Source organism: Anomaloglossus baeobatrachus, chromosome 5 (genome assembly GCF_048569485.1).
Source record: "Anomaloglossus baeobatrachus isolate aAnoBae1 chromosome 5, aAnoBae1.hap1, whole genome shotgun sequence".
In the NCBI taxonomy this organism is placed as follows: Eukaryota; Metazoa; Chordata; class Amphibia; order Anura; family Aromobatidae; genus Anomaloglossus; species Anomaloglossus baeobatrachus.
This window is the reverse complement of record NC_134357.1, coordinates 188526643-188670821: the sequence shown is the minus strand read 5'-3', so window position 1 is coordinate 188670821 and position 144179 is coordinate 188526643. Positions and strand designations below refer to the sequence as shown.

At 48.5% G+C, this 144179-nt stretch overlaps 2 protein-coding genes across 4 annotated transcripts in view; one reads left to right on the top strand and one right to left on the bottom strand.

The window, feature by feature from the left end:
* TMEM254 (transmembrane protein 254) overlaps positions 1-19183 on the bottom strand; it is a 27522-nt gene extending 8339 nt beyond the window's left edge. Inside the window, exons 1-3 of the mRNA XM_075349044.1 lie at positions 19015-19183; positions 16611-16714; positions 8656-8715 (exon numbers count right to left, since the gene is read on the bottom strand). Coding sequence (XP_075205159.1) covers positions 8656-8715; positions 16611-16714; positions 19015-19101 — 251 coding nt within the window. The 5' untranslated portion in view covers positions 19102-19183. The remainder of the gene's footprint in view (positions 1-8655; positions 8716-16610; positions 16715-19014) is intronic.
* Positions 19184-48110: 28927 nt separating this feature from the next.
* On the top strand, positions 48111-129748 carry BMS1 (BMS1 ribosome biogenesis factor). 3 transcript variants are annotated; one of them, XM_075349042.1, is made up of 24 exons: positions 48111-48309; positions 49278-49431; positions 52770-53014; positions 61487-61677; positions 62539-62618; positions 65037-65225; positions 72969-73111; positions 81755-81876; positions 82010-82206; positions 89195-89334; positions 103369-103940; positions 105128-105229; positions 105997-106154; positions 107541-107622; positions 107711-107787; positions 109278-109460; positions 110335-110523; positions 110674-110854; positions 111121-111179; positions 118876-118998; positions 126721-126868; positions 127482-127657; positions 127771-127932; positions 128922-129748. In XM_075349042.1, exons 3-24 carry the CDS (start codon positions 52836-52838, stop codon positions 129144-129146), a joined length of 3678 nt encoding a protein of 1225 aa, XP_075205157.1. In that variant the 5' UTR covers positions 48111-48309; positions 49278-49431; positions 52770-52835; the 3' UTR covers positions 129147-129748. The 3 variants fall into 3 exon arrangements, with proteins under 3 accessions (XP_075205157.1, XP_075205156.1, XP_075205155.1); XM_075349041.1 differs by lacking the exons at positions 48111-48309; positions 49278-49431 and adding an exon at positions 51932-52045; XM_075349040.1 differs by lacking the exons at positions 48111-48309; positions 49278-49431 and adding an exon at positions 51932-52045 and having other exon boundaries at positions 52765-53014.
* Positions 129749-144179: the final 14431 nt, after the last annotated feature.

The window sequence follows — 144179 nt, the reverse complement described above, 5'->3', positions numbered from 1 at the left end:
CGGCAGTTCCTAATACATAAACTCACTCAGCAAAGCTGCAGTGAGTAATAGCACAAGCGCGCCGCGCTGCTGCCCCCGGCGCACTAACACACCCAGCAATGCTGGTGTGTGTGTGCGCGATTTGTACGGGGACACAGAGTACCTTAATGTAGCAGGGCCCTGTCCCTGACGATACTCAGCTCCATGTCCAGCAGATTCCCAGGGGCTGTGGACGGAGCACGGTCTTCTGTGCCTGGAGACCGATAGGATCCCACTTCACCCAGAGCCCTAAGGGGATGGGGAAGGAAAGCAGCATGTGGGCTCCAGCCTCCGTACCCGCAATGGGTACCTCAACCTTAACAAACACCGCCGACAAAAGTGGGGTGAGAAGGGAGCATGCTGGGGGCCCTAGTATGGGCCCTCTTTTCTTCCATCCGACAAAGTCAGCAGCTGCTGCTGACTAAACAGTGGAGCTATGCGTGGATGTCAGCCTCCTTCGCACAAAGCATGAAAACTGAGGAGCCCGTGATCCCACGGGGGGTGTATAGGCAGAAGGGGAGGGGCCTTACACTTTTAAGTGTAATACTTTGTGTGGCCTCCGGAGGCAGTAGCTATACACCCAATTGTCTGGGTCTCCCAATAGAGCGACAAAGAAAAACACCTTTTTTAGGCCCTGTGCGCACGCTGCGTTTTTTTTTGCAGATTTGCTGCATGAATTGCTGTAGAAAGTGTTCATAACCTTTCTGCAGTCTTTCCCCAGCATAACCTATGGTAGAAAAAAAAAGAAAAAAAAAAAAAAAAGGGCGCGCACACACTGCGCTTTTTTCCCCTACAGATTTTGCTGCAGAATTACTGCAGCAAAAAGAAGTAGCATGTCCCTTCTTTTCTGCAGGTGCCTGTGTTTTTTGCCATAGATAATGGTAAAAAACCGCAGGGACCAACCCGTGGCAAAAATGCGGGTGCGGTTTTACCATGTTTTTTTTGCCGCGGGTGCGGTATTCTCCCAGAGGGTGAGGATTTTTCTTAAGAAAAGTCCATTTTATAGTGCGTACAGGGCCTTGGGGGTCTGTGTGCACTGGGAAATTTGCTTTTCTTAAGAAAAATCCGCACCCTCTGGCAGAATAACGCACCCGCAGCAAAAAACGCACCCGGAATCCGCATTGGTCCCTGCGTTTTTTTTACCATTATCTATGGCAAAAATGCAGGTACCTGTGGAAAAGAAGTGACATGCTACTTCTTTTTTACTGCAGAAATTCTGCAGCAAAACCTATAAGGAAAAAAACAAAACCACAGTGTGTGCACAGCATTTTGGTTTTCCCATAGATTTTGCTGGGGAAGAACTGCAAAAAGGTTATGAACAAAAACCACACCTTTTCTGCAGCAAAAACCGCGGAAAAAAATGCAATGTGCGTACAGGGCCTAACAGAGTTAAATTGCTGCGACTTATAAGCCTGTTGAATGATTGAATGCTGCCATCGATAACATTCCGAATTTAGTAGCTTTTAGCTGCTTATTAAGCAGTCTTCCTATTAGTTATACTGATTGCATATTTAGAATATCTGAATAATATCACTATAATTCTATAACGTTACAATATTACTTAAGCGTTCCTTAGTACACCAAAATTCAGGAAAATCACAATATCTTGTAGTCAGCAAAATAGATGTAGAGCAGTGTAATCAATGAATTGTACTCACCACTCAGTACTTTAGTTGGATTTGTAAGGACAAATCAGGGTAAGGCCCCCTTCACACGTCAGTGAAAAACACACACTTCTGCACTGACGTGATAAAGGTGCGCATGTCCCTCTGTGTGCCGTGATTTTAGCACACGTGTGATCTCCATGATAATACCGGCACTTATACTCACCTGTCCATACTCCTGCTGTCTGTGGTGCTGATCTCCCGCGATGCTGTCTCCGGCCGCCGCTGTCTCACTGCTGCTGCTTCCAAGTTTGCTGTGCAGTGCATATGTATGAGCATAATTAGCCGGCCTGGAAGCAGGAGACAGCAGCGGCTGACGACAGCATACCTGGAGATGGGGGGAGTTTAAAAAGCTTTTTATTTTAAAAAGGTACGTGTTTTTTCTGTTATGTGTTTCACGGATCACACTACTGTGTGGTCCGTGGGACATCAGTGATGCCGGAGAAAAATGGACATGTCTCCATGCGGAACACACAGACACGCATGTACGCCGCATGGAAACATATCAGTGAGAAATCACTGATGTGTGATTATAATGGGTCTGCGTATGTTTGTGATTCTGGTATGTATAAACACTGCAACATATGTACCAGGTTCACTGACGCGTGAATGGGGCCTAAGGCTGCATTCACATATCTGTACTTCATGAAGCCCAGACTGACAGAGGGTCTCCTGACCTAACAGTCGCACAGGCATACACAAGGCTGCAGTTAGTCCTGGCAGTCAGCCCCTTTCAGAGGTACTGAAACACAGAGGCGTGAATGCAGCCGAAGTCACAGAGGAGTCCAGGGGCAAATGCAAAGCACAGTGGAGCCAACAACGTCCCAGAACTAAAAGGAGAGGTATATTATATATAATGTTGTAACCTTGTTTCTCAGAGCATTTACAACAGCTCTCATCAATATAATAACACTGCTTAGCTGCTGCAGAACCTCTTTTTAGGAGGAAAGAAAGGATTTCTGATGAAGCATTCTATTAACCTCCTCAGTGCTTCATGTCAAGCTCAATTTATCAAGGTTCTGCAAACAAGGGTTTGTAACAACAAATTGCCAAACTTTTCTGAGAGTTGTGGAAAAAGCTTTGAGGTTTTCCAAAACTGATACACAGCTTTGAGTGCAGATCCCCCTATAGATATGTGCACACAGGCATAAACACAGCAGATGTTCTGGGCCGAAAAACTGCTGTACGAGCATTGGTGATAAGATTTCACAATGCCTTTCACACTGCAATATAAATTGAGAGTGTAAAAAAGCGACTGTTTAACGACATGCTGCCGATTTCACCATGTACAATGTAAAATAATTCCACAGCACTTCTACAAGTAAGACTGTAGTGTATTTTCCCAGTGGAAATTCTGCACAAAAGTCCCATGTTGTAGATTTGTCAGATTTTTGGTGCATTTGTTCAGTGCGGATTTGTCCCAAAACCTAAAGGGTTTCCCGATGCCAGAAAAAAGAATGAAGATCCTGAGATGTCATGCACACGATGGGCATTTTCTTCTCCAGGTTTGGTGCAGATTAAACCTAGAGCATGTCAATTCTTTCAGCATTTTTGCTGCAGATTTCACCCATTCTAATGAATGAGAAAAATCTGCATCAAAAATGCACTGCGAAAAATGCATCAAAAACGCTGTGCCGCAGTGTCTTTCCTGCCAAGAGATGCAGAAATCGTGCCATGTGGAGCCGATGGTTGCCATAGAGCACAGGGTCATGTGAAGACTCCTGCAGCTATCATGACTCACGTCCTCATACTGCTGGCAGAGAGCTGGCTGTAAGGCTATGAGCACTTAGCGTTGAGTTAGTTGCAGTTGTAAATGCATCCTCTGGCAGAAATTGTCTGTCAAATTTGGTTTTGACCACAAAAATGCTATAAATATGCATGAATTTTGACCGCGTTTTTACCGCGATTTACATGCTTTTTCATTGCTGAAAGGCAGATGCATTTTGAATACAAATACACTAAATAAAGTTTAAATATTCAAACACTATGAAAAAAATGGGAAAAATTACAAATATCATGATTAAAATCATACACAAAATAGCTAATTTTATTAAAATGATAACATAATATTTATGTATAAAATAACGTTAAATTATGGATTTCCATTAATTTAATTGTCGGATTATGTGTGTGTGTGTGTGTGTGTGTGTGTGTGTGTGTGTGTGTGTATAAAGGGACATATCATGCCCTTATTATACAGCCAAAAACGCATGCGTTTATATTGCCAAAAAACATGTGTTCTGCATCAAAAAAGCAGGTAAAACGCTGGGATTTTGATTTAGGATGAGTTTTGCAACTTCTCATTGACTCTAATGTTAGCAAAACGCTGCCAAAAAGCCAAAAACAATTGACATGCTGCTTCTTTAAACGCTGAGTTTTTGCCAAATTTTCTGCAACTAAAACGCTGCGTTTTTAACAGCATTGTGCGCACAAGAAATCACAATTCCAATAGACTTTGCTTGAAAATCTAAACACATGCATTTTGGCATTAAAACGCTGCAGTTCAAAACGCTGAAAAAAACGCATGAAAAAATGCAAAGTGCGCACACAACCTAATAGGAGAGCATTTCAACAGATCAGAGCTCTGCAGCTGTGATCTACAGAAATCCAGAAGCGATCAGACTGCTGATCCTTATAGCCCCCCTAGGAGGACTAGTAAAAGTAAAAAAAAAAAAAAAAAAACAAAAAAAAACAAACAAAGAAAAAACCTAAAAGTTCAAATGACTCCCCATTTGCCCCATTGAAAATTAAAGGGTTCAAAAAATAAAAACTATACACATTTGTTATCGCCACTTTCAGAAACGCCAGATCTATCAAAACATAAAAATCATTTAATCTGATCAGTAAACGGCGTAGCGGCAAAAAAATTCCAAATGCCAAAATTACGCTTTTTGGTTGCTGCATATTTTGCGCAAAATGCAATAACAGGCGATCAAGATGTAATATCTACGCAAAAATGGTACCGTTAAAAACGTCACCTCGAGATGCAAAAAAAAAAAGCCGTCACTAAGCTATAGATCCCGAAAAATGAGAACGCTGCAGGTTTCACCGCTTTTTTGGAGAAGCTTGTGAATTTTTTTTAACCCCTTAGATAAAAGTAAACCTATACATGTTTGGTGTCTACAAACTCGCACCGACCTCCGGCATCACAGTGACACATCAGTTTTACAATATAGTGAACACTGAATAAAATATCCCAAAAACTATCGTGATTGTGCAATTGCACTTGTTTTGCACCATATGGTAAAACGCATGGTTTCATTTAAAAGTACAACTTGTCCCGCAAAAAATAAGCCCTAATATGGAAATATTGACGGAAAAATTAAAAAGTTACGGCTCTCGGAAGAAAGGGAGCAAAAGAAAAAAAACAAAAAGGAAAAACAGAAAATCACACGGGGTTGAAGGGGGTTAATTTTTTCAGTTGGTCTTATATAATATTCTAATTTTCTGAGATTATGACTTTTGGCTTTTCATATAATCGTTAATATTAACAGAAATAAACACTTGAAATAGACCCCTCTGTGTGCAATGACACTACATAATATGTGCATTTCCCTTTTTGTATTGAATTACTGAAATAAAATTAATGATATTCTAATTTATTGAGATGCACCTGTATGAATGCCCCATCAGTATTTTAGGTAGGAGGGTTAACCGTGAATAACAAGGTTAGCAACTGTAGGAATGCGTTTCAGGTAATACGTCACCAGGTTTTTGACACCACAGGCTATGTGCGCACTAGGCGTTTTTTTCACGCTGCGTTTTTATGTGCGTTTTTGTCTAAAAAACGCACCCGTGGCTAAAAAAACGCGGCAAAAACGCATGCGTTTTTGCCACGATTTGGTGCGTTTTTTGCTGCGTTTTTGCTCACTGCGTTTTTAATCAGTGCACAATGCCATTAAAGATTGTTGATGAAAAAAAAAAAAAAAAAAAGGTCTGATGTCATTTCCTTCTTCAAAATGTTCATTGTATGCAGGAGAGCAGACAGCTGCAGAACTAGTGTATGCAGGAGAGCAGACAGCAGCTGCAGAACTACAAGTCTCAGCATCCTCCATTCACTAGTGTATGGAGGAGAGCAGACAGCAGCTGCAGAACTACAAGTCTCAGCATCCTCCATTCACTAGTGTATGCAGGAGAGCAGACAGCAGCTGCAGAACTACAAGTCTCAGCATCCTCCATTCACTAGTGTATGGAGGAGAGCAGACAGCAGCTGCAGAACTACAAGTCTCAGCATCCTCCATTCACTAGTGTATGCAGGAGAGCAGACAGCAGCTGCAGAACTACAAGTCTCAGCATCCTCCATTCACTAGTGTATGCAGGAGAGCAGACAGCAGCTGCAGAACTACAAGTCTCAGCATCCTCCATCCAGGACTGTATGCAGTTTTTTGCCCAAAAAGAAAAAAAAAATGACGTGGGCTTCGCCATATTTTTGTATGCTAGCCGGGTACAGCAGGCAGGTACGGGCTGCCCCCAACCCCCAGCTGCCTATTTGTACCCGGCTGGGAACCAAAAATATAGAGAAGCCCTTTTTTTTAATTATTTCATGAAATAATTAAAAAAAAAAATGACGTGGGCTTCGCCTAATTTTTGAGTCCAGCCGGGTACAACTAGGCAGCTGGGGATTGGAATCCACAGTGCAGGGTACCCATGCTTTCTGGGCACCCCCACTGTGAATTGCAGTCCCGCAGCCACCCCAGAAAATGGCGCTTTCATAGAAGCGCCATCTTCTGGCGCTGTATCCAACTCTTCCAGCTGCCCTGAAGCCGGGTGGCTAGCTAGGTAATAATGGGGTTAGGGCTAGCTGTATAGCTGGCCCTAAGCCCGAAATTCATGGTGTCACGCCAATATTAGACATGGCCACCATGAATTTCTAGTAATGATAAAAAAAAAACACAACACAGAGAAAAATATTTTTATTAGAAATAAAACACAACACAATTAGTGACTCCATCTTTATTGAAATAAACCCCCCTCCGCAGTAATCCTGGGTCAGGGTCCCGCGCCGTCCAATCCGGATCCAATATCATCTGATCGGTTTGCTGGAAGGCAGAGCGATCAGATGATGTGTCAGGATCAAGTGCCTGAATCCCATCACACATCAGCTGATTGTATAAAAGCCGATTATACAATCAGCTGATGCATCAGTAGAAAAAAAAAAAAAAAATAATACTCACTTATGTGCTGTGGTGATTACCGGCAGCTCCTGGAGCGATCGATTGGACAGGAGTCTGATCCTATACGATCGCTGCCGGAGCTGCCGGTAATCAGCTGATGAAGTCCCCTGACGGCAGGATCAGCTGATAGCCGGCCGGGCGCCCGCGTCACCGCGATCAGCTGATGCGTCAGGTGACTGCATCAGGTGATCAGCGCCAGGTCCTGCAAGCAAGGTCCTGCCCCGGGGAGACTGCACACAGCCAGAGCGGCGGGACCGGGAGGAGATGGGAGCGGGCATGGCACCGGGACCCTGCGGACAGGTGAGTATATGACATTTTTTTTTTTTCTACTGTTCACTTTGGTTTTCGCCGCTGCCTCCACCTCCCGCCCAGACATGGCGCCGCACGGAGCTGACATGCACAGGACGGGAGGTGGAGGCAGCGGTGACGGTACCGGGAGGATTCATGCTTCTGTGTTTACCAACAGAAGGAATCCTCTTCCTGTACACGTCACTGTAGTACCCACCCCTTGCGTTTATAGCTGCGTTTTTAGTCATAGAAACGCGGCTATATGCGTTATTCATTGCGTTTTTAACATCTCATTGAATTCAATGAGTGAAAAACGCAGTGGAAAACGCAGAAATAATTGACATGCTGCGTTTTTGTGGTCACCACAAAAACGCAGCTACAAAAAAACGCTGTGTGAGGACAGCACTTCTGAAAACCCATTGACATTGCTGGGGAAGCAATGTCACTGCGTTTTCAGCACAAAAACGCGGTAAAAAACGCCGCTAAAAACGCGGCAAAAACGCCTAGTGCGCACATAGCCTAATTGAGAGCAGAATAACGTAGGGGCAGAGATCCTGATTCCAGCAGTGTGTCACTTACTGGGCTGCTTCATGTAGTCTTGATAAAATCACTGTTCAAGCTGTGTTTTTTCTTGCATACTTTAATCAATACTACAAAGAAAAATGCATTCTAGCAAAGTCTATGAGAATCCTGAATTGCTGTGCACATATAGTTTCCTTGCAGATTTTGGTGCAGAAAAAAGAAGCAGCATGTCAACTCTTTCTGCGTTTTTTCCTGCATCTGATAGAATCCACTGCAGTGCTTAATCACTACAATCTGTCAGCACTGCACTCGCAGCACTGACACTTCGTCTCACACACCATGTATCGGCAAGATCTGTGGGGAACTCATATCTCAGTAAACCCAGGGTCGTCAAGGTAAGCGATTCCGGTCCGTCCCTCCTGAATGCTGCGATCACAATTGATGGTAGCATTTAGGGGGTTAAACTGCTGTAAGTGGTGCGGGTACCGCTCCTGGCAGTGAGAGCTGGGTCTTGGCTGTATCATCAGCTGAAGACCCGGTGGTGATCACAGGGGTACAGCGCAAGAACCCCCACGATCGCCATGGCGTAAAAACTCATGAAAAAAAAAAACTAAAGAAAAAAGCGAACACACGCTTTTCTGCTGTTTTCCCTGCCAAAACATGCAGTTGTGTGCAGAAACTCTGCACACAATTCAGCTACATGGGCACATACCCTAGATTATCATTAGAGGACTACTTGGCCTGCTGACAGGTAGTCCAGCATATTCATGAGCTCTGTATAACTGTTAGATCTGCAGCAGAGAAAGAGCCCAGTAAAAGACACATCACTGGAATCAGGGTCTCTGTCTCTACATTATGCTGCTCTCAGATGGGGGAACAAAAACCGGGTGACAGATTCACTTTAACACTTTAAGATATACTGTAAAGCTCTGAAGCATAACTGACAATTACTAGTGACCATACATACATTTTTACAGTTCTATACTGACCTGCAGAGTCGTAAACTATATAGAGCCTCAGCAATGTGAATACCCCACGATACCCAGTATCTGAAACAAGACAGAAAATTGTAAGTATGGCAGAATAATATTAATTCTAACAGCAAACAAATACAGGTACTACTATGCAAGGTGCTAATTGCCCCCGTTATCATAGCAGTGATGTCCAGGTTCTGAGACCTCCAACAACTGCTCAACCCCTCCACCGTTCTGTAAAATCATCAGGATGTAATTATATCCTACTGTGGTTAATGACCGTAATGGGGACCTACTAGTTTATCCTGATGAAGGAAAGGGTTAACCACCATGAATCCGTCTATCTAATAATGTGCTGGAGTATCAGCCCTCCAGGAATGTGTACTGTGCACTGAGCGTTTATCACTCAGCGATCTTTGATTTGTGTCCATATCGCAGTTTGTTACATACGGCCAAAGAGCAAATCTACTTCCATTGCTCCAGAGCCCACAGCTAAGGCTGCTTTCACACATCCGTTTTTTCCTGTGTGGCACAATCCGGCACTTTGCAGAAAAACTGCAACCGTTTTTTTTTGCCGCCGGTTGCGTTTTTTTTTGCATAGACTTACATTAGTGCAGTATTGTGCCGCATGGGCTTGCGTTCCGTCCGGTTTTTGCGGCATGCGGCAGATTTAGCCGATGCGGCGGCCGGATGGAACGTTGTCTGTCACGTTTTTTTGGCCGGCAAAAAAAACCGCATCGCGCCGTATCCGTCCGATGCGGCGCGATTTGCAATGCATGCTTATGGACGCCGCATGCGGCGACCTGCGGCAAAAACCACATCCGGCTGCCGCATGTGGTTTTTTCCACCGCATGCTCAGTAGCCTGCCGCAAGCGGCAAAAAAACGGACGGGCCGCATGTCAAAAACTTAGGCAAAGGATGCGGTTTTGTATATATATATATATATATATATATATATATATATATATATATATATATATATATATATATATATATATATATATATATATATATATATATATATATATATATATATATATATGATCCTTCAGTCTTGTGCGGTCCTCTCATGGACACCCCTCACTTATTATGGGGTTATTCAGGCTCCGCTCTACTAGCTGTCATTTTAAAAAGGAAAAAAAAACAAAAAACTATGTATAAACCACAATTCTTTTCCTATGAAAGAGTGCCATTATCTGCAGCACAGGATTCCAAGTAGGACATGACCCTGATGTCAGCAGAGCCCTGTACATATTCCTGCACACACTCTTCAGGACTGAATCCGGCACACAAAGCATGGCAGGTCAGTCCTGCAGAGGAAAGGACATAATGAGCCTCACAAGTCCTGAACACTTTAGCTGACTAATTTGTAAGTCATTACAATCTGCCCTACTGTAATGATGATAGAACCTGAAATGGCCCCATGGGCAGCAGAGGGTTAACTTATCAAACCCATCCAACAGAAAAACTGGCTGCAAATTAGCAACCAATCAACACTGGAAATGACAATGAAGGAGTCTGCTAAACTGTCCTGTGCCTTAGGCCCCAGTCACACGTCTGTGATTCTGGTACATATGATATCAGTTTTCGCACGTACCGGAAACACGGACCTATGCAGATCTATTAACCTCAATGGGTCTGCACACACGTCCGTGGTTTTCATGGACGTGTGTCCGTATGGAGCACACGCGTGTCTGTTCCGCATGGAGACAAGTCCGTTTTTCTCCGGGAGCACTGATGTCACACGGATCACACACTGATGTGATCTGTGTGACATGTACCGGAGAAAACATGTGTCTTTGAAAAAATTATTTTCTATACTCCCCTGTCTTCGGTGCTACTGTCACTTCTCTCCCAGGCCCGCTCATTATGCTCATGAATATTCACTGTACCGCTGACCCGGATGCAGCAGCGCCAGAGACAGCAGTGCCGGGGCCAGGGGAGTAAAAAGTTTATGATCTCCATGTGCTATCACAGCATACAGATGGCCAAACACACGTTCAACACGGACTGTGAAAAACATGTCAATGGGGCCTTATGGCGCAGAAAATGCCTTGTCTCCCTAGAACTTTATCCTTTTTCTTCTCTTATTCCTTTTCTGTTTGGAGCCACTTAAGGGTGAACTACACTATCAACATGCAGGACCATCAAGGGAAACATCTATAAGTAGTTTATGTTTTCCTGTGCCTCTGGGTTTTCTCCAGGTTCTCTGGATACCTGCCACACTCCAAAGACATTCTGATAGGGAATTTAGATTGTGAGCCCCAATGGGGACAGGGATGAAAATGTCTGAAAAGAGCTGTGGAATATGATGGAGCTATACAAGGGAGTGCAATAAATAGTAAATAAACCACAAACATTTTTTTAATTTATAGTATGAATCTGTATACACAAATTGTGTGCCTTTTCCTTTACGTTGTGCAGATATTGAGGTCCATGATGTTGGCAGCTAATTTTAGAATTCTAGGTTTAATATTAACCTGCCGACTTCGTAAAACAAGAATAGACCCACCACCCGCTGTGAAACCTGCATTACTGGGGGCTTCAGGACAAAGGCTGCTTTAAGGTGTTAGGTAACCCATGGCAGGAACAGAATAGTTAGTGCCAACAGAAGCATCAGATGTGAGGATGTGAATCACACGTCACTAGGACGGTGTTCGGTCTGTGTGGGGCCTATCTCTGGGGGCACCATCCCTCTGAGCACCATCCCTGTAAGCACCATCCATGGGGGGTACCATCCCTGTGGCCATACAGAACGATGGTGGGAACCAAAGAACAAGAAGAAGTTTTATTTTACACAAAGCAAAAGAAAATTTAGATGAAAGAAGTTAAAAGCCCTTCCATTATACAATATGTTCTGTTCCTTTACTAAGTACTTCTGTTCTGGTCTCAAAATACTCCATCAAGAATTCGCCTTACAGTTTATTTTTATAATGGTTATAATTACAAATTTGCCTCTTATTTGTTATTGCAGATTTATAGTAATTACTTTAATCAAAACGTATTGATCAAAAAACAATAAGTACCTTATGTTTTTAATGTTTACAGCAATATTGGAGCTTATGTACTCATTAATCACAGTGTGCTGACGCACTGTGTATGCGAAAACCCTAGTGCGTGACCTCATTATCTCCCGTCTGGATTATTGCAACCTCCTGCTCTGTGGCCTCCCTTCACAGTCTTGCACCCCTACAATCTATTCTAAACTATGCTGCCCAACTAATCCACCTGTCCCCCCGCTACTCCCCGACCTCTCCTCTCTGCCAATCCCTTCACTGGCTCACCACTGCCCAACGACTACAGTTCAAAATCCTAACCATGACCTACAAAGCCATCCACAACCTGTCTCCTCCCTACATCTGTGACCTAGTCTCCTGGTATTTACCTGTATGTAACCTCCGATCCTCACAAGATATCCTGCTCTACTCCCCTCTCATCTCCCCTTCCCACAATCACATACAAGATGTCTCCCGTCCATCCTCTATACCAGACCTGGGCAAGGGGCGGCCCGCGGGCCACATCCGGCCCGCCTACTCTCTGTGACCGGCCCGCCTGGCTCCGGGCGTCCTTGCTGGCCGGTCACTGATGAGGGCAATCTGACCTGTTGTCCGGAGCTCCAGGCTCCGGGCGGCCCGTGGTCAGATTGCCCTTATCACACGCTGCGTGCCGGCAGGGAACAGAGGACAGATACTGCAGCACCGCACAGTGCAGCAGCGGAATGCAGGAATCTGTCCTCTGTTTCCTGCCGGCACATTCTCTGTGACACACACGCGCGCGCCCTGATGTCGTCAGTACGGCGCGCGTGTGTGTCATTTGAAAAGTTCCCGCCCCGGCAGGAGAAGAAGATGCAGCAGCCGGAGCCCGTACGGAGAGAGGAAGCAGCTCAGCGAGGAGCCGTACAAGAGAAGAAGGATGTCAGCGGGAGCCCGTACGGAGGTGCCTGAGGAGGGAAAGGTGAGTGGTGACTAAGTAACCAGAGGGGACAATGGGGGGAGTGGAGTGGAGGGGGGGGGGGGGTAACTGGTGAGTAATATTTGAGTGTAGTGATGTAGTATATGGCAATGTAGTTTTACAGGTGTAGTATATAGGGGTCTAGTGATGTATATGTGGATGTAGTGATGTATATTACAAGTGTATATAGGGGTGTAGTGATGTATATTACAAGTGTATATAGGGGTGTAGTGATGTATATTACAGGTGTCTATAGGGGTGTAGTGATGTATATTACAGGTATATATGGGGGTGAAGTGATGTATATTACAGGTGTATATGGGGGTGCAGTGATGTATATTACAGGTGTATATGGGGGTGTAGTGATGTAGTATATGGGGATTGTTTGTGTATATATGTATATAGCGTGTGCGTGTGTGTATGTATGTGTGCGTGCGTGCAGAGAGAAAAGCCCGTAACTGCGAGTGGTACTGGAGTTACATCGGGTACCTTGTGCTCTCTCCCCGCCCCCTGCAGCGCCATACCGCCATTACAGGGCCTGATTGCGTTTCTCCGGTACCTGTTTGCATACATGTGACAGGTACCGGAGAAAACACGAGTCTGTGAAATAAAAAGATTTTCCATATTTACCTGCTTTCTTCAGCTCTGCTGCCTCCCGCTCCTGACCACTGCTCATTCATTGATTATTCACCGCACTCAGGACCTGGAAGCCGGAGCATCGCGATGACAGCACCGGGCACAGTTGTGTTGTTCCCTACAACAGAAATCTCATTCCCATACCTGAGGTGCACTCATCAGACACTCCAGAATCATGAAGAGACATGGACCTATTCATGCATCGGGAGTGGACTCCAGCATATCTCCACCAATAACAGCGTGAGTAACGCCAGTCTGGATGATTCCGGCACATAGTTCTTACAAGCACTTTCAATACAGCTTGTAAGCACTGCACTGAAGCCTGCGGGAACTGCTCGAGCGCACTCTTAGCTTCTGATTCCAGCAAAGTTCAGGGCCATTGCACTCCTCTGATGCTGCAGAAAAAAACCCAGCCTCATAAAAAAAAGCATCGGAGAATACAAAGTTAGGGCCGGCGGTGCAATAATGCCACTGATCTAAACTGTCAATCAAGGAGGAGTGAACTGAACCTCTAGTAAGCAAGTAGCCAGAAGGCTGGAGGGCGGATTGCTCAAAAAAACAATGAGAAAAAAGGATTTGTGTTCCCTTACTTGAAGGGGTAGTACACAGTTAAGGCCCAGTCACACACGATGACTTACCAGCGATCCCGACAACGATGTGTCCTGATAGGGATCGCTGGGAGGTCGCAGGTGAGATGTCACACAGTCAGGCCTTACCAACGATGCAGGAACGATACAGGTCGCAGTAGCGACCTGTATAACGATCTCAGCAGTCACTGTGACCCTGTCACACAGTGTCAAACACAGCGATGTAGAAAATGAATATGTCTGGCTCACTGTGTGTATCGTAGGTGCTCAGAAAAATAAGAGTCAATTCAATAGAAATAGCTCTGGCACACTAGAGTGATTGATAACATGAGAAAAAATTCTTTGAATGTTGAATATTCTTTATTTGTGCAAAAGGATAAGTGATAATTCATCACTTATTATCACTTATCCTTTTGCACAAATAAAGAATATTCAACATTCAAAGAATTTTTTTCTCATGTTATCAATCACTCTAGTGTGCCAGAGCTATTTCTATTGAGGAAACACAGCGATGTGTCCTGCCCAGCAGGACATCGCCTTTGAAGAAAATGGTCCAGACCACTCTGCAATGACTGGCGACCTCACAGCAGGGGCCTGATCGCTGGTAGGTGTCACACATAGCGAGATCGCTGGAGAGATCGCTACTGCGTCACAGAAACCGTGACTCATCAGCGATCTCGTTAGTGATCTCGTTGTGTGTGACGGGCCTTTAGAAAGACATAACTTCTTTCTTCCAGAAAAAGTGATACAACTTAACGCTAAATTCACACCACCGCATGCATTACTGGTCAAAGTGTTGGAAAAATAATGACATCACAAGGAGCAATGTTATTCAATTGGGTGGGTGAGATAAGCACCTTCTTATTTTCACAGACCAAATCTGCGCATAAAAGAAATAAATCACAGACGGCACTAGTTTCCTCCATATGTCAGATGAGATTAGCCTATTCAAGTCTATGCGTGCACAAAAAGATTTGGATCCAATAAAGAACATCTGTGTAGCATCCGATTTTTCCGGATACGTTGCCATTAGTAACATGGGAAAATGTATTTCATCTTATACATTTTAAAAGGTTGATGTAAAGAAGCCATATGGATGTCACACAGAGTTAATAAACTTGACCCACGGAGGGCAACATGGAGGTAACTTATCCCAGTTTTCTGGATGAAAGTCGGACTATGTTTTATACGCTCATGTGACCTTACAAAGATTGCGTCTGGTCCTGCAGGTCAGCTCCATTGCACGCCTATTTTCCAATCATATACAACCTATTAACCCCTTATAGTCTTTATGAGAAACCTTGTTTTCCCCACTTTTTTACTCATATGATCCGTGAATTAGAAACCCTTATTGTTTGGCAATCGTCATATGATGGCGTGTTTTTTTGGGATGAGTTGTGTTTGTCAATGACATCACTTTAAAGTGCATATAACAACAAACGTTTATTAATTCCTTATGGGAAGGAACATACAAAAAAACCCAAAAAAACCCAACAGAAATTCTGCCACTTTTTTGTGGTGTAAAGGAACTTGTCACCAGGACTTTCCCATATAAACTGCTAGCCCTTATAATCTGCCAGTCAGCCCTTATATAGAATACTGTATAGAAGTGCCCAAATCGATCTGTAGAACATAAAAAAGGCCTCTTATTATACTCACCTGCAGGGCGGTCAGGTCCGATGGGGGGGGGGGGGGGTGTCTCTGATTTTGATCTGGCACCTCCTCTCTGCTTGCGATCGCCGTCCTGTTTGACTATTTCGTACGGATGATGCATCCTGTGTCATTCAAAGTGTCGTCCGTTGCTCTCCTCTCCTGCGCACTTTTATGTGGCCCACTAATGGCAGAGCATGCGTGGCCATTCTTTGACCTTTACTCGCACCTGCACATTACAGTACTTTGCTGTGCCCTTGGCAAGGCAGATAGGAATGCACCCGCACAGGAGCGCAGCACAGGACACTGTGTGGATGACATAGGATTTATCCTCCACACAAAAGAAAGAAGAAAGGAAGTGATGGATCAAGACCAGTGACACCCATCAGACCGGACCGCATCTAGGTGAATATAATAAAAGGTTTTTTTTAATGTTATACAGATTGGCTTGGGAACATATTTACAATATTCTAGAATTCTGTATATAGAGGCTCACTGGTGGTGGCCGTGCTTTATATGAGAAAAACCTGGTGACAGGTTCCCTTTAAATGTGATCTTATGATCGCATTGATTATAAATACATTGTACTACTTATGTAGTGCTGTGCATTACCATCCCGTCAGTGCTTGATTGAACGGTAGCTTATTGGGCTTCACCTCCAGACGGTTTGCTAGGCTGAGGACTTGACAGACATGGAGACCATTGTTAGGCCTCCAGTTGACATAGCATTGAGGAACTGCCCGAGTGCCCTATGACATCTACCTTAAATAAAAACACTGTTCGGCTGTCCTGGCTTTTCGTACATCAGAAGTGCAAAACTGATTTATTCACGGTCAATTGGGTGATTGCTCTGGCAGTGCCATGGCCAATGGGGAGAGGCGCACAAGCACCAACACCTCCATTCTAAGAGGACATTTCAGAGCCCCGTTCTTTGTGGAGAGATGAAAACTTTGTAAGATGAGACCATCCTCTACAGAACCTGTCACCAGATTAACACTGCCCCATCTTAGAGCATCATAAGGTAGTGGCTGAGACTGAGATTCTTAGGCCGGGTCGCTAACTGGAATTGGGCTCCTTGGTTGATGAATGAATGTTGTGTATGGGAGTTCTCCCAACTGGAGAGCCATGAATTACAAGAATACATACCCGTAATACAAGACAATGTAGTAATTCTTCACCATGTACTGTGCGACTGATCCTAGAGGCCCCAGCTGCTCATAAGGGACTTGTGCAGGCCAAAAAACTGTCCACTGTAAATGGAAAAGCATATGAGAATCACAAATGTCACCACTGTGGTAAATAAGGTGCGTGTTCTACCCCTTCACGGCATGTCATAGTCTGCACAAGCTCCAATTGTGGAGGTTCATCCCCATGCATGGCCCAGTCCTCCACTGTCGCTCCCCCCCACCTCCCTCTCCTCTAGGGAAAATGTGGGATAGGTGGGTTGTCCTAGTAGCTGGGGCTGTCTTTAGGCTACATGTTCATGCTGCAGTTTATTTATACATTTTTTGGTGCAGTTTTGTTGTCAGAAAGTTCTCACTTTTGGCTTTCCAGCAAAGTCTATGAGACTTCAGATTTGCTGTGCTCATGTTGCAGTTTTTTTTGTCTGTATTTTGTCACAATTCTAACACATAAATTGCAGCATGTTCATTCATTCTTGTGTTTTTGGCACTTTTGTCAGCCATTGAAATCAATGACTGATCAAAAATGCAAGTTAACGACTTGGTGCGTTTTTGGTGCATTTCTTGCACTAAGGAAAAATAAGAAGTAAAATAATTAAATAAAAACAACCCTTGCAATTAGTTAATAAAGGAACAAAATACATTTTTGGTACCACAGCAGCCCATAGAAGCCAGATCTACCAAAATATAAAATTAAGTAATAAACACCGTAAAGAACAAAACTCATCAAATTGCCAGAATTGTTTTTTTTCTGGGTCGCCATGGAAATAAGCGATCAAAACTTTATATCCACCCCGGAATGGTGTAAATAAAAAACTACAAGAAGTCCTGCAAAAATCACAGTCACCAGAGCGCATACGGCTCATACGGCATATCAGTGTAAAAATAAAAAAAAGTGAAAATTGGCTGCGTCCTTAAGGGGTTAAATGACAGAACTATTACAATATTTTTATTTATCAATAAGTTTGTAAAAAAAAAAAAAGAAAAAAAATCCAGATTTGCTGTTTTTTGGTCTCATCTCCCAAATAGAAAAAAAAAGCCATAAGTCGTATGTATGGCCAAGTGTCAGTGATAAAAGAATAAAGAATGTGGAGACTGTGCATGCACTGTGCACCCCACCTCACTCAGCTGCTAGTTTCACACTTGCATTGAACGGCATCCATTGCATTGAGTTGTGTGACGGATGCAACGGATCATACAAAACAACGGAATCTGCTTTCCCCCCCCCCTCTTTTTAACAGTTTTACCAGCGGCAGACTATTGTTTATCAGCTGATCACCCGGCGGCCGGGCGCTAAGCTGATCGCTCTCAAAAGCCGGCTTCTGTAATTTAAAAAAAAAAAAAAAAAATGAGCATGAGCAGCGTCGCTCAACGGAAGCAACACAGGTACTTCTGTCACAATCCATCATCCATACAAGTCTATGGGAAACAGCGGAATCAGCTAAAGGATTCCGCTATTTTCCAAAAGGGCGGATTGCGACTGAAGGTAACTAACGCAAGTGTGAAAGTACCCTAACAGAAGCAGATAATGTGCAGCCCCACCACAAGTGCAACCCCCACAAAAAATGCAGCACCCCACGAGAAGTGCAGCCTCCCCACAAAACGTGCACCCCCTCACAAGAAGCAAAGCCCACATAACAGGTGCAGAATCGCCACAAGAAGCGCAGCCCCCTGAGAAGCACAGCCCCCCTCACAAGAAGCACAGCCCCCCTCACAAAAACCACAGGCTCCCCACAAGCAAAGCCCCATGCGAGAAGAGCAGCCCCCCACAAATAGCGTAGCCTCCCCGAGAAGAGCAGTCCCCCTATGATAAGCTCAGCCCCCCTCAATAAGAGCAGCTCTCTGGAGAAGCGCATCCCCCCTCAATAAAAGCAGCTCTCTGGAGAAGCGCAGCCCCCCTCAATAAGAGCAGCTCTCTGGAGGAGCGCAGCCCCCCCTCAATAAGAGCAGCTCTCTGGAGAAGCGCAGCCCCCCCCCTCAATAAGAGCAGCTCTCTGGAGAAGCGCAGCCCCCCCCTCAATAAGAGCAGCTCTCTGGAGAAGCGCAGCCCCCCCTCGATAAGAGCAGCTCTCTGGAGAAGCGCAGCCCCCCCTCGATAAGAGCAGCTCTCTGGAGGAGCGCAGCCCCCCCTCGATAAAAGCAGCTCTCTGGAGAAGCGCAGCCCCCCCCTCGATAAGAGCAGCTCTCTGGAGGAGCGCAGCCCCCCCTCGATAATAATAATAATAATAATAATTTTATTCATTTATATAGCGCTATTATATAAGAGCAGCTCTCTGGAGAAGCGCAGCCCCCCTCGATAAGAGCAGCTCTCTGGAGGAGCGCAGCCTGCTGACACATAATGTATGAGCGCTGAGGGACCGGCCGCTTACTGTGAAGAAGCCCATGGACAGGGTGATGGCGGCCATCCACAGGACGCCGACTCTCTGGAAGTACGAGGCGCTGCCAGGAGATGCCATGATGCCACAGACGAGCCGGCACACACTGCACAGCAGCAAGTAGTAGTCACGTGACGCGGACGACCCGCTTGTCACCTTTTGCATTCTTTGATACCAACAGCCAATAGATGTGAAGGTCTGGATATTCAGCCAATCAGATTCCAGCACAGCTCTCCGCTCTTCCCCGCGTAGTGATCTGTGCGCGGCTGCGTCATGTGCTGGTATCAGGGGGTGACTATTTGATTACTGGGCAGGTGGCATTTTCCAGTGGCGGTCCTCAGTCTCATAGGTAGTGTTACGCCGCAGGAGGACTATTCGTTCTCATTATTAGCTGTCGTGGGGCTGCGGGTGTTATACACTGAGCTGACATGTGGGAGGGTCTGGCTCCGGCTGCTCAGCACTGCAGTACACAGAAAGGCACCACAAATCTAACACGTTGTCTTCTAGCAGGTGTCCTGTCAAGTTATCCTGAGAGTTTACCACATCTTTGTTTTACTGGCCTTCGGCTTGTTCCCGAGCCATGATGAATCTGTAGGAAGATCAATCTTGTGCAAACCTAGATAGGTCCATCAGGGTCTTCTCCGCTGCTATCTTTGTAGTAGCAAGCCCCCGGGTACTGGTCTTCATCTTCTTGTTCCTTCTATTCTTCAGGACGTCCTCCAGTGATTGCTCTCTTCATATGATGTGTCCAAAATAGGCACGTCGTATCTTAGTGACCCGCGCTTCTGGTGACATGTCTGGCATGATTTGTTTCTTCTTCTTGCCATCCATGGTATTGATAACGTCCTTCTCCAGCACCGCATTTTCAAGACGTTGATTCTTCTTCTGTCTTGTTCCTTTATCGTCCAAGTTTCGCATCCATATTGTAAAGACCAGACCATGTAAGGCTATGTGCGCACGTGTGCGTATTACATGCAGTTACGCTGCGTTCTGCACCGCAGCATAACTGCATGCGTCCTGCGTCCCCTGCACAGTCTATGGAGATTGTGCAGGAGCTGTGCGCACGTGGCATGTTAGAACGCAGCGATTTGGCTGCTTGCTGAATCGCTGCGTTCTAAGAAGTGACATGTCACTTCTTTCGTGCGGTTTGCATGCTGTCTATAGGGAGAGGCAGCATGCAGAGCACACGAATCTGCCGGCACCATGCACTTCAGAACGGAGCTTTTCAGCTGCGCTCTGAAGCGCACATTTTTGGTGCGGTGCAGAGCGCACACGTGTGCACATAGCCTAAGAGCCGTGTCTTCCATACCAGTGAAATGGCAGCTGAAGCTCTCCCTGCTGATTATTCACACATCTGAAGGCAGGGAGAGATAAGCCGGCGGTCTTTGGGTAAGGGGATCTCATGACGCCACAGCCGCATGTAAGCCCTGGGAACACAAGTGCCGACACTGCTTGAATGGCGTGAGCACAGGCGGGGAGTAATACGGTATATACAGTATATTCATAGTAATATGAATATACAGGAGGTGGGTTTACTGGAGGGGATTATATGGGAGGTGAAATATGTACAGGATGGGAGCATATGGGAAGAGAGTATACGGAACAGGAGCATATGAGAGGTGAGTAAACAGGAGGGGAGTATATGGGAGAGGAATTATACAGGAGGGGATCATACGATTGGGTAGTATGCAGGAGGTGAGTATATGGAAGGGGAGTATACAGGAGAGGAGAATATGAGAGGTGAGTAGACTGGAGGTGAATATACAAGAAAGGGAGTGTATGGGAGGGAAGCATATGGGAGTCGAGCATACGGGAGGTGAGTATACGAGAAGGGAGCATACGGGAGGTGAGTATACGAGAAGGGAGCATATGGGAGGGGAGTATACGTGAGCAGGACACACAGGAGGTTGTACAAGTATTGGACATTCTTCTTAATAAAGTTTATTCACCAAAACACGTTTGCAATTTTTGCTGTGTTTTTGCACTTTCTTATTGCTTTCGTTGGTGAAAAAAATGCTGCAAAAATAAACATGCTGGAGTTTCCAAAAATGCAGCAATTTTCCAATTCAGAATACAAATAAATTGCGTGCCTGAGCTGCCTGAAATCTCATTGCTTTTGCTGGTCCTGTAGAGGCAGCTGTTAATTTGCATAAACAGCAAACTAGGCCTCAAACTTGCAATGTGTGAACATACTGTAGCTTAAAGTGAACCTGTCATCAGAAATTTAGCTATAAAGCTAAAAGTTCCCCCCTCTGCAGCTCCTGGGCTGCATTCTAGGAAGCTTCCTATAGTTCTTGTGGCCACTTTTATACCAAAATAAACACTTTGTAAACTTGTACCTTTTCTTATGCAAATTTCGTAAATCTTCCATGGGGGTGGGCTGCCTGGGGTCCGTTGCTGTCATCCTGCCGATTTACGCCGCCCCCAAATGCTGAATTTCAAAGCTCAGGACGCCGCCCCTGGGTGCCCGTGGTCCCGCGCATGCGCTGTTCCACTGTAGCGGTGCCGTGCACTGTGTGCACGTGTGACCGCTGGTGACGCTTTGAGCGGGCACGAGGTTATGGGCGGCGCTGTGAGTGTCATCAGCAAGTGCCGCCCATAACCTCGTGACCGCACTTTCCCCTATTACTCCAGCGTTATGCACAAGCTGGCCAGATGACCGGACGTCACCTGCTGCTGAGCAGGATGGGAAAGAGGTGACGTCCGGTCACCTGGCCAGCGAGCGCGTCACCAGCGGTCACACGTGCACGGCACCGCTACAGTGGAACAGCGCATGCGCGGGACCACGGGCACCCAGGGGCGGCGTCCTGAGCTTTGAAATTCAGCATTTGGGGGCGGCGTAAATCGGCAGGATGACAGCAACGGACCCCAGGCAGCCCGCCCCCATGGAAGATTTACGAAATTTGCATAAGAAAAGGTACAAGTTTACAAAGTGTTTATTTTGGTATAAAAGTGGCCACAAGAACTATAGGAAGCTTCCTAGAATGCAGCCCAGGAGCTGCAGAGGGGGGAACTTTTAGCTTGAGGGTATGTGCGCACGTTGCTTTTTACCTGCTTTTTACCTGCTTTTTTGCTGCTTTTTCTTCTGCGCTGTTTAATGCCAAAATGGATGTGTTCTTCTATTCAAGCAAAGTCTATGGGAATTTGGGTTTCTTGTTCACACTATGTTGTTCAAAATGCTGCCTTTTTGAGGCAGAACTTTGGTCAAAAACTCAGCTTTTCAAAGAAGCAACATGTCAATTGTTTTTGCCATTTGGGTTTTGCACTGCAAAGCTGAGTTTTTGACCAAAGTTCTGCCTCAAAAAGGCAGCATTTTGAACAACATAGTGTGAACAAGAAACCCAAATTCCCATAGACTTTGCTTGAATAGAAGAACACATCCATTTTGGCATTAAACAGCGCAGAAGAAAAAGCAGCAAAAAAGCAGGTAAAAAGCAGGTAAAAAGCAACGTGCGCACATACCCTTATAGCTAAATTTCTGATGGCAGGTTCCCTTTAATGAGGCCGATGGAATCACTTTGGACTCTTTGACCTCTATTCAAGCAGTCCCCTCATTTTAGGAATGCACACAATTTTGGGCGACCACATTTTTGACTGATGAAAACACATTAAAAAAGTTTGACACTGCAGCAACAGAGGGCAGACCGAGGCTTAAGTATCTCCATCTGCCTCATTTTACTGAATGGATTTGTTGGAGGTTTTGTCTGAATCACGTTTTTGGGGTTGTGAATTAAGACCCGTTAATGATTCGATAAAGGGAATCTGTCAGCAGGAGTTTGCTATTTAATCTGAAAGGATATTGCAGGCTTTGAGACCCTGAATCCAGTGATGTGTCACTTATTAGGCTGTGTTCTTGTTTCAATACAATCAGTGTTTTATCAGGAGATTATCACTGGCTGACTAGGTCTCACTGCAGACCAGTCAGGCTAATCTGTGTACCCCGCCCCATCATTGATTGGCAGTTTGGTGACAATGTACCGTGTACATAAGAAGCTACCAGTCAGTGGTGTTGGCAGGGTTATACACAGAGTAGCTTTCTCACCACTACTACATCTACAGCAGAGAAAACAGGGATTCTATCAAAACTGCATCAAGCAGTACAGTTAGTGACACATGGCTAGAATCAGCCTCTCTGCCCCTACATCATGCTGCTCTCAGCATTCAAAGTAAAAACCCGCTGACAGATTCTCTTCTTAGGGGTCAGTAAGGCTACTTTCACACATCCGGTTTTTGTTCTGCGGCACAATACGGCGCTCTGCAGAAAAACCGCAACCGTTTTTTTTTGCCGCCGGTTGCGGGTTTTTTTGCATAGACTTACATTAGTGCCGTATTGTGCCGCATGGGCCTGCGTTCGGTCCGGTTTTTGCCGCATGCGGCAGATTTAGCCGATGCCGCGGCCGGATGGAACGTTGCCTGCAACGTTTTTTGCTCCGGCAAAAAAAACGCATCGCGCCGCATCCGGCCGCTGCGGCGCATTTTTCAATGCATGCCTATGGACGCCGGATGCGGCGCGATGCGGAAAAAACGCATCCGGTCGCCGCATGCGGTTTCTTCCACTGCGCATGCTCAGTAGCGTGCCACAACCGGAAAAAACCGGACCGACCGCATGTAAAAACTTATGCAAAGGATGCGGTGTTTTCACCGCATTCGTTGCATAGGTTTCACAGCCGGATTGAGCCGCAGAGCTCAAACTGGATGTGTGAAAGTAGCCTAAGAGGCTTCACTCTTACGGAATTCGACACCTCTTATTCCAGTGAACTCTGCATCAAGATTGGTGTACAAAATGCCAGCCTTGATGAAATGGCCACATAATGTCTTCTTTGTCACTCCACTTTACCAACCCTGTCAGCAAATTGTGCCAAGCACCAAAGGCATTGTGTCAGTCATGGCCAAAACTTTTGAGACTATGAGAGTGAACATTGTGTCAGTTTGCTGCTTCATTGTAGAGTCTTTGGTCAGCTGTTTCTGTGGTTTCTGAAGTAAAAGTATATGCATTTAATTTCAATTTTTACACTTTTATTGTCAAATACATGAAGTTTTGTAAAGACTCAATATTTTAAGTGCTGACCCTTATTTTCTGAGTTCTACCCTTCGCCCTGGCAGTGGGGTATCTGATTCTTGGCCAGACCCGGACTGATCGCCCATTTTTGTCTCATCAGTGCTTGGAGTTTATCAGAATGTATGAGTTTTTCTTTCTCCATCCAGTTTTTAAAAATTGCTCTTTAAAGGGAACCTGTCACCAGTTTTTTCAGTATTAAACCATAAGTCTCCCCTTCTGCATTCTATGAAGGGTCACCTTATTCCCTGACTCCCCTTGCAGACCCCAGAAATAACTTTATAAAATCTGACCACCACAGATGCACATGTCCTGCTCTGGTCGGATGGGCGTGCTCTTTTTCGGCTCCTGTCCCCCCTCCTGCTGCAGTTTGCCGTCCTCCTTTAATGATTGACCCGTTACCATCCACGTATTGGGCCGAATCTTGCGCCTGCGCATCCTTTTCCGGCTTACAGGCAGAGTTGAAAACCTAGGTGTGCGAGCCCGTGAGCTCAATCTTGCGTCTGTGCAGTGAGCGCACGGGCTTGCACACCTATGTTTTCAGCTCTGCCTGCAATGGGGCAGAGCGGAGTACACCTGCGTGACCCGGGAAGGACTGTGCAGGCGCGAGATTCAGCCCCGCTACGTGGATGATGACTGAGGTGTCTGACGCGTCAATCATCAAAGGAGGACGGCAAACAGCGGCAGGAGGGGGGACAGGAGCCGAAAAAGAGCACACCCATCCGACCAGAACAGGACATTTGCATACATGGTGGTCAGATTTTATAAAGTTATTTCTGGGGTCTGCAAGGGGAGTCAGGGAACTAGGTGACCCTTCATAGAATGCGGCCCAGAAGGGGAGACTTTTGGCTAAATACTGAAAAAACTGGTGACAGGTTCCCATTAAGCTCTCAATTTTCTCTAATGAGCCGCCTTCATACTGGGACATCTGCAAGAATAATTGTCCAGAGAAGAAAAGGTGAGCGTTACTGTAAAGCGGGCTTTACACACAGCGATATCGCTAGCGATGTCGCTAGTGGGCGTACCCACCCCCTTTGGTTGTGCGTCACAGGCAAATCGCTGCCCGTGGCGCACAACATCGCTAACACCCATCACACATACTTACCTGCCTAGCGAGGTCGCTGTGGCCAGCTAACCGCCTCCTTTCTAAGGGGGCGTTTCGTTCGGCGTCACTAAGCGGCCACCCAACAGAAGCAGAGGGGCGGAGATGAGCGGGACGTAACATCCCACCCACCTCCTTCCTTCCGCATTGCGGGCAGCTGTAGGTACGGTGATGTTCCTCGTTCCTGCGGTGTCACACGTAGCGATGTGTGCTCCCTCAGGAATGACGAACAACCTGCATCCTGCAACAGCAACGATAATCGGGATTAGAACGACCGGTCAACGATCAAGTGAGTAATTTTGATCGTTAACGGTTGTTCATGCGTTTCACATGCAATGACGTCGCTAACGAGGCCGGATGTGCGTCACGAGTTCCGTGACCCCAACGACATCTCGTTAGCGATGTCATTGCGTGTAAAGCCCGCTTAAGGCCCTGTGCGCATGCTGTGGATTTACCGCGGATTTTGCCGCGGATTTGCTGCAGAAAATGTGTCTAACATTGCTGCAGTCATTCCCCAGCAAAAACTATTGGTTTTAAAAAATGCTGTGCGCATGATGCGTTTTTTTATACCCGCGGATTTAGCCGTAGATTTTTCGCTGCGGAATTAATGAGCATGTCACTTCTTTTCCGCATGTACCTGCGTTTTTTTGCCATAGATAATGGTAAAAATCCGCGGGGACCAACCTGCGGAAAATCGCGGCTGCGGGATTCTGTCAGAGGGTCCGTTTTTTTCTTAAGAAAAAGGCACTTTCTTTTTTTTAAAACATATTTTATGAAGTCAGCAAGCACATATCATCAACAAGAGAACATGTTGTTACATTCCATAAAATGTCTCCGGATCGTATAATGCTTCTGTTACATCATTTTCTTTTTCATTGTCACAACAATTTCATCTTCATAGAATTATCTTAACAATAATTTACTCTTAACTTAACAACCTAACATATTTGTTCCCTTCAGTTGGTCCTTTGGACCCTACCTTCAGTGTCCCTAGTGTCCCTGCAGTGTCTTCCACACAATACCAAGACGTGTGTTCAAATGCTTTAATTAACTGGGTGATTTCCGTTTGTGTGAAGCTTTGCTCAATAAATGTTCTCCACTTTTTGAAGAATCTTTTAGTGGACTTCTCCTTATGTTTCTCCGAATCCAGTTTGTCGTACATCATTATTGTTTTTAGGGTATCAACTATTTCTGTATTTCTCGGAGTCTGTCTTATCAGCCAATTCCTAAGTAGGCATTTCTTGACTACAAGCAATACTACATGTATTACACCTGGAATGTGAGCACTTGCTCTGTCAGTTTCCGTAGGGGCTTCTATACAGTGAAACAAACAGGCCTGAGGGGTGACGGGTATAACTACTTTCCAAATCCTCAATATGTACGCCACCGCTTCCTCCTATACCCCCCTCACTCGTGGGCATTCCCATATGCAGTGAAACAGTTTTGCTTTATGGAGTCCACATTTAGGGCAATGGTCCAAGAAATGCACTGGTGAGCTGCTATGTGGTATATTAAAGGCGTAAATTGCGTTGTGTATTAGCTTAAATTGCATCTCCCTCCATTGTTCGCTTATCATTACTTTCTTAACAGATTCCAACCCCCTTAGAATTTTATCATAGATGTCCGGATCGCCCAGAGCAGTCTCCCAGGTTTTAAACATTTGCTCTTTCCAGGGGCCCTGTACTTGATCTCTCAATCGTTGGTACATGATCGAAAGGGATTCATGTCCTGCTCCCTGACCAATCAATACATCAAAACTCCCCTTCTTCTCAGCCTTCCCGACCTCTTTTACTACTGATGTGTAATGTCTTGTTATTTGTAAATATTGTAGGTAGTGGTGATTTTCCATGTTAAATTTTTCCAACACCTCCGCCCAGCTCATAACTCTCCCCTCCTCTGTTTTCAGTAAATCACCCAACCTCCGTATCCCCCTCTGCTTCCATCCTTGAAATAATTTGTTTTGAGACCCTTGAATAAAATTTGGATCCTCCCACAGCGGGGTAAATTTTGAAAGACAATAAGGGAGTCTATACAGTTTTCTCAGTGCTCTCCAGGCCTCCACCGTGTCCTTTATTAAACAGCTCTGTTTCACGTACGTTGGTATTTTATCTAGCTTCATGTGTAATACCACTACCAAGTTAAAAGGGCTTGTTAGCTCCCTCTCCAGCTGAACGTTAGAAAAGAAGGTTGTCCCATTGATCCAGTCTTTTATATGTCTGGCAAGTGCCGCTAAGTTGTACAATCTAATCATGGGCATTTGTACCCCTCCATCTTTTTTCTGTAGACACAGCTTTGAGTAAGCTACTCTTGGTCCCTTTCCCTGCCATAAAAATTTTACAAACGCTTTTTGCAACTTGTTGATATTGGTGTGTTCAGCAGTAAGGGAATAGTTTGTAGAGGATAGAGCAAGCGGGAGAAGCTGATCATCTTTGTGCTCTACCAAACAGGGACAGGGAAAGATTTTTCCACCTGTCTATCTCTTTAGTTATTTTTTCAATTAGGTGTGGATAGTTAAGTCTATATAATGACTTTGAGTCTCTGCCTATTTTAATTCCTAAATAAGTGATGTAGTGCGGGGCTATGGCTACTTCTATTCCCTCACCTTGCCTATTTCCCAGGGGTGTCAAATATAGAATCTGACTTTTACTGATATTTATCCTGTAGCCTGAAAAGGAGCCAAAGTACGCCAGTTTGTCTATTACCTTCTTCAGATAGTTGTCTGGGTCTGACATAAATAAAAGCATATCATCTGCAAAGCAGGTTAGTTTTATCTCACTATTCCCCACCTTGATTCCTGAAAAAGGCACTTTCTAGTGCGCACATAGCCTAAGGGAAGATAACATCAGCCAAATAACATTGGTTTAACCCCTTCAGCCCCCGGGCACTTTCCGTTTTTGTTTTTTGCTCCTTTTCTTCCGAGAGCCGTAACTTTTTTATTATTCTGTCAATCTTGCCATATGAGGGCTTGTTTTTTGCGGGACGAGTTGTACTTTTAAATGAAACCATAGGTTTTACCATATATTGTACTGGAAAACAGCAAAAAAATTCCAAGTGTGGAAAAACTGCAAAAAAAGTGTCATCGCACAATAGTTTTTGGGATGTTTTATTCACCGTGTTCACTATATGATCAAACTGATGTATCTATGTGATGCCTCAGGTCGGTGCGAGTTTGTAGACACCAAACATGTATAGGTTTACTTGTATCTAAGGGGTTAAAAAAAATTCACAAGTTTGTCCAATAAAAGTGGCGCACGTTTTGCGCCATTTTCCGAAACACGTAGCGTTCTTATTTTTAAGGATCTATGGCTCAGTGATGGCTTATTTTTTGCGTCTCGAGCTGACGTTTATAATGGTACCATTTTTGCGCAGATGCTACGTTTTGATCGCCTGTTATTGCATTTTGCGTAAAACTTGCGGTGACCAAAAAACGTAATTTTGGCGTTTGGTAAACGGCGTATTGTCAAAAAAAATTCCAATCAGATTAATTGATTTTATATTTTGATAGATCGGGCATTTCTGAACGCAGCGATACCAAATATGTGGATATTTATTTATTTTTTAACCCTTTAATTTTCAATGGGGGGAAAGGGGGGTGATTTGAACTTTTAGGTTTTTTTTTTTTTTTTTATTTTTTAAAACTTTTTTTTTTACTTTTTTTTTATTTTACTAGTCCCCCTAGGGGGCTATAGCAATCAGCAATCCGATCGCTGATCGCTATCTGTTGATCACAGCAATACAGCTGTAATCAGCAGATTCAGTCACTTTGGTTTTCCCTCTGCTCTCCGCCGAGGGAAAACGAAAGTGAATCATCGTAGCAGCAGGCGTCATCACATGACCCTGTGCTACGATGGCAACCACCAATAGTCACATGATAACACGTGACTTCCGGTGGGGGCGGCGGTAAGTAACAAACATGGCCGCGCGCATTTAAATCTTGCTGCCAGACTTTGGCAGCAAGATTTAAGGGGTTAATGGCCGCGGGTGGAAGCGATTCCACCCGCGGCTAGCAGGCACACATGTCAGCTGTTGAAAACAGGGGGCGGGGCTTAACGGGACACGATCCTGGACGGATAGATCCGTCCAAGGTCATGAAGGGGTTAAAGAGAATCTACCACTAAATAGTTATTTAATTTAAAAGCAGATGTCATGACACTAATGATTTCACCTGTTACCAAGACGGACAAAAGCGTCCCTTACTGTCAGCCAAGTGGAAACAACCATTAGTTCTTACAATACAAGAAGTAATAAAAAATATTCTGTAAGGATATTCTAACAAAATTTTGCTGACACGAGAGAATTCTAAAAAGTACGGTACTTCTTAGGCCAGTCACACTTGCGAGTGCCTCGCGTGTAACTCGCACGAGTCTCTCATTGATTCATCTGGCACGGACTCGCACTCTCCTGACAGGAGCGGGTCGGTTGCATGTATGTCTATGCAGCTGAGATGCTCCTGTCCTGAGAGTGTGAGTCCATGCCGGGTGATTCAATGAGAGACTCGTGCGAGTTACACGCGAGGCACTCGCAAGTGTGACTCTGGCCTTAAGATGGTGCTCTTGGCTCAAACATTTGACACCACACCTTACCATACTTATTGAGACTCAAAATTAATGTTTTTTTGTTTTTAATAATCTTTATATTTCTTTTATGTATATTTTCTTCACAATATATGCTCAAATATTTGCTTTGTTTTGTATTATCTTTTATAAGACTGTGTGTGTGTATATGCTGTATTTTTATAACAATTTTTGATGTGTCTTTGAGTGCAGATTTGTCACAAAACCTGAAGGAACTCCTGATGCCAGGAAAGTCAATGGAAATCCTGCAGTGTCATGCACACGTTGCTTATTTGTGACTTGCAGATTTGGTGCAGAAAATAATCAGCATGTCAATTCATTCAGTGTTTTTGCAGCACTTTTTCACCCTTTAACTTCAATGAAGTCAGTCAAAAATGCTATAAAAACGAAGGTATAAAAATGATTGTGGATTTGCTGAGTTTTTGTTGCTTTTTTGCATGAGTTTTATTTTAGACAGCAGTGAATGCTATAGAGATAGATAATACTGGGGAATGAAAAAAATTGGTGCATGAGAACTGGAACCTGTTTTTTAGGTCAGTTTTTGTCATTGATTCTAAATCTGCCCTTATTTTTATTTCCATCTAGTTATTGAGATGTGATAACCTTATGTATATGCATACGACCGATCGGAACACTAGGACTGCTGTGTACTAAACATAGTTATTTTTGCCTTCCTGGTTATTAAAACAAATTCATACATGTAGTTGTTTTATTTATGAAGAAGTTACATCACAAAATAAGAATTAAACATGGATTAAAAGTTATTGAGACATTGTTCATTTACTAAGATACTTAGCAAAAGTGGCCCTTTAAAGATTTCTTGCAGTGAGTTGTGCCAGGGCAATCCCTTTGAAAAGAGAAGCAGTAATCTTCCAGCATGTGGGTATCCCACTGTTGTCCATATCTTCCCTCTACAGTTCTTAAACTTTGGTGGAACCGTTTACCTTGCCCTTCATTTTACCAAGGTTTTCTGGGAAATGATCCAAGTGGCTATAGAGATAAAGCACATCGATACTCATTGTACAGCCAAGGTGATGGAAAGAAAATAGCATTCTTTCTACTAGTTCAGTGTACAGTGTAATAGCAGTGTGTACAAAAACATGAGCTAAGCCCCAAATCTTTAGAATAGTTTTTATTTCCATGCATTGGGAATGTTGGTCATTGTTTCTAAATTAAAACATGCAGAGAAATTGATATAATTTTTAACTACTTTATATAAAATATAAAAAAAAACAACATTGGGCTCTTCCAAAAAAAAAAATAGCATTGTTTGCATTTGCCTTTACAGACTCAAAATCTGACCCCTCTTTATTTAGGATTTAGCATTCCTGTGAATCACTAACCTAATATTTAGTTGTGTAACCCCAGTTTTAGAACTGCTTCATATCGATGTTGCATAGTCATCCAACTTCTAGCAGCTGTCAACCGTTAATCTGGCCCATGATGCTTTGACTACATCTCACAATCTCCTTGCATTTGTTGGCTTTGCCTCAAACGGCTTTTTTCATGTCAACCCACAAGTACCGGACAAAGGTCTGGGGATTGGGATGGCCACTCCATAACCTCAATTTTGTTGGGCTGGAACCAAGATTTTGCTTGTTTACTGGTGTGTTTAGGGTCGTTGTCTTATGGAAATGTGGCGCCCCTGAGGGTTGTCGCAACAGAGGTACTGCACCTCAGTCAAAGGTGTGATACCCCATTCCCTGGTAAGGAGGAGCACACAGACTACAGCACACACTTAGAACAGAGTGCAGAATGAAGTAGGAAGCGAAGGGGAGAAGTCCTGGGGACTGGAGCCGGAGGCGCTCGTCCTAGGACAAGGAGGAAGAAAGGAAGAAGGGGTCCTAGAGCGATGGGAAGTGAGAAATCCACCCATGGGCTCGCATCCAGAGCCGACGTACCGGTGGGGAGGGACTTGGCCGCAAAAGGGACCGGTCCCTAGACTAGTGAAGAACAATCAGGCTCAGCTAGCAAAACCGGAGGTTGATGTAACTTTATGTGCCGAAGCCACAACCACACGCAAATCCTCTGAAAAGGTGACCACAAAGGGCCAGGGAATTATGCAGAAGAGCCTCCCAAAACAGGGTCCGCGGACACCGACTCAGGGCACTGTATGTGAGACGCAGGGCAGGAAAGTGAAGCCAGCGTAGGAAGACGACCAGGAAAGGGACATAGAAAGGTACACCGGTCTTGTGCCTCCAAATTATCTGGGGATTGGCTGGATCCAGTCACCGCAGGACTCCGAACTCCAAGGGCAGCATTTGACCGCCCGGATGTGATAATCTGGAACTGACAAATGTGAGTAAAGAACTTGTGACTGGATCCTGCTGTGTCCTGGACACATTGCCTGCCCCAATATTTCACTGGCTAACAACTGTCTATGGTTGCCTTGGGGTCCCAGCTCTATCTGTGGGGAGCTGTACCATCTCAGCTGCATCACCATCTGCCCCAGCGGTCCCATCTCAGCAGCATCGGCCATGCCTGGACAAAGACCACAGGTGGCGTCACGATTCTTCATTCCCCAATTAAATATTAAACAACACCCCCAGGGTCACAGAGTTGGGCCCTGCCGCCGTGACCTCCCTAAGACCAGAACCGCGGCCCAGTTCCGAGTGTCCCCCAACTGGCCCTGGTGGGGTGTGTCAGAAACACCCATTTCAAGGGCATTTCTTCTTCAGTGTAAGGCAACACGATCTCTTCAAGTATTTTGATATATGCAAACTGGTCTATGATCCCTGGTATGTGGTAAATAGGCCCGGCACCATAGTAAGAAAAAAATGCCCATAGCATGATGCTTGCACCACCATGCTTCACTGTCTTCAGAGTGTACTTTTGCTTTAATTCAGAGTTTGGGGGTCATCTAACAAACAGTCTGCAGCCCTTGTACCCAAAAAGAACAATTTTACTTTCATCAGTTCACAAAATGTTTCTCCATTTCTCTTTAGACCAGTTGATGTGTTCTTTGGCAAATTGGATCCACTTCAGTAAATGTCTTAACAGTGGGACTTTGCTGGGACTTCTTACTAATAGAAGAAGCCAGTGAGGAGCTAATCTAAGTGTCACAGTACTCACAGGTAACTTGAAACTGTCTTTGATCATCCTGGAGCTGATGATTGGCTGAGCCTGTGCCATTCTGGCTATTCTTCCATCCATTTGAATGGTCGTCTTCCATTTTCTTCCACATCTGTCTGTTTTTGTTTTCGATTTGAAAGAATTGGAGGTCCTTTTAGCTGAACAGCCGATCATTGTGTGCACTTCTTTATAAGTTTTACCCTCTCCAATCAACTTTTTAATCAACGTATGCTTATCTTCTGAACAATGTCTCAAACAACTAATATTTCTCAGGCTTCACCCTTTAACAAGAGTCACCTGATTCACATCTGTTACTTCACAGAATGATTGACCTCAATAATGTAACTCCTCGCTTGGTGCTTTCCAATTTGCTGAAGCGGGAAGCTGATTCCTTCACACACGCATATTGCCAAAAAACAGCACCTACAAGCAGAATAATACAAATGTGAAGAAGTTTCAGGAGGCTGGGGCTGCACTTAAAGGGGTGGTTCACCCATTTTTTTTATTTTGTCTATGGATGTAACTTACCATTTTGGGAGTTTTCTTAATTGGTCTCTATTTCCAGTTCTGGCACTGAGCGGCGCTATCGTGCACGCTCAGTGCCTGTCACATGACCCCTGGAGCTGTGGCTGCCAGCATCCTCTGATGTCCCGACCAAGTTCCAGGCTCTCAAACTTGACGCTTACGTCAGAGGCTGGCACCACTCACACTGATTGACTGGGCTGTGGGCGGTGACTACCGCACGTCACAGCCCAGCATCGAGGGGAGGATCCAGAGAGCTTTAGTGTGGAGCGGTGAATGCAGAGCGGCGCCGCTTACCATCGGTCAGCTGTGGGAGGTGCGGGCTCCAGTGTGCAGGGGTGAATGCAGAACGCTCTGCTTTACCATCGGTCAGCTGTGGGAGGTGCGGGCTCCAGTGTGGAGTACAGGGGGGGTTTCCTCAGCTGAAATCCCCCCTGCCACGCAAGTGAATGATCACACTATCCACCCGCCCGCTGTGCTCAGCTGTCAGGAGAGCCTGCGGTGTCGGCAGTGTGATCATACACTCCCACCAGCAGCACAGGTCCCAGAGTGGAGACAGTGACATGCTCTGCTCTTACACATAGTGTGCTATATGTCACTATCTTGCTCCACTCTGGGACTTGTTGTGCAGGTGACCAAATGATAAAAGCTCTATTACCATGATTAGGCAATGCACACAGGAAGGAGGGGAAGGAACTGTTTTGGTGGAGATCTGAGGGGAGGGAACAGTTAGAGTGGGTGTGAGATAGATTGCTAGTTACTGCAAAGGATTATGGAAGTTGTAGTAACTGAACCCAGGAAGTCAAGAGAGCGATTAACTCCATCAGAGCTGGAGCCAGAAATGAGGATGTTCTGCTAGAGCACAATAAAAGGTAATATTCGTAAAATAACATGATAGATGTGTGGAGAGGCACATAATAGCAAGATTTATCAGAAAAAAAAAAACCAGTTTTGGTAACTGGACAACTTCTTTAACCCCTTAACGACTGCGGGCCGTAAAATTACGTCCTAAATGACATAATGTTACTGCCCGCGGTCCTCCGGCGGCAGCACACATCTCAGCTGATTTTCACAGCTGAGATGTGTGCCTGCTAGGCACGAGCAGAATCATTATCTGCTCGTGCCGATTAACCCCTTATATGGCGCTGTCAATACATGACAGCGCCATTATAAGCGCGATTGCGGTAATATTTTCCTTACCGCCCGATATCGGAAGTCACGTGACGCAATCACGTGACTCCCGATAGTTGTCATGGTAGCACAGGGTCATGTGATGACTCCTGTACTACACCTGACTTGGTTTCACTTTCGCTGTGCCCGGGGCACAGCAAAAGAGAAAGACAGCGTATCTGCTGTTTACAGCCTTGCAGCTGTGATCAGCAGATACTGCAGAGCGATCGGAATGCTGATCGCAATAGCCCCCTAGGGGGACTAGTAAAATAAAAAAAAAAAGTTAAAAAATAAGTTTTAAAAAATTAAAAAAAAACAAAAAAACCTAAAAGTTCAAATCACCCCCCATTCGCCCCATTGAAAATTAAAGGGTTAAAAAAATAAAAAATATACACACATTTGGTATCGCCGCGTTCAGAAACGCCCGATCTATCAAAATATAAAATCAATTAATCTGATCAGTAAACGGCGTAGCGGCAAAAAAATTCCAAACGCCAAAACGACGTTTTTTTGTCGCCACAACTTTTGCGCAAAATGCAATAAGAGGCGATCAAAACGTAGCATCTGCACAAAAATGGTACCGTTAAAAACGTCAGCTCGAGACGCAAAAAATAAGCCGTCATTGAGCCTAAGATCCCGAAAAATGAGAACGCTACGGGTCACGGAATATGGCGTAAAACGTGCGCCACTTTTTTCGGACAAACTTCCGATTTTTTTTTAACCCCTTATATAAAAGTAAACCTATACATGTTTGGTGTCTACGAACTCGCACTGACCTGAGGCATCACACCCACACATCAGTTTTACCATATAGTGAACACAGTGAATAAAATATCTCAAAAACCATAGTGCTATCGCACTTTTTTTGCAATTTTTCAGCATTTGGAATTTTTTTGCCATTTTCTAGTACACAATATAGTAAAACTGATGGTTCCATTTAAAAGTACAGCTCGTTCCGCAAAAAATGAGCCCTCACATGACCATATTGACTGAAAAATAAAAAAGTTACGTCTCTCAGAAAAAGAATGGCGAAAAAAAACAACGGAAAGCGAAAAATCGGCCGGTCGTGAAGGGGTTAAGGCCACTTTACACACAGAGATAAATCTTTGGTTGCAGTGAAATCATGGACATATTGTTCCATTTGTACACAGCCACAAACCTGGCACTGATTGTCCACAATTTCACTGCAACCACAGATCTGCCGCAGATTTATCTCTGTGTGTGACAGGGCCTTTACTCCTCACAGCAACGATAGTCCTGCACTACTACTTCTCTGCAGACCCCGCTATATATAATTAATCACCAAAGTCCAATTACTTATATACACTTCAGTTAGACCTAACTACCACAGCTTGGCACCGGAATACCGACCAAGAAGAAGTGAATCAATGCAATTTGCTATGAAATCTTATTTTTTCTCAATAAATTCATTAAAATATCAATTGAACAAGAGAGCCACTCGTATGCTAATTTATTTTTGGGATTGGCATATTGTGGATCGGATAGACAGATTGCTGGGTGGAGCTGGGGAAAACCCAGCGGTCATGGTGCACATTGGTACTAATGACAAAGTTAGAGGCAGGTCGAAGGTTCTTAAAAATGATTACAGGGAACTAGGAGAGAAGCTGAAGTCCAGGACCTCCAAGGTGGTGTTTTCAGAAATACTACCGGTGCCACGAGCGTCACTAGAAAGACAGCGGGAGCTTAGGGAGATAAATATGTGGCTTAGAAATTGGTGCAGGAAGGAAGGGTTCGGTTTCATGGAGAACTGGGCCGACTTCTCAGTCGGCTATAGGCTCTACGGTAGGGACGGGCTGCACCTCAATGGGGAAGGTGCAGCTGTGCTGGGGGAGAAAATGGTCAGACGGATGGAGGAGCTTTTAAACTAGGATCGGGGGGGAGGGAGGGTAGTGGAGCAAATAAGGGGATAGATAGAGCAGATAGAGACAGGGAGATGGTAGGGGTCAATGAAGGATTAGGGGGGGATGGGACATACAAGGAACGTAGGGAGGCTAGGAGTAATAAAGGTGTTAATAGGATTAAATGTCTACTGGCAAATGCAAGAAGTCTTGCAAACAAAATGAATGAATTGGAGACTCTTATGTCAACCATGGATTATGATGTGGTGGGCATTACGGAAACCTGGCTGGATGAAAGCCATGACTGGGTGACAAACATACAGGGTTATAGTACATTTAGGAAGGACAGGAAAGGCCAAAGAGGTGGTGGGGTGTGTATATTTATTAAATCTAACCTAAAACCTGTGTTGTATGATGACATTGAGGGGAACAGCAACAATCTAGAGTCAGTATGGGTAAATGCACATGGGGAGGGGAATAATGGAAAAATGCTAATTGGAGTTTGCTATAAGCCTCCTAACATACCTGAACAAATAGAGGGTGAAATGCTGGAACAAATTGAAAAGGCAGCTAATAATAATAATCGGGTTCTTATTATGGGGGATTTCAACTATCCAGACATTCAGTGGGACATAGAATCTTCTGGTTCTGCTAAAAGCTGTAAGTTCTTATCTACCATTCAAGACCTTTTCCTCTCTCAGATGGTAGGTGAACCGACCAGGGGGATAATTTGCTAGATCTGGTCCTGTCAAATAGACCGGATACAATTTCAGATCTACAGGTCCGGGAGCACTTGGGCACCAGTGATCATAATTTGGTAAGCTTCAACATAATATTCAATAGAACATTTCAAAGGGGGAATGCTAAAACCTGGAATTTTAGGAAAGCTGATTTCAACAAATTAAGGGAAGAGCTTAAATGTGTAGATTGGGACAAAGTCATGGTAACTGGGGATACCGAACATAAATGGGGTAAGTTTAAGGATATACTACTAGAGTCCTGTAAAAAACGTATACCCTCTGGTAATAAAATGTCCAGGAATAAAAAGAAACCACTATGGATAAATAAGACTGTACAAAGTATAATGAAACAAAAACAAAGGGCATTTAAAATCTTAAAGGCTGAGAATACAGAAATAGCATTGCAGGAGTATAAAGATATCAATAGGAAATGTAAAAAAGAAATCAAACAAGCAAAATTAGCTACTGAAACAAAAATCGCCAATGACATTAAAATAAATCCCAAAATCTTTTATAAATACATTAATGCCAAAAGGAAAACAAAGGATAGTATCGGCCCCTTAAAATATAATAACAAGTTAGTTATAGAGGACAAACAAAAGACTGAGATATTAAATAGGCATTTCTCATCTGTATTCACCAAGGAACTGACTGTACCAGGCATCATTCAACAAGTGAAAAATCAAAGTCCACCACCCGATATAATTAATTTAACACAAGATGAAGTACGCCTACGTCTGAGTAAATTAAACATTGACAAATCCCCAGGGCCAGATGGCATTCATCCACGAATATTGAGGGAATTGAGCTCCGTAATCGACAGACCGCTGTATCTCATCTTTTTAGACTCACTTGTAACAGGGTTGGTGCCTCAGGATTGGAGGATTGCTGATGTGGTACCGATATTTAAGAAAGGTAAGAGGGTAGATCCAGGCAACTACCGTCCAGTAAGCCTGACATCAGTAGTATGCAAAGTTTTTGAGGGCATTTTAAGGGATGACATGCAAAAATATATTGCAGAAAATAATATGATAACTGGCAAACAACATGGATTCATGAAAGATAAGTCGTGTCTAACCAACCTGTTGGGGTTCTATGAGGGGGTAAGTTCAAACCTGGATATTGGTAATGCAGCTGATGTGATTTATTTGGACTTTGCAAAGGCATTTGATACTGTACCACATAATAGCCTTATACTAAAGCTCCAGAAGCAAGGACTAGGGGACACAATATGCAACTGGGTAAGGAATTGGCTAAAAGATAGGAAACAAAGAGTAGTCATAAATGGTATATTCTCTAAATGGGCTATAGTCAGCAGTGGGGTGCCGCAGGGATCTGTGCTTGGACCGATTCTTTTTACTCTCTTTATTAATGACCTTGTGGATGGGATTGATAGTACAGTGTCAGTCTTTGCCGATGACACCAAACTATGTAGGATATTAAAAACTGACCTGGATAGTACAATATTACAAAAAGATCTGGATAAGATGTCAGAATGGGCAGATACTTGGCAAATGAGATTTAATGTTGATAAATGTAAAGTAATGCACCTAGGACGGAGTAATCCTTTAGCTGCGTATACATTAAATGGAAGTAAACTCGGGACTACAGAACAGGAGAAGGACTTGGGTATTCTCATTACAAATAAGCTGAGCAGCAGCACTCAATGTCAAGCAGCAGCTGCTAAAGCAAACAAGATTTTAGGGTGTATAAAAAGAGAGATTAGATCCCGTGATCCCAACGTATTGTTACCCCTCTATGAATCACTTGTAAGGCCACATCTGGAATACGGGATCCAGTTTTGGGCTCCACATTTTAAAAAGGACATTCAGAAGTTAGAGTCAGTTCAAAGGCGGGCAACTAGACTATTACAAGAAATGGAAGGCCTCCCATATGATGACAGGTTGAAAAAGTTAGATATGTTTAGCTTAGAAAGAAGACGTCTCAGAGGAGATCTCATTTATATGTATAAATACATGTGTGGGCAATATAAAGGACTGGCACATGACTTATTTCTTCCAAAGACAGTACTAAGGACCAGGGGGCACTCACTGCGAGTGGAAGAAAAGCGATTCCGACACCTAAATAGGAAAGGGTTCTTTACAGTTAGAGCAGTCAGACTGTGGAATGCCCTACCACAAGAGGTAGTAATGGCAGATACTATAACTGCTTTTAAACAAGGGCTGGATAATTTCCTCAGTACACAAAACATTGTTGGTTATAAATGACTTAGTGACTAAATGTAGAACTGGTGGAGGAAGGTTGAACTAGATGGACCTAGGTCTTTTTTCAACCTAAGTAACTATGTAACTAACTATGTAACTATGATTTTGGGAAAGACATTTTTTTGGGTGAGGATGTACCAGCAGTGTCGAAGGTTCAGGAGTGGATGCGTTATATTGATGACGTGTGGTTTTTGTGAATGGGTACCCGTCAGGAGTTGGATAGGTTCATGGTGGATCTAAACACCAATGAGCAAAATATCAAACTGACTTATAAGAGTGGAACCCAACTGGAATTTCTTGACATTATGGTCAGTATAGGTGGCAATGGGGAAATTGCTACAGACGTGTACCGCAAACCTACGGCTACGAACTCCCTGTTACATGCGTCCTCCTCCCATTTGCCCTCAACTATACGAGGTATACCTGGGGGTCAATTTCTGAGGGCTAGAAGACTATGTTCTACCATGGACAATTTCAAAAAGCAGGCGGATGATATAGCACGTAGGTTTGCGGAGCGTGGATACAGTCACCGTAATATCAAAAGTGGATATGGGAAGGCTCTCAAAAGTAACAGAGATGACCTGTTGTATGGTACTCGTGTCAAACAGGACAAAACGTCTGAAGGTACAACTCGTATCATCACCACATATAACTCAAGATGGAGAGAGCTGAAATCTATCATAGACAAACACTGGAGGGTGCTTATGACGGACCCTATTTTGAAAAAGGAGCTGTCACAGACACCATTGATGGTGGCGAGACGATCACGAAGTTTACGAGACATTCTCGTTCACAGTCACTACGAGACTGATCCTGCAAAAAAAAAACCTCGATTAGCAACCCCCTGAATGTCTTTTATCCATGTGGCCTGTGTAAGGTGTGCGGCAATTGTGTAAAGACCAAGACATTTAAAAATTATGACGGGTCTAGAACGTATGATATACGGAAGATATTAAATTGCTCGTCCAGTGGCATTATATACCAAGCGGAATGTCCATGTGCAAAAATCTATATAGGTTTGACTATAAGAGAATTTAAAGTCCGAGCCCTTGAACATCTTAAAGATATCCGCAATGCACAAACAGCCAAAGATTTATCTACTTTGAAAACATTGCCGCACCATTTCCACAGGCTACATGGATGCAACCCTAGCGGGTTGAAATTTCGGGTCATCGACCAGGTCAGTTTGGGCCCAAGAGGGGGTGATTTAGGCCTTGCGTTAGCAAGGTTTGAATGCAAATGGATATACCGTCTTGGCTCCATGGCCCCTCAAGGACTCAATGACAGCAATGGCTTCAGTTCTCTTCTATGATTAGATGTTTTCCCAATTGCAGATTACTATATTGAGAGATGTAGGGGTAAATAGAAATTTACATCTTTGTTATAAGTGAAGTGTTTAGGTAAGTGGCAGTGGGATACTACCTTGCTCCATCTTGAGTCATAAGCAAATATGTATGTACATATGAAGGTTATAAGCAGTAAATATAGGAGGGATTATTGGTCAGTTGGAATTTGTCTATATAAGATCTAGTAGGCTTATATTGTCAGTGGATTGTTTTTATGGGTGGGTTATGTTTTTAAAGTGTTGGTGTTAGATTTTAACTTTTCTTTTGATTTATCCTAGCCAAGGAATTAGTGTCATTTGTTCGCATGACTGAACTGATGGAAGTGGGATGACATATACAGTGATCCATGTATGACAATCTACAATATTGGATATAATATAACAACTTTGAGAAGCAACAGCAATATAAACTTATGGTGGAAGGAACACGAAAAAAATCAGTGTTTCACATGAATAATATGACGTCCTGCACATATGGATTTTGGAAAATGATGTTTAGCCGTTATGTACGTGCTTCATTATATTTGTAGTGAATGATGTAAGATGTATACTGGAGGCGGCTTCTACTATTATTAATTATTGCTGTTCGTTGTGGTAGAATATTGTATATGTAAAAGGACATTTCCACAGTTATGCAATAATGAATGTAAAGAAAATTCTTGTTCCATTGGAGTATAAGAATATATGGAATTTACGTTTTGAATTCTATTGTTGTTTATGTCATATGGGGGGGATCACTGGTGCAGCGCTGTTTGTCATAATCTACAGATTACTGGTTTCAATATATGGGATTGACTATCAGGGCTGCATCGGCTATCCACTCACTATATGGCTAGTTTCACACTTGCGTTGAACGGCATCCGTTGCATTGCGTTGTGTGACGGATGCAACGGATGTGTTGCATATAGTGGCACAACGGATGCAACGGATGCTGCAAAACAACGCAATTCGTTTTGTTGTTTTTTTTTACAGTTTTACCGTCGGCAGACTATTGTGAACGATCAGCTGATCGCTAACAGTAGTCCGCCGCCGGGTGATCAGCCGATCACTCACAGTAGCCGGCCGCCGGGTGATCAGCCGATCACTCACAGTAGCCGGCCGCCGGGTGATCAGCCGATCACTCACAGTAGCCGGCCGCCGGGTGATCAGCTGATCGTTCGGTTGCCGACAGTGTGTGTGGGGAACGGAGTGCGAAGTGGGTGGAGCCGAGCAGGGCCATGGCTGAGGACGTCAGTGCCGCGGGAACTGCATCGCTGGGGGACAGGTGAGTGTGTGTGTGTGTGTGTGTGCGCGCGATTGTGTGTGTGTATACATACGGAGTGCGGGGAGGGGTCGGAGCCGAGCGAGGAAGTGTCGGGCTCCCGGCACACGTAACCAGGGTTCCTTGGTTACCCGATGTGTACCCTGGTTACGGGTGGAGGGAGCCAGAGAGAGCATGCGCAGTGAAATCCAAAGGATTCCGCTGCTCAAAAAAACGTTACATGCTGCGTTCCTTCCACCCGACGCAGCGTCAAAATAACGACGCTGCGTCGTCCGGCGGATGCAACGCTGACACTTGCGTTACAGTGAGTCATCCATACAAGTCTATGGAGAATAGCGCAGTGCGTTAACGGACTGCGCTATTCTCCATAGTGACGGACTCCGCTGAACGCAAGTGTGAAACTAGCCTACCTTGTATGTTGCTCGTATAGAATACCATGATTAATGTGCGCATGCGCTGCACTACTCACACGTAAAATCCATTACATATGAATGCTAGTTAAGCGTGTGACATCATTGCCGGTAGTGCGCATGCCTTGTTTTCCTGCCCCTTAGACTTCCTGGCGTGCGTACATCATGTGCCCCAAAGCGTGATGACGTTTGCGGGTCAGCGCGCGCAGCCCGGAAGTCTCTTTATAATGGGGAAGCGGCAACAGTGTCATGCGCCCATGCGTACCGGAAGTAGCTTACGCTACGTAATGATGAAGATACGCTATGATACTGTGATTGGCTAGATTACACTATATAAACACAGACGTTCCCCCACCTTGACACGCCCCCTTTTGATAAAGCGAATGGCGAAACGTACGTCAGGGGTGGTGGGACGCATGGTCAGACAATTCATTCCTTTATGTAAGTACATTTTTCTTCCAGTGCTAATCATTGAATTGAAATATTGGCGGTATTCCCTGCTATGTTATTTAGATGGACAGTCATGCATTTGTTCAACTAGACGACTGATATTGTGTTGCAAAATCAGTGTGACATGCTGAGATGATTTACCTAAGACTGGTAGGAGGTGGCGCGGCATATATGATGGCGGTGTCGGCTTTTATTGTATAAAAAGTCAGCTTGTGCTGTGGATTCATAAGTAATAGGTGAGCCGATCCAGCCATATATGTGACCTGCTGCCCTATATCATTGTTTGGGACGAGAATTAATCCTTGTTTTTCTGTCGCCTTAGTATTTGTCACACTGAAGCAGTAAAACAATAGATGGTGATATATTCAGTGATGGCAGAGATATGCCTCAGGATGCATATGAATTAATTCAATGTAGTTCAATGTTAATTGGTATGGCGATATTTATATGCCTTGATGACCAATGAACACAAAATTTAATGAATCTATGTATTTGGGGCATGTATCTCAAGCCATATATTGATATAGAACCAATAATAAAGATATAACTGTGATATAATATCAGATTTATGTCAGCATGGCTGTTCTATGCTATAATTTATAACAATATATTTTGCACAGGATTGAAATGATGTTTAGATATTCTGAAACCATGTGCCCCCCAGGTGGCTCTCTTGTTCAATTGATATTTTAATGAATTTATTGAGAATAAAATAAGATTTCATAGCAAATTGCATTGATTCACTTCTGCTTGGTCGGTATTCCGGTGCCAAGCTATGGTAGTTAGCCCAGCTATATATACTCTACTAACCCCCTGCAACCCTCCCCCTATACCTCCTCCCCCTTAGACCTGCTCTATATGCACTCCGCAACCCCTTGTAGAACCATACATTATGCCCCAGCAGACACCAACTATAAACATTCCGACCCCTCCGTAGATACATATTATACCCTTGGCAAGTTGGCAGAACCCCACTACATACACTCCGACCCCCCCACAGACCCCTAATCATATACACTCCACTAACCCCCTGCAAACCTCACCCTACACCTCCTCCACCATAGACCTACACTATATGCACTCCACAGCCCCTACATTACACCCCCGGTACACCCCAACTATAAACACTCCGAAGCCCCCCAGCAGACGACAGTCCTATACACTCCACTAACCCCCTGAACACCTTACGCTATATTTCCGCCCCCTGTAGACCCCTACATTAAACCTCCGACAGATCCCCACTATATACATTCTGAAACCCCCACCATATACACTCCACTAACCCCCTGAAAACCACCCTCTATAACTCTTCCCTATTAGACCCATACTATATACACTCAGAAATTCCACAGCAGACTCCCACTATACAGGCTCCAAAAACCTCCCCAAAGACTCCCATTATAAACAAGCCGAAACCCCCCAGCAGGCCCCCACTATATACACACATGGCAAAAAAAAACCCAACCCGCAGGCCTCCACTGTATATATTCCAACCCCCCCCCCCCCACAGAACCCCACTGTATATACTCCAAACCCCCCCTGCAAACCCCCACTGTATACATTCTAAAATCCCCACCCTGCAGATCCCCGCTATACACTCTGAAAATTCCCCCGCAGACCAGCACTATATACACTCTGAAAATCCCCTCATATACACTCTGAAATCCCCCCCGCAGCCATCCACTGTATACATTCTGAAATCCCCCTGCAGATCTCCACTGTATACACTCCAAAACCCCCCGCAGACCCCCACTCTGTACACTCCGAAAATTCCCCAGCAGACCCCCTCTAAATACACTTCAAAACCCCCCACTAAATACACCCTGAAGTCCCCTGTAGACCCCTACATTATACCCCCCCACAGACCCACTCTATATACACCCTGTACTTCCTGTAGACCCTTACACTATACTCCCCACAGACCCACACTACAGTATATATCCCCTGTAGACCCCTACATTTTACTCCATGACCCCCACTATATATGTGATAGGGGGTGTGACGGGGTCCTTCTCCCATATCACACAATCAACAGAGTGAGAGATGGCTCAAGAATCCAAAGAACATTTATTCCAAGCAAATCAAATGGTCCATAACATAATCCACAAAACAGAGGGTAAAATTAGTCCAGTAACACAAATATAGTCCGGTAAGCGATAAATGTCCAGGTCTCTCTGAGAAGCCACAGTTTCTCCCAGAGGATCAATCCTTCTCTCTTCAAGTTCTCCAAACAGACTGACTCATCCCTCCAGGTAAGCAAAGAGGTTAGGTGGATTGTAGGCCCCCTCCCCCACACTTAGGGACAGGAACACTACAGCGGGTGATTACCTACAGACAATACCATGTACACACAAGCAATACAAATAATGGAGAGTGAACCAAGTGTAAAATACAAACCTACACAATATGATACACAGTACACCATATCCCACCATCACAACCTCTCCCTTCTGCTGAATAAGTGATTATGCCATGAGGTGTACACATACCTCTGGCCATCTCACTTAAGTCGATGTTGTTCAGCTGTGGATAGTCTATGGTTCTTCTTGCCGTGACAGTCCATCAGCATTCTGGTTTTGGCTTCCACGCTTGTATTAGATGGAGAAGCTGTAAATAGTCCCTTGTACAGCGGGAGGGTTGGAAGGACAAGCTTCCCTTTTAGTCCTGCTTCACTCAGTGTTTCCTGCACCCACAAATCGGCATTGTAGATCTCCCACATAATTTCCTAGGAGAATATCTGCAGGCAGGACGCTCATCACCCCACCCACACATTACTTGACCCCAAAGACAAAGTCCAGATCTACAGTCGCCTTTGTGATATTCATCCTTTCTCCTCCAGACAATTCAATAACAATCCCTGGTCCATGATCAACTATTTTGAGAAATGCCCCGGAGTCACGAAATCCAATAACTCTGTCCATCCAGCAAGACTTCCTGTAAGTGCTTACTTTAATGGTAAGAGGAACTCGGGGCTGTGGCTCGCACCCCATAAACCCCTAGTGGTCGACTATAAGTGTCTGAGTGATTAGGCAAGTCAACTTGAAGGGGTGAGAACTCTTCCCCCATTGTGTTTGGCTGTAGAGAATGAACAGGTCGATTTGGTGCAAGGTAATTCCTCAATCGACCAGCCGGGCAAGTGTTTTGCAAATGCCCAGGCTGCCCACATCGATAACATCTGCGCTGTGTTGTACTCCTTCCAATGTGCATTCTGGTGAAGGCAGTAGGAAACCTGGTGACAAAGGCCGGAGGTCATACACTCCAACAGGGGCATCTATGGTGCAGGGGTCAGCGGTACACTCCGTTGGAGGTGGTGGTAACTCTTCCTCAGGCGGGATGGAGTGCACAAAATGTATCAGATGAGATGGAGGTGCGTGGGGGTCCCTCCGAGTCCTTGCGGGACAACTGGATTACAAGTGCCTAGGTTTCCCGAAACCATACCATCTTCTCTCTGTGATTCCAACAGGTCGTGGTCAGAACTGTTGGGGCCCAGAATTGTGAGACGTGGATGTCATCGGCTTGCAGCTGCGTGGAGGGGCAGATATAACTGGAGAGGGCCGGGGAGCAGGAGCAGGCTGTGGCTTATTGTCCAGAAGCCCCCTCCATTGCGGTCAGATAGTAAGGGCCTCATCAGCCAGGGCTGCAGCTCTATCCAAGGTGTGCGGCGTGTGCTCTCTGACCCATTCCCATATTTCTGAGGGACACTTGTACAGAAATTGTTCTATAAGAAATACCTGTATAACGTCTTCCACAGTGAAGGCGTTTTCCACTTCCAACAGTCTCCAAAATGCCTGGGACATCTTATGGGCATACATCCAAAACGATCCCCCCGTTGTGCATGGGAGGTCTCGGCACTGTACCCTATGTGAGTCTGGGGTGATAGCATGGTATTCCAGGATAGTCCGTTTTACAATGTTGTAATCCCGGTTCTGCTGTGAGTGAGTGGTGTGAGAAGCCTCTGCCAAGCTTCCGTTCAGGAGTCCCACTAACAAACACCTCCAGCCGGAGTGCGGAACCTCCATCACCGCACACTGCTGCTCAAAGTCCTTGAAAAACCCTTCCACATCTCCGGAAGCCTCATCAAATGGCTTGAAGTCTGCCCAAGTGATCCGTACAGGCTTCCGGATCACTGGGTTTACGCTCCAACTCACATTACTCCCTCTGTCGGACTCCATTGCTTCTTGTCTCCTCTGTGCTCGACGAGCATCCTCCTCCTCATACTCCTGAGATACACCTGGGCCCAGAGCTGCCATCTCTTCTTCGAACCACACCACCCACTGGCTTTTTGGGGCAGGGATCCCCGTCCCTAGTGCTTGTCTGTCAGACATCTGGGAGGAGGTGGTTTGGCTCGCACCCACCAGTAGATCAATTAAGGCCTCTTTACTCAGTCCATGGTGGTTCAGGCCCAGATCTCTGGCTCTCTCATGTAGACTGGATGCGGTCCAGTCTCTGTACTCACTCTGTGGGTGGATCTCCATTAGGCTGTGCTCTGTTGATCCCACCTCTGCCACCAGTTGTGACTGGTTCCTTCTCGCCATATCACACAATCAACAGAGCGAGAGATGGCTCAAGAATCCAAAGAACATTTATTCCGAGCAAATCAAACGGTCCATAACATAATCCACAAAACAGAAGGTAAAATTAGTCCAGTAACACAAATATAGTCTGGTAAGCGATAAATGTCCAGGTCTCGCTAAGAAGCCACAGTTTCTCCCAGAGGATCAATCCTTCTCTCTTTAAGTTCTCCAAACAGACTGACTCATCCCCCCAGGTAAGCAAAGAAGTTAGGTGGATTGTAGGCCCCCTCCCCCACACTTAGGGCCCGGAACACTACAGCGGGTGATTACCTACAGACAATACAACGTACACACAAGCAATACAAATAATGGAGAGTGAACCAAGTGTAAAATACGAACCTACACAATATGATACACAGTACACCATATCCCACCATCACAGGGGGAATAGAGCTATACACTTCAAGTTGACATTATGGGTGTTGACCACACATGTAACAATAACGTCTGGCCACTAAATGTCAGCAATATTCGCTATTGGTTGGAATTTAGTAAGTGTTGAAAAACAAAGGTTGAATTTTATATAAACCCTGATGTATTTAACAGAAGAGCTGTGCAGTGAGAATATAACTTTGTTGGGGGATATGTAAAATACTTTTAATGCATCATTGCTTTGTCACTTCAGCTGATGTGAGGGAGCAGTTGGTGGTTGTCACGGAGACGGATCTGGGACTGATCATGCGTGCTAGCTCCTGAAAAGAAGGAAAGGGAAGGATCTGAACTGGCCCAGATCCTGGTAGCTTGCATACTGCGGCAAGTTCATTCTCCTGTGAACGGTGACACCCGGAACAGTCAACTTCTACCCCTGTTCATTGGAGAGAGTGGAGAGGCCAATCAGGGGGTTAGCAACGGAAGAAGGTGGTCATCTTGTGAGGCGTGATGTAACACCTGTAGAGGGTAAAGTACCCCGTGTTACAACCTAGGATAAGGTACCTTGTTTCCATCCACCTGTACAGAAGGCTATTTGACCGGTCCAACAAACTAGTTAGGGTACTTTCACACTTGCGTTCAGCGGAGTCCGTCACTATGGAGAATAGCGCAGTCCGTTAACGCACTGCACTATTCTCCATAGACTTCTATGGATGACGCACTGTAACGCAAGTGTTAGCGTTGCATCCGTCGGACGACGCAGCGTCGTTATTTTGACGCTGCGTCGGGCGGAAGGAACGCAGCATGTAACGTTTTTTTGAGCAGCGGAATCCTTTGGATTTCACTGCGCATGCGCTCTCTGGCTCCCTGCACCCGTAACCAGGGTACACATCGATTAACCAAGGAACCCTGGTTACGTGTGCCGGGAGCCCGACACTTCCCCGCTCGGCTCCGCCCCCTCCCGCACTCTGTATGTGTGATTGTGTGTGTGTGTATGTATATACACACACACACACACACACACACACACACACTCTGACACTCACTCACCTGTCCCCCAGCGATGCAGTCCCCACGGCACTGACGTCCTCAGCCATGGCCCCACTTGGCTCCACCCACTTCGCACTCCGCCCCCCGCACACATTGTCGGCGACCGAACGATCAGCTGATCACCCGGCGGCCGGCTACTGTGAGTGATCAGCTGATCACCCGGCGGCCAGCTACTGTGAGTGATCAGCTGATCACCCGGCGGCCGACTACTGTTAGCGATCAGCTGATCACCCGGTGGCCGACTACTGTTAGCGATCAGCTGAACGTTCACAATAGTCTGCCGACGGTAAAACTGTAAAAAAAAAAAACAAAAACGGATTGCGTTGTTTTGCAGTATCCGTTGTGCCACTCTATATGCAACACATCCGTTGCATCCGTCACACAACGCAATGCAACGGATACCGTTCAACGCAAGTGTGAAAGTAGCCTTTGGGGCACACAGGTAATTGGACTAATCTGAATGACTTTTCTTTAACAGATCTTTATCAGCAACACCTGAACTGTGTTTACACTATTGACAACTGTGAATTTGCACAGTGCGAAGATCCAAAAAGCCACATCCCATGGAGAAGCTCCTAAGGCACCCAACTATCCGGATTGGATCATATGCAGAGACCGCTAATTAACTGAAAGTGCGAACAAACAGATTCTTGTGATTGGGAATGAAATACAGTGGTTTTAATGTTATAGTTGTTATGAGAATCTGATGTTTATTTGGCCTCTCTGCGCAGCTGAGAAAGGTTACACCGAGATTGGAGGGTCAATTAGTTGGGGTAGAGTTAAGATTATGAACCAGGAGAAAGGACACATATCACGGCTTCCTTGTAGGAACTAGTACTGTGTAGGTCCGGTCACAATTAGGGGAGGAAGCGGCATTGTGGGCCCAAGGGAAGACCCCCTCTCACTGGGACCAGAGATACATGGGCATACTCCTGGTAGGGAAAGAAAAAATAAAGACATAGATTTCTTGTTGTGTAAGTGTTGCTGGGGTTATGTTTATTGTTTAGTTCAATTACTGTAGACCTAAGCTTAAGGAACCTGTCACCATTTTTTTTTGGCTGTAAGCTGTGGCCACCACCACCGGGCTCTTATATACAGCATTCTAACATGCTGTCTATAAGAGCCCAGGCCGCTGTGAGAACATAAAAACTGTTTATAATACTTACCTAACGGTTGCGCTGCGGGGGAATTGGGTCACGGAGGCGTCTCCATTCTCCGGTGCCGTCTCTTTTGGCCATCTTCGTCCTCCTTCTGAAGCCTGTGTGCATGACGCGTCTACGTCATACACACTCGCCGATCCTGCACAGACGCACTACAATACTTTGATCTGCCCTGCTCAGGACCTGAATGCCAGCGACTGTGGATGACGTCGGACGCGTCATGCACCGCGGTTTTAGAAGGAGGACGAAGATGGCCGAAAGAGGCGGCACCGGACAACGGAGACGCCTACGTGACCCAATTCCACCGCAGCGCGACCGTTAGGTAAGTATTATAAAGTGTTTTTTATGTTCTCACAGCGGCCTGGGCTCTTATATACAGCATGTTAGAATGCTGTATATAAGAGCCCGGTAGTGGTGGCTGCAGCTTACAGTCAAAAAAAGTGGTGACAGGTTCCCTTTAATTTACTTTTTTTTCCCCCTCCCCATAAAAACAGGAGTGAGTTTGTCTTCATAAATCTTGTCATTATTATACCACTGAGTTGGCGGCTCGCCTATCCTGTCAGTGACACCACTGCATTGAAATGGATTCGGGTCCCCAGTTACCTTTACACTCCGCAGACCCCTACATTATACCTCCCGCAAATCCCCACTATATACCCCCTGCAGACCCCCCCCCCTCTATATGCACTCCACAGACCCCTACATTATACCTCCCGCAAATCCCCACTATATACCCCCTGCAGACCCCCCCCTCTATATGCACTCCACAGACCCCTACATTATACCTCCCGCAAATCCCCACTATATACCCCCTGCAGACCCCCCCCCCTCTATATGCACTCCACAGACCCCTACATTATACCTCCCGCAAATCCCCACTATATACCCCCTGCAGACCCCTCTCTATATGCACTCCACAGACCCCTACATTATACCTCCCGCAAATCCCCACTATATACCCCCTGCAGACCCCCCCTCTATATGCACTCCACAGACCCCTACATTATACCTCCCGCAAATCCCCACTATATACCCCCTGCAGACCCCCCCCTCTATATGCACTCCACAGACCCCTACATTATACCTCCCGCAAATCCCCACTATATACCCCCTGCAGACCCCCCCCCCTCTATATGCACTCCACAGACCCCTACATTATACCTCCCGCAAATCCCCACTATATACCCCCTGCAGACCCCTCTCTATATGCACTCCACAGACCCCTACATTATACCTCCCGCAAATCCCCACTATATACCCCCTGCAGACCCCCCCTCTATATGCACTCCACAGACCCCTACATTATACCTCCCGCAAATCCCCACTATATACCCCCTGCAGACCCCCCCCTCTATATGCACTCCACAGACCCCTACATTATACCTCCCGCAAATCCCCACTATATACCCCCTGCAGACCCCCCCCCTCTATATGCACTCCACAGACCCCTACATTATACCTCCCGCAAATCCCCACTATATACCCCCTGCAGACCCCCCTCTATATGCACTCCACAGACCCCTACATTATACCTCCCGCAAATCCCCACTATATACCCCCTGCAGACCCCCCCTCTATATGCACTCCACAGACCCCTACTTTATACCCCTGCAGACTAATATAGACACTCCACAGACCCCCTAGATTGTACCCCCACAGACCCACACTATATACACTCCGCAGACCCCTACTTTATACCCCCACTACATACATTCTGCACACATCCACAGGCGTATACTATATACACTCCGCAAAGCCTTACATTATAGACTCTGCAGACCTCCAGTATATACACACCGCAGCCACCACTCTCCTCAGTGTATAATTCCGCCGCTCGCACTCCGTTCAATTCACAATCATAATGCGCGCTCCCCTAACGCGATCACATGACCACAGACACGTGACCGAGTGACGTAACACCTACCAGGCGCCCCTACACGCTAGCTTCCTTCGTACACATTGGTTCCGCTTTGGAGCTGTTTCCAGACGTGTAGACCCAGCGGACACTTCCTGCGGAAGAGGTGACCATGTGGCCGGTGTGAGTGCAGACTAGTGTGGGTCACAGCCGGCGACATCCACAGTTGATGTAAGTAATGTCGGAGCGGCTGCAGGGAGCGCACTGTGTGATGCACCACATGGCACTGTAGTGCGCCAGAGTACTACAAATCTCAGCACTCACCCTGGGCCTTCAGAGGCCGGGCAGCTGTAGCTTGCAGTCCCTGCTTGTGTAGCCCCGAGTAGCAAGCAGCACTCCAGGTGTTTGTCTTATCAGTTACAAGTGATTGTGAGGCAGCAGCACCTAGTAACGCAGTGAGTGGGGGATGTCATCCCCACCTTTCTGCACGGCGACCCTCGGTCCCCCACCTTTCTGCACGGCGACCCTCGGTCCCCCACCTTTCTGCGCGGCGACCCTCGGTCCCCGTCGTTGTGCGCGGCGACCCTCGGTCCCCGTCGTTGTGCGCGGCGACCCTCAACCCCACAGTGTGATGACTCTGTGAGGTTTCCCGGTGTCAGGAAACCATTGACTCCAACTGTTTTAGAAAAACTTGTACTTTACTCCTCCCTCCCTGGGTCCAGCTCTGAGTCTCCACCACTCTGCTGTCTTATTGTCTGCAGCGCTGATACCACATCCGCAGCGCTGCAGCCAGTCATTGACATTTGCGACGCTGAGTAGCTTGTGCTGACATCTCGGGCTGATTCTCTGAGCTCACTGACTGGCTGCAGCGCTGCTCTTTTTTTGTTTTCACCTATATTTTGTATTTAACAGATTAATTTCCCGAATTAAATTAATTTCTCTCTTCCTAGGACAGAACACAGTGTTCAATCTCCATTAAAGCCTCTAAAGACATCTAAACACCAATAAAGATACAAAAAAAATGGAGGAAAAAGAGCAAAAGAAACACCGGAAGAAAAACAGTGGAGCAAAAGCCAACAAGAAACGCAAGCGGAATCAAGAAGAGGGTGGAGCTGCTGGCACCGAGGAAGATGCCAGGAAGAGAAATCCCAAGGCGTTTACCGTGAAGTCTGCTGTGCGCATGGCCCGGACCTTCCACAGGTAAGGAGAAAAAGGCAGGAAAGGCCACAGTCAGGCTCCATCCTGTGACTGCTATGGTCCTGTGTTAGGGTGTGTAATGGAGGAGATGGGGGTCAATCTAGAAGTCTGGCCTCGTGTACTAGGACCCTGCTGCATAAGTGTGGCTGTTGCCATGATTTACTGGGTAGCAGGGTTCCCAGGGGAAGGTCATCGGCTCAGCAGTGGCTGTAGGCATACGGCCTATTAAGTCCTCACAATGGGTTTTTGGGGAGTTTCTGACACCGCGTCTCACATTTCTAGCGGAGTGGATGGGATTTACAGACGTGTCATGCAGACGGTGCTGTTTATTCGTTTGTGTTTATTTTAATATATGTAAACTGACCCGTGGTGTTTGCAATCCACAAGATGTCAATTTCTATAGTGGCAATGTGCATTTTTATTGCTTTTCTGTTGTAAAAGTAAAAGAAAAACTCATGTAATGCACATGTGACTGTCAAAGGTTTACCAAGCCAATTACCAGGAAGTATAAAAAACAAAGCCGCTTTAGGTAAAACATGACGTACCGAAAAGAGACAACGACCACAGCAGAGAAACACAATGAAAGTGGACTGAACAAATAATTTAACTAAGGCTATGTGCGCACTGGGAAATGGAATTTTCTTGAGAAAATTCCGCATGCTCTCAAAGATTACCGCACCCGCGGTAAAAAAACCGCGGCAAACTGCACCCGAAAACCGCATGCGGTTTGCTGCGGTTTCACCGCGGTATTGATCGCGGTATTGCCGCGGTTTTGCCGCGTGCGGGTTGGGATGTGCTTTATTGTATTCAATGCAATAAAGCACATTGAAAAAAAAAAAAAATAAAGTCATTTAATTCTGAGATAGTAGATAGATAGACAGAAGAATAGATAGAGGGATAGATAGGGAGATAGAGGACAGATCGCTGCATTTCCCACGGTCGGCAGTGAGTTCACATTACCGGCCGTGGGAAATGACCGATAATTACCTCTGCTGTCTGCTACATTCATTCAGTGCTGTGTCTGTGACAGTCGCGGCTGGATGTAAACAGCGCAGGACCTGTGGATTATGCTGGAGCTGTGGATTACGCCAGAGCTTTGGTGCGGGAGGGGTTAATAAAAGAGTTAACGAGGCTTGTTTGTTTTATTTAAAATAAAGGATTTTTCGGTGTGTTTTATTCACTTTACTTACGGGTTGATCATGTCAGCTGTTTCATAGACGCTGCCATGATCAAGCCTGGAGTTAATGGCGGTGATCCACCACCATTAACCCCTTGTATTACCCTGCTGCCACTGCTACACGGCAGCAGGAAGAGCCGAGGACACGCCGGTGCTGCCGCATAATGCATGCGACAGTCCCGGGGCAGCTGCGGCTGATATTCTCAGCTGCGGGAGGGGGAGTGAGGCGGGGGACATTAACCCTGCCCCTCGCCCTCCCCAGCCTGAGAATACCGGGCCGCCGCTGTGTGCTTACCTCGGCTGGACAGTAAATATACAGCGGAGCCCACGTTCTTTGTTTTCTATATTTCCGTTTTCTTTCTATGTGTGTTCTATGTGTCTGTGTCTATGTGTTCTAAGTCTGTGATGTCTGTGTGTGTCTGTGATCTGTGTGTGTTTATTCTCTGCACGGCTTCCTCTTCCTGTAATGACATCACTTCCCTGCAAACCGCAGACAAGCGATGTACATTACCGGAGGTAAACCGCGAAATACCGCAGGGAATAACGCAGGAAAACGCAGTGAACCGCACAGAATTTGCTGCCTGCGTTATTCCCTGCGGGATTTCCCGATTACATTGGAGTCAATGGAGTGAAATCCCGCAGCGACGTGCGGAAAAGAAGTGACATGCAATTGTTTTTGCTGCGGGAATCCCGCAGTAAAACATGCAGCTGTCAAATTCCGCCTAGTGCGCACAGGATTTGTTTTGCCCATAGGTTTTGCTGGTGATTCACTGCAGAGATGTTATGAACATTTTCTGCAGCAAAACCGCAAAAAATCCGCGGCAAAATCCGGTAAGTGCGCACATAGCCTAAAAGGAGCTGAAAATTGGCAACATCAAAGTCACCAAATACTCATTGTAATCATGTAGCCTATGGGGTAAAATTGGCTCTGTGTTCCTATAGCCGCCATATTGTTATCACGGGTTGGTATAATGGCAGGTAATGGTGCTATCCACTTTTTCTTTGTCGCTCCATTGGGAGACCCAGACAATTGGGTGTATAGCTTCTGCCTCCGGAGGCCACACAAAGTATTACACTTTAAAAAGTGTAACCCCTCCCCTCTGCCTATACACCCTCACGTGCATCACGGGCTCCTCAGTTTTTATGCTTTGTGTGGAAGGAGGCACACATCCACTCATGCATTCTCATTTTAGTTATATCGGTTGGAAGAAAAGTGGGCCCCCACGGGGCCCCCGGCATGTTCCCTTCTCACCCCACTACGTCGGCGGTGCTGTTAAGGTTGAGGTACCCATTGCGGGTACAAAGGCCGGAGCCTCATGCCGTCTCCTTCACCATCCCTTAGCGGCTCTGGGAGAAGTGGGATCCTGAGCGGTCATCCATTCACTGGGACCGTGCTCGCTCCGCAGCCCCTGTGGGAATCTGTCGGACAGGAGTCTATTTATCCTCAGGGACCGGGCCCTGCATCACTAAGGTACTCTGTGTCCCCATGGGGGCTGTGCATGGAGCACCTTCATCCCGGACGCTGCAGCAGCTGCTTATTTGTGAAGGCCGGCGGACTTCCGCGCCGACCGCGCCTGCTTGTCGGCCGCGGTCTTAAATTTAGTCCCCGGCTTCAATTGCGGCCTAGTAGCAAAACTCCCGCCCCCGGGCCTGTCTGTCAGGAGTAAGGGCGGGACTGCCGACCTGACGTCGGATGTGAGGGCCGGAGCATCCTGTATGTTTCCTCCCCCCTCACTGATCACTGTGGGGACTCCAAATTCCCGCACTTTTCTAGCGCCGCCCACGGCCCCACTCCTCTCCAGAGAGCTCCGGCAGCCATTTTTTTGGCATTCTGCCGGTGGAGGATTTCCAGGAAAGAGCTCTGCAACGCTGGGAGACCTAAGGCAGGGAATCTGGTGGACACACGCTCCGCTTTTTAGCGGTCGGTAAGCCACACCGGTCACCCGGTGCTGGTCCCCTTAGGGTGCCGGAATAGATACTATATATTTATATATTTCTGTTCGGTCGGGCTGTATACCCTTTCCCATATACCCTCAGTGATCACTCTCCTAGGAGACAACAGCATGTCGTCCACAAGGAGCAAGGGTGCCAAGGCACAGGGTTATTTTGCGACCTGTACCTCTTGTGCGGCTATGTTACCTGCGGGTTCCACCTACCCTCACTGTGAGCACTGCTCGACCCCTGTTGCACTTGCTCAGCCGGAGCCTCGGTCACTAGTGGGCCCCTCGGCTCAGGTAGACCCCCCTGCTCCCCCTGTCCAGGCGGCAGGGACAGAGTTTGCCGTTTTTGCTGAAAAACTCTGAGTCACTCTCACAATCCATGGCTCAGTCTATGGACAAATGGTCTGCCAAGCTGCTTGAAGCTTTGCAGTCCAGACCGGTCCTTACACAGGCCCCGGGCCCTGTTGGATCGTCGCCTCCAGGCCCCTCTCTGTCCGCGCCGCAGCGCGTTCCCAGGGGGGGCCCTAGGTCTCACGTGGAGGACTCCTGCCCGGACCACAGTCCCAGACCGGCTAAGCGGGCCCGCTGGGAATCTTCCCCGACTTCTTCACGTTGCTTGGGTTCCCAGCTTGAGGACTCTCTGGAGGACGAGGCGGACGTCGCAGCTCAGGGCTCTGACCCTGACGTTGCTCTCAATCTTGATACACCTGAAGGGGACGCCATAGTAAATGACCTTATCTCGTCCATCAACCAGGTGTTAGATATATCTCCCCCGCCGCCACCTGTAGAGGAGTCGACTTCTCAGCAGGAGAAACACCAGTTTCGGTTCCCTAAACGTACACGGAGTGCGTTTTTCGATCACTCTAACTTCAGAGATGCTGTCCAGAAGCCCAGAGCGGTTCCGGACAAGCGCTTTACTAAGCGCCTTACTGACACACGTTACCCCTTCCCCTCTGACGTAGTTAAGGGTTGGGCTCAATGTCCCAAGGTGGATCCTCCAGTCTCTAGATTGGCGGCTAGATCTGTGGTATCGGTTGCAGATGGCTCATCGCTAAAGGATGCCACTGACAGGCAGATAGAGCTCCTGGTGAAATCCATCTATGAAGCCACGGGCGCGTCTTTTTATCCGGCTTTTGCAGCCGTGTGGGCACTCCAAGCTATCTCAGCTTGTCTGGCTGAGATTAATGTGGTCACACGTAATTCTGCTCCGCAGGTTGCGTCTTTGACTTCTCAGGCGTCAGCTTTTTCTTCCTACGCCATGAACGCAGTTCTAGACTCTGCTAGCCGTACAGCAGTGGCATCCGCTAATTCTGTGGCAGTCCGCAGGGCCATGTGGCTGCGCGAATGGAAGGCAGACTCGGCTTCCAAGAGGTTCTTAACCGGTTTACCGTGTTCTGGCGACCGATTGTTTGGCGAACGATTGGATGAGATTATTAAGGAATCCAAGGGAAAGGACTCCTCATTACCCCAGTCCAAACCGAAGAGACCTCAGCAACGGAAAATACAATCGAGGTTTCGGTCCTTTCGTCCCTCCGCCAAGCCCCAATCCTCTTCGTCCAGCAGGCCGGAGAAAGGCCAGAGGAACTCCTATGCATGGCGGGCTAAGCCACGCCTCCAAAAACCCGCCGGAGGCAATGCCTCCAAGGCGGCCTCTTCATGACTCTCGGCATCCCCGAACCGCATCCTCGGTCGGTGGCAGGCTCTCCCGCTTTTTCGACGCCTGATGGCCACATGTTCAAGACCAATGGGTGAGAGACATTCTGTCTCACGGTTACAGGATAGAGTTCAGCTCTCGTCCCCCGACTCGTTTCTTCAGAACCTCTCCGCCCCCCGAGCGGGCCGATGCACTTTTTCAGGCGGTGGACGCTCTGAAGACAGAAGGAGTTGTGATCCCTGTTCCCCCCCCAGGAACATGGTCGCGGCTTTTACTCCAACTTGTTCGTGGTGCCAAAGAAGGACGGCTCGTTCCGTCCCGTTCTGGACCTCAAACTACTCAACAGACATGTGAGCACCAGACGATTTCGGATGGAATCTCTCCGCTCGGTCATCGCATCGATGTCACAAGGAGACTTCCTAGCATCGATCGACATCAAGGATGCTTATCTCCATGTGCCGATCGCACCCGAACATCAACGCTTTTTGCGTTTCGCCATCGGGGACGAACACCTTCAGTTCGTGGCATTGCCTTTCGGCCTGGCGACAGCCCCACGGGTGTTCACCAAGGTCATGGCATCTGTTGTGGCGGTCCTACACTCTCAGGGCCACTCGGTGATTCCCTACTTAGACGATCTTCTGGTCAGGGCACCCTCTCAGATGGCGTGTCAAAACAGCCTTTCCGTCGCTCTGGCGACTCTCCAGCAGTTCGGGTGGATCATCAACTTCCCAAAATCCAAGTTGACACCGACCCAATCACTGACGTACCTTGGGATGGAGTTTCATACTCAGTCAGCGGTAGTCATGCTACCGCTGGACAAACAGCTTTCGCTGCAGGCAGGGGTGCAATCTCTTCTTCGGGGTCAGTCACACCCCTTGAGGCGCCTCATGCACTTCCTGGGGAAGATGGGGGCAGCGATGGAGGCAGTGCCCTTCGCGCAATTCCATCTGCGGCCACTCCAGTGGGACATTCTCCGCAAATGGGACAGGAGGTCGACTTCCCTCGACAGGAACGTCTCTCTTTCCCTTGCAACCAAGACGTCACTTCAGTGGTGGCTCCTTCCCAACTCTCTGTCGCAGGGAAAATCCTTCCTACCCCCAACCTGGGCTGTGGTCACTACGGACGCGAGCCTGTCGGGGGGGGGGGCGGTTTTTCTCCACCACAGGGCTCAGGGAACCTGGACTCCGATAGAGTCTTCCCTTCAGATCAATATTCTGGAGATAAGGGCAGTGTATCTAGCCCTATTGGCTTTCCATCGGTGGCTGGAGGGCAGGCAGATCCGTATCCAGTCGGACAACGCCACTGCCGTCGCATACATCAACCACCAAGGCGGCACTCGAAGTCGTCAAGCCTTCCAGGAAGTCCGACGGATTCTGCAGTGGGTGGAAGCCACAGCTTCCACCACCTCCGCAGTTCACATCCCGGGCGTAGAAAACTGGGAAGCAGATTTTCTCAGTCGTCAGGGCATGGACGCGGGGGAATGGTCTCTTCACCCAGACGTGTTTCGAGAGATCTGTCGCCGCTGGGGAACGCAGGACGTCGATCTCATGGCGTCACGGCACAACAACAAAGTCCCGGCATTCATGGCCCGGTCTCAAGATCACAGAGCTCTGGCGGCGGACGCATTAGTTCAGGATTGGTCGCAGTTTCGACTGCCTTCTGTATTTCCTCCTCTGGCGATGCTGCCCAGAGTGCTGCGCAAACTCAGGTCCGACTGTCGTCGCGCCATTCTCGTCGCTCCAGATTGGCCGAGGCGGTCGTGGTACCCGGATCTGTGGCATCTCACGGTGGGTCAACCGTGGGCGCTCCCAGACCGCCCAGACTTGCTGTCACAAGGGCCCTTTTTCCATCTGAATTCTGTGGCCCTCAACCTGACTGTGTGGCCATTGAGTCCTGGCTCCTAGCGTCCTCAGGGTTATCTCAAGATGTCATTGCCACCATGAGACAGGCCAGGAAACCAACGTCCGCCAAGATCTATCACAGGTCTTGGAGGATCTTCTTATCCTGGTGCTCTGATAAGGGTTTTACTCCCTGGCCTTTTGCCTTACCCACTTTTCTTTCATTCCTTCAATCCAGAATGGACAAGGGGTTGTCTCTCGGCTCTCTCAAGGGACAAGTATCGGCGCTATCCGTATTTTTTCAAAAGCGTCTAGCCAGGCTTCCGCAGGTCCGCACGTTCCTGCAGGGAGTTTGCCACATAGTCCCACCTTACAAGCGTCCGCTGGAACCCTGGGACCTTAACAGGGTGCTAACTGCTCTTCAGAAACCACCTTTCGAGCCGCTGCGGGATGTCTCTTTATCACGTCTTTCGCAGAAGGTGGCATTTCTAGTGGCAGTTACATCGCTCCGTAGAGTGTCGGAGCTGGCAGCGCTGTCATGCAAAGGTCCCTTCCTGGTTTTTCACCAGGATAAGGTGGTTCTGCGTCCTGTTCCGGAATTTCTCCCTAAGGTGATATCTCCTTTTCATCTCAATCAGGATATCTCCTTACCTTCATTTTGCCCTAATCCAATTCACCAATGTGAAAAGGATTTGCACTCATTAGATCTGGTGAGAGCACTCCGGCTCTACGTGTCTTGCACGGCGCCCCTGCGCCGTTCAGATGCGCTCTTTGTCCTTGTCGCTGACCAGCATAAGGGTTCGCAGGCTTCCAAGTCAACCTTGGCTCGGTGGATCAAGGAACCGATTCTTGAAGCCTACCGTTCTTCTGGGCTTCCGCTTCCTTTGGGGCTGAAAGCCCATTCTACCAGAGCCGTGGGTGCGTCCTGGGCATTGCGGCACCGGGCTACGGCTCAGTAGGTGTGTCAGGCAGCTACGTGGTCTAGTCTGCACACTTTCACGAAACACTATCAGGTGCATACCTATGCTTCGGCAGACGCCAGTCTAGGTAGGCGAGTCCTTCAGGCGGCGGTTGCCCACCTGTAAGAGGGGGTTGTTTTCGGCTCTTTTTATCGAGGTATTCTTTTACTCACCCAGGGACTGCTTTTGGACGTCCCAATTGTCTGGGTCTCCCAATGGAGCGACAAAGAAGAAGGGAATTTTGTTTACTTACCGTAAATTCCTTTTCTTCTAGCTCCTATTGGGAGACCCAGCACCCGCCCCTGTTCCCTTCGGGCTGTTTGTTCTTTTGTGTACACATGTTGTTCATGTTGAATTGTTCTTTTGGTTCATGGTTTCAGTTCTCCGAACATCCTTCGGATTGAATTTACCTTAGACCAATTTATAAGTTTCCTCCTTCCTGCTTTTGCACCAAAACTGAGGAGCCCGTGATGCACGGGAGGGTGTATAGGCAGAGGGGAGGGGTTACACTTTTTAAAGTGTAATACTTTGTGTGGCCTCCGGAGGCAGAAGCTATACACCCAATTGTCTGGGTCTCCCAATAGGAGCTAGAAGAAAAGGAATTTACGGTAAGTAAACAAAATTCCCTTCTCTTTTAAACCCTACACCCTCTCCTCCTGGACCTCCATCGTTTTCCTGTGTTACTACCCGTGTATCCTCCAGGAGATTCCTCTTCAGGCCGGGGACATCATGTGGCAGCCTCAGCCAATTAGGGGCCTCTGATTTGTATTTGAAGACCCCTATGGACCCATTTTATGAATTCAGTCTACAGCTGGTTTCAGTTGTATAGCGTCGGAGGGTGTAGATCTCATATGTATCGGTTTAACATTGCTATAACTTTGACAGTCACATTATTTTGTCACCACAGGACACAGGATCTTAAAACAAAAAAGCATCACATACCAGTGGTGGACCGCACTCCCTTAGAGCCGCCTCCTGTTGTGGTGGTAGTTGTTGGACCTCCAAAAGTTGGAAAGAGCACTCTGATTCGTTGCTTGATTAAAAACTTTACCAAGCAGAAACTGACGGAGATCCGAGGACCGGTGACCATCGTCTCTGGTAAGAGTTGTACTGTAAGGGCTAAGCCACACGGCGAGAAAATCGGTGCGAGTGGAGTGCGATAAAACATCGCATTCCCCTCGGACCAATTCTAGCCTGTGTGTCAGCACACATGGGCGATTATTTTCTCAGCCCTAATCGGACTGAGAAAACAATCGCAGCATGCTGCGATTGTAATCCGAGACTCTTTCTCTCGCACCCATTCAAGTGAATGGGGCGAGAGAAAAATCGCACAGCACTCGCGGTACACCGGTGTACTGCCAGTGCAATGCGAGAATGGCTATAGCTGACTACGCAGGAGAGAGGGAGAGAAATCCCTCCCTCCCCTCCTGAGTGCCGGCCCGCCCCCCGCAGCTGAGGTCTGCTCGCACGAACGGACCTCAGTTGCAAGGACACAAGCATGACACTCGGCTCTGCTGTACTGCCAGCACGAGCCGAGTCTCATGCAAGGGGATCGCAGTAGTGCCCGTGTGGCCCCAGCCTAATAATGGTTATGCAGGAGTTAGCATTTAGGAAATGGAAGGTAAAATGCTATTGACAAGTAGTTTCCATTACCTTCAGGAAGAAAAGTTTATTGGCCACGTAAGTAATCGTGTGATTTCTAATCTGCCTGACGCATTTTATTATTTACTTATATTTTATATCATCACCTACAGACGGTTTTCCTTAAAAAAATAATAAAAAAAAAATGTCATTCTACATAAGACTACGAGGAACTTTATAATGCTTTGCACTGTAATTTTGTAGGTTGGAGTGAACTTTTCCTCCTTTGGTGCTCGGCCTTTGCACCGGGCTGCGCTCTAGTTGCCCTTGTAGGCTTTATGTGAAATGTATGACATGGATTTTTTTTTTTAAACTTAGGAAAGAAACGCCGTCTTACCATTATCGAATGTGGTAGTGATATCAATTCAATGATTGATTTGGCTAAAGTTGCTGACTTGGTAAGTGATTTTTAGAGGTATTTTTGTAGGGGATTTGGATGAGAAATTCAGACTAATGGAGGACTGTTGCTCGGAGGACTGTTGCTCGGAGGACTGTTGCTCGGAGGACTGTTGCTCGGAGGACTGTTGCTCGGAGGACTGTTGCTCGGAGGACTGTTGCTCGGAGGACTGTTGCTCGGAGGACTGTTGCCCAATTTCCTTTCTCTACAATAACCTGTGGTGTAGATAATGAGGGCCTCCGCGGGGGCATACGTGATCATACTGAGGATGAATGTTATTCTAGGGATTGGAGGGGTCCCAGGCATCATACGTTTATCATCTATCCTGTAAATTAGAGATTAAAGTGAACCTGTCCGGTGTAATATGTCCCCAGAACCACGAGCAGCTCTGGGTACATATTGATAATCCCTGCCTAACTGTCCCTGTATACACTAGCACAGATAAAGAGATCTGTAGAAAAAGAATTTCTAAAGATCGTTTGAGATGCTAATGAGCGCAGGGACTAGTCGCAAGGGCATTAGTTCCCTGCGCTCTTTCTGCCCTCTTAGCATGTTAGTACTCCCACCTGAGCGTGCTAACATGCTATTCAGTATCCAGTGCCCAGCGTCATCATTGACAATGACGCACGTACCTGTGTCCATTGCACGGCCTCAGAACATTGGACTTAGGGTTGGTGCGAATGATCAGAAGTCCACGCACTTCCGGTCGTGCGCGCTACACCAGTTTGAAGCCAGGACGTGTACACACGGCTTCATAGTGCGCATGACTGGAAGTCTGGGACCTCTGATCATCCATACTGAGACAAAAACCAGTGTCTGCCGCTGTGACACCAGAAAGGTGAGGGACCATGCCTCTGATGCTGCGCATTCATTAGCATGTTAGCACACACACCTGCGAGCGCTTACATGCCATGTGGGCTGACTAGCCAAGGGAAATACCGCCCTTGTGACTAGTCGCTGGCTTTAGTAGCATATCTTAAAGGATCTTTAGAAATACATTTTCTAAAGATGTCTTTATATATGTTATTAGATGCTGGGACGGTTAGGCAGGGATTAGCAATCTGCACCCAGAGCTGCTCGTGGTGCTGGGTGGTTCATACAGGACCTGACAGGTTCTCTTTAATGTGTTTAGTTGGGGAAACTCGTAGTACAATGAAAACGTACCTTTACCCCTGAGCAATTCCCTCTATTGAATGGGAATACATTAAATATCATTTCCAAAATGAAAATAATGTACTTTATAAAAGTACTTTGTGTTGTAGACCTTGTTCCTGCTCAGCACTAGACGTGTATTCTTTTCCAATTTTATGTTACCAAGAAAGAAAAGTATTTGTCACCAATAGGATAAATATCCGTGGCTTACAATTATTTTAGGCAGCTGTCTGGTGAGTAAATTTTGTTACCAACAGGCTCACAATGGGTTAAAGAAATGAAAGTATTAAAACTACACTCACTGTCACTGAACCCTGTCCCCCTCCCCCTCATGTCCAATCAGACCCAGCCCTGTTATATCTGTGTTAATGTACTGTCACAGCAGTGATGTCCTGACACAGTGACGTGATTGGCTGTCACAGTCATGTGTCTCCTGGTTGGGACATCATCGCTGCAGCAAGAAGCTGAGACCAGCAGCAGATCAAGGAATTGCTGAGCTGTCTGTAAAGGACAATCGTTTTAGGTCCAGACCACCCCTTTAACACTAGAACTACTGAGGTAGTCATTTTGACTACTTTGCACCATGTATTTCTATATAGGTGTCACGAGTCCAGTAGTTCTAGTGTTAAAGGGAATCTGTCACCAGGTTTTTGCCACCTAATCTGAGAGCAGCACAATGTAGGTGCAGAGACCCTGAATCCAGCGATGTCACTTGCTGAGCTGCTTAGTGTAATTTTGATAATCTACTGCTAATTAATCAGTGATTTTATCATTAGAGGACTACTTGGCCTGCTGTCAGGTAGTCCAGCATATTCATGGGCTCTGTATAACTGCTAGATCTGCAACAAAGAAAACAGTGATTTTATCAAAATTATAGTAAACAGCTCAGTAAGTGACACATCGCTGGAATCAGGGTCTTTGTCTCTACATTATGCTGCTCTCCGATGGGGGAGCAAAAACCATGTGACAGGTTCCCTTTAGGAAACTTACAAGTAAGGATAATCCATAGCTCTACTGCTATGTCTTAGTGAATTTCCAAATATTGATACGGCATCATCTTCTCTATGAACTCCACATTGTCGTTCCTCTGTTATTCCTTAAGGAAATGTATTTAGAAGGTGATAACTGCGGTACTATTCCTCTAATAAGTGAAGATCAGTCCTGCAGTGTAATTTCTGCTCACAGTGCTGGTGGATATTACTAGTTATTACCAATAGGTCAGTCATGTTCTCATCTTTGTCTGCATCAACCACTTCTCTTCTCACAGGTTCTGATGCTCATAGACGCTAGCTTTGGTTTTGAAATGGAGACCTTTGAGTTCCTGAATATCTGCCAGGTCCATGGCTTTCCAAAAATAATGGGGGTCTTGACCCATCTAGACTCATTCAAGAATAATAAGCAGCTGCGCAAGGTGAAGAAGAGGCTGAAGCATCGGTTCTGGACAGAAGTCTATCAGGTGCCCCATCCAGGCTATCGTAGTTGTAATTGGCAACACTCAGAACCAATGAATAAGTACACACAGCATTTCAGACCATCACACTAGGTGTGAGGCCAAGTGCAGACTGCGTTTTATGTTTTGTTTTTTTTGGGGTTTTTTTTTTTAACCCCTTCACAACCGGCCAATTTTTTTGCTTTCCGTTTTTTTTGGGGTTTTTTTCCGCCATTCTTCTTCCGAGACACGTAACTTTTTTATTTCTCTGTCAATATGGTCATGTGAGGGCTTTTTTTTTTTTTTATTTTTGCGGAACGAGCTGTACTTTTAAATGAAACCATAGGTTTTCCCATATAGTGTACTGGAAAACGGCAAAAAATTCCAAATGTGGAAAAATTGCAAAAAAAAGTGCGATAGCACTATTGCTTTTGAGATTTTATTCACGGTGTTCACTATATGGTAAAACTGACGTGGGTGTGATGCCTCAGGTCGGTATGAGTTTGTAGACACCAAACATGTTTCATTTTATCTAAGGGGTTAAAAAAAAATCAGAAGTTTGTCCAGAAAAAGTGGCGCACGTTTTATGCCATATTCCATGTCCCGTAGCGGTCTCATTTTTTGGGATCTATGGCTCAGTGACGGCTTACTCTTTGTATCTCAAGCTGACGTTTTTGCACAGATTCTACGTTTTGATCGCCTGTTATTGCATTTAGTGCAAAATTTGTGGTGACCAAAAAACGTAATTTCTCTGACGCCGCATTGGGGGACACAGGACCATGGGTGTTATACTGCCTATCCATAGGAGGACACTAAGTAGATGCAAAAGCATAGCTCCTCCTCTGCAGTATACACCCCCTAGCCGGGCCAGGCAACCTAAGTTTTAGCTTAGTGTCTGTAGGAGGCACTTCCTTTCAAGGTTTGTTATTTTTTGAGGGCAACGGTTTCCTTTTTGGGACCGATCTCCCACTACCATCAACTGGCGGGAACGTGGAGTGTCGCCTCCACGTACCCCCTCCTGCGACGCTGGATCCTGGGCTGGACGACGGGTTCCACAGACACCGATTTTCCAAAGCCCAGGGTAGAGGCCTGTGCCCCTATAGCCCAATTCCTCAGCCCCTCTTTGCAGGCTCTTAGTTGAATATGGCATCGGTGTGACCGGACACAGCAAGCTGACTCTGCTATTTTCACTGCCTGGACTGAAGCCGTGTTTAAGGTGAGATACTCCCTGACTGGTTTCCCAGACAAAGGGAGAAAAGACGGTGCAGGGAAGGCTCCCAGGACATTTACAGTATTTATTATGAGAAAGTCCCTTGCTGATTGCAAGGAGGAGAGCCCCAAGGATCCTGAACACACAGTGTTAACTTTTCTCTAGCTTGCTGGCTGGAGGAGGGGGAAGTCACTCGCTGTTTGCAGAAAGTCCTGCACAGATAATTTACTGGTAGCAGGGTGAGGGCACAGAGCTCAGGAACTCACGCTGTTTATTTGCTCTGTTTAATTTGCTCTAGCAGAAAAGCCGGCTGATAACCACCAGTGACAAGCTGTGTGCTGACTGGAGGGAGAGGGAGGAAAACTATTAGAAGCTCCCTTCCCGCCGTTTTTTACTACCCACAGCAGGAGGGGGGCACACTGACTTCTTCTTCGCGCTCTTTTAGCGCTAAGCCCCGCCCCCCGTGGCCGCGATAAGCCCCCCCCCTCCCCCAGGAAAGCGTGCGAAGATCTCCATAGAGCTTACTCCTTCCTGAGGACAGGGCCATCGGCTGATTCTGGTGAGGTGTTTGCTTCACTTGTAGCTCTGCTGACCATTGCTCCCCCTCCTGGCATACTCCTATTAGGAACATGCAGAATTCTAAGGGCATTGAGCGTGCTAAGGCCCACATAGTCTATTATTCAGCCTGCACTGCCTGCCACGCTGAGCTACCACGTAAACACACCTCTTCTCTCTGTGAGTCCTGTGCACCTATAGCCCCCCCGAGACCCCCCCTGCCACCACCGCCACAACCGTCAGCCCAGAGCCTAGGGCTCCCAGCCCACCGGAATGGGCACAGTTTCTGTCCCAATCCATGGAAAAACTGTCACAGAACCTGGTGCTGGCTATGCAATGTCGTCCTCCACACCCTTCTGGGTCCCTGGACGGAACGCAGCCTGAGGATACCCCTATGGAGGATCCTTCTGAGGTAATCCGGGCACATGCTTCACCGGTTGCAGGGATCAGGAAAAGAGCACACGGCCGGGTGTCTCCAGCGGGCTCGCCCTTGGGAGCACACAGGGCAGGCTCTCCCACACGCTCCACGGCTTCTGAAGAGCTGGAGATGGGAGAATGCTGTTTATACCAAGAGGATTCCTTGGTTTCAGCCTCCCCAGATGATCAAACTGCAATAGACTCCCTTATAGCAGCAATCAACCAAACTCTGTGGAGGCATGTGGAGGATCCCCCATCAACTACCACAGACCATGCGGTCTCCTTGGGCAAGGAAACCCAAAGAGGTTTTCGCTGATCACCCAGAGTTTCAGGATATCCTCACAAAGCAAAGGGAGAAGCCTGACAGGCGCTTCGGTAACCGAAAACTCATGGAGCCCCGGTACCCTTTTGCCTCACCTGCCCCTAAGGGCTGGGCCGATCCGCCCCCGTCTTCGACCCCCCCACCCCCCCGGTCTCCCGCCTTACCACCTTACCACAAAGACACTCCTGTCTGTACCCGATGGTTCTTCCATCAAGGACCCGACAGACAGGTGGAGCAACTCGCCCGCTCTGCCTTTGAGGCTACGGGTTCCTCCCTCTTGCCCTCCTTTGCCTCTGTGTGGGTCGCAAAGGCTATCTCGGTCTGGGCAGAATCCCTTAACACTTCGCTTGAGGAATCCCAGTTCACTCATACCTTCACAGAGGTGACAGCTCAAATTGCCACTGCGGCGGAGTACCTCATGCAGGCCTCCATGGACGCTACTACCTGCGCAGCGTTTGCCGCCTCAAATACCATAGCCATCCGTAGAGCTCTCTGGCTCAGACAATGGCGAGCGGACTCTGCCTCCAAGAAGTCTCTCACGGGCCTTCCCTTTTTTCCAGACCGATTGTTTGGCGAACGTCTGGACAAGCTCATTTCTGACGCCACGGGAGAAAAGAGTACCTCCCTCCCCCAGCTGAAGTCCAGGACGTCCTTCACCAGACCACAGTCCTCGTTCCGCTCCTTTCGGAACTCATTTGGTTGGTCGACATCCCGTGCTGTCCCCGCCACCAGCCGCGGACTACGCAGGGACCGACCTTCTCAGCTTTCCCCGAAACCTACTACGTCATGGCAGCCTAGACCGAAACAGTCCAGGACCAGGGAGACTCGGCCACGACGTTTTCCCCCCTCATGACTCCTTCGGCGTCCCGGAAGACACACTCATTGTAGGAGGTCGACTGCGGCTCTTTCAACACATCTGGGCTGCCGCCTCAGACAACAAATGGGTGCGAGACCTTGTGTCTTCTGGTTAACACACAGAATTTCGGACCCGACCCCCCCCCCCGAGTCGGTTCTTTCTCTCAAACCCCCCAAAGACTCGAAAACGACGCAAACCTTTTTTTCTCAGCAATCCACTCACTCCAAACAGCAGGAGTGATAATACCCGTCCCAGACGACGAGAAGTTCGGGGTTTTTTATTCCAACTTCTTTGTGGTCCCCAAAAAGGATGGGTCAGTTCGACGCATCCTGGACCTCAAATACCTAAACAAACATGTGCACGTACGGAGATTCAGAATGGAGTCCCTAAGGTCCATTATTGCATCCATGGTCGAAGGGGAATTCCTCGCTTCCATAGACAACAAGGACGCGTACCTGCACATACCCATCGCCCCAGATCACCAAAAGTTCCTCCGCTTCGCAATTCAGGACTCCCACTTTCAATTCGTAGCTCTACCCTTCGGCCTTGCCACCGCATCAAGGGTCTTCACCAAAGTCATGGCGGCCGCCATGAGCGTCCTTCACGCCAGGGGAGTAGTCGTTCTCCCTTACTTGGACGACCTCCTCATCAAGGCCCCCTCCTTCCGCGACTGCTCAACCAGCGTACAGATCACTGTGGACACCCTATCCCGCTTAGGGTGGCTAGTGAATCTGGACAAATCATCCCCGATCCCATCACGATCCATCACCTTCCTGGGCATGTCCCTGGACACCCGTCGGGGCTTGATCCTTCTCCCTCAGGACAAGGCGATCGCTCTTCAACGAGCGGTGCGCTGCCTTCTACGTCCTCCGTCTCGCTCCATTCGATTCAGCATGAAAGTGCTCGGCAGGATGGTGGCGGCTATGGAAGCATTACCCTTTGCTCAACTGCACCTCCGCCCACTGCAGCTAGCCCTTCTAGCGGCCTGGGACAAGAGCCCCTTCTCCCTGGACAGACATCTTCACCTGACGCCTTCAGTCAGGTACGCACTCCGCTGGTGGCTTCGGTCCTCATCCCTATCGAAGGGGAGATCTTTTCTCCCAGTGAACTGGCTTGTCCTGACCACGGACGCCAGCCTCCTAGGCTGGGGAGCAGTGTACCGGCGCCACACTGCTCAAGGACGTAGGACGCCCCAGGAGTCTTTCCTACCCATAAACATCCTGGAACTCCGCGCGATCTTCCTCGTGCTCAGAGCGTTCTGCACTCTGCTAGCGGGTCGTCAGATTCGAGTCCAATCGGACAATGCGACAGCTGTAGCCTATATCAATCGGCAGGGGGGCACCTGCAGCAAAGCGGTTTATCTCGAGGCCCACAACATCCTCAGCTGGGCCGAATCGACGGGATCAGTGATATCAGCGGTACACATACCGGGGGTAGAGAACTGGGCAGCAGACTTTCTAAGTCGCCAAGGCCTGGCCGCCGGAGAATGGTCTCTCCACCCAGATGTGTTTCTACGCATCTGCACTCGCTGGGGCACACCAGACGTGGACCTAATGGCCTCGAGGCTGAATGCAAAGGTACCCGCGTTCATAGCCAGGTCACGCAACCCGCAGTCAATCGGCGCAGATGCTCTAGTCTGCTCCTGGCACCACTTCCGCCTGCCTTACATATTTCCACCTCTACCCCTGCTGCCGCGGGTAATCAGGAAGATCAAGGCAGAGGGAGTCCCGGAGATACTGATGGCACCGGACTGGCCTAGGCGCGCCTGGTACGCCGAATTAGTACAAATGCTCAGACGCACCGTGGCGCCTTCCAGACATCCCAGACTTGCTGACCCAAGGGTCAATTTCCCATCAGAACTCCAGAGCCCTGAAGCTGACGGCATGGCCATTGAGACCTGGGTATTAACAAGAGCGGGATTCTCCACCGTGGTTATCTCCACCATGATCAGCACCCGAAAGCCTGCTTCATCCAGCATTTACCACCGTACATGGAAAATCTTCCTTTCATGGTGCAGGGATACTAACGGCCATCCCCAGAATTCTCGATTTTCTACAGTCTGGCTTGCAAGCGGGGTTGGCTCTCAGTTCCCTTAAAGGGCAGGTCTCAGCGCTCTCAACCTTCTACAAGTGCCGCCTTGCTCAAAAACCGCAAGTCAAGACCTTCCTCCAGGGCGTTTCCCATCTAGTTCCCCCGTACAAACGGCCGCTGGAACCATGGTACCTCAACCTCGTTCTGGACGGTCTCCAGAGGTCTCCCTTTGAACCCCTCAAGGAATCCTCCCTTGCTCTCCTGTCCTGGAAGGTAACATTCCTGGTGGCAATTACGTCCATCAGACGGGTTTTGGAGCTAGCAGCACTCTCTTGCCGCGAGCCTTTTCTGATATTTCACGAGGACAAGGTGGTTCTGCGCCCCCTTCCAGATTTCCTTCCAAAGGTTCTTACCCCGTTTCATTTGAACGAGGACGTTGTTCTGCCTTCCTTTTGTCCACACCCGGTTCATAGGGTGGAAAGGTCTCTGCATTCGTTAGACCTCGTCAGAGCTCTCAGATATTACATATCCAGGACAGCCCCCTTTAGGAAAACGGACTCTTTGTTCGTCATTCCTGAGGGGCCTAAGAAGGGACAGGCAGCTTCAAAGGCGACTCTGGCTCGCTGGATTCGCTCTGCGATCCAGGAAGTCTACCGCATGCAACTCAAGCCCATTCCTAGTGGGCTGCGGGCTCATTCCACGCGAGCAGTTGGCGCTTCGTTGGCCATTCGGCATCAGGCTTCAGTGGAACAGGTGTGTAAGGCTGCGGCCTGGTCTAGCCTATATACGTTTTCAAAGCATTACAGAGCTCATACCCAGGTTTCAACTGAGGCAAATCTGGGTAGGAATATTCTGCAAACGGCAGTAGAGCACCTCTCTCAGTAGGCGCTCCAGGCTGTCTGGGACTGGTTCCTAGTCCTTGGGTTGTGTTGTCGTCTTTTATGTTTCCCACCCATGGACTGCTTTAGGACGTCCCATGGTCCTTTGTCCCCAAATGAAGCGTCAGAGAAAAACGGATTTTTGTGTACTCACCGTAAAATCGTTTTCTCTTAGCCATCATTGGGGGACACAGCACCCACCCTGTTGGGCCTTGGTTCTCTCAGTAGCTTATTTGGTTATGACTCTTTTTTTTTCTCATGTTCCTCTGTTGAGGTAAGTTTTTACTGGCTTTTTTTCCTACTGCTTGTGTACTAAAACTGAGCTTGCCTGGCCCGGCCAGGGGGTGTATACTGCAGAGGAGGAGCTATGCTTTTGCATCTACTTAGTGTCCTCCTATGGATAGGCAGCATAACACCCATGGTCCTGTGTCCCCCAATGATGGCTAAGAGAAAACGATTTTACGATGAGTACACAAAAATCCATGTTTTGGTGTTTGGATGTTTTTTGCCGCTACAGCGTTCACTGATTAGATTAATTGATTTATATTTTGATAGATCGGGCATTTCTGATCGCGGCGATACCAAATATGTGTATATTTTCATTTCTGTAACCCTTTAATTTTCAATGGGGCGAAAGGGGGGTGATTTGAACTTTTAGGGTTTTTTCTTTTTTTTGTTTTTTTTTAAAACTTTTTTTTTACTTCTACTAGTCTACTATATGGATCAGCAATCTGATCGCTCTGCCATATCTGCTGATCACAGCTATACAGCTGTGAAGAGCAGATATACTTATTTCATGACTCACCAAGCTCTCGGCTGGGTGAAGCTGAAAGTGATTCATGTGAGCTACAGGAGTCATCACATGACCCTGTGCTACCATGATAACCACCGGAAGTCACGTGATCACGCCACATGACTTCCGGTATCGGCCGGTAAGTAAATGTTTACCGCCAATGCCATTATAATGGCGCTGTCACATATTGACAGCGCCATTTAAGGGGTTAATCGGCACGGGCAGATAACGATTCCACTCGTGCCTAGCAGGCACATATCTCAGCTGTGAAAATCAGCTGAGAGGTGCGCCGATTGATGCAAGCTGCCGGCAGCAGACCGCGGGCAGTAACACTATGACCGCTAGGACGTAATATTACTGCCCGCGGGTTAAAGCAAGCCGACTATTAAATTAAAAACACTCCTGAAAAACCCCTTAAAATACACTTGAAGGATTGTTCCTATTAATTTCAGCTGTAGAGTAACTTTTTCATATGTTCAGCTATTTTAGCTTTCCACTTTGGTCATTATAAACACATGAGGAAAAAAGAGAGTGCGTGTCACTTTTTGGAGTTAAAAACACTTGAACTTTTTTAATGCCTCAAATAACTGCATGCACATAACATTTCTATCTGAGAGTCACACGTCACAAACGTTCATCAGCTTTTTCCTTACATTTTCCATGTGACGGGCCTTGCTGGGCTGACAGCTGCTGATCTTTCCTTTCTAGGGGGCGAAGCTTTTCTATCTATCTGGAATGGTGTATTCCGAATACCAGAAGCAAGAAATCCATAATCTGGGGAGGTTCATTTCTGTGATGAAATTTCGCCCTCTGTTATGGCAGACGTCCCATCCTTACGTTCTTGCAGACAGGTGAGCTTGGGCAGCCGCTTTTATTTACCTGTATCAGATTGCTGGAATTCTTTTTACCAAGAGTTTATTAGGTCTACGCGTTTTTCTACAAGTTGACAATGATGTGAGCTGGACATCCCCTGTTCCTATGGCATTGTGGCAGTGGCACAGCATGGGATGGCAGCAGCTCGAGCAAGGCAGCATCCCAGCCCATGACTTGTTCCACCAATGTTAAATTAAACCCCTTATTCTATTTCCCAAGCATATGTAATGTAATTTGAGGAAAACACTGATATACTGTAAGTTCACCCTCCTGGATCTGTTATTCTGCTATTTGCTCAAATCAAACAAATGTTAAAGCTAAAAAGTTAAGCGTTATTTTCTATTTCTTTGTCGCTCCATTGGGAGACCCAGACAATTGGGTGTATAGCTTCTGCCTCTGGAGGCCACACAAAGTATTACACTTTAAAAAGTGTAACCCCTCCCCTCTGCCTATACACCCTCCCGTGGACCACGGGCTCCTCAGTTTTATGCTTTGTGTGGAAGGAGGCACACATCCACTCATGCATTCTCATACTTAGTTATGTCGGTTGGAAGGAAAGAGGGCCCCCACGGGGCCCCCGGCATGTTCCCTTCTCACCCCACTATGTCGGCGGTGTTGTTAAGGTTGAGGTACCCATTGCGGGTACGGAGGCTGGAGCCACATGCAGTCTCCTTCACCATCCCTTATGCGGCTCTGGGAGAAGTGGGATCCAGAGCGGTCATCCATTTGCTGGGACCGTGCTCCATCCGCAGCCCCTGGTGGAACCTGCCGGACCGGAGCCTCTTCAACCTCGGGGACCGGGCCCTGCAACTTAAAGGTACTCTGTGTCCCCATAGGGGACTGTGCAGGGAGCGCACCTTCTTCCCGGAAGCCGCGGTAGTTGTGAAGTTGAGGAGGCCGGTGTACTTCCGCGCCGACCGTGCCTGCTTGTCGGGCGCGGCCTCAAATTTAGTCCCCGGCTTCACCGCGGCCTAGTCGCGAAAATCCCGCCCCCGGGCCTGCCTGTCAGGGGTAAGGGCGGGATTACCGACATGACGTCGGATGTGAGGGCTGGAGCATCCTGCATGTCTTCCTCCCCCCTCACTGACCACTGTGGGGACCCCAGATTCCTGCTCTTTGCTGGCGCCGCCCCGGCCACACTCCTCCCCTAAGAGCTCCGGCGGCCATTTTCTGGCATTCTGCCGGTGGATGCTTCTCAGTGAACAGCTCTGCAGCTCCGGGGGATCCACGACAGGGAATCTGGAGGACACACTCCGCTCGTTAGCGGTCGGTAAGCCACACCGGTCACCCGGTGCTGGTCCCCCTAGGGTGCCGGAATAGAGATATATAATATATAATATATAATATATATATATATATATATATCTGTTCGGTCAGGCTGTATACCCTTTTCCCATATACCCTCAGTGGTCACTCTCCTAGGAGACAACAGCATGTCGTCCACAAGGAGCAAAGCTACTAGGGCACCGGTTTTTTTCGCGGCCTGTACCTCTTGTGGGGCTATGTTACCTGCGGGTTCCACCTACCCTCACTGTGAGCAATGTTCGACTCCTGCCTCGCTTGCTCAGCCGGAGCCTCGGGCACTGGTGGGCCCCTCGGCTCATGTAGACCCCCCTCCTCCCCCTGAGCAGGCTGCAGGGACAGAGTCACCGGTGTTGGCCTCTTTTGCTGAGAAACTCTCTGTCACTTTCCCAATCCATTGCACTGTCTATGGACAAATGGTCTTCTAAACTCCTTGAGGCATTGCAGTCCAGACCGGACCTTCCACAGGCCCCGGCCCCTGTTAGCTTGTCTCCTCCAGGCCCCTCTCGGTCCGCGCCGCAGCGCGCTCCCAGGTTGGCCCCTAGGTCTCAGGCGGAGGACTCCTGCCCGGACCGCAGTCCCAGACCGGCTAAGCGGTCTCGCTGGGACTCTTCCCCGACTTCCTCATGCTGCTCGGGATCCCAGCTTGAGGACTCTCAGGAAGACGAGGCGGAAGTGGGAGCTCAGGGCTCTGACCCTGACTTCGCCCTTTAACCTTGATACACCTGAGGGGGACGCCTTAGTAAATGATCTTATCTCGTCCATCAACCAGGTGTTGGATCTCTCATCTCCGCCTCCTCCTGTAGAGGAGTCGGCGTCTCAGCAGGAGAAACACCAGTTTCGGTTCTCCAAACGTACGCGCAATACGTTTCTTGATCATTCTAACTTCAGGGATGCTGTCCAGAAGCCCAGAGCGGTCCCGGACAAGTGCTTTGCTAAACGTCACACTGACACGCGTTACCCCTTTCCATCTGAAGTCGTTAAGGGTTGGGCTCACTCTCCCAAGGTGGATCCTCCAGTCTCCAGATTGGCTGCTAGGTCCGTTGTGTCTGTTGCAGATGGCTCATCCCTGAAGGATGCCACTGACAGACAGATAGAGCTCTTGGTGAAGTCCATCTATGAGGCCACGGGCGCATCCTTCGCCCCAGCCTTTGCAGCCGTGTGGGCTCTCCAAGCAATCTCGGCTTGTCTGACTGAGATTAATGCTGTCACACGGAATTCTGCTCCGCATGTTTCGTCTTTGACCTCTCAGGCATCAGCTTTTTCGTCCTACGCCATGAACGCCGTCCTGGACTCCACTAGCCGTACGGCTGTAGCATCTGCTAACTACGTGGCAGTCCGCAGGGCCATGTGGCTGCGCGAATGGAAAGCAGACTCTGCTTCCAAGAGGTTCTTAACTGGTTTGCCTTTTTCTGACGACCGTTTGTTTGGCGAACGATTGGATGAGATTATTAAGGAATCCAAGGGAAAGGACTCCTCCTTACCCCAGTCCAAACCTAAGAGACCTCAGCAGAGAAAAATCCAATCGAGGTTTCGGTCCTTTCGTCCCTCTGCCAAGCCCCAATGCTCTTCGTCCAACAGGCCAGAGGAACTCCTATGCGTGGCGGTCCAAGTCACGCCCCCAAAAGGCCGCAGGAGGCACTGCCTCCAAGACGGCCTCCTCATGACTCTCGGCCTCCCCTAGCCGCATCCTCGGTCGGTGGCAGGCTCTCCCGCTTTGGCGACGCCTGGTGGCCACATGTTCAAGACCGATGGGTGAGAGACATTCTGTCTCATGGTTACAGGATAGAGTTCAGCTCTCGTCCTGCGGTTCGTTTCTTCAGAACCTCTCCGCCCCCCGCTCAGGCCGACGCACTTTTTCAGGCAGTGGACGCTCTAAAGATAGTTGTGATCCCCGTTCCCCTTCAGGAACGTGGTCGCGGATTTTACTCCAACTTGTTCGTGGTGCCAAAAAAGGACGGGTCATTCCGTCCCGTTCTGGACCTCAAGCTACTCAACAGACATGTGAGAACCAGACGGTTTCGGATGGAATCTCTCCGCTCGGTCATCGCCTCGATGTCATAAGGAGACTTCCTAGCATCGATCGACATCAAGGATGCTTATCTCCATGTACCGATCGCACCCGAACATCAACGTTTCCTGCGTTTTCCTGCGTTTCGCCATCGGGGACGAACACCTTCAGTTCGTGGCATTGCCTTTCGGCCTGGCGACACGGGTTTTCACCAAAGTCATGGCATCCGTCGTGGCGGTCCTGCACTCTCAGGGCCACTCGGTGATCCCCTACTTGGACGATCTCCTAGTCAGGGCCCCTTCTCGGGTGGCGTGTCAACAAAGCCTTACCGTCGCTCTGGCGACTCTCCAGCAGTTCGGGTGGATCATCAACTTCCCGAAATCCAAGTTGACACCGACCCAATCACTGACTTACCTCGGGATGGAGTTTCATACCCAGCAAGCGTTAGTCAAGCTACCGAGCGACAAACAGCTTTCTCTGCAGGCAGGGGTGCAATCGCTTCTTCGGAGTCAGTCACACCCCTTAAGGCGCATCATGCACTTCCTGGGGAAGATGGTTGCAGCTATGGAAGCAGTGCCGTTCGCGCAATTCCATCTACGGCCACTCCAATGGGACATTCTCCGCAAATGGGACAAGAGTGCGGCTTCCCTCGACAAGAACGTCTCTTTCCCTTGCAACCAAAACATCACTTCAGTGGTGGCTCCTACCCACATCTCTGTCGCGGGGAAAATCCTTCCTACCCCCAACCTGGGCTGTGGTCACCACGGACGCGAGCCTTTCAGGTTGGGGAGCGGTTTTTCTCCACCACAGGGCTCAAGGAACCTGGACTCCGATAGAATCGTCCCTTCAGATTAATATCCTGGAGATAAGGGCAGTATATCTAGCCCTATTGGCTTTCCATCGGTGGCTGGAGGGCAGGCAGATCCGTATCCAGTCGGACAACGCCACTGCCGTCGCCTACATCAACCACCAAGGCGGCACTCGCAGTCGTCAAGCCTTCCAGGAAGTCCGACGGATTCTGCAGTGGGTGGAAGCCACAGGCTCCACCATCTCCGCAGTTCACATCCCGGGCGTAGAAAACTGGGAAGCAGATTTTCTCAGTCGTCAGGGCATGGACGCGGGGAAATGGTCTCTGCACCCAGACGTGTTTCGAGAGATCTGTCGCCGCTGGGGAACGCCGGACGTCGATCTCATGGCGTCACGGCACAACAACAAGGTCCCGGCCTTCATGGCACGGTCTCAGGATCACAGAGCTCTGGCGGCAGACGCGTTAGTCCAGGATTGGTCGCAGTTTCGACTGCCTTATGTGTTTCCCCCTCTAGCAATGCTGCCCAGAGTACTACGCAAGATCAGGTCCGACTGCCGTCGCGCCATTCTCGTCGCTCCAGACTGGCCGAGGCGGTCGTGGTATCCGGATCTGTGGCATCTCACGGTGGGTCAACCGTGGGCACTTCCAGACCGCCCAGACTTGCTGTCACAAGGCCCGTTTTCCATCTGAATTCTGTGGCCCTCAACCTGACTGTGTGGCCATTGAGTCCTGGCTCCTAGCGTGTTCAGGGTTATCTCAGGATGTCATTGCCACCATGAGACAAGCCAGGAAGCAAACGTCCGCCAAGATCTATTACAGGTCTTGGCAAATCTTCCTATCATGGTGCGCTGATAACGGTTTTCCTCCATGGCCGTTTGCCTTACCCACTTTTCTTTCATTCCTTCAATCTGGAATGGACAAGGGTTTGTCCCTCGGCTCTCTCAAGGGCCAAGTATCGGCGCTCTCCGTGTTTTTTCAACGGCATCTAGCCAGGCTTCCGCAGGTCCGCACGTTCCTGCAGGGGGTTTGCCACATGGTCCCACCTTACAAACGTCCGCTGGAACCCTGGGATCTTAACAGGGTTCTGACGGCTCTTCAAAAACCACCTTTCGAGGCGCTGAGGGATGTCTCTTTCTCACGTCTTTCGCAGAAGGTGGCCTTCCTAGTGGCAGTCACATCACTTCGGAGAGTGTCTGAGCTCGCAGCGCTGTCATGCAAAGCCCCCTTCCTGGTTTTTCACCAGGATAAGGTGGTTCTGCGTCCTGTCCCGGAATTTCTCCCTAAGGTGGTATCCCCTTTTCATCTCAATCAGGATATCTCCTTGCCTTCCTTTTGCCCTAATCCAATTCACCAAAGGTGAAAAGGATTTGCACTCTTTGGATCTAGTGAGAGCACTCCGGTTCTACGTGTCTCGCACGGCGCCCCTGCGCCGTTCAGATGCGCTCTTTGTCCTTGTCGCTGGCCAGCGTAAGGGCTCTCAGGCCTCCAAGTCAATCTTGTCTCGGTGGATCAAGGAACCGATTCTCGAGGCCTACCGTTCTTCCGGGCTTCCGCTCCCTTCAGGGCTGAAAGCCCATTCTACCAGAGCCGTGGGTGCGTCCTGGGCATTGCGGCACCGGGCTACGGCTCAGCAGGTGTGTCAGGCAGCTACGTGGTCTAGTCTGCACACTTTCACGAAACACTATCAAGTGCATACCTAGGCTTCGGCAGACGCCAGTCTAGGTAGGCGAGTCCTTCAGGCGGCGGTTGCCCACCTGTAAGAGGGGGCCGTTTTCGGCTCTTTTTATCGAGGTATTCTTTTACCCACCCAAGGACTGCTCTTGGACGTCCCAATTGTCTGGGTCTCCCAATGGAGCGACAAAGAAGAAGGGAATTTTGTTTACTTACCGTAAATTCCTTTTCTTCTAGCTCCTATTGGGAGACCCAGCACCCGCCCCTGTGCCCTTCGGGCTAGTTGTTCTTTTGTGTACACATTTTGTTCATGTTGAATTGTTCTTTTGGTTCATGGTCTTCAGTTCTCCGAACATCCTTCGGATTGAATTTACCCTAGACCAATTTATAAGTTTTCTCCTTCCTGCTTTTGCACCAAAACTGAGGAGCCCGTGGTCCACGGGAGGGTGTATAGGCAGAGGGGAGGGGTTACACTTTTTAAAGTGTAATACTTTGTGTGGCCTCCAGAGGCAGAAGCTATACACCCAATTGTTTGGGTCTCCCAATAGGAGCTAGAAGAAAAGGAATTTACGGTAAGTAAACAAAATTCCCTTTTTTTCCTTTAATGTAACCATTTAATAAGCCTAGCCCTAAACCAATCTCCAGCTCTAACCATAGTTATAAATGTAAAAGCAGCTGTTAGTAATGAATCTGCATTGGACATGGGTAATTTCTGTCTTCATTGCATGCTAATCTTCTGCTATCCTGGTGGTTTCTCATACAGAGCTCAGCAGTGAAGGTTAGTTTGTGATTGGCTGCTGTGCTCTGCATAGGTGGCAACCAAGAAGACAAAGCTCACTTCATTACAGTAAGCTACAGCCGATGACAAACTCCTCTCACTTTTTGCCCTCTGTGTAAGCAATTCTTGGTGTGCACTCAGTGCAAAATTGTGCCCCTCTCCATAGACCTTGACACCCTGGGGTCCCACCCCATCATTATACCACAGCCGAGGACTGTGATTCCTCTGAGAATGGGGGTTCTTTAGTGAGAACAGTGCCTTCAAAAAGTACCTGTCAGCATTTCTCAATTGTCGTTATTTGTATTTCCTGTAAAAATGCTGGAACATCTTAAGAGGTCTTTTTTTTTTCTCTCTTGGAAATTTAAGGCCTGATTCACAAAGCCTGTTTTTTTGTATATACCAGTCTTAATGACAGGACATTTTAGAGTAGGATGCATTGAATTCCTTAAGAAGTGCATGCCATTAATGAACTTATGTCTCTTCAGTAACACGTGCCTTGCCAGAAATGCTACTCCAGTCAGAAACTAGAGTAAGTGTTCTGTCCTAAAATACACTGCCACTATTGAGGATTTTGGTGGAGTCGGGGGGTGTCATGCCTCATCCCGCCCTGGCCACATTTGGTGGAGTTATGCAAAACTGACATGAAAATACAAAGTCGCTAACTTTTTGGTTAACACTGTGTTGTTCAAACGTTTTGCAACTTATCTGTTTGACTCCAGTTTTCTGATGAATGGTGGCCTTTGCATTTTGATTATCAGATCAGACTAAGGGGTGCTTCACACATAGCGAGATCGCTACCAAAATCGCTGCTACGTCATGGTTTTGTTGATGCAACAGTGACCTCATTAGCGATCTCGCTGTGTGTGACACTGAGCAGCGATCTGGCCCCTGCTGTGAGATCGCTGCTCGTTACACACAGCCCTGGTTCGTTTTCTTCAAAGGCGCTCTCCCGCTGTGCCGCACACATCGCTGTGTGTGACAGCGAGAGAGCGACAAAATGAAGCGAGCAGGAGCCGGCATCTGGCAGCTGCGGTAAGCTGTGACCAAGATAAACATCGGGTAACCAAGGGAAGCCCTTTCCCTGGTTACCCGATATTTACCTTCGTTACCAGCCTCCGCCGCTCTCGCTGCCAGTGCCGGCTCCTGCTCTCTGCACATGTAGCTGCAGTACACATCGGGTTAATTAACCCGATGTGTACTGTAGCTAGGAGAGCAAGGAGCCAGCGCTAAGCAGTGTGCGCGGCTCCCTGCTCTCTGCACATGTAGCGACGTTATGATGATGACGCAGCAGCGGTGTTTGACAGCTAAGCAGTGATCATAACAGCGACTTACAAGGTCGCTGTTACGTCACAGAAAATGGTGATGTAACAGCGACGTCGTTGTCGCTGTCGCTATGTGTGAACCCAGACTAATGGTATAGGTGCTGCACATGATCACTCCTCTCCAGTGAAGTCTGTAAAGCTATGCAAACATCTGATTCCCTTTGTGATGGGTCCTTTCCTTAGTTGGGTGACTCAGAAGTCAGACCTCCGCTTTCAGATAATTATGGATCAGCTTGTAGAGCAAAATGCAGCTAGTGCAGTATGACACTTAGATCTAGGTATCATGCTAGAGGGAGTCTGACGGCAAGAATAAAGATCCCCTCTTCTCCTGTACAGCCTATTGATTGAAGGGGATACAAGGACTGTTCTCCATGCCATCACCCTGCTAGCTAATCTCATTGTCATGTCAGGAGGATAAAGAGGCAGCCATGTACTTCCTTACAAAATATTGTTTTGCTAAAAAAAATAAAAAAAAATTTAAAAGTCCCATGAGTGTGCCCACAGCTCCCAGTGCTGGTGTGTTCACCCTGTGCCAGGTGTGAAATGTGAGGACTGCATTGCGGTGATCGTGTCCTTCCAGTGAAAGGGTTAAGCTGCATATAGTCCTGTTAGCCCACGTTTGGGGATTTTTGTGTAAACGTACATTTTTATTAATCACATGCAAAGTTGCTATAATTTGGAAGCTGTCTAAATTTTACAGTATAAAGAAAAATGTATTTCTTCCCATAGGATGGAAGATCTGACTAATCCAGAGGACATTCGACTGAACCCAAAGACAGACCGTAAAGTGTCCTTGTATGGTTACCTGCGGGGGGCTTATCTGAAGAATAAGAACCAAGTTCACGTACCAGGTTATCCCTCCATTGCTTACCTTCTGTTACTAATTAGGTCTTCGTCATTTTTGCCTTTTGCTATCACTCTTTATTACTTTTCCGCTTTTGATAAGGTAAGACCCATATGTTTTATTGAGCTGTCTCTTTGTAGGTGTTGGAGATTTTGCCCTCTCTGAGGTCAGCTTTCTACCCGACCCATGTCCTCTCCCAGACCAGCTGAAAAAGCGCTCTCTGAATGAGAGGGAGAAGACCATTTATGCCCCACTCTCGGGGGTGGGAGGTGTTGTATATGATAAAGATGCCGTTTACATTGACATGGGACCAAACTATGTTCAGCAGCAACAGCAGGTAAGCCATATAGCCAAAGCTTGTGGGGGCAGAAGTGTCTATGCTATGGGTAAATCGGCTGCAGAGAACTATTGTACAGAGAACTGTTGTCCAGTGTAAATAAAAATGTGTCTGTGAATGCATGCAATGTACACGGGTGAGTCAAAAATGATCCACACTCCAGATATAGTAAAACACCTGTTGGCTACACTGTCTTATCCACGCTTTCTGTATGAGGCCGCTGTGTCCCCCTCTCCCAGTCACTGCTCGTTTGCACATCTTCTGTCAGTGTGACCGCAGTGTGAGACACCATGGCCGCCCCACTGGTGGTTTGCAGGAAAGAAGAGCGGAGTACAGTCATCTGTTCTTTGTGGTCTGAAAGTGTCTGGTGCTGATACTTATCGAAGGCTTTGTACTCAGTATGGAGAAATTGTGAAGAGGTGTATATGAATGGACTGAGAACTTCAGCCATGAAGGAGGGAGCCAGATGCCCGTCCACGACTGACAGCATTGAGTGTTATATGATCTGACTCTGTGGGATAGACCAGTGAAAGTGGATTATGTCCTCTGGAACAAGTCTTTATGAGGACAAAGATTCACGTTTCATGAAGACTGAGGTGCTAACAATTCAGCATGAAATATTATTTTTTATGAGCGAATATGAAAGCTTGATGACGGACAAAGCATATTGAAACGCAGTAAGATTTATGGGCCCGATTCAACAAGATGAGGTATGCTGGAGTCAGACACTCTTGATTCATGAAGGGTTGTATACCTCTCCATGAATGGGGAGCATTGGGCCAGTGGGCTTCAGTTCAGTGTGTGACTTGCCATAAATCCTGTTCTAGTCCTTGCTGGAGTAAGATGTGTGGCATAGTTAACACTGCTGCTGGTCATGAATTTGACAAGCAATAGCTGCCACACCCCTGACTCAGCCGTGTCTACTTTGTCAAAGCTGGACATATGACGTGAGAACGCCAAACGTTGCAATATTTTAGCGCAGTTTTGATTTAAGCCAAAATTATGCAACTTTTCAAAGCTTTTTTTCATCAGAATACTGGGTAAAACCTTTTGAGTCTAAACAAACGATGAATTTGTTTTCTTTATCGTTCCTATGGGAGACCCAGATATTGGGTGTATAGCTTCTGCCTCCGGAGGACACACAAAGTACTACACTAAAAAGTGTAGCTCCTCCCTCTGAGCATATACACCCCCTGGATAACCAGATCTAGCCAGTTCATTGCTTTGTGTTCAGGAGGCATACATCCACACATGCATTCTCATCTGATTTTTCATTTTTGGAAAGTTTTTGAAGAAAAGCGGGTCCAAGCCTGGACTCCCGGCATGTCCCTTCTCACCCCACTGTGTCGGCGGTGTTGTTAAGGTTGATTCCAAGGCTGGAGCCTTACATGCCGCGCTCCTTCACCATCCCTCGGGCTCTGGCTTGAAGTGGGAGTCAGCACGGTTCTCCTTGCTTTGCAGGAGACCGGTCTCCATCCGGAGCCCTTCAGGATCCTGCTGGACGGAGCACTCATCCCCAGGGACTTGGAACCCTGCGTCTCAGCAAGCTAAGTACCTGAGACGTTTATATTCGGGGGGTCCCGGTACTTTATTATGGCGGGAGAGTGTGCTGTGTAACTTTTCTGACATTTCCGGCCGGTTCTCTGGTTGTCGCCTGAGAACCGCGCTGATGGTGCCTGCGCGCCGGCCACATCGCTTAAATTTAGGCTCCGGCTTCGCCGGAGGCCTACTTTCGATTTCACTGCCCTCGCATGTCAATCATGCAGAGGGACAGTGCGGCTCCGCCCAGCGGCCGTTCGGCTCAGGGGAGGGACACTCCTCTCTGAGTACATGTCCCCTCCCCTGTAAGTCTCCTTGGCCCTCCAGATCCCGCTCTCAGAGCAGGTCCCGCCCCCTCTCCTCGCTCCGGCGCCATTTTATCAGCGTTTTTCTCTGGATCAGCGCTGGCTGCAGCATCCCTGCTAAGCTGCTTGGGGGGCCGGGCTGTGGGATCTGGAGGGCACACAAACGGTCTGGTAAACCACAACCTCCGGTTGTGGACCTTCTTATATACTCTCTGGGGGTCATTCTGGCTCAGAGCCCCCACTTCAGCAGCATGTCTCACACGAGGAGCAAGGCTGTACTCAGTATGCACCGCATGTAAGCTCGTGCTGCCTGAACCGAGCACATATCCACATTGTGATGCCTGCTCTAACCTGACAATGCCTCAGCCTGGAATCGCACCCACAGTGGTCCCTCCGGCTGCTCCGGCTCCGGTGGCTGAACCCCCGGTTTGGGTAGAATCCTTCTCTAGGTCAATCTCCCAGTCTTTTGCCGACTCCATGGGACAGCTGTCCCGGACTTTGCTGAACATGCATCAGCCCCCTTCACAGGGCGCCTCTGCTGCTAGGGCTCTCTCAGCGGAGCTCACAGAGGATTCTTCCTCTGGTCCCAGACCCCGTCCTCCTAAAAGGAGATGCAGGGTCCCCTCTCCTTCCTCGTCCCACGGCTCTGATTCAAGAGCTGACTCGCAGGACGAGGAGGATGCCTTTACTGGGGGCTCGGAGGCTACCTCCATGTGCCCCATTGATCTGTCCGAAAGTGACTCAGATGTTAGTGATTTGATTGCGTCCATTAATTCTGTACTGGACCTCAATCCGCCAGTATCAGAGGAGCAACCCTCTCTGGCAGAAAAGCACCAGTTTACCTTGCCTAAGAGGACAAGGAGTGTGTTCTTTAACCACTCCAGTTTTCAGGCCACTGTGACCAAGCATAGGGCCTGTCCTGACAAACGCTTCCCAAAGCGTGGTTCTGATGACCGTTTTCCCTTTCCACCTGAGGTGGTCAAGGAGTGGGCTCATTCACCAAAGGTAGACCCTCCGGTGTCTAGACTCTCAGCCCGGACCATTGTATCAGTGGCTGATGGCACCTCTCTTAAGGATTCCACTGACCGCCAGGTTGACCTTCTGGCCAAATCTGTATATGAGGCGGCAGGGGCCTCGTTCTCCCCATCTTTTGCAGCAGTGTGGGCTCTCAAAGCCATCTCTGCTTCTCTAGAGGAGATGCATTCCCTCACCAGGGAATCTATGCCCGAAATGGTTGCCTTAACTTCCCAAGCTTCAGCTTTTTGACTATCTGGCCGCGCCAGCAACGTCCTTAGTCAGTGGCAGGCTCTCCCACTTTGGCGACGTGTGGTTTCAACACGTCTCCGATCAGTGGGTGCGGGATATCATCTCCCACGGCTACAGGATAGAATTCTCTTCCAGCCAGCCAAACAGATTTTTTTTGTCAGCTCCAAGGCCGCCGCCTTCTCTCAGGCCGTGGCATCCTTGCAGGCCAACGGAGTAATTGTACCGGTTCCCGCCCGGGAACGGTTCAGAGGTTTCTACTCAAATCTCTTCCTAGTCCCCAAAAAGGACGGTTCCTTCCGGCCCGTCCTGGATCTCAAGCTTCTCAACAAGCATGTTCAGGTGCGGCATTTTCGCATGGAGTCTCTGCGATCAGTCATTGCCTCAATGACCCAAGGAGATTTCCTGGCATCCATCGACATCAGAGATGCCTATCTGCAGGTGCCAATTGCAGTTTCACACCAGCGTTGGCTACGTTTTGCAATCGGAGGGGAACATTTCCAATTCGTGGCTCTCCCCTTCGGGTTAGCCACGGCCCCTCGAGTATTCACCAAGGTCATGGCAGCAGTGGTTGCGGTTCTGCACCTCCAGGGGTTGGCAGTGATTCCTTACCTGGACGACCTTCTAGTCAAGGCTTCATCCAGCGCAGACTGTCAGCGGAGTGTCTCGCTCACTCTCGCCACTCTAGCCCAATTCGGGTGGCTTGTCAATCTGCCCAAATCCACTCTGACTCCGACCCAGAGGCTCACCTACCTAGGGATGCAGTTCGAGACTCTGCCGGCACTTGTGAAGCTGCCCTTAGTCAAACAGCAGTCCCTCCATCTGGCGGTGCGCTCTCTGCTGAGGCCCCGCCGTCATTCCATCAGGTACCTAATGCAGGTGCTGGGTCAGATGGTGGCGTCAATGGAGGCTGTTCCCTTTGCCCAGTTGCATCTGCGTCCTCTGCAGCTGGACATTCTCCGCTGTTGGGACAAGCGGACTTCCTCCTTGCACAGGCTAGTGGCTCTGTCGCCACAGACCAGGGGCTCCCTTCAGTGGTGGCTTCGGCTCCTCTCTCTGTCTCAGGGACGCTCCTTCCTGGCCCCGTCCTGGGTGATCCTCACCACGGATGCCAGTCTATCCGGCTGGGGAGCGGTATATCTCCACCACCGAGCGCAGGGCACTTGGACTCCGTCCGAATCAGCCCTCTCGATCAATGTGCTGGAAACCAGAGCTGTGCTTCTAGCTCTCCTAGCCTTTCACCACCTTTTGGCGGGCAAGCACATCCGAGTCCAGTCAGACAACGGGACAGCGGTTGCCTACATCAATTACCAAGGCGGAACACGCAGCCGCCTGGCAATGTTGGAGGTTCAACACATCCTTCAGTGGACGGAGAACTCCAAGTCCACCATATCCGCAGTCCACATCCCAGGCGTGGAAAACTGGGAAGCAGATTATCTCAGCCGTCAAACCGTGGACAGTGGCGAGTGGTCCCTGCATCCGGCAGTGTTTCAGTCAATCTGCCGCAAGTGGGGCACTCCGGAAGTGGATCTAATGGCATCCCGGCACAACAACAAGGTTCCGGTTTACGTGGCTCGCTCCCACGATCCTCAGGCCTTTGCAGCGGACGCTCTGGTTCAAGATTGGTCCCAGTTTCGTCTGTCCTACGTGTTTCCCCCTCTAGCTCTCTTGCCCAGAGTTCTGCGCAAGATCAGAATGGAGGGCCGTCGGGTCATACTCATTGCTCCGGACTGGCCCAGGCGAGCTTGGTGCCCAGACCTGCTCCATCTGTCCGTAGAGGTGCTGTGGCATCTTCCGGACTGTCCAGACCTTCTCTCACAAGGTCCGTTTTTCCGCCAGAATTCTGCGGCTCTCAGATTGACGGCGTGGCTCTTGAGTCCTGGATCTTGACGACTTCTGGTATTCCTCCTGAAGTCATCTCCACTATGACTCGGGCTCGGAAGTCTTCCTCGGCCAAAATCTATCACAGGACTTGGAGAATTTTCCTGTCCTGGTGTTGCTCTTCCGGCCATGCTCCTTGCCCTTTTTCCTTGCCGACCCTTCTGTCCTTTCTACAGTCCGGTCTGCAGCTAGGACTATCCCTCAATTCCCTCAAGGGACAAGTCTCGGCTCTGTCAGTGTTGTTCTAGCGGTGTATCGCCCGACTGGCTCAAGTGCGCACCTTCATGCAGGGCGCGTCTCACATCATTCCGCCTTACCGGCGGCCCTTGGATCCCTGGGACCTCAATCTGGTCCTCACGGCCTTGCAGAAACCCCCCTTTGAGCCTCTTAGGGAGGTTTCTTTGTCTCGTCTTTCACAGAAGGTGGTCTTTCTAGTGGCCATAACTTCCCTCAGGAGAGTCTCTGATTTGGCTGCGCTCTCTTCGGAGTCACCTTTTTTGGTTTTTCATCAAGACAAGGTGGTTCTCCGTCCGACTCCGGACTTTCTCCCTAAGGTGGTTTCTCCTTTCCACCTTAACCAGGACATTTCCCTGCCTTCCTTTTGTCCGGCTCCTGTTCATCGCTTTGAAAAAGCGTTGCATACTCTGGATCTGGTGCGGGCGCTCCGGATCTATGTGTCTCGCACCGCTGTTTTTAGGCGGTGCACCTCTCTTTTTGTGCTAACCACAGGTCGGCGTAAGGGCCTCTCGGCTTCTAAGCCGACCTTAGCTCGTTGGATTAGGTCGGCCATTTCCGATGCCTACCAGTGTACTCAGGTGCCTCCCCCGCCGGGGATCAAGGCACACTCGACCAGAGCTGTCGGTGCCTCTTGGGATTTCAGGCACCAGGCTACGGCTCAGCAGGTCTGTCAGGCTGCCACTTGGACTAGTCTGCATACCTTTTCAAAGCCCTACCCAAGTGCATGCTCATGCTTCGGCAGATGCGAGCTTGGGCAGACGCATCCTTCAGGCGGCTGTCGCCCATTTGTGAAGTTAGGCTCCGCCTACTTCTCAGTTTTCTGTTTATTCCCACCCATGGACTGCTTTGAGACGTCCCAATGTCTGGGTCTCCCATAGGAACGATAAAGAAAAAGAGAATTTTGTTTACTTACCGTAAATTCTTTTTCTTATAGTTCCGTATTGGGAGACCCAGCACCCTCCCTGTTGCCTGTTGGCAGTTTCTTGTTCCGCGTGTTATCACCGGCTGTTGTCGTAGACAGAGGCTCCGGTTGTTCCGGTTCTTGCTCTGTCTTTACTTGTGGGTGGCTATTCTCCTTCAGCTTTTGCACTAAACTGGCTAGATCTGGTTATCCAGGGGGTGTATATGCTCAGAGGGAGGAGCTACACTTTTTAGTGTAGTACTTTGTGTGTCCTCCGGAGGCAGAAGCTATACACCCAATTGTCTGGGTCTCCCAATACGGAACTATAAGAAAAAGAATTTACGGTAAGTAAACAAAATTCTCTTTTTTTTTCTGAGTGTTGGTTAAAATAAATTCCATAGAGGGGGATCATTTTTGACTTAAGGCCCTGTCACACACAGCGATAAATCTTTGGCAGATCTGTGGTTGCAGTGAAATCATGGACATATTGTTCCATTTGTACACAGCCACAAACCTGGCACTGATTGTCCACAATTTCACTGCAACCACAGATCTGCCGCAGATTTATCTCTGTGTGTGACAGGGCCTTTACTCATGTATAAGATAACAAATCAAGGAATACCGACCTGCCCAAATGTTTGTGGTTTCTGCTAGAGCTGGAGGCAATGAATAATTTGTCAGGAAATGTCAGGTGAGCAATGGGAGATTTGCTAATCTGGAGTTCGATTATTGTGAGAGCTGGTTCCCACATCACTGCCTTTGTGTGTAGTGATGTTACACTTTCCATAAACTGATGACTGCACATTTCCATTGCACGGTAACTGAAGATAGATCTGAACAACTCCATTTTATCTTGTTTTAGAGAGCTTCAAAACCTTCACATGAACTGGTCCAGAGTCTCATTTCCACCAACGTCACCATAGATTCCAAGATGTCCACCAGCACAGTGTCCTTATTCATGGACTCGAAACCACTGGGCATGGAGGATGTGGAGAGCAAGCAGTACGGTTTATTAAGATCTTTTATAAAACTGTCAACTATTGGAAAGGCCTTGTTTGTGACAATCTAAGTAGGATGTTTTAATGTCTGTAATAAAGAAGGCAGCTCTTCTTGACCATGGTGGTTGCTGTGTGTAGGGGTCTCAGGAGCTCTCTCCACACATGGTAGATGGCGGCTATATGACGTGTAACTGAGCTGTTAATCATTTAAATGTCTCTGTTTATCGCTGACACCGGCGATAAATGGAACAAGTGTCAGTGCCTATTGTATACCCCCACCGTACCTGCAATGCACCCATGGGTTACTGTGGCAGCTGAACTTTCCCATTGCTGCCATTTTGATCCTGGAATAAGCGAAGTTACAGGCTGAGCTCCGTAGGAGACAGTCATTTACACTATGTACTGCAATATCGCAGTATTGCAGTATACATTATAAGTTTATGTCCCCTTAAGAAGACTTTAAAAAAAATTTAAATGCAATAAAAATTGTAATTGCCACTCTTATTTACAATAAATAATGAAAATAAAATACAACCTGTATCAGCATGTCTGATCTATCAAAATATAAAGTTGGTCCAATTGGTAAGCGTGGTCAAGAGAAAAAAATCTAAATGCCATAATCACAATGTTTTGGTCACCACAAACAATGTGATTTAAACAGGTGTCAGAAAATGGCAATGTAAATGAATGTATTATGGCATATTTCTTTAACGTTCCTTATGGGAGACCCAAACCATGGGTGTATAGCTACTGCCTCCGGAGGACACACAAAGTACTACACTAAAAGTGTAGCTCCTCCCTCCGAGCATATACACTCCCCGGATGACAAATCCAACCCAGTTTCATGCTTTGTGTTCAGGAGGTCACACACACACATGCATCCTGTTTTGATTTTTCATTTTTTCTAAAGATTTGGAAGAAAAGCGGGTCCACTGGACTCCCGGCATGTCCCTTCTCACCCCCCTGGCGGCGGTGCTGTTAAGGTTGACTTCAGGGCAGGAGCCCTTCATGCCGCGCTCCTTCACCATCCCTTAGGGGCTCTGGCTTGAAGTTAGAGCCAACACGGTTCTCACTGCCTTGCAGGAGACCGGCCTCCATCCGCAGCCCTTTTGCAGGACCCTGCTGGACGGAGCACTGAACCCCCACCCCACTCAGGGACTGGGCCCTGCGTCTCAAAGCTAAGTATAGAGACGTTATTCAGAGGGTCCTTCTGCAATGTGGGGCACTTTTATTGGGGGGGACAGTGATTTACTTTAATAATGCTGCTTTTTACTGTGTTTCCGGCCGGTTCCACGGTTTTTACTGAGAACCGCGCCGATGATGCCTGATTGTCGGCCGCATGCATAACTCTAGGCCCCGGCTTCAGCCGCGGCCTAGTTTCGTTTCGTTCCCCTGCATGTCAGTCATGCAGGGGGACACTGCAGCGCCGCCCACCGGCCGCTCTGCACAGGGGAGGACACTCCTCTCTGAGGAGATGATTCCCTCCCCTGTACATCTCCTTAGCCCTCCGATTCCCGCTCCTGGGTTAACCCCCGCCCCCCCCCCCCTCACTCTGGCGCCATTTTCTCAGCGTTCTTAGTACACTGGTCGGCGCTGGCTGCTCTGCAGAAGGAGTGAATATCTGGCTGGGGGTCCAGGCTTGGAATCCGGAGGGCACACATAATAGCGGTCTGATAAGTCACAACCTCTGGTTGTGCACTTACACTTTCAGGGCATTCTGAAGGAGTTAATTCTTTATTATAGAACCTCCTCCTCAGCAGCATGTCTCACACTAGGAGCAAGGCTCCAAGGCTCTACATACTCTGCATGCAAGCTCGTATTGCAGACCCACACTGTAATGCCTGTTCTAATGTGGTGGTGCCTCAGCCTGGAGTCTCCCCAGGCTGCACCCCCGGCTTGGGTAGCATCTTTTTCCAATGCTATTTCCCAGTCCTTTGCAGACTCCATTGGACAGTTGTCTCGGACGCTGCTAAGCATGCATCAGCCCCCTTCTCAGGGTGTCTCTGCTGCTCCAGCTCGCTCTGCAGAGCTCACAGAGTCTGTTTCACCTAATCCCAGACCCCGTCCTCCTAAACGGAGACGCAGGGACTCCTCTCCTTCCTCGTCCCACGGCTCTGCCTACGGGCCGAGTCACAAGGCGAGGAGGATGCCCTTATTGTGGGCTCAGACGCTTCGTCTATGTACCCCATTGATACCGATGGTGATGCAGATGTTAGCGTTTTGATAGCGTCCATTAACTCCGTTCTGGACCTTAACCCTCCAGTGTCAGAAGAACAGGCCTCTCGGGTAGAAAAACACCAGTTTATCTCACCTAAGAGAGCAGGCCACTGTGACTAAACCCAGGGCCTGTCCTGACAAACGCTTTAAGCGTACTTCTGACTTACTGGGGGCTCGAACGCTCTCCATGTACCCTTTTGATCTGTCCGAAAGTGACGCAGATGCTAATGATTTGATTGCGTCCATTATATTTGTACTGGACCTCAATCCGCCTGTATCAGGGGAGCACCCCTCTTTGGCAGAAAAGCATCAGTATACCTTGCCTAAGAGAACAAGGAGTGTGTTCCTTATCCACTCCAGCATTCAGGTCACTGTGACCAAGCCCAGAGCCTGTCCTGACAGACGCTTCCCAGAGCGTGGTTCTGATGACTGTTTCCCCTTTCCACCAATGGTGGTCAAGGAGTGGGCTCATTCACCAAGGGTGGACCCTCCGGGGTCTAGACTTTCAGCCCGGACAGTTGTATCAGTGGCTGACGGCTTCTCTCTGAGGATCCCACTGTCCGCCAGGTTGTCCTTCTGGCCAAATGTATATATGAGGCGGCAGGGGCCTCATTCTCCCCATCTTTTGCAGCAGTGCGGGCTCTCAAAGCCATCTCTGCTTCTCGGGAGGAGATGCATTCCCTCACCAGGGCCTTTATGCCCGAATTGGTTGCCTTAACTTCCAGGCTTCAGTCTTTTCATCCTATAGCTGGAGACTGTCACCGCACTGCGGTGGCCTCGGCTACTTCCCTCGCTATCCGCAGGTTCCTGTGGCTTCGAGAGTGGAAGGCAGATGCTTCTTAAGAAGTTCCTTGCTGGACTCCCTTTTGCTGGGACCAGTCTATTCGGTGAACAACTGGATGAAATTATTAAGGAAGCTTTTGGCAGGAAGAGTACTTCCATGCCACAACCCAGGAAACCTTCCAGGGCAGGAACCAGTCGAGGTTTCGTTCCCTTCGTTTCCTCTAACTGGTCGTCCTCTAAGCCCTCGGCCTCGTCCACTAACTCAGCCAAGGTCCGTAAACCAACTGGCGCATGAAGCCGTGTCCTAAGTCGGCAGGAGCTGCTGCCACCAGGGCAGCCTCCTCTTGATTATCTGGCCGCGCCAGTAACGTACTTGGTCGGTGGCAGGCTCTCCCTCTTGGGCGACGTGTGGTTGCGACACGTCTTCGATCAGTGGGTGTGGGTTACCCTCTCCCACGGCTACAAAACAGATTTTTTTTCTGACAACTCCCCCCTGCTCCAAGGCCGCCGCCTTCTCACAGGCCGTGGCATTCTTGCAGGCCAATGGAGTAATTGTACCAGTTCCCGACTGGGAACGGTTCTGAGATTTCTACTCAAATCTCTTCCTAGTCCCCGAAAAGGACGGTGCTTTCCGACCTGGATCTCAAAGCTTCTCAACAAGCATGTTCAGGTGCGGCAATTTTGCAGAAATCTCTGCGATCAGTCAATGACCCAAGGAGATTTCTTAGCATCCATCGACATCAGAGATGTCTCTCTGCATGTGCCATTCGCAGTTTCCCACCAGCGTTGGCTACGTTTTGTAATCTGAGAGGAACATTTCCAATCGTGGCTCTCCCCTTGGGTTAGCCACGGCCCCTCGTGTATTCACCAGTTGCGGTTCTGCTCCTCCAGGGGTTGGTAGTGATTCCTTACCTGGACGCCCTTCTAGTCAGGGCTTCATCCAGTGCAGACTGTCAGCGCTCACTCTCAGCGGAGTGTCTCGCTCACTCTCAGCGGAGTGTCTCGCTCACTCTCAGCGGAGTGTCTCGCTCACTCTCAGCGGAGTGTCTCGCTCACTCTCAGCGGAGTGTCTCGCTCACTCTCAGCGGAGTGTCTCGCTCACTCTCAGCGGAGTGTCTCGCTCACTCTCAGCGGAGTGTCTCGCTCACTCTCAGCGGAGTGTCTCGCTCACTCTCAGCGGAGTGTCTCGCTCACTCTCAGCGGAGTGTCTCGCTCACTCTCAGCGGAGTGTCTCGCTCACTCTCAGCGGAGTGTCTCGCTCACTCTCAGCGGAGTGTCTCGCTCACTCTCAGCGGAGTGTCTCGCTCACTCTCAGCGGAGTGTCTCGCTCACTCTCAGCGGAGTGTCTCGCTCACTCTCAGCGGAGTGTCTCGCTCACTCTCAGCGGAGTGTCTCGCTCACTCTCAGCGGAGTGTCTCGCTCACTCTCAGCGGAGTGTCTCGCTCACTCTCAGCGGAGTGTCTCGCTCACTCTCAGCGGAGTGTCTCGCTCACTCTCAGCGGAGTGTCTCGCTCACTCTCAGCGGAGTGTCTCGCTCACTCTCAGCGGAGTGTCTCGCTCACTCTCAGCGGAGTGTCTCGCTCACTCTCAGCGGAGTGTCTCGCTCACTCTCAGCGGAGTGTCTCGCTCACTCTCAGCGGAGTGTCTCGCTCACTCTCAGCGGAGTGTCTCGCTCACTCTCGCCACGCTTGCAAGTCCACTCTGACCCCGACCCAGGAACTTACGTACCTGGGGATGCAATTCGAGACTCTGCTGGCACTTGTGAAGCTGCCCTTAGTCAAACAGCAGTCTCTTCATCTGGCGGTCCGCTCTCTGCTGAGGCTCCGCCGTCATTCCATCAGGCACCTCATGCAGGTGCTGGGTCAGATGGTGGCGTCAATAGAAGCGGTTCCCCTTGCCAGTTCCATCTGCGTCCCCTGCAGCTGGACATTTTCCGCTGTTGGGGCAAGGGAATTCTTCCTTGCACAGACTGGTGGCTCTGTCGCCACAGACCAGGAGCTCTCTTTAAGTGGTGGCTTCAGCCCCTCTCTCTGTACCAGGGACGCTCCTTTCTGGCCCCGTCCTGGGGATTCTCACCACGGATGCCAGTCTATACGGCTGGGGAGCAGTTTCTCCACCACCGAGCACAGGGCACTCGGACTCCGTCCGAATCAGCCCTCTCGATCAATGTGCTAGAAATCAGGGCTGTAGTCCTTGGACTCGCAGCCGCCTAGCAATGTTGGAAGTTCAACATATCCTTCAGTGGACGGAGGACTCCAAGTCCACCATATCCGCAGTCCACATCCCAGGCGCAGAAAACTGGGAGGCAGATTATCTCAGCCGTCAAACCGTGGACAGCGGCGGGTGAGCCCTGCATCCGGCAGTGTTCCGGTCAATTTAGCAGGCAGGGCACTCCGGAAGTGGATCTAATGGCATCCCGGCACAACAACAAGGTCCCGGTTTACGTGGCTCGCTCCCACGATCCTCAGGCCTTGGCAGCGGACGCGCTGGTTCCAGATTGGTCCCAGTTCCGTCTGGCCTACGTGTTTCCCCCTCTAGCTCTCTTGCCCAGAGTCCTGCGCAAGATCAAGATGGAGGGCCGTCGGGTCGTACTCATCGCCCCAGGCCCAGGCGAGCTTGGTTCCCAGACCTGCTCCATCTGTTCGTAGAGGTGCTGTGGCATCTCCCGGACCGGCCAGACGTTCTCTCAGAGGGTCCGTTTTCCACAACAATTCTGCGGCTCTCAGATTGACGGCGTGGCTCTTGAGCCCTGAATCCTTACGGCTTCAGGCATTCCTTCCGAGGTCATCTTCACTATGACTCAGGCTCGGAAGTCTTCCTCGGCCAGGATTTACCTCAGGACTTGGAGAATTTTCCTGTCCTGGTGTCGTTCTTCCGGCCATGCTCCTTGGCCGTTTTTTCCTTGCCGACCATCCTGTCCTTTCTACAGTCCGGCCTGCAGCTAGGTCTGTCCCTCATTCCCTCAAGGGACAGGTCTCGGCTCTGTCAGCATTGTTCCAGCGGCATATCGCCCGACTGGCCCAGGTGCGCACCTTCATGCAGGGCGCATCTCACATCATTCCGCCTTACCGGCGGTCTCTGGATCCCTGAGACCTTACTCTGGTCCTCATGGCCTTACAGAAACCCCCCTTTGAGCCTCTTAGGGAGGTTTCGTTGTTTAGTCTTTCACAGAAAGTGGTCTTTCTGGTGGCCATAATTTCTCTCAGGAGAGTCTCTTATTTGACTGTGCTCTCTTCGGAGTCACCCTTTTTGGTTTTTTTCACCAAGACAAGGTGGTTCTCCGTCCAACTCCGGGCCTTCTCCCTAAGGTGGTGTCTCCTTTCCACCTTAACCAGGACATTTCATTGTCTTCCCTTTGTTCGGCCCCTATGCATCGCTTTGAGAAAGCGTTGCATGCTTTAGATTTGGTGCGGACGCTCCGGATCTATGTGTCACGCACCGCTGTTTCTTAGGCGGTGCACCTCTCTTTGTGTGCTGACCACACGTCAGCGCAAGGGTCTCTCGGCTTCTAAACCGACCCTAGCTCATTGAATAGGTCGGCCATATCCGATGCCTACCAATGTTCTCAGATGCCTCCCCCGCCGGGGATTAAGGCGCACTCGACCAGAGCCGTCGGTGCCTCTTGGGCTACGGCTCAGCAGGTCTGTCAGGCTGCCACTTGGTCTAGTCTGCACTCTCTTTCGAAGCACTACCAAGTGCATGCTCATGCTTCGGCAGATGCGAGCTTGGGCAGACGCATCCTTCGGACGGCTGTCGCCCATTTGTGAAGTTAGGTTTCGCCTACTTCTCGGTTTCTGTTTATTTCCCACCCATGGACTGCTTTGAGACGTCCCATGGTTTGGGTCTCCCATAAGGAACGATAAAGAGAAAAAGAATTTCTTTGTCGCTCCTAATTGGGAGACCCAGACAATTGGGTGTATAGCTATGCCTCCGGAGGCCACACAAAGCATTACACTAAAAGTGTAAAGCCCCTCCCCTTCAGGCTATACACCCCCCGTGCTGCTACGGGCTCATCAGTTTTCTTGCTTTGTGCGAAGGAGGTCAGCGGACCGCAACCCCAGACCGACTAAGAAAGCTCGCTATCAAATCCCCTCGACATCATCACAATGTTCAGGATCTCAGCGAGAGGACTCTCTGTATGATGAAGCGGAGGTAGCTGATCAGGATTCTGACCCTGAAGCCGCTCTCAACCTTGATACTCCTGATGGGGACGCCATAGTGAATGATCTTATTGCGTCCATCAATGAAATGTTGGATATTTCTCCCTCAGCTCCTCCAGTGGAGGAGTCAGCTTCTCAGCAGGAGAAATTCCGTTTCAGGTTTCCCAAGCGTACAAAGAGTATGTTTCTGGACCACTCTGACTTCAGAGAGGCAGTCCAGAAACACCGAGATTGTCCAGATAAGCGTTTTTCCAAGCGCCTTAAGGATACACGTTACCCTTTCCCCCCTGACGTGGTCAAGGGCTGGACTCAGTGTCCCAAGGTGGATCCTCCAATCTCCAGACTGGCGGCTAGATCCATAGTTGCAGTGGAAGATGGAGCTTCACTCAAGGATGCCACTGACAGACAGATGGAGCTCTGGTTGAAATCCATCTATGAAGCTATCGGCGCGTCTTTTGCTCCAGCATTCGCAGCCGTATGGGCACTCCAAGCTATCTCAGCTGGTCAGGCGCAAATTGACGCACTCACACGTACGTCTGCGCCGCAGGTGGCGTCCATAACCTCTCAAACGTCGGCATTTGCGTCCTACGCTATTAATGCTGTCCTGGACTCTGCGAGCCGTACGGCGGTTGCAGCCGACAATTCGGTGGCAATACGCAGGGCCTTGTGGCTACGGGAATGGAAGGCAGATTCGGCTTCCAAAAAGTGCTTAACTGGTTTGCCATTTTCTGGCGACCGCTTGTTTGGTGAGAGATTGGATGAAATCATCAAACAATCCAAGGGAAAGGAAACATCCTTACCCCAGGCCAAACCAAAAACACCCCAACAGAGGAGGGGACAGTCGAGGTTTCGGTCCTTTCGGGGTGCGGGCAGGTCCCAATTCTCCTCGTCCAAAAGGCCGCAGAAGGATCAGAGAAACTCCGACGCGTGGCGGTCTAAATCACGCCCTAAAAAGACCGCCGGAGGTGCCGCTACCAAGGCGGCTTCCTCATGACTTACGGCCTCCTCACACCGCATCCTCGGTCGGTGGCAGGCTCTCCCGCTTTTGCGACACCTGGCTACCACAAGTAAAAGACCGTTGGGTGAAAGACATTTTGTCTCACGGTTACAGGATAGAGTTCAGCTCTCGTCCTCCGACTCGATTCTTCAGCACATCTCCGCCTCCCGAGCGAGCCGATGCTCTGCTGCAGGCGGTGGACATTCTGAAGGCAGTAGGAGTGGTGGTCCCGGTTCCTCTTCAGCAACAGCGTCACGGTTTCTACTCCAACCTGTTTGTGGTTCCAAAGAAGGACGGGTCCTTCCGTCCTGGTTTGGACCTAAAACTGCTCAACAAACACGTAAGGACCAGGCGGTTGTGGATGGAATCCCTCCTCCACTCTCAGGGTCACTCTGTGATACCCTACTTAGACGATCTGCTGGTCAAGGCACCCTCTCAAGAGGCATGCCAACACAGCCTCAACGTCACTCTGGAGATTCTCCAGAGTTTCGGGTGGATCATCAATTTTCCAAAGTCAAATCTGACACCGGTCCAATCGCTGACATATCTTGGCATGGAGTTTCATACTCGTCCAGCGATAGTGAAGCTTCCGCTGGACAAACAGCGTCCGCTACAGACAGGGGTACAATCTCTCCTTCAAGGTCGGTCACACCCCTTGAGGCGCCTCATGCACTTCCTGGGGAAGATGGTGGCAGCAATGGAAGCAGTACCTTTCGCGCAGTTTCGCCTTCGTCTCCTTCAAGGGGACTGGGAGGTGGTTACGACGGACGCGAGCCTGTCAGGGTGGGGAGCAGTTTTTCTCCACCACAGGGCTCAGGGTACGTGGACTCAGCAAGAGTCCTCACTTCAGATCAATGTATTGGAGATCAGGGCAGTGTATCTTGCCCTAAAAGCGTTCCAGCAGTGGCTGGAAGGCAAGCAGATCCGAATTCAGTCGGACAACTCCACAGCGGTGGCTTACATCAACCACCAAGGTGGGACACGCAGTCGGCAAGCCTTCCAGGAAGTCCGGCGGATTCTGCTGTGGGGGGAAAGACGATTGGTCGCAGTTTCAGCTTCCTTATGTGTTTCCTCCTCGGGCACTGTTGCCCAGAGTGTTACGCAAGATCAGGGCCGACTGCCGCCGCGCCATCCTCGTCGCTCCAGACTGGCCGAGGAGGTCGTGGTACCCAGATCTGTGGCATCTCATGGTCGGCCACCCGTGGGCACTGCCAGATCGACCAGATTTGCTGTCTCAAGGGCCGTTTTTCCATCTGAATTCTGCGGCCCTCAACCTGACTGTGTGGCCATTGAGTCCTGGATCCTAGCGTCTTCAGGATTATCTCAAGAGGTCATTGCCACTATGAGACAGGCTAGGAAACCAACGTCCGCCAAGATCTACCACAGGACGTGGAAAATATTCCTGTCGTGGTGCTCTGCTAAGGCGTTTTCTCCCTGGCCTTTTGCCTTGCCCACTTTTCTGTCCTTTCTTCAATCCGGATTGGAAAAGGGTTTGTCGCTAGGCTCCCTTAAGGGACAAGTCTCTGCGCTCTCTGTGTTTTTTCAGAAGCGCCTGGCCAGGCTCCCACAGGTACGCACGTTCCTGCAGGGGGTTTGTCACATCGTCCCTCCTTACAAGCGTCCGTTAGAACCCTGGGATCTGAACAGGGTGCTGATGGTCCTTCAGAAACCACCGTTCGAGCCAATGAGGGATATTTCGCTCGCACGCCTTTCGCAGAAAGTGGTTTTTCTAGTAGCAGTCACCTCACTTCGGAGAGTGTCTGAGTTGGCAGCGTTATCATGCAAAGCTCCTTTCCTGGTGTTTCACCAGGACAAGGTGGTTCTGCGTCCGGTTCCGGAATTCCTCCCTAAGGTGGTATCCCCTTTTCATCTCAATCAGGACATCTCCTTACCCTCGTTTTGTCCTCATCCAGTTCACCAATGTGAAAAGGATTTGCACTTGTTAGATCTGGTGAGAGCACTCAGACTCTACATTTCTCGTACGGCGCCCCTGCGCCGCTCGGATGCACTCTTTGTCCTTGTCGCTGGCCAGCGTAAAGGGACACAAGCTTCCAAATCAACCCTAGCTCGGTGGATCAAGGAACCAATTCTCGAAGCTTACCGTTCCTCGGGGCTTCCGGTTCCCTCAGGACTGAAGGCCCATTCTACCAGGGCCGTGGGAGCGTCCTGGGCCTTGCGACACCAGGCTACGGCTCAGCAGGTGTGTCAGGCAGCTACCTGGTCGAGCCTGCACACTTTCACAAAACACTATCAGGTGCATACCTATGCTTCGGCAGATGCCAGCCTAGGTAGGCAAGTCCTTCAGGCGGCAGTTGCCCACCTGTAGGACGGAGCCGTTACGGCTCTATTATGAGGTATTATTTACCCAGTAGAAACCACCTGAGACAAACCTCTAAAACATAAGTCTTTATTGATATTAAATATTAAAATGAGACACCATGTGTCCGACAAACATAAAGGACAAAAGACAATGTGCTCGTGAAGGGCCAGATAGAGGTAGGTAGAAAAAAAAAAACAGCATGCGGAGATACCTCAGGATGTACCACCTCTAGCCCTGGCAGCCGTTCCTCCACTCCACTCTCTGCGTGATTAGAGTGCAAACAGTGCTCGGGACATTTGTCCTTGCAGATTGAGTGTGTTGTGTGCTATACCTCTGGTGCACACATGGCCCTGTACATTTTAAAGCAGAGACCCAGCGTTTCCATGTAGGAATCAGTACATTGCAGGACTGCTACTTGGATCACAGAACAGCAACTTGTATAATACAGGAGAGGGCCGACTAACCCCCCGATTCAAGCTGTGTATCTTGTATCAATAAAAGGCTTATCAACACAAATATAGGAGCTAAGAGGCTGTTTTGATTTATTGAGAGTTCCTGGGGAACTTGGTTACCTATATGATCTAATAAGGTGTAATATACTGCATCTATGTATCATAAATAGCACTATTGATGCTGAGACATCATTCTTTGAGGAAATAAGGAAGCCACATATGCTTTTTGGAGACCTCAGTAAGACATATTAGGCAAGCATATTCTGCTGCTGCTACATTACTATCTTGGGAGTTTTTCCAAGTGTTGTTGGCAATTTACCCCTGATGAACCCCCGACCACTTAGTTAGGAGGGGGGGAAACGCGTCGGGAGAAGCCCAGGGTACCGGCCTGCTTGGTGGACCCAGGGGCTTGATCCTAACTGCTGCTGATACAGTATTTGACTGGAACATTGGATTCAGTCCAGCTCAGGAACCAACAAATCTAATTGTTTCTGTTTGTTTCTGTTTTGCACACAATTCACCTGGTTAGTGGTGGGCATAGGCCAGGGAAGAGCAGGGACAGCCAGGGATAGCCACCCGGAGCGGGGGGTGTTCTGTACATTATAACACTCTCCGCAGGTAGGAAGGATAAGTGAAGGATCTAACTAGTCCCTCCTAGATTGCCTAGAAATCATCTAGCTATCCATTATCAGTATATTCCTGCACGCTTTTTTTCTACCTACCTCTATCTGGCCCTTCACGAGCACATTGTCTTTTGTCCTTTATGTTTGTCGGACACATGGTGTCTCATTTTAATATTTAATATCAATAAAGACTTATGTTTTAGAGGTTTGTCTCAGGTGGTTTCTACTGAATCTTACCTCGATAGCTTATTTTTGGATGTGGTTTATTTTGTATTATTTACCCACCCAGGGACTGCTTTTGGACGTCCCAATTGTCTGGGTCTCCCAATTAGGAGCGACAAAGAAGAAGGGAATTTTGTTTACTTACCGTAAATTCCTTTTCTTCTAGCTCCAATTGGGAGACCCAGCACCCGCCCCTGTTTTTTGTATACACATGTTGTTCATGTTGAATGGTTTCAGTTTTTCGATATTCCTTCGGATTGAATTTACTTTAAACCAGTTTATAATTTTTTCCTCCTTCTGGCTTTTGCACCAAAACTGATGAGCCCGTAGCAGCACGGGGGGTGTATAGCCTGAAGGGGAGGGGCTTTACACTTTTTTAGTGTAATGCTTTGTGTGGCCTCCGGAGGCATAGCTATACACCCAATTGTCTGGGTCTCCCAATTGGAGCTAGAAGAAAAGGAATTTACGGTAAGTAAACAAAATTCCCTTCTTTGTTTACCGTAAATTCTTTTTCTTATAGTTCCGACATGGGAGACCCAGCACCCTCCCTGTTGCCTGTTGGCAGCTTTCTTGTTCCGTGTGTTTTTCACCGGCTGTTGTTGTAGACAGAAGTTCCGGTTGTTCCGGGTTTTACTCTATCTCTACTTATGGGTGGATGTCCTCCTTCAGCTTTGGCACTAAACTGGGTTGGATTTGTCATCCGGGGAGTGTATATGCTCGGAGGGAGGAGCTACACTTTTAGTGTAGTACTTTGTGTGTCCTCCGGAGGCAGTAGCTATACACCCATGGTTTGGGTCTCCCATGTCGGAACTATAAGAAAAAGAATTTACGGTAAGTAAACAAAATTCTCTTTTTTTGTTTTTTATAAAATTTCAGATTGTTTTTTTCACCACTTAAAAGGAATCTGTGACCAGGTTTTTGCTCCCCCCCCCATCTGAGAGCAGCATAATTTTAGGGCAGAGACCCTGATTCCAGCGTTGTTACTTCCTGAGATGTTTGCTGTCATTCTGATCAATGTTTTCTCTGCTGGAGATCTAGCAGCTATAGGCTGTGTGCGCACAGTGCGTTTTTCGCGGCGTTTTTGCACGTTTTTCGGGTGCGTTTTTGGCTTCAAAACTGTATGACTTTGCTTCCCCAGCAAAGTCTGAGTTTTCAATTTTGCTGTCTGCACACAACTTTTTTTTTTTAAGCTGCGTTTTTGAGCTTGAAAAAAAAAATGGACATGTCAATTCTTTCCTGCGTTTTTCTGCGTTTCCCCCCCCCCGTGCAATGCATTGGAAAAACGCAGTAAACCGCAGCCAAAAACTCACCAAATCGCAGTAAAAACGCATGCGGTTTTTTTACGCATTTTTCGGCGCAGGTGCGTTTTTGTGCGTTTTTAGCAGTCAAAAACGCAGCGTCAAAAAAACGCAGTGTGTGAACTTAGCCATACAGAGCTCATGAATATGCTGGACTACCAGACAGCACTCCAAGTAGTCCTCTAATGATGATTTATTGCTGATTTATCAGTGATTTTTATCAAAACTACACTAAGCCGCCCAGTAAGTGAATCAGGGTCTCTGTCTCTATATTATGCTGCTCTCAGGTTAGGTGGCAAAAACCTGGTACCAGATTCCCTTTAAATAAAAAAATACTACAGAAGTCTGGTATCGCTGCTATAGTACTGATCACTGTGATTGTCCTATACACCGCAAATGTGAATCAGAGCCAGGAGCAACATTTGCTTTCAGCAGCTTTGTGGTTGTGCATCACCGCTACCACAGACCACCAGGAATGCAGACTTTCACTGCCATAGATCACAAGGGAATGTGGTGCCAATCATTTGACATTTATACCACCAAGAATATTACCATTAATCTTATAACTGCTCAAAAGGAAGCAGGAAAGTGGCCTTATTCCCTACCTTATTCCCTACCATTGGCATCTGCTGTGTTGGAATAAACAGTTTAACTAAAAACATTTCTTGTGATGCCGGCATTAGTCTCTTTCCTGACCTAGACTGCACGGTGGCATTCACACGTGGCCGTGTCACTTCTGTGATTTATCTGAGAGGTGTGTGCATTATGTGCTCTGTAGTGTCTTGGGGTGTGTATCTGGCTGCTAGATGAGACATACTTCATGTCTATATCCATGTGATGCTAGTGAAAATGGTGGCTGGGTTTTTGGTGGCGACATTGAACAATGCAAGGGAGTATTAACTGATTTTTTTGGTTGGAAATTGTTGAGATGTGGTCTTCATGGTGTCCTCTTGTACTGTTTATTAGGTTTGAAATGCCTACAGAGGAAAAAGTCATAGATGCTGAAACTGGTCGGGTGCGTCGTAAAGCAGTTTTTAAAGGAGACCAACATGAGGAATTTGAGGAAATTGAAAATGATGATGATAATGAGGAGGAGGAAGAAGAGGATGATGACGATGACAATGAAGAGGAAGCTGATTTGTTTGGGGAAAAAAGTGATTGTGATGAAGATCAACCTAGTCCCCACAAAAAAAGTAAAGTACAGGAGAGGCACACACCGAACACTTTGGAGATGCCAGCTTTTGCTGACAGCGATGATGACCTGGAGCACAGTGAGAATGAAGAGGAAGATGAGGACAGTGATAAGATAAAGGTACTGCAAAACCTGCCACAGAAAGGGGGCAACGGTAGAAAGTCAGCGGCAGCACTGGATAGTGGCAACTGCAGTGGAGAAGATGGTGTGTCATCAGATTCTGAAGAAGTGGAAAATATGGATGAAGAATCAGAAGTCTCGTCTGAAGAGGACAGTGGTGATGAAGAAGACTTACTAAAAGATGATGATGACATGGAAGACAATGATGGCTCTGAAGACACAGCCGGTGAGTTACCAAAGGACCCCTGAATATCTTTAAGGTGGCCATACAGAGGAGAATATTTCTTTGTTAAACATGCAGTTGGGGTAGTGTTCACTTTAATGTTTCTGTGTCAAAACCTGAGAAGATTGCTCATCTGAAGTGATGGGGCAGCCACATGCCGGCAAAACCTCTCAATAGAAAACTGGAATGTTGGCTGCATAATTACAAGCATAAACATTTCATCCATTTTCATGAAATCTTGTCTTGGGTATAAAGTTGTTCTGTTTTCCAGCTGCAGGTGACCTTCATTTAGCCCCTTAGTGATCACCAATGCGACTAACACACCTTAGGTATAAGTGAGTAGCATCCCCCGATGGTGAAGAGGCAGCAGCTGTCGGCTTTCCACCATAGCTGACACCCTGCTCCATCAGTGTTGGCACCGACCATGGCTGTTTAACCACTTAGATACTCCTGTCAATAGTGACTACAACATCTAGATAGCTAAGTGAGGGGGCTTCTCTTTAACCCCATCGGCAGCCTGAGATCATGATTGTGTGGTCCTGATGGTTGCCATGGCAATTCACAGTCAAATAACTGCCCTCGATTCTGACAACTATGGTGACATATTCAGAAGTTGGAAACACTTAGGTGTAGAAATAATTTCTCATTCCTGTCATGCCACTTTGTATTAATTCCTGAAAACCCATTAAAAAAAACCTGTTAATAATCTACCTGACAGTAGTTGTGAATAAGTTGAGGGGCGTGGTCTTTAATATGGTGTCACTTTGGGATTTTCCAATATATAGGCCCCCAAAGTCACTTCAAAAGTGACGTTTTGTAAATTTCCTTGAAAAACTGAGAAATTACTACTTCAATTTTAAAGCTTTAACATCCTAATAAAATAAAAAACATTTTCCAGATGGAGCTGCTGTAAACCAGAAATAAGGCAAATATTAAAGGGATAATCATCATTCAAAGCTTGAAAATGGCAAATGTTTAGAAATTTTTGTCAAATTTCTGACACTGGTATAAATTAACACAAAACGTTTCACGAAAAAAATCGATCTTTAAATCACTGGGATACGTTGAAACATTTTAAAGTTATTGCCACATTAAGTGACACGTCAGATTTGAGAACTTTGGCCTGGTCACTAAGGGGTTATATATATTTGGTTGTACTGATTCTAAACCTTTTATTCCTTTGTTTCTAGGTGCCTTGAAGTGGAAAGAAGACCTGAAAAAGAAAGCTGCCGAGGTTTTTCTTCGACATCAACAGTCTGTGCCGAATCTCCGAAAGCTCGTCTATGGATCAGGTGATGCACCGTATAGTCTCTTGCCATAGCCAAGGGAAGCACGCACAGGAGGAGTTTTCTTCTAGGACTTACTATATAGTTATTTCATTCGGCTTTCTTATTTTGTTCCTCCACGGAATTTATGTACATATATTTGAGTATTTATCTTGTCGGGGTTGTGTCCATATGCTCACTGACTCTGCCCAAATAGACTGGCCGTGTCAGTTGGTATAGACACATAACCTATTGAAAAAGGGATTGCCGACACCCAGTATGCTCAAATAATTCATAGAAGGAATAACTGAGAACACCCTAATGTAAAAATATCCATATCATGTATCATCAGCACTTGCCACCCCCATCAGTTGCCCTGTGATTGTGCTTGTTTTCCTTGAGAGCACAAGATCATCAATTAGTAGAAATGGAAATGATCTCCTTAATTGTGAAGAAAAATGATAGAATATAATGGGTGCGTGTTCTATCCGTTAAAAACACGTGAAAGAACACTTAGGTGACTCCTAAACACATGAATGCGGCTGAAAACCATGCTAGTACTTTGTAAATGCCTGAAGATGAAAGCCCTTTAATGGCCTCACAGTTGGGCACTGTCATGTTAGTTCACAGCAAGACATCACCATGGAAATTGCTTTTAGGCGCAGTCATGTGCAAGCCTTGGCCATATGTCTGACTGTTGTTTTCCCCTGCAAGGCAGCAACAACTTTTTAAGATGTGTACTTATTTTTTCATTGTTTGCTTTCTTCCTATATCCTGGTTTCTGTTTCTCACAGTGGTCGGGAATGCGGAAGATGAAGGTGATGAGAATGATGAAGAACTTGGTGGTCTGTTCCATGTCAGTCGTCCAGATAAGGAATCTAAGAGAGCGTCAAATGCGCTAGACTGTTCAAAGTTTATGGTGGAAAGTCCTCAAGAATGGGATGATGATGAGGTATTTGGGAAGAGAGGTGTATTAGATGCATTTGTCTGACGTTTTGCAGTTCTCTAAGTACTTACTAAGAAATCATCATTTGAATTGGTAAAGCTCTTCAGCCTCATTTGCATGGTAGATCTGAATTCTCTCACTCCAGCTCTATTCCTCATCCTCTCTTTGACTGACTGCATCTTTTCCTGAGGTCACAAAGCATAGAAGCTGTCACTCGAGGAGGAGACAAGGCAGCGGCGCTGGGCGGGGAATAGAGCTGCAGTGACATGGGCTTCAGATCTACAATACATCTTCAACTTTCAAAAAAGAGTTTTTTAAAACAAACATTTTTAAACCAATATAAAACAGAAACAAAGCAAGTTAAAATGACCCCCTTTTGCCCAATTTAAAATAATAAAAAATTAAAAATATACATTTGGTTTCTCTGCATTCATAAATTAATCTAATCTGTAAACTGAGTAACGAGAAAAAAAAATCAAAACTCCAGAATTACGTTTTTGGTTTTTCTATTTTCTTGGTTGCCACAACATTGCAATAAAAAGCGATGAAAATATCGTATCTACACCAAAATGGTATCGGTAAAAATGTCAGCTTTGGGCACAAAAAAATAATCCCCAGCCCCAGATCCCCCCAGAAATGACAAGTTACAGGTCTCGAAAAGTGGCGACAAAAGCAAGAAAAATGTTGGGGCCAAATTTCTGAAACTATACAGGATTACTATCTGCGCACTCGTACTGATCTGGAGAATCCATACTGGAGGGTCAGTTTTACCATATACTGAACATGGCAAGTAACTAAGAAAAAATTGTGGAATTGCACTTTTTTTTTTTTTGCAATTTTACCGCACTTGGAATTTCTTCTGGAGAATAACTGGTGCCATTCAAAAGTGCAACTCGTTCTGCAAACATGGAACAAGCCCTCATACGGCTATATTGACTGAAAACTAACAGTTAAGGCGCTTGGAAGGAGGGGAGGAAAAATAAAAACGGAAAGTCGCTCGGGGATGAATGGGTTAAGATATCAATTGTCCATGCCGGACACTTAAAAGGCAGTATGGAAGTAAAATGTCCCCTCTAACGTTCCTTAGTAAAACACAAGGGGAACGGAGTCTGACACCTAAATGTGTTTAAATACCCAGACAAAGGGGCCTGTGGGGATTGCTGACATTTCTGGGCTGGTTGTGCGGATTGCTGTGATCTCCCACCTGAGAACTGCTGTGCCTGATCTATAGTGAGTGGCAAGGAAAGGTGCCATTTATAAGCGCTCAGGGGCCTTTGCTCTCCTGTACCTTAGTCATTAGAAAGTATTGTCCAATCTAGCATGCTTCTAGCCACGTATGATATCTATTATCCTCCTACCAGATTGTAGTGCTCTTGTTTGTTCTTTTGTCAGGTTATGGACTGCATTCGTGACTGCTTTGTCACTGGAAATTGGGAAGCAGAAAAGGATGCGGAAAAGCTGCTGCAAGAAGACGGTAAAATCCATTCCTCTTATTGCGGGACGTGTGATTGATATATTATCACTTTTGAGTTACTCCTTTTGCAATATCTATGTATTCTCAGAGGAGCTGTATGGGGATTTTGAAGATCTGGAGACGGGGCAGGTGCACAAGGGCAAACCAGAGTCCCAGAAAGAGGAGGTAAGGCATATCTAACACGTTGAATTGCTGATAGAGTTCATGCCTTTTTTCAATGGGACCCCTATGAGTGGGACATACCAAGCCTTCATGACGACTAAACGGACCTCATCCCACGAATGGTTGGTTGTTTCTATCTTCTTGCTGATGGTCAGTGTATCAGTGGAGTAAATAAATGTAATTTTTTTTCTCTTTGCAACTACAGAGGTGGGTAAGTTGGGACGGAGTCCTGTAGCAATAACATTCAAGGTTAGGTTTAGCCTTCTGCTCACTAAGCAAACTGGTTGTTACGAAGTGTAGGGGATGTAAAAAGAAAGAGCTGTGGGCTTCTCAGAGTACTGACGTAGTTACAAGTGGGGACTACTGCTCCAATTGGTAATTCAAGAGGAGTTGGGAACACCGTTTTTTTAAACTTTTAGGGCAAAGGGGGTAAGCATTTAGAGACTACTATTAAAGGGAATCTATCGAATGGTTTTTGCTACTTCATCTGAGAGCAGCGTGATGTAAGAAGAGACCCTGAATACAACAATGTGTCACTTAGATTTTAGCCATGCAGCAGAGCTGAAAAAGCTGGCCCTGCCCACTCCAGATTTTTCTATAAAATGTCTATAGACAGTGAGCTGCTAATCACAAGAGGGGGTGGAGTCGAACAGCATTGCTGTGACTAGCTGGCTCGAGTCATGATAATGTACTAGTGATAAAAGACTCAGTTTAAGTAAACAGCACTGGAGCTTGACTTGTGACATATTGTTGAATTCTGTGTTTTAATCCTTACAGCATTCTGTCCTCAGATTATATAGCAAAAACCTTCTGAACAGTTCCCTCAAAGACCACATTCATACATCTCACTCTTGAAATGCATAAAAGATGATCCAAGTTTCATTACTGTTTGTTCAGTGTCATTTTTTCATAAGGGATTTTCAGCAATGAAAAAAAAAAAAAAATTCTAAATGACAAATCTCCTATCCACTGCATGTTAGTCATGGACAGTACACACATCTACACCAGAGGTCTTAAACTCGGCTGGGTATAAGGGCAGCACATAGAAAAAGAAATAATTTGAGGGCCGCATTCTTTTTAGGACAAAGTGACGTGTATGACGTCAGCTTCTTGCTTCTGATTGGCCGGCGGCTGCCATTGGAATAGTTGTGCAGAGAGCTTGACTCTCAGCACTGGCAAAATGTTCATCTGAAATAAAGCGCTGACAGACGAGGCCCCTGCACCAGCTGCAATCGTTCCCGGTCTGCGGGCCACAAGAAGCAGGCTGAGGGGCTGCTTGTTTGAGACCCCTGGACTGCACACTGTCATCTGTGTTGTGTTGACCTGTACTGCATTTTATGGGCTTCTTTAAAAATAAATAAATAAAACAACCAAACACACTGCATAGATAAAGCCTTACAGTGCGCTATTGTTTGTCCCCAAACTTCTGGTCTTAACAAAAAACTTGCCTGACGTAATCTTTCCTGACTTCCCCTTTAATAATGTATTTGCAGTCTGAAGAGGAGGATGAGGAGGGAGGAGATGATAAAGCTGTTCCAGCAAAGGAAGAAGATACAAAAAAGCGTCTGGAAAAAAAGAAAAAGCTCAAAGAACGCTTCAACATGGAGTATGATGATGGAGATGCTGATCCTACATACTTTGATGACTTAAAAGAAGAGATGCAGAAGCAAGCCGAGGTCGGTGATAACACTATGTAATTGATGACTGCACAAATGAAAAATAAAGTTTTGTTGGTTACTTAAAGAGCAACTAAATCATCTTAACTTTTTTATTTAATGCTCTTTTAATTGCAAGTAGATTGGTAGTGGTCTAGGTTCTGAAACCCCTACCAAATGCTCCAAACAAAAAACAATAAATGGCCTTCTATATAGGGCTAACTCATAAGAATCAAGAAAATCTATAAATGACATGAGATTTATGCCAAGATTAAATTAATCTTTATTAGAACACAAAAAATGATAACATAGATAAAAGAGAAGGGGATAAGAAAAAGAAAAAAGCAGATAAATGTGGGGAGATGCTATATCTCTCAATTAGTAAGACAAAAGACACATGCAAATGCAATAATAAATACATCCCACAAGTGTAAAAATAAATGCAATACACAGTGTTAGCCACTAGAGGTCTCTGCAGTAGTGTAAATATGTTTAATGTGCAATAATTGCAGAGAGCCCCTATTAGATTGCATAAAGTGAAGAGAAGTATATTTTTAATGTATAATGTACATAACCCTAATTGTGCAATAGATATCAAGTGATAAAGTGCATAAGTTGCAGAATCAAAATTGATAGAATTTGCTATTGCAAATAACAGATTATGCAAAAGGCAGGAAGGTAAATAACAAGGAATAAATAAACAATTCATAGAAAAACTGTATTTGTGTGGGTTCAAAAAACAGATTCAGATGAAAACATAAAGCTTTCATAGTTGAAATCTGCAAGGAAAGAATAATAAGCACACGCATTAAATTTTTATTTGTTTTTAGCTGTATGGTCATCTTATCATTGCATGGACCTGTTCTTGCCTCATTTACTGAATTCCTTCTCTTAGATGAATCGTGCAGAGTTTGAAGACCAAGATGATGAGATTCGTGTACAGTATGAAGGCTTCCGACCTGGCATGTACCTCCGCATGGAGATTGAAAATGTTCCCTGCGAGTTTGTCATCAATTTTGATCCTCACTACCCATTGATTCTTGGTGGACTTAGCAACAGCGAGGGGAATGTTGGCTATATCCAGGTAATCTGCAGACAATAGTGACAGTGGTACAGGGATTGTAACATGCTGCCCTGGATAAACCGTCCACCCTATGTATGTCCTTATAATCCCAGCACCTGATGTTTCAGTATAAGCCTTAGGACACCTTGAATTATTTGTATTTCTCTCTAGATGCGGCTTAAAAAGCACCGCTGGCATAAGAGGATATTAAAGACAAGAGACCCCCTTATTTTTTCACTGGGCTGGAGACGATTCCAAACTATTCCACTGTATTATATTGAGGATCATAATGGACGTCACCGACTTCTTAAATATACACCTGAGCACATGCACTGTGGTGCCACTATTTGGGGTGAGTCTTTAACCATTTCATTTCATAAAAAAAAACAGACTTTCATACATAACAAAAACATACCCAGGAAGAGAGCCTTCAAAGGAGCGAATTTGGTAATCAATACACTATTAAAGACCCGCTGCTAACTGAAAGCTTGTGCCTGTCAGAGCCGTGAAGCTCTGTGTAAAAAGTATAAATGGGGAAAAAATAAAGCCGGTAGACTGCAATGCTGATTTTTTACAATGATGCTATGTATGCTTTTTTTTTTTTCTTTTCCTGTACAGGACCCATCACTCCTCAAGGAACTGGCTTCCTCGCTGTTCAGTCTGTTAGCAGCACCACAGTAAGTCTCTGTGCCTCTATAGGAGCCCCACAATGTAGGTTACTGTGTATCAATGCAATACCTCAATATTAAGAATGATTTCAAACACTCAATTCTTCCTTTTTAACCCCTTCACGACCATGGACGGATCTATCCGTCATCTATCCGTCGGGCAGGGGGCGGCGATCCGCGCACATATCAGCTGTTTTCAACAGCTGACGTGTGCCTGCATGTTACGAGTGGAATCGCATTCCACCCCTAACATTAACCCCTTACATCTCACTGCCAAAGTCTGGCAGCGAGATGTATATACGCACGGTGAAGATTTTCACTTACCGCCACCCCCACCGGAAGTCACGTGAGTGATCACGTGACTTTCGGTGGTTGCCATGGTAGCACAGGGTCATGTGATGACGCCTGCAGCTATGACGTTTCACTCGGCCTGGAGGCCAGGGAAGCAGGAAGTGACCATATCTGCTGTTTACAGCTGTATAGCTGTGATCAGCAGATAGATTAGAGCGATCGGATTGCTGATCGCTATAGCCCCCTAGGGGGACTAGTAAAATAAAAAAAAGTAAAAAAAGTTTAAAAAAAAAACAAAAAAACAAAGTTCAATCACCCCCCTTTCACCCCATTGAAAATTAAAGTGTTCAGAAATGCCCGATCTATCAAAATATAAAATCAATTAATCTGATCAGTAAACTGCATAGTGGCAAAAAAATTCCCAACGCCAAAATTACGGTTTCTTTGTCGCTCCATTGGGAGACCCAGACAATTGGGTGTATAGCTTCTGCCTCCGGAGGCCACACAAAGTATCACACTTAAAAGTGTAAAGCCCCTCCCCTTCTGCCTATACACCCCCCGTGCATCACGGGCTCCTCAGTTTTTATGCTTTGTGCGAAGGAGGCTGACATCCACGCATTGCTCCACATCTTAGTCAGCAGCAGCTGCTGACTATGTCGGATGGAAGAAAAGAGGGCCCATATAGGGCCCCCAGCATGCTCCCTTCTCACCCCACTCTGGTCGGCGGTGCTGTTAAGGTTGAGGTACCCATTGCGGGTACACAGGCAGGAGCCACATGCTGTTTTCCTTCCCCATCCCTTAAGGGGCTCTGGGTGAAGTGGGATACTAATCGGTCTCCAGGCACTGAGGCCGTGCTCCCTCCGCAGCCCCTGGGGAATCTGCTGGACAGGAGCCGAGTATCGTCAGGGACAAGGCCCTGCTACTGAGAGGTACTCTGTGTCCCCGTGGGGACCGCGCATGGAGCGCTGGTGCCATATACACTGCAGCACTGCTGGGTGTGTTAGTGCGCCGGGGACTACCACGCAGGCCGCGCTGTGAGGTACTCTGTGTCCCCGTGGGGACCGCGCATGGAGCGCTGGTACCATATACACTGCGCACTGCTGGGTGTGTTAGTGCGCCGGGGACTACCGCGCCGGCCGCGCTTATATGCGGGCCGCGCTTATAACTTTAGTCCCCGGCTTTTGCGGCCTACTAGCGCATTTTCCCGCCCCCAGGCCTGTCAGTCAGGGGAAGGGCGGGACGCTGCACAGAACGTCAGCGCTGAGGGCTGGAGCATACTCTGTATCCTCCTCCCCCCTCATTCAGCTCAGTGGGGCTCCAGATTCCCGCACTTTCTTGGGCACGCCCTCGGCCCCCTCCTCCCCACAGAACGCCGGCAGCCATTCCTGTCAGCTCTTCTGACGCTGGAGAGGAGAGAAAGCTCTGGGAGGCCCAGGCAGGGATGCTGGTGATCACACAACCGCTGTGAGCGGTCGGTAAGCAGCACCTGAGGTGCTGGCCCCACTGAGTGCCGGAGTGTACATATATATATATGCTTATATGCTATACATTTACACTGTAAGATCGCACTGTTGAATTTTGGCTATATACCCTCCTGGATTGTACTCAAACAGCATGTCGTCCGCAAATAGCAAGGGTGCCAAAGCACAGGCTTACTTTGTAACCTGTACCTCATGTGCGGCTATACTACCGGCAGGTTCCTCTGACCCTCATTGTGTGCAATGCTCGGCCCCTGTGGCACTTACTCAGCCGGAGCCTCTGCTACTGGTGGCCCAGGCAGAACCACCTGCTAACACTGTCCAGGTGACAGGGACGGAGTTTGCAGTATTTGCTGACAAACTGTCTGAGACTATGGATAAATGGTCTGCTAGGATACTAGAAGCCTTACAGTCCAGACCGGTAACTCAGGCCCCGGGCACTGTTCAATCATTGACCCCAGGCCCCCCTCATTTGGAGCTGCAAAGTGCTCCTGGGGTGAACCATGGGTCCCAGGGTGAGGTCTCTGACATGGACCGCAGTCCCAGGCCGCGTAAGCGGGCTCGCTGGGAAATTCCCTCGACTTCATCACATTGTTCAGGGTCTCAGCAGGAGGACTCTCTGGATAATGAGGCGGAGGTAGCAGATCAGGATTCTGACCCTAAGACCGCGCTCAACCTGGATACACCTGATGGTGACGCCATAGTGAATGACCTTATAGCAACCATCAATCAGGTGTTGGATATTTCTCCACCTGCTTCTACAATTGAGGAGTCAGCTTCTCAGCAGGAGAAATTCCGTTTCAGGTCTCCCAAGCGTCCATTGAGTATGTTTCTGGATCACTCTGACTTCAGAGAGGCAGTCCAGAAACACCGAGCTTGTCCAGATAAGCGTTTTTCCAAGCGCCTTAAGGATACACGTTATCCCTTCCCCCCTGACGTGGTCAAGGGCTGGGCTCAGTGTCCTAAGGTGGATCCTCCTGTCTCCAGACTGGCGGCTAGATCCATAGTTGCAGTGGAAGATGGGGCTTCACTCAAGGATGCCACTGACAGACAGATGGAACTATGGTTGAAATCCATCTATGAAGCTATCGGCGCGTCTTTTGCTCCAGCATTCGCAGCAGTATGGGCACTCCAAGCTATCTCAGCTTGTCATGCGCAGATTAATGCAGTCACACGTACGTCTGCTCCGCAAGTGGTGTGCTTAACCTCTCAGGCGTCGGCGTTTGCGTCCTACGCCATTAATGCTGTCCTGGACTCTACGAGCCGTACGGCGGTAGCATCCGCCAATTCGGTGGCAGTCCGCAGGGCCATGTGGTTACGTGAATGGAAGGCAGACTCCGCTTCCAAAAAGTTCTTAACCGGTTTGCCATTTTCTGGCGACCGCCTGTTTGGTGAACGATTGGACGAAATCATTAAACAATCCAAGGGAAAGGACTCATCCTTACCCCAGTCCAAACCAAACAGACCTCAACCACGGAAGGTACAATCGAGGTTTCGGTCCTTTCGGCCCGCGGGAAGGTCTCAGTTCTCCTCGTCCAAAAGGCCTCAAAAGGATCAGAGGAACTCCGATGCATGGCGGTCTAAGTCACGTCCTAAAAAGACCGCCGGAGGAACCGCTCCCAAGGCGGCCTCCTCATGACTTTCGGCCTCCTCACACCGCATCCTCGGTCGGTGGCAGGCTTTCCCGCTTTTGCGACACCTGGCTGCCACAGTTAAAAGACCGATGGGTGAGAGACATTCTATCCCACGGTTACAGGATAGAGTTCAGCTCTCGTCCTCCGACTCGATTTTTCAGAACATCTCCGCCCCCCGAGAGAGCCGATGCTCTTCTTCAGGCGGTGTGCACTCTGAAGGCGGAAGGAGTGGTGATCCCTGTTCCTCTTCAGCAACAGGGTCACGGTTTTTACTCCAACTTGTTTGTGGTACCGAAAAAGGACGGATCCTTCCGTCCTGTTCTGGACCTAAATCTGCTCAACAAACACGTAAAAACCAGGCGGTTCCGGATGGAATCTCTCCGCTCCGTCATCGCCTCAATGTCCCAAGGAGACTTCCTGGCATCAATCGACATCAAAGATGCTTATCTCCACGTACCGATTGCACTAGAGCATCAGCGCTTCCTGCGTTTCGCCATAGGGGACGAACACCTTCAGTTCGTGGCACTGCCTTTCGGCCTGGCGACAGCACCACGGGTCTTCACCAAGGTCATGGCAGCAGTGGTAGGAGTCCTACACTCTCAGGGACACTCGGTGATCCCTTACTTAGACGATCTGCTGGTCAAGGCACCCTCTCAAGTGGCATGCCAACGCAGCCTGGACGTTGCTCTGGAGACTCTCCAGAGTTTCGGGTGGATCATCAATTTTCCAAAGTCAAATCTGACACCGGCCCAATCACTGACATATCTTGGCATGGAGTTTCATACTCTCTCAGCGATAGTGAAGCTTCCGCTGGACAAACAGCGTTCACTACAGACAGGGGTGCAATCTCTCCTTCAAGGTCAGTCACACCCCCTGAGGCGCCTCATGCACTTCCTAGGGAAGATGGTAGCAGCAATGGAGGCAGTTCCTTTTGCGCAGTTTCATCTGCGTCCACTTCAATGGGACATTCTCCGCAAATGGGACAGGAAGTCGACGTCCCTCAACAGGAACGTCTCCCTTTCACGGGCAGCCAAGGCTTCCCTTCAGTGGTGGCTTCTCCCCACCTCTCTGTCGAAGGGGAAATCCTTCCTTCCTCCATCATGGGCTGTGGTCACGACTGACGCGAGCCTGTCAGGGTGGGGAGCGGTTTTTCTCCACCACAGGGCTCAGGGAACCTGGACTCCGACAGAGTCCTCCCTTCAGATCAATGTTCTGGAGATAAGGGCAGTGTATCTTGCCCTAAAGGCGTTCCAGCCGTGGCTGGAAGGCAAGCAGATCCGAATTCAGTCGGACAACTCCACAGCGGTGGCATACATCAACCACCAAGGGGGAACACGCAGTCGGCAAGCCTTCCAGGAAGTCCGGCGGATTCTGACGTGGGTGGAAGACATGGCCTCCACCATATCCGCAGTTCACATCCCGGGCGTAGAAAACTGGGAAGCAGACTTTCTCAGTCGCCAGGGCATGGACGCAGGGGAATGGTCCCTTCACCCGGACGTGTTTCAGGAGATCTGTTGCCGCTGGGGGATGCCGGACGTCGACCTAATGGCGTCCCGGCACAACAACAAGGTCCCAACATTCATGGCACGGTCTCAAGATCACAGAGCTCTGGCGGCAGACGCCTTAGTTCAGGATTGGTCGCAGTTTCAACTCCCTTATGTGTTTCCTCCTCTGGCACTGTTGCCCAGAGTGTTACGCAAGATCAGGTCCGACTGCCGTCGCGCCAGACTGGCCGAGGAGGTCGTGGTATCCGGATCTGTGGCATCTCACGGTGGGCAAACCATGGGCACTACCAGACCGACCAGACTTGCTGTCTCAAGGGCCGTTTTTCCATCTGAATTCTGCGGCCCTCAACCTGACTGTGTGGCCATTGAGTCCTGGATCCTAGCGTCTTCAGGGTTATCTCAAGAGGTCATTGCCACTATGAGACAGGCTAGGAAACCAACGTCCGCCAAGATCTACCACAGGACGTGGAGGGTATTCCTATCTTGGTGCTCTGATCAGGGTGTTTCTCCCTGGCCATTTGCCTTGCCCACTTTGCTTTCCTTCCTTCAATCCGGATTGGAAAAAGGGTTGTCGCTCGGCTCTCTTAAGGGACAAGTCTCAGCGCTCTCTGTGTTTTTTCAGAAGCGCCTAGCCAGGCTTCCACAGGTACGCACGTTCCTGTAGGGGGTTTGTCACATAGTTCCTCCTTACAAGCGGCCGTTAGAACCCTGGGATCTGAACAGGGTGCTGATGGCTCTTCAGAAGTCACCTTTCGAGCCAATGAGGGATATTTCTCTCTCACGCCTTTCGCAGAAAGTGGTCTTCCTAGTAGCAGTCACATCACTTCGGAGAGTGTCGGAGCTAGCAGCGCTGTCATGCAAAGCCCCTTTCCTGGTGTTTCACCAGGACAAGGTGGTTCTGCGTCCGGTACCGGAATTTCTGCCTAAGGTGGTATCCCCCTTTCATCTCAATCAGGATATCTCCTTACCCTCTTTTTGTCCTCATCCAGTTCATCAGTGTGAAAAGGATTTGCACTCGTTAGATCTGGTGAGAGCACTCAGACTCTACATTTCTCGTACGGCGCACCTGCGCCGCTCGGATGCACTCTTTGTCCTTGTCGCTGGCCAGCGTAAAGGGTCACAAGCTTCCAAGTCAACCCTGGCTCGGTGGATCAAGGAACCAATTCTTGAAGCTTACCGATCTTCTGGGCTTCCGGTTCCCTCAGGGCTGAAAGCCCATTCTACCAGAGCCGTGGGTGCGTCCTGGGCTTTGCGGCACCAGGCTACGGCTCAGCAGGTGTGTCAGGCGGCTACCTGGTCGAGCCTGCACACTTTCACGAAACACTATCAGGTGCATACCTATGCTTCGGCGGATGCCAGCCTAGGTAGGCAAGTCCTTCAGGCGGCGGTTGCCCACCTGTGTAGGAAAGGGCCGTTTTACAGCTCTATTACGAGGTATTATTTTACCCACCCAGGGACTGCTTTTGGATGTCCCAATTGTCTGGGTCTCCCAATGGAGCGACAAAGAAGAAGGGAATTTTGTTTACTTACCGTAAATTCCTTTTCTTCTAGCTCCAATTGGGAGACCCAGCACCCGCCCCTGTTCCCTTCGGGCTGTTGTTCTTTGTGTACACATGTTGTTCATGTTGAATGGTTTCAGTTCTCCGAAATTCCTTCGGATTGAATTTACTTTAAACCAATTTATAACTTTCCTCCTTCTTGCTTTTGAACCAAAACTTAGGAGCCCGTGATGCACGGGGGGTGTATAGGCAGAAGGGGAGGGGCTTTACACTTTTTAAAGTGTAATACTTTGTGTGGCCTCCGGAGGCAGAAGCTATACACCCAATTGTCTGGGTCTCCCAATTGGAGCTAGAAGAAAAGGAATTTACGGTAAGTAAACAAAATTCCCTTCTTTTGGTCGCCGCAAGTTTGACGCAAAATGCAATAACAGGCGATCAAAACGTAGCATCTGCGCAAAAATGGTACCATTAGAAACATCAGCTCGAGACGCAAAAAATAAGCCATCACTGAGCCATCGATCCCAAAAAATGAGAACGCTACGGGTTTCGGAAAATGGCGCAAAACATACGCCACTTTTATTGGACAAGCTTGTGAATTTTTTTTATACAACTAAACCTCTACAAACTCGCACCGAGCTCAGGCATCACACCCACACATCAGTTTTACCATATAGTGAACACCGTAAATAAAACATCCCAAAAACTATTGTGCCATCACACTTTTTTTTTTTTTGCAGTTTTTACACACTTGGAATTTTTTTTGCTGTTTTCCAGTATACTATATGGTAAAACTTATGGTTTCATTTAAAAGTACAACTCATCCCGCAAAAAAACAAGCCCTCATAAGGCAAGATTGACAGACAAATAAAAAAGTTACGGCTCTCGGAAGAAAGAGAGGAAAAAAACAAAACGGAAAAACACAAAATCCCCGGGGGCTGAAGGGGTTAATATAACTGAACCGCTTATTATTGTGAAGCGGTGGCATTCAGGAACTGCAGACCAGCTTTTATATTTGAGAAATGGAGCAACATGCAGCCGGCTGTCCATCAGTGTCTGGGGCATGGGAACATCCGCCACTCACTGTATACTGAGTGGTGACTGAAACTGCTTTGGCCGCGCCTCTGTGACTAAAAGCCGGAGGTCTGCAGGTTAATAGCTTTAAGTTTTATTTAATTTACAGGTTCACTTTAAGTGGCCAAAATTGAGCACCAGTACTTACACTTGCTTGTGTCACAGCCTTCATGCATCTACATTTACATAATTTGCATACTTAAAATGTTCTCCCTGTTCTCTCCCAGGCCGACTTCCGCATTGCTGCTACTGGCGTTGTCTTGGATCTAGACAAATCTATCACTGTGGTGAAAAAGTTAAAATTGATCGGCTACCCTTGCAAAATCTACAAAAATACAGCCTTCATTAAGGTAATCGTGTTTTGCACTTTTTCCTGTTATTGGACTTGCACGCTTTAGGAATAGTTTTCACAAATGTTTATTAAGTAGGCATCTAGTCCATTTACTAATACTGTAAGGCCTCTGGAAAACGCCACCTCTTAGACCAGATTTCTGATGACAGATTTTAATATTTAGTACATACTACTATGTACTGTATATACTGGTAATCTTGTTTGAATAGACTTCCCCAGATCACTTTATTAATGCAGTTTAAAGGGGTGTTTTTTTTTTTTAGTAGTTTAACAATGTTTTCTTGCTATAAAAAATCTACACACCTATATTATACCAAGGCCTGTACCCCGAAATAAAGTAGAACACTTCAATGATAAAAGCTGATAAGTGAGGTGACAAGTGCTCGCTCTAGTCCTGGGCATCTGTGAGACTAGGGCATGTGCATTGTGTTTCTTCAGCGCTCTATTGGGAGACCCAGACGATTGGGGTATAGCTACTGCCCTCTGGAGGCCACACAAAGCACTACATTAAAAGTGCAAGGCCCCTCCCCCTCTGGCTATACCCCCCCCGTGGTATCACGGGTTCTCCAGTTTTAGCTTTGTGTGCGAAGGAGGTCAGACATTCCATGCATAGCTCCACAGATTTTAGTCAGCAGTAGCTGCTGACTGTTTCGGATGGAAGAAAAGAGGACACATATAGTGTCCCCAGCATGCTCCCTTCTCACCCCTGGATGGTGTTGTAAGGTTGAGGTACCTATTGCTGGTACAGGGCTGGAGCCTGACATGCTGTTTTCCTTCCACATCCCCTTGTAGGGCTCTGTGGAAGTGGGATCCTGCCGGCCTCTCAGCTCTGACGCCGGGCTCCATCCACAGACCCATTAGAACCTGATGGAGACGGAGCAGGAGTACGATCAGGGACAGGCCCTGCATCATACAGGTACTCTGTGTCCCCGGCAGGCACAGACACACTCCGGGCTGGCTGGGTGTTGTAGTGCGCCGGGGACCGCAACGTGGAGTTGGTGTCCCTACAGATTACTGGGGGACTTTTTTGTGTATGGGAACGCAGCGCCGACCCCCTCTGGACCGGGCGGCGCTGCTGTGACTTGTGGTGCGCCGGGGATCCGCCGTCCGCGCTTTTACGGCGGCGGCGGTTATAAATTTAGTCCCCGGCTTTTTGGGCCTAGGACGCCGGCAGCTCCGTTTCGTTCCCGCCCCCACCCTGTCATTCAGGGTAGGGGAGAGACGCTGTTCGCTAGCAGCGACGAGGGCTGGAGCCTGATTTACATGCTCCAGCCCTCTCACTTGGCACAGAGGGAAGCAGGCTTCCCGCTCTTGGCCAGGAACGCCCAGGGCCCGCCCCCCTTCCTCTCTCGAGACGCCGGCAGCCATTACATGCATGCCTGGCTGGAGGAAGGACGCAAGGCTCTGGGAGACCTGGACTAGGGGCTATCTGGCGACCACACACCCGCTTTTTTAAGCGGGCGGTAAGCGATTTTTCTGTGCTGGTCCCTCTAGTGCCTCACGGTGTATCGGTGTACTGTGTACAGATATATAGATATTGTATTTCTTGCACTGTGAGGTCGCTTCTGGCTGCATATCCCAGATCGCTCTGTGGAAGCAGCAACATGTCATCCTCAAAACGCAAGGCGGCCAAGGCAAAAAGGGCTGTGTATACTGCGTGTGCTGCATGTGGGGCTAATCTACCAGCAGGCTCCGATGACCCCCATTGTGTGCAATGCTCCGACCCGGTGCTGCTTCGCCAGCCGGAGTCAGGAGAGGTAGCGACCCAGGCTGAGACGCTTGTAAGTTCTGCCCCGGTGACAGGGACGGACTTTGCAGTTTTTGCAGATAATATGTCTGTGTCTATGGCAAAAATCCTTGAAACCTTGCAATCTATGCATGGGGCTCAGTCTCTGGGCACGGCGAGGCCTCTGTCCTCAGGTCCCCCTTACTTGGAATGTATCCAGCCCACAGGGGGGGTCCCCGGCTTCACAGGCCGAGGATTATGACTCAGATGATGGCCCCAGCCACCCTAAGCGAGCTCGCTGGGAAAGACCCTCGACGTCTTCACACTGCTCAGGGTCTCAGCGCAATCAGTCTCCCTGTGATGTGTCTGATGAGAGTGATCAGGAATCCACTCCTGGAACCCCTCTCAACCTGGATACCCCGGATGGGGATGCCATGGTAAACGACCTTATCTCAGCCATCAATAGGCTGTTGGATATTTCTCCCCCAGCCCCTTCAGCAGAAGAGGCGGCTGCGGAGCAGGAAAAGTTTCGTTTCCTTTATCCCAAGCGTAAATTGAGTGCTTTGTTAGATCACTCTGACTTCAGAGAATCAATCCAGAAGCACGACGCTCACCCAGAAAGGCGTTTCTCTAAACGATCTAAAGATACGCGTTTCCCTTTCCCCCCTGAGGTGGTCAAGCGCTGGACACAGTGTCCAAAGGTAGACCCCCCGATTTCCAAACTTGCAGCTAGATCCATAGTTGCAGTGGAGGATGGCGCTTCACTTAAAGATGCCAATGACAGACAGATGGACCTTTGGTTAAAATCTGTCTATGAAGCTATCGGCGCGTCGTTTGCTCCGGCATTCGCAGCCGTATGGGCACTCCAGGCTATTTCAGCTGGCTTAGCAAAAGTGGATGCTATCATGCATCCAGCAGTGCCGCAAGTGGCGCACCTTACCACGCAGATGTCGGCGTTTGCGTCTTACGCTATCAATGCGGTCCTAGAATCTACCAGTCGCACCTCAATGGCGTCCGCCAATTCGGTAGTTTTGCGCAGAGCCTTGTGGTTAAAGGACTGGAAAGCAGATGCTGGTTCCAAAAAATGTTTAACCAGTTTGCCTTTGTCTAGAGATAGACTGTTTGGCGAGCCATTGGCTGACATCATTAAGCAGTCCAAGGGTAAAGACTCCTCTTTACCACAACCCAGAACATCCAAACCTCAGCAGAAAAAGTGGCAGCAGAGGTTTCAGTCCTTTCGAGGTTCGGGCAAGACACCATTTACCTCGTCCAAAGGGACTCAGAGGACGCAAAGAAACTCAGATTCGTGGCGGACTCACACACGCCCCAAGAAAGCAAATTGAGGTACCGCTTCCAAAGCGGCTACCTCATGACTTCCAGCCCCCCCCCTCCGCATCGCCGGTCGGGGGCAGGCTCTCCCGCTTTTCCGGCATTTGGATGTCACAGGTCAAAGACCGGTGGGTGACGGACATTTTGTCTCGCGGGTACAGAATAGAGTTCAATTCTCGTCCTCCAGCTCGGTTCTTCAGAACCTCCCCACGTCCAGACCGAGCAGATGCTCTGCTGCAGGCGGTGGATTCCCTAAAAGCGGAAGGAGTGGTTATCCCAGTCCCTCCTCAGGAACAAGGGCAAGGGTTTTACTCCAATCTCTTTGTGGTTCCAAAAAAGGACGGCTCGTTCCGTCCTGTTCTGGACCTAAAACGGCTCAACAAACATGTGCACGCCAGGAGGTTCCGGATGGAAACCCTCCGCTCTGTCATTGCCTCAATGTCCAGAGGAGACTTCCTTGCCTCAATAGACATCAAAGATGCTTATCTCCACGTGCCAATTGCTACAGAACATCAACGTTTTCTACGTTTTGTGATAGGAGACGACCATTTTCAGTTCGTAGCTCTTCCATTTGGTCTGGCGACAGCCCCACGGGTCTTCACCAAGGTCATGGCGGCGGTGGTAGCAGTCTTGCACTCTCAGGGACACTCGGTGATCCCTTACCTAGACGACTTATTGGTCAAAGCTCCCTCTCAGGAGGCATGTCAGCACAGCCTGAATGCTACGCTGGAGACTCTACAGTCTTTCGGATGGATCATCAACTTTCCAAAGTCGATCCTATCACCGACTCAGTCACTAACGTATCTTGGCATGGAGTTTCATACTCTAGCAGCGATAGTGAAGCTTCCGCTGGACAAGCAGCGGTCACTACAGACAGGGGTGCAATCTCTTCTGCAGGGCCAGTTGCATCCCTTGCGGCGCCTCATGCATTTCCTAGGGAAGATGGTGGCAGCCATGGAAGCAGTTCCCTTTGCGCAGTTTCATCTGCGCCCACTTCAATGGGACATTCTCCGCCAATGGGACGGGAAGTCAACGTCCCTGGACAGGAAAGTCTCGCTTTCCCAGACGGCCAAGGACTCCCTACAATGGTGGCTCCTTCCCACCTCATTGTCTCAGGGAAGATCCTTCCTGCCCCCATCCTGGGCAGTAGTCACGACAGATGCGAGTCTGTCAGGGTGGGGAGCAGTATTTCTCCACCACAGGGCTCAGGGGACGTGGACTCCGCAGGAGTCCACCCTTCAGATCAATGTTCTGGAGATCAGAGCAGTGTATCTTGCTCTACTGGCCTTCCAACAGTGGCTGGAAGGAAAGCAGATCCGAATCCAATCGGACAACTCCACAGCGGTGGCATACATCAACCACCAAGGAGGGACGCGCAGTCGGCAAGCCTTCCAAGAAGTCCGGCGCATTCTAATGTGGGTGGAGGACAGAGCATCCACCATATCCGCGGTTCACATCCCAGGCGTAGAAAACTGGGAAGCAGACTTCCTCAGTCGCCAGGGCATGGACGCAGGGGAATGGTCCCTTCACCCGGACGTGTTTCAGGAAATCTGTCGCCGCTGGGGAGTGCCGGACGTCGACCTAATGGCATCCCGGCACAACAACAAGGTCCCGGCATTCATGGCGAGGTCGCGCGATCAAAGAGCTCTGGCGGCAGACGCCTTGGTTCAAGATTGGTCGCAGTTTCAGCTCCCATACGTGTTTCCGCCTCTGGCGCTCTTGCCCAGAGTGCTACGCAAGATCAGATCCGAGTGCAGCCGCGTCATACTCGTCGCTCCAGACTGGCCGAGGAGGTCGTGGTATCCGGATCTGTGGCATCTCACGATCGGTCGACCGTGGTCACTGCCAGACCGACCAGACTTACTGTCCCAAGGGCCGTTTTTCCATCAGAATTCTGCGGCCCTGAACCTGACTGTGTGGCCATTGAGTCCTGGATCCTAGCATCTGCTGGATTGTCTCAGGGAGTCGTTGCCACAATGAGACAAGCTAGAAAGTCGAATTCGGCTAAGATCTACCACAGAACGTGGAAGATTTTCTTGTCCTGGTGCTCTGCTCAGGGAGTGTCTCCCTGGCCATTTGCATTGCCCAAGTTTCTTTCCTTCCTGCAATCGGGGTTAGAAAAGGGCTTGTCGCTCAGCTCCCTTAAAGGGCAAGTTTCGGCACTATCCGTGTTTTTTCAGAAGCGTCTAGCACGTCTTCCTAAGGTGCGCACGTTCCTGCAGGGGGTCTGTCATATTGTGCCCCCGTACAAGCGACCGTTAGATCCATGGGATCTGAACAGGGTACTAGTTGCTCTCCAGAAGCCGCCCTTCGAGCCTCTGAAGGAAGTTTCCTTTTCTCGGCTGTCGCAGAAAGTGGCGTTTCTTGTTGCGATCACATCGCTTCGGCGAGTGTCTGAGCTGGCAGCTCTGTCATCTAAGGCTCCCTTCCTGGTGTTCCACCAGGACAAGGTTGTGCTGCGCCCCATTCCGGAGTTTCTTCCTAAGGTCGTATCCTCTTTTCATCTTAATCAGGATATTTCCTTGCCTTCTTTTTGCCCTCATCCGGTTCACCGGTATGAAAAGGACTTACGTTTGCTAGATCTGGTGAGAGCACTCAGAATCTACATTTCCCGCACGGCGCCCATACGCCGTGCCGATGCACTTTTCGTCCTTGTCGCTGGTCCGCGCAAGGGGTTGCAGGCTTCTAAAGCCACCCTGGCTCGATGGATCAAAGAACCAATTCTAGAGGCCTACCGTTCTGCGGGGCTTCCGGTTCCTTCAGGGCTAAAAGCCCACTCCACCAGAGCCGTGGGTGCGTCCTGGGCATTACGTCACCAGGCTTCGGCTCAACAGGTGTGCCAGGCAGCTACCTGGTCCAGTCTGCACACTTTCACCAAGCATTATCAGGTGCATACCTATGCTTCGGCGGATGCCAGCTTAGGTAGAAGAGTCCTGCAGGCGGCAGTGACACCCCCGTAGGGGAGGGCTGTTTTGCAGCTCTAACATGAGGTATTTATTTACCCACCCAGGGACAGCTTTTGGACGTCCCAATCGTCTGGGTCTCCCAATAGAGCGCTGAAGAAGAAGGGAATTTTGTTACTTACCGTAAATTCCTTTTCTTCTAGCTCTTATTGGGAGACCCAGCACCCGCCCTGTTGTCCTTCGGGATGTTTTTTTGTTGTTTGCGGGTACACATGTTGTTCATGTTGAACGGTTTTTCAGTTCTCCGATGTTATTCGGAGTTAATTTGTTTAAACCAGTTATTGGCTTCCTCCTTCTTGCTTTGGCACTAAAACTGGAGAACCCGTGATACCACGGGGGGGGTATAGCCAGAGGGGGAGGGGCCTTGCACTTTTAATGTAGTGCTTTGTGTGGCCTCCAGAGGGCAGTAGCTATACCCCAATCGTCTGGGTCTCCCAATAAGAGCTAGAAGAAAAGGAATTTACGGTAAGTAACAAAATTCCCTTCTTCTACAGCATTCCAATAAGATTACCTTTGGATACATCGGGCTACCTGCCCCTGTGTAGAAATGTGCTCCAGAGGCAGTAGACAACTTCCACCCCCACCCCCCTTTGAGGCTTTTTTTAAAAAAAAAAAAAAAAGTCACAACCGAAAAAAAAATAATATAATTTTATGTATTTCGAGGAGTAATAAAAGGAATCCCACATTAAATAATGTCAGCATTAACCAAGATGGGGAACACTAAGAAATGATCACAATCAGTATAGAAGTAGTGTGACATCAGCTGTAGTAAGAAATTGACTTACTAACGAACATATGTATATATGCACAGCAAGAGCCAAATCAGCCGCAGTCAGACAAAGTATCAGCATTATCTGAGTGGAGATAATTCACTATATCAACCTCACTCATGGCTAAGTGTAGAGATGAGCAAACATGAGGGTTGGGTTCAGAAACCGATTTCCAAAAAAACAAAGTTCAGGTTCGAAGTTGTAGTGCGTTACGTGTGTAAACCACTGAAGCGAGCAGTGCTGTGCATGGGTATGAGTGATGCTCAGCCGTATGCGAGCCGCGTGCAGTGTTTGATCGTCTCACACCGGGGGGGGCGTCAGCGTGATCAGATGTAGTGTTGACACACAAAAAAAAATAAATTTGAAACCCCCACCCACCCTCCCCCGGAAGTGATCGGCTTATGGCTGGCAGCATGTGGGTGCAGATACAAACTGCCCAATTACTGGCTTCCATTGAGGTCCGGTTCAAGTCAGGGTCACAAAACTGAACCTTATCAAAGGTATGAATGTGCCCTCCGAACCTCCACAGGATCGCTTATCTCTAGTTAAGTGTACACATGGTATAGCAATGAGGAATAACATCCCCATAGGGTCCTGTACTGCAGAGAGGCTTCCTGTGACCTATCATCATGGGTTCTGTTTCCCGTGTTGGTTTAATCGTTGGCCCCTAAGGCTTGGCGGCCAATGCTTATTACAGAAAGCAAACTGTGGGGGATGTCTAAGAAGGAAGTCAGCCAGTTACCTCCTTTATACATATTTGTAAAACCTATCCATAAAGAGGACAACCCCTTTACTGCTTTTTATGCTTTTTAAAAATTGATATATATTCTAATTATAGGGTAAATGGAGTAAGTAATGGCTTGATGCTGGAGGGTTACATTTTCTCTGCATACATATTGATTTTTATACTTCTCTTGATTTTCTCTTTCCAGGGAATGTTTTCTTCCGTCTTGGAAGTGGCCAAGTTTGAAGGAGCGTCCGTACGAACAGTTAGTGGTATCCGGGGGCAGATCAAGAAAGCCTTACGAACACCTGAAGGAGGATTTAGAGCAACATTTGAAGACAAACTCTTAATGAGCGGTAATAAACCTCTGAAGATGGTACATCTGTGTCTCTAGAACCCACATGCACCTGTTACATTGCACTAGGAGGGCACCCATAGAATTTTTTAGTACAGTGTATGCCTGTGGTCTAATACAGGGGCATGGGGAATCCAGACAGACGTGCCCATCTTATGCTGTATTACTGATGTATTCTACCCTAGAAGCATTGCTTTGTGGAGTCTTTCTTCACCCATGACTCTCCATGGAGCATCATGCATCTTCTCTCAGCGTACCATACTCCTGAGAACATACACCTCACCTGACACACACTAAGCTTCATGCTTTCACTTACTCCTCAGACACCATACGGATCTATATCAGACCTTATACTGGCGCTGCACCTGAGTGAGATGGGATTGGTGGGTTTTCAAGTACTGGAATGTGTTTCCATTCTTTGACAGTAAGCAGTGAGCTTTACAATGCTGAGGAACTCTAGTGTAAAGTATCTGATAATGTTTCGTGACCCAGTGGATAAGCTTTCACCCCCATACAAGTACAAATCCTCTGCATGTGGCAGACCCACTGTAATAGGATATTAGATTCCTTCATCTGTCAGATGTACTGAAAGCGCCCCCTGCTGTTCCTTCTAGATATTGTATTTCTGCGCGCTTGGTACCCGGTCACTGTTCCCACCTTCTATAATCCTGTGACCTCATTGTTGAAACCTGTGGGACAGAAAGAGTCATGGACTGGAATGAAAACTGTGGGTCAATTACGGCACGAGCTTGGCATCAAACCGGTGCACCGCAAAGATTCCCTGTACAAGGTACCTATAAAACCCGTAGTAACCTGCCATACAGATGGGCCTGCTGTGTGGGCTCAGTTATAGTTTTTATATTATTTGCGTTTTCCTTTTATAAATCTGTTCCTTCTTTACAGCCCATCGTGAGGAACGAAAGACATTTTAATCCACTCCATATCCCCAAAGCTTTGCAGAAAGCACTGCCATTTAAGAGTAAGCCTAAAATGATGGAAAAGAAAAGTAAGGTGACAAGGGACAGGGTGCGACCTGCTGTTATCAGAGAGCCCCATGAAAGAAAGGTGAGTGTCTCTCCGCCTCCGGCTACGTTGTACGCTATATATCTTTCTCCCCAAGATTTCTACAAGACTCTTCTAGGTCAAAGGCAGAAAATCGCACAGACTGACAATCTGTGTCCGCACCTTGTTCTCCTATTTCCTATTCCCATTATTTTTTAGGTCTAGTGTTCCATTAACCCCTCCCTGAGATAAATTTACATTACACCATATCGAAAGAGCTTGCACCATTGCTGTCAGCCCCTGACTGTTATTCAGCCATCATTTCCATGAATCTGAGCGTGTACCTGTGCTATGCACACTGCTGTTAACCAGTTAATTGCCACTGCTAGTTTCTGACTGCGGCATTTAAAGGGAACTGGTCAGCCAATTCATGCTGCCTAAATCATGGGAAGCACGATTGCAGACATATGTTTTTCAATGTGAAAACATCCAGCGTTTCAGAGAGAACATAGTTTTAAAGATTTGTCAGGGGGCAGCATGAAACTAGCCTCGTCTCCTATTGTCCTCAGCACCACTCTAGTTGATTGATCGGTCTCTCCATGTGTGTACATCAGGAGAGCGCTGTGACTCCCATGGATATTTTGTACACTTATGATATAATAAAGTTTTTTAATTTCCTAAAAAAACATTTCTTCTGGTGATCCCTATTGTGGCATTCTTTTTTATCTTTGTCTATGACATTGCTGTATGCCAGGAGATCCCGGAGGGTGGTGCCCTTCTCATATCTAGTCTCTCCCTGTGACTCCCATGGCTCAGTGCAGGGAGAAGCCAGATTGTTACACTCTTTCTCTGAAACACTTAAGCGTTCATGCAGCAGTTGTGCAGCCAGGCATTAAAGCACGTAGAAAGGGTCGGGCATTGTGTTCCACGTGCCCAGTGGAAAATCGCCATGTTGAGAAGGGTTATAGAGTTAAAGTTGAACAACGTCTAGTTGCCTCAAATGCACTTATTTGACTTATTGTTAACTAATGTTATTTGTTTTTGCCCAAAAGATAATGGCCCTACTCACTGCTCTGGGAACCGTTAATAACTATAAGAAACAGAAGGCCAAGACAAAGCACAAGCAACAGAGGAAGGAGTTTCTACATCACAAGGCAAAGGAAGAAGAGGACAAGCTGAAGAGACAAAAAGATGCAAGGAAAAAACTCTTCCGTGCAATTGGACAAAAGGAGAAAAAGAAAGTAAAGTCAAGTCTGAAAGGCGCAGCGCCTAACTGATACTGTCTACAGATCTGTGTAAATATGGCAGCCCGCTCACTGGACATTTACAGGTTTCTCAGAGGTCGTTAACACTTGGTACTATTGTGAACCAAGTCTTTATTTAAATGTTTTCTTTTTTGTTAATGGATTTAAAAAAAAAAAAAAAAAAATATATATATATATATATATATAACATATATATATATATATAACATATATATAAACAAACACAATATACAGGAAAATACACTTTTGGCCTTAAATGATTCTTGACATTATACTGGATGCATTATAGTGTGGGCAGTCATAGCTTGCAAAGACCTGTACAGCAATGAGAGAAAGTGTCCCCTGTAACTCTGGTACTCTGGCTTCCCCCATCTATGGGAACCAATAAATGCAGAGCTGCACTTACATGGGTCAGTTTTCAACACTGTACCTATGGAGTTCATATCATTAAATAAAAAATGCTAATGATATTACGTTCGTTTAAAAATCATGACATTCATCATATTATCATATTATAAAAGTGACAGTTCATCTCTGCAGCAATTTAATTTTCACAATGTGTGTGTGTGTGTATGTATAATATAAAATGTGTGTGTATATAATATATATATTTATAAAATCCCACCATACTCTGCCATTTTATTGATGGCGCCCATATCTTCATCAGATGACAGACATTCTGTGCAGTTATGCTAATATAATCTAGACTAACAGTAAGTACAATCAAGACTGCACAGCAATTGTCTGCACCCCATCCTATCTCATCATAGGCAGCACCGAAACAGCTGAGCTGACAGCAAAACTTTTTTTTTTTTTTTGTCAAGATGGACAATGAGCAGCAATTCTGGAATTGTTTTGTTTTTTTTTTTTAAAAGATATTTTAAATTTTTCACTGTATTTGAAAAAGTGAGCGGCAAAGGGTGTTTTGTGTCTTTTGCTGAATTATCTCTGAAGCGCACAGTTGTAGTAGGAATCCCCAGAATGCGTGCTAACACTATGCTGTACGTGTGCTGCGGTATGCTGGAATACCAACTGACGGCACACTATATATACAGCAGAAATCAGGAAAGGTTTCAACTGAATTATCGTAGGCTATATACTCCACTTAAAAGCACTTCTAATGAATAAGTGGAGTCTTTAGGCTGCTGGAAAACTTTTAGTCCAGCGTCACGTGTTGCAGGGCTTTTATAAGCATCCTATAAAATGGCTCCATCACATACAAATGGTTGCTTGTTCTGGTTGCATTTTGGGTTGGCTTGCAGAAAAACTGCTTCAGAGACCAGTGTGCCAATTGCCAGATTTGCTGTATCGTAAGTACACGTACTGGCTCAGCTGGCAACTCACAGAGAACTCTGGTAGAGAAACAATCCTTTGTGCTCAGGCTGCTAGAAGATGATTGTCATAAGTGGAGTTATGAGTTATTCAGATTCCAAGCTGGGGGCATTTGATCATTGCCTGCACCTACAGATGTGAACAGCCAATTGAAGAAAATTATTGGATGAGCGGACATGAAGTGTATACCGTAACAGAGTTATTAAAGGGAACCTGTCACCAGATTTGTCCCCTATAAGCAGCGGCCACCATCAGTAAGCCCGTATATACCACGTTCTAGAAGATTGTATATAAGATCCCAGGCTGTTTTGTAGAACGTAAAAAACATCTTTTATTATATTCACTTGCAGGGCGGTAGGGTCCGATGGGCATTGCTGGTCTCGGTCCAGTGCCTCCTGTCTTCCATCCATTGCCATCCTCCTTGCTTCGTGTGGATGACACGTCCCACGTCATCCACACAAAGTCCACCATTGCGCTCCTGCACACGCTCACTTCTCTGCCCTACTGTGTGCAGATCAAAGTATTGTAGTGCGCGGGTGTTCTTTGAACTTTCTCTGCACCTGCGCATTACAATACTTTACTCTGCCCGCAGCATGCTGAGAAAAATACTCCAGAGCGCAATGGCGGATTTTGGAGAGGACGTTGGATGTGTAAGCAAGGAGGACGGCAATTACAAGAAGAGAGGCGGTACTGGATCAAGATCAGCAACGCCATTGGACTTGATCGCGCTGCAGGTGAATATAATAAAAGCTATTTTCTTTGTCGCTCCTAATTGGGAGACCCAGACAATTGGGTGTATAGCTACTGCCTCCGGAGGCCACACAAAGTATTACACTAAAAAGTGTAAGGCCCCTCCCCTTCTGGCTATACACCCCCCCGTGGGATCACGGGCTCCTCAGTTTTATGCTTTGTGCGAAGGAGGTCAGACATCCACGCATAGCTCCACTGTTTAGTCAGCAGCAGCTGCTGACTATGTCGGATGGAAGAAAAGAGGGCCCATACTAGGGCCCCCAGCATGCTCCCTTCTCACCCCACTTTCTGTCGGCGGTGTTTGTTAAGGTTGAGGTACCCATTGCGGGTACGGAGGCTGGAGCCCACATGCTGATTCCTTCCCCATCCCCATTAGGGCTCTGGGTGAAGTGGGACTTTACCGGTCTCCAGGCACTGAGACCGTGCTCCTTCCACAGCCCCCGGAGAATCGGCTGGATATGGAGCTGAGTATCGTCAGGGACAGGGCCCTGCTTCGTTAAGGTACTCTGTGTCCCCGGGCATACCGCGCGCACACCGCAGCATGCTGGGCGTGTTAGTGCGCCGGGGACATCAGCGCTGCTGCGCTTGTGCCATTCCTCACTACAGCGCTGCTGAGTGAGTAGACTTAGTACGAACGGCCGCGCCGGCCGCTGGGGTCAGTTTTCACTGCGACGCGGCTGGGACTTGGGGTGCGCCGGGGACTTCCGCGCTAGCCGTGCATGTATGACGGCCGCGCTTATTACTACAGTCCCCGGCTTTTGCGGCCTAGTTCGTTTCGTTCCCGCCCCCAGACCTGCCAGTCAGGGGGAGGGCGGGACGCTGTACAGACCATCAGCGCTGAGGGCTGGAGTCTGCTTTACATACTCCAGCCCTCACACTGGGCACAGTGGGACGCCAGTTTCCCGCACTTTGTTTGTGGCACGCCCACGGTCCGCCCCTCCTCACAGGACGCCGGCAGCCATTCCTGTCTGCACGCTGAGCTGGAGAGGGGAGACTGGGAGACCCAGACACGGGATTCTGCGACCTCACACCCGCTTTTCAGCGGGCGGTAAGCAGCCCTCAAGGGCTCACCCCCACTTGTGCCGAAGTGTACTTTGTATTTTTGTGCTTGCATGCTATACATTACACTGTACGGTCGCTGGTGACTCTCTGCTATATACCCTCCTAGGTTACTCAAGGCAGACAACAGCATGTCGTCCGCAAAAAGCAAACGTGCCAAGGCACAGACTTTATATGCTGCTTGTACCGCATGTGGGGCTGCTCTACCGGCAGGTTCCACTGACCCCCATTGTGTGCAGTGCTCGGCCCCTGTGGCACTTGCTCAGCCGGGGCCGCTGATAGAGGTGACCCAGGGAGAACCACCTGTGAATGCTGTCCAGGTGACAGGGACGGAGTTTGCAGTTTTTGCTGACAGATTGTCTATGACTATGTCTAAAATTCTTGAAGCCAACCGTGGGCTCTGCCAGACCGTCCAGACTTGCTGTCTCAAGGGCCGTTTTTCCATCTGAATTCTGCGGCCCTGAACCTGACTGTGTGGCCATTGAGTCCTGGATCCTAGCGGCTTCAGGTTTATCTCATGAAGTGGTTGCCACCATGAGACAGGCTAGGAAACCATCCTCCGCCAAGATCTACCACAGGACGTGGAAGATATTCTTATCTTGGTGCTCTGCTCAGGGAGTTTCTCCCTGGCCATTTGCATTGCCTATTTTTCTTTCCTCATGCAGTCTGGGTTGGAAAAAGGTTTGTCGCTCGGCTCCCTTAAAGGTCAAGTCTCCGCGCTATCCGTATTTTTTCAGAAGCGCCTAGCGCGACTTCCTCAGGTACGCACGTTCCTGCAAGGGGTTTGTCATATCGTCCCCCCTTACAAGCGGCCGTTGGAGCCCTGGGATCTAAACAAGGTCCTAATTGCTCTCCAGAAGCCGCCTTTCGAGCCTTTGAAGGATGTTTCCCTTTCTCGTCTTTCACAGAAAGTGGCCTTTCTAGTGGCGGTCACGTCTCTTCGGAGAGTGTCCGAGCTGGCGGCGTTATCATGCAGATCTCCCTTCCTAGTATTTCACCAGGACAAGGTAGTTCTGCGTCCAATTCCAGAATTTCTTCCTAAGGTGGTATCCTCCTTTCATCTCAACCAGGATATCACTTTACCGTCTTTGTGTCCGCATCCAGTTCACCAATTTGAAAAAGGTTTGCATTTATTGGATCTGGTGAGAGCACTCAGGATCTACATTTCCCGCACGGCGCCCCTGCGCCGCTCGGATGCACTCTTTATCCTTGTCGCTGGTCAGCGTAAGGGGTCGCAAGCTTCCAAATCCACCCTGGCGCGGTGGATCAAGGAACCAATTCTTCACACCTACCGTTCTGCTGGGCTTCCGATTCCATCAGGACTGAAGGCCCATTCTACCAGAGCCGTGGGTGCGTCCTGGGCATTACGGCACCAGGCTACGGCTCAGCAGGTGTGCCAGGCGGCTACCTGGTCGAGTCTGCACACTTTTACCAAGCATTATCAGGTGCATACCTACGCTTCGGCGGATGCCAGCCTAGGTAGACAAGTCCTTCAGGCGGCGGTGGCCCACCTGTAGGAAAGGGCTGTTTGACGGCCCTATCACGAGGTATTCTTTTACCCACCCAGGGACTGCTTTTGGACGTCCCAATTGTCTGGGTCTCCCAATTAGGAGCGACAAAGAAGAAGGGAATTTTGTTTACTTACCGTAAATTCCTTTTCTTCTAGCTCCAATTGGGAGACCCAGCACCCGCCCTGTTTTCTTAGGGATTTTGTTTTTTCGGGTGCACATGTTGTTCATGTTGAAGAGTTCAGTTCTCCGATGTTGTTCCTCGGATTGAATTTGTCTTTAAAACAGTTATTGGCTTTCCTCCTTCTTGCTTTTGCACTAAAACTGAGGAGCCCGTGATCCCACGGGGGGGTGTATAGCCAGAAGGGGAGGGGCCTTACACTTTTTAGTGTAATACTTTGTGTGGCCTCCGGAGGCAGTAGCTATACACCCAATTGTCTGGGTCTCCCAATTGGAGCTAGAAGAAAAGGAATTTACAGTAAGTAAACAAAATTCCCTTCTTTTCCATTATACAGATCGGCCTGGGAACTTATATACAGCATACTACAATCATGTTCAAGACCGATGGGCATCAATAAAAGAGGAAAAAGCCAGCGCTGCTTGAGAATGGCATGCAACAAATGTGTAAATTCACAAATTATTCCAACTGTACTATAAAGCAAAATGAGATTTCTTTGTCGCTCCATTGGGAGACCCAGACAATTGGGTGTATAGCTATTGCCTCTGGAGGCCACACAAAGTATTACACTTAAAAGTGTAAGGCCCCTCCCCTTCTGGCTATACACCCCCAGTGGGATCACTGGCTCACCAGTTTTGTGCTTTGTGCGAAGGAGGCATACGCGATTCAGGTTGTCCTGGACTCTGCGAACCGTGCGGCGGTAGCCTCCGCTACTCCGTGTTTTTAAGCAGAGCCTGGTCTGCTCGTTAAGTGAATGGAAGGCAGATTCTGCTTCCAAAAAAGGTTGCCTAACCAGTTGCCTTTTTCTGCTGACCGACTGTTTGGTGAGCGTTGGATGTAACCATCAAACAGTCCAGGGGTAAGGATTCATCCTTTCCTCAGCCCGGACACAACAAACCCCAACAGAGCAAGAGGCAGTCGGGGTTTTCGGCCTTTTCGAGGCTCGGGCAGGTCCCATTTTTCCTCGTCCAATGTGGACTCAAAAGGATCAAAGGAGCTAAGATTCTTAGCGGGCTCAGTCTCGCCCAAAAAAGCGACAGTCTGAAAACCCGCTTCCAAGGCGGCTTCCTCATGACTTGCGGCCTCGGTCGGTAGCAGGCTCTCCCGCCTTGGCGATATTTAGCTGCCATAGGTCAATGACCATTGAGTGTGAGACATTCTGTCTCACGGGTACAGGATAGAGCTCACTTCTCGTCCTCCAACTCGATTCTTCAGAATTTCTCCACCTCCCGGCCGGGCCGCTGCTCTTCTGCAAACAGGGTGCACTCTATAGGCAGAAAGAGTGATGACCCCCGTTCCTCTTCAGGAACAAGGTCACGGTTTTTACCCCAAATTCTTTGCGGTACCTATAACAACGGGCCGTTCCGTCCCGTTCTGGATCTAAAAATGCTCAGCAAGCTCGTGGACACCAGGCGGTTCCGGATGGAATCCCTCCGCCATGTCATCGCCTCAAGGTCCCAAGGATATTTCCTAGCATCATTAGGCATCAAGGATGCTTATCCACACGTGCCGATTGATCCAGAGCACTAGCGTTTCTACGCTTCGTTATAGGAGACGAACACCCTCTGTTCGTAGCTCTACCTTCCGGCTAGCGACAGTCCAACTGGTCTTCGCCAAGGTCAGGGCAGCAGTAGTCACAGTCCTGCACTCTCAGGGTCACTCTGTGGTCCCGTATTTAGACGATCTACTTGTCAAGGCACTCTCTTAGGAAACATGCCAACACTGCCCGAACGTTGCGCTGGAGACTCTCTAGAGTTTTGGGTGGATCATCAACTTTTTAAAGTCAGATCCGACCCCGACCCTATCGATAACATATCTAGGCATAGAGTTTCTTACTCTCTCAGCGATAGTGAAGCTGCCGCTAGACAAACAGCATTCACTACGGGCTGCAAGCTCTTCTTTAAGAACCAGTCGCACACATTGAGACGCCTCATGCACTTCCTACGTAAGATGGTAGCAATGGAGGCAGTTCCTTTCGCGCAGTTTTACTGCGTCCACTACAATGGGACATTCTCCGCCAATGGGACGAGGAGTCGACGTCCCTCAACAGAGTCGTCGTTCTTTCTCAGGCGGCCAAGGAATCTCTACGGTGGTGGCTTCTTCTCACCTCTTGGTCAAAAAGAAGGTCCTTCCTATCCCCGTCCTGGGCGATAGTTACGACAGACGCGAGTCTATCAGGGTGGGGAGCAGTTTTTCTCCACTACAGCGCTCAGGGTACGTGGACTCAGCGAGAGTCCACTCTTCAGATCAATGTTCTTGAACACAGAGCAGTGTATCTTGCCCTACAATCCTTCCAACAGCGGCTGGAAAGCAAGCATATCCGACTTCAGTCGGACAGCTCCACAGCGGTGGCATACATCAACCACCAAGGAAGAACGCGCAACCGGCAAGCCTTCCAGGAAGTCCGGCAGGTTCTGATGTGGGTGGAAGACACGGCATCCACCATATCCACAATTCACATCCCAAGTGTGGAAACTAGGAAGCTGACTTCCTAAGTCGCTGAGGTGTGGCCGAAAGAGTATGGTCTCCTCACCCGGACGGGTTTCAGGAGATCTGGCGCCGCTGACAGAGGCCGGACGTCGATCTAATGGCGTCACGGCACAACAACAATGTGCCAGCTTCATGGCACGGTTTCACAATCATCGAGCTCTGGCGGCAAACGCCTTAGTTCAGCATTGGTCGCAGTTCCAGCTACCTTAGGTGCCACCTCTGGCATTGTTGCCCAGAGTACTGCGCTAGATCAAGACCGACTGCGGCCGCGCCATCCTCGTCGCTACAAATTGGCCGAGGATGTTGTGGTACTCGGTTCTGTGGTGCCTCACGGTAGGCTAACCGGGGGCACTACCAGACCAATCAGACTGGCTGTCTCAAGGGCCATTCTTCCATTTGAATTCTACGGCCCTCAACCGGATGGTGTGGCATTGAGTCCTGGAACCTAGTGTCGTCAGGATTACCTCAGGACGTGGTTGCCACCATGAGACAGGCTAGCATACCAACGTCCGCCAAGATTGACCACAGGACGTGGAAGATGTTCTTATCTCGGTGCTCGGCGCAGGGTGTTTCTCCCTGGCCGGTTGCATCGTCTATGTTTCCTTCCTTCCTGCAATCTAGGTAGGAAAATGGGTTGTCGCTCAGTTCCCTTTAGGGACAAGTCTCAGCGCTATCTGTATTTTTTCAGAAACGACGACTTCCTCAGGTACGCACGTTCCTACGGGGAGTTTGTCTTCTCAGCACTCCGTACAAGCGGCCGTTAGAGCCCTGAGATCTGAACAAGGTTCTAATTGCTCTCCAGATGTCGCCTTTCGAGCCTTTGAAGGATGTCTCCCTTCCCGTTTTTCACGGGAAGTGGCCTTCTAGTAACGGTCTCGTCTCTTAGGAGAGTTTCCGAGCTAGCAACGCTCTCATACAAACTCCCTTCCTGGTCCTTCACCAGGACAGGGTAGTTCTGCGTCCGGTTCCGGAATTTCTCCCTAAGGTGGTATCCCATTTTCATATCAATCAGGATATCACCTCACCTTCTTTGTGTCCTCGTCCAGTCCATCAATTTCAGAAAGATTTGCATCTGTTGGTTCTGGTGAGAGCACTCAGGTTCTACTTCCCGCATGGCGCTCCTGCGCCACCCGGATGCACTCTTTGTCCTTGTCGCTGGTCGGCGTAAACAGTCGCAAGCTTCCAGATCCACCCTTGCTCGGGGGCTCGAGGAACCAATTCTTGAAACCTACAGTTCTACTGGGCTTCTGGTTCTCTCAAGGCCGAAGGCCCATTCTACCAGAGCCGTGGGTGCATCCTGGGCATTACGGCACCAGGCTACGGCTCAGCAGGTGTGTCAGGCACCCACCTGGTCGAGTCTACTTACTTTTACCAAGCATTATCAGATGCATACCTACGCTTCGGCAGACGCCAGCCTAGGTAGATAAGTCATTCAGGCGGCGGTTGGCCACCTGTAGGAGAGGGCCGTTTGACGGCCCTATCATGAGGTATTCTTTTACCCACCCAGGGATTGCTTTTGGACATCCCAATTGTCTGGGTCTCCCAATGGAGCGACAAAGAAGAAGGGAATTTTGTTTACTTACCGTAAATTCCTTTTCTTCTAGCTCCAATTGGGAGACCCAGCACCCGCCCTGTTTTCTCGGGGTTTTTCTGTTTTTTCGGGTACACATGTTGTTCATGTGGTATGGTTCAGTTCTCCGATGTTTCCTCGGATTGAATTGGTCTTTAAACCAGTTATTGGCTTTCCTCCTTCTTGCTTTGGCACTAAAACTGGTGAGCCAGTGATCCCACTGGGGGTGTATAGCCAGAAGGGGAGGGGCCTTACACTTTTAAGTGTAATACTTTGTGTGGCCTCCAGAGGCAATAGCTATACACCCAATTGTCTGGGTCTCCCAATTGGAGCTAGAAGAAAAGGAATTTACGGTAAGTAAACAAAATTCCCTTCTTTTAGCAAAAGATTGATCAATTTTTTTGAGCCGCCACATCAAGGCAAATCTCAATACAATACAAGAAGAGAGGAGCTACTGGACCAAGATCAGCAATGCCATCGGACTTGATCGTGCTGCAGGTGAATATAATATAAGCTATTTTTTCCATTATGCAGATCGGCCTGGGCACTTATATACAGCATACTACAATCATGTTCAAGTCCGATGGGCGTCGCTGGCCTTGATCCGTCACCTCCTCTCTTCTTGCGATCGCTATCCTATTTGCTTAGTGTGGATGACACGTCCTAAGTCATCCCCAATGTCCACCATTGCGCACCTGCATACTTTTTTTTTTCTTCGCCCTGCAGAGCAAAGTGCTGTACTGCACAGGTACAAAGAAAGGTCAAAGAATGGCCACACATTCGCACTACAATTCATTGATCTGCACTCAGCAGGGCAGAGAAGTGCACGTGCCCAGGAGAGCAATGGCGCACTTGTGCGGATGATGTGGGACGCATTATCCACACAAAGCAAGAATGATGACAGTGGTGAAAGGAATAGAGGAGATAATGAAAGGAAGACAGGAGGCACTGGACCGAGACCAGCAACGGCCATTGGATTCTACTGCCCCGAAGGGGAGTATAATAAAAGTGTGGCACCCCAGGGTTCAGTTGCCACAAATATACCTGTACCTGGGGCAGGGAAGGATCTCCACATCAGGTAATCTCACAAACAACACTTCCACGCCAAGCCTAGAGGGGGAGCTCTACAAGCAGAGTTCAGGTGAAGTCCCCTTTAAATCCAGGTTTGGAGACGGAGTCAGACAGACAGTTGATAGTTGGAGTTGAGCTCGAGCAAGGAGAGGGAAGACATTAAAATGGAGAGGGCTGTGCTTAGCCCGCACAATTAGCTGTGTGACAAACTGAGGGATCCAGAAGTGAGGCAAAAGAGGAGTGACCGGGGAGGTGGAGCCAGATCGGTTCATCCCCAAGGAACAGCGCTGATTACCGGACACCGGCGTCCGAGATTGTGAGGGATCTAATCTGCCCAGCAATAAAGACCGGAGGCCAGGGAGACTCCAGATCTCCTGGCCACAGCAGCACCTGAAGGCAAAGCCGCTACACAGAGCTTAGGGACCGCAGTGAGTACTGCAGTGCCCCTTAGAGAATCTCCCGCCGCCTGCCATACAGGTGAAGACAGTGAGAGAGGGACAAGGTATAGCTACAGTCAGCCTAGGACCAAGGAGAGACACAGCGCAGCAGGGAGGCCACACAACTAACCTGACTTAGAGATCCTGAACTGTTCCCAGATCACCAAAAACTGTCACATCAGAAACTAAACCCCTTTTCTCTATCGTTTCATTGGGGGACACAGGACCATGGGTTATGCTGCTGTCACTAGGAGGCTGACACTAAGTAGACATGAAAAGTTAGCTCCTCCCTAGCAGTATACACCCCGAGCCGGAGGCGGGCTCAGATCAGTTTTTAGCTTAGTGTCGTAGGAGGCTGATGTGGGCCGTCTCGGCCCCCTCAGCCACTTGCTTTTTTTGCGTTTTTTCTCTTATTTCGGCGCCGCTCAGCGCTCTCATACCTGTCCTTTTTTCTCTATGCAGGTATTTTCGTCACTCTTACTCCGCAGCCCTGTCGGTACCACTCCCCAGGGTCGCAGGGGTTTGAGATCTTGGGCCCTCTCCCCCGTCCGCCCCCGCTGGTACCACTCCCGGGGGTGTTCGTGTGGGCAGGTTTGTCGTGGGCACCCCTGATTCGCCCGGAGGTATCACCCCAATGGGCCTACAGGGGCATTCAGCAGGGATGGATTATTGGCAGCGCGCTGTGTTTTGACGGGCCCTCACCGCTGCTCTCTGCTGCTGGGGGCTCCTTCCCCCATCATGACGTCCACTTCCCTGCCTTGTACACGTTCTCTCCCGGAGTCTGCCGTCTCCCAGGGCGAGGGCACTGCTCACAGGCAGGGGCTGGGTGCCCTGCCTGCACCGCTTCCATCGCTGGACCTCCGCCGCCGAGTCAGGTAGGACAGTTCCCTCTCCCTGCCCTCCTCCTCGGCCGGCCCCTAACTTTAGTCCCCGGTCTCGGCCTAGCCGCGCTTGCACCTTAGCCACGCCCCCCGCCGCAGCGCTGTGACCGCCGCTTATCTGGCCCAGCCTCCCCCCACCCTGCAGCCCCCTGGCTGAGGGTGGAGGCGGTTACTTTCGGTTTCTTCGCGCCGAATCGACGCTCCTCCCCCAGCCTGCTCCAGCGTCCCCTCGCCATATTGCTGTTTCTCTGAAGCTGCAGCGCCGGCGTTTCCATATTACACCGCATCTCTAGTAGCTCCATCCTCCAGGATCCCTCTGCTGGACTGGTGGGCGGCACACAGGACCGGGGTAAGCTCTGCTCCTCAGGAGTAGCCCTCACTAGGCAGCGTTATTTCCCTTAATTTAGGGACGAGTTAACCCTCTCCTGTCTCCTTCCTAGCAGCACCAGGGAGAGTTTATCCTTTTCACCATGCCTAATACTAAGTCCACCCGTCCCAAGCAGGCCCCCTTTGCCTTATTCTTCGCATGCTCCTCCTGCAAAACCAAGTTTTCCCAAGGCCAGGACGCGCCACTATGCTCCGTCTGTTCTGATAACGCGCAGCACCTGCAGGACCCCTCGGCCGACGCTACTGAGACCGCAGCGCCAGATGCTACAGGCCCCTGCGTCCCGCCCCCCCCCGCATGGCTAGCGTCACTGTCCCAGTCCGTAGAGTCCCTCTCTGAGGCTTCTCGGACCATCGCGCAAGCCCTGCGCCTGCTGCCGTCGCTTACTCAGACGCCCGCAGACCCGACGCTACCGCCGCCGGAGCAAGTAAGCCCCGTTGCAGGGACCTCCTCGGCTGCGCAGAAGCGTACCCGTAAGGTCTCGTCTTCAGACTCTTCGCAGGTTTCACCTTCACCACCAGGTCCGTCCCGTCATTCCTCCCGGGAACCTTCTGACTGCTCCGATGATGAGGACGATGCAGCTCCCCTGCTGGACACTGAGCAGGCGGCTGATATTCGGCGTATGGTGAATAGCCTGGTGGAGGCAGTGAACCAGACCCTAAAGGTACAAGTGGACCATGTCTCCTCTCAGAGCACCCAGGTCTCGTTTAAGCGGATGAAGCGGCCCCAGAGCACTTTCAGCGGACACCCGGAATTTGCCGACTTGCTGCGCACCCACAGACAGCAGCCAGACAAGGTATTTACCAGCAGCAGGTACATTAATCTACACTATCCTTTTCCAGAAGATCTTAAAAAGGACTGGGCGGGCTCTCCTGTGGTCGACCCCCCAATCTCCCGCCTATCCTCTCACACGGTCCTTCCACTCACTGACGGTACGTCCCTCAGAGATCCCACGGACCGTACTATTGACAGGTTGGCCCGTTCCGCCTTCGAGGCGGCGGGCACCTCCCTCTCACCAGCCTTTGCCTCGGTTTGGGTCGCGAAGGCACTGATGTCCTGGGCAGACACGCTACGCTGCGGACTCCGAGAAGTTTCTGCCAATCCGGATCTGGTCCTCATCTCCTCGCAGATTACCCTCGCGGGTGAGTACCTGCTCAACGCAGCCCTGGCATCTGCCAATTGCGCGGCCCAGGCCGCCAGCAACAACGTGGCCATCCGCCGAGCACTCTGGCTCCGTTCCTGGAACGCGGACGCGGCCTCTAAGAAGTCGCTGACTTCTCTGCCTTTCCTAGGGGAACGTCTTTTTGGAGAGAGACTGGACAAGTTGATCTCCGATGCAACGGGGGGAAAGAGTACATCTCTCCCCCAATTGCGCCCCAAGCGCATCCTAAATCGGCGCCCCGCCGCTCGTTTTCGCCCCTTTCGCAGTTTCAATTCCCCTCCCCAAGCCCGAAAAAGCCGCTCTCCCCCGAGAGACAGGCGGACCCCGTCATTCAAGACCAATCCAAGCTGGCGTTCACGCCCCCGCCAGCCCACGAAGTCTTCTTCTGCTTTCCGCCGACGCTCCTCCAAGTGACTCGCGGTCGGCGCGCTCCAGCGCCGGACTAGTGGGAGGACGTCTGTTGCGCTTCCAGCATGTGTGGATCCCCCTGACCGCGGATGCCTGGGTCAGGGAGATCATCACATCGGGTTACAAAATCGAATTCGACTCAAGGCCGCCGAATCGTTTTTTCCTCTCCCGTCCTCCCGAAGCTCCCGCACGAGCGCGTGCGTTTTTTCACGCCATAGACTCCCTCCTCCAAGCCGGAGTCGTGGTGCCAGTTCCCCCCGCGGAACGTTTCAGAGGGTTCTATTCCAACATTTTCGTGGTCCCCAAGAAAGACGGGTCCGCCCGCCCCGTCCTCGACCTAAAGCTGCTAAACAGGTCGGTGAGGTCGCGGCCGTTTCGAATGGAGTCACTCCGCTCCGTGATCGCGTCCATGGAGATCGGCGAGTTCCTGGCATCGCTGGATATTCGGGACGCCTATCTTCACATACCTATAGCCACCTCTCACCAACAGTTCCTCCGCTTCGCGATAGCGGAGGATCACTTCCAGTTCACGGCTCTTCCTTTCGGCCTCGCATCCGCTCCCAGGGTCTTCACGAAGATCATGGCGGCGGCCATGTCCGTCCTCCATTCCAGGGGTGTCATGGTCATCCCGTACTTGGACGATATGCTCATCAAAGGCTCGTCGTTCAAGGATTGTCGTCTGGGGGTTCAGGTCACGATCGACACCCTCTCCCGGTTAGGGTGGCTGATCAACCGAAAGAAGTCCTCTCTGACCCCGGGCCGGCGGATCACCTTTTTAGGCATGGTATTCGATACCACCCAAGGTCGGGTCTTCCTCACACAGGAGAAGATTTCCTCTCTGCAACAAGGCATCCGCGTTCTCCAGCGCCAGCGCCAAGTTTCCATCAGGTTCAGCATGCGAGTCCTCGGGCGGATGGTAGCGGCAATGGAAGCCGTTCCCTTTGCGCAGTTCCACCTCCGGCCCCTCCAGCTGGCCTTGCTGAAGGAATGGGACAGATCTCCCTTTTCCCTGGACCGCAGGATCCTTCTTTCGCCAGAGACCCGCCACTCACTCAGCTGGTGGAGCAATCAACGCAATCTCACGTCAGGAAGGTCATTCCTTCCGCTCCACTGGAAAATAGTGACCACCGATGCCAGTCTCCAGGGCTGGGGAGCCGTGTTCCGCCATCACACGGCTCAGGGCCGTTGGACGCCGCGGGAGAGCTCTCTCCCGATCAACATTCTGGAGATAAGGGCCATTCGGCTAGCCTTGCAGCAGTTTCGGCACCTAGTTCAGGGTTGCCCGGTCAGGATCCAGTCGGACAATGCGACGGCGGTGGCGTACATCAACCACCAAGGAGGCACAAGAAGTGCCGGGGCGATGCGAGAAGTCAGGAAGATTTTGCATTGGGCAGAGCGTCATCACTCTCTGATCTCAGCGGTCCACATCCCGGGCGTGGACAATTGGGCGGCGGACTTCCTCAGCAGGGAAGGCCTCGCGTCCGGCGAATGGTCTCTCAATCAAGAAGTCTTCAACCAGATCTGCGGCAGATGGGGCGTGCCAGATGTGGACCTAATGGCCTCCAGGTTCAACCGTCAGGTACCGCAATTCGTAGCGCGGTGCCGCGACAGCTTGGCTTTAGGAGTCGACGCACTCACCCTTCCATGGGGCCAGTTCAGTCTCCCGTACATCTTCCCTCCACTTCCTCTAATCCCGAGGGTCCTCAAGAAGATCAAGGCGGAAGGAATACCAGTAATCCTGGTGGCTCCGGACTGGCCCAGGCGAGCATGGTTCGCAGAACTCACTCAGCTCCTCGCAGACACTCCTTGGCGCC

Bases quoted from the DNA above. Each gene is read 5' to 3' on its own strand.
- BMS1 (XM_075349042.1), top strand. From the start codon at position 52,836: ATGGAGGAAAAAGAGCAAAAGAAACACCGGAAGAAAAACAGTGGAGCA. The intron at 89,335-103,368 runs GTACGGTTTATT...ACTGTTTATTAG, and splicing joins GAGGATGTGGAGAGCAAGCA to GTTTGAAATGCCTACAGAGG. The intron at 127,658-127,770 runs GTACCTATAAAA...CCTTCTTTACAG, and splicing joins GCAAAGATTCCCTGTACAAG to CCCATCGTGAGGAACGAAAG.